Source organism: Eleutherodactylus coqui, chromosome 2 (assembly GCF_035609145.1).
Source record: "Eleutherodactylus coqui strain aEleCoq1 chromosome 2, aEleCoq1.hap1, whole genome shotgun sequence".
NCBI classification, from domain to species: Eukaryota; Metazoa; Chordata; class Amphibia; order Anura; family Eleutherodactylidae; genus Eleutherodactylus; species Eleutherodactylus coqui.
Window position 1 is genome coordinate 116,434,550 of NC_089838.1, and position 144,179 is coordinate 116,578,728.

The 144,179-nt window shown below is 42.2% G+C and overlaps 1 protein-coding gene across 1 annotated transcript; it reads right to left on the reverse strand.

Annotated features, from left to right (window-relative positions):
- Positions 1-1,691: 1,691 nt before the first annotated feature.
- Positions 1,692-87,744, reverse strand: IGF1 (insulin like growth factor 1). The gene is made up of 4 exons (XM_066591422.1): positions 87,494-87,744; positions 83,080-83,236; positions 7,493-7,674; positions 1,692-3,717 (listed from the first exon to the last, which is right to left on the reverse strand). Exons 1-4 carry the CDS (start codon positions 87,554-87,556, stop codon positions 3,658-3,660), a joined length of 462 nt encoding a protein of 153 aa, XP_066447519.1. The 5' UTR covers positions 87,557-87,744; the 3' UTR covers positions 1,692-3,657.
- Positions 87,745-144,179: the final 56,435 nt, after the last annotated feature.

Sequence of the window (144,179 nt, forward strand, 5' to 3'; positions counted from 1 at the left end):
ATTTAGCTCTTTTGTGATAATCGTGAATATGAAGATGCTTTGAAAATAGATTATTGTTACATACAACATAGCTGTAGGGGATGTAGCAGTCTTTTCCAAGCACTGGTGCTTGAGGGAAGCCCTATGTCCCCTCTGCGGTATCAGACATCAGTATTAGAAATGGCTCATAGTAGGTGGGTGGCCCTTTTATAGATTTGTACACATTCTGTCTCTGACTACTGGGGAAGGTTATAAAAGGAAAATGTTGCAATTGCTGATTCATACAGTAGTATACATGATTTTCATGTTGATTGGAAAGTATTGGAAAGCATTCAACATGTAGAGTAATAGAAAGATCATATTATATTCTACTCAACTATGTAAAGTATGGGCATATGTTGTTGTTAGCCATTTAGTCGTTCATGACCCTCGGCGACCTTAAAGGCTCCCTCCATGTTTTTCGGTTTTGCACTGCTTCTTTCAGTTGTGTGATATCCATACCAGTATCAGCTTTGACAGTATCAGCCATCGTTTTCATTGGCGGCCGGGTTTTCTTTTACCGCTGATCTGTGCAAGTATTATAGATATCCATATATATGCACTGTGGTCCAAATAGGATAAATAAATGGGCATGTAAAATCTTAGATTTTGTTAGGTTCCATCTTGTAATTTTCATTATTAGGTCAACGGTAACTAGTGTGAGAGAAAAATGTCTTTGTTTTATTACTTTCGAGAATCTGTTTAACGGATATGCTTTTCATTTATGGTAGAATTATTAACCTTTACAAATACATGTAAGGAAAAACTGGTTTTTCCTTTCCCATAAATTGAATGAACCTCTTCCTCAAGTCACATATGGAATGAGGGTCATGATTCAATGAATTGACGTAAATTGACTCGAGGGATCGGTCCTTTTTGACATCTGCTGTACAAATTAACACAACAAAACTGTGAAATGGTATACAGATTCTTTACTAGGAGATGACTGAAGCAATCATTTAAATGCTCTGACAGGACCCTCTTGGAGAAGAACTCTTTCCATTTGGTTTGAATTAGTGACTATTCACACTTTTTTCATTTTGGATATTGAAAAATTGCCTTTCAGTCTGTACAAGGAAAGGGGTAAAGAGAGAAGTTCTAGGAAAATGTTCCTATACATTGTGTGGTTTTGGAAGTAGCACAAACCTATAATTAAGCCGTACACATGGCAAATTCCTTGCCTTTGAGGGCGAAATATATAAAAGGCTTTTCAATATATTAGAACAAAGGATCATTGTTTGCTGCATTAATCTTTATGAACTGTGAAACTGACAATTTATGTTCTACTCTCTCAAAGTGTGGCAGTTGCCTGTAGCAGACATTTATGACCTTATCAATCTTGTTACTTGATGGAATGTAAAGCATTGTACAATGTACTTCATGCATTAGTGATGCTAACTAGAGATGAGCGAGCATCCTCGCTAAGGACAATTGCTCGATCGAGCATTGTCCTTAGCGAGTACCTGCCCGCTCGGAAGAAAAGGTTCGGCTGCCGGCGCGGGTGAAAGGTGAGTTGCGGCAGTGAGAAGGGGGGAGCGAGAGATCTCCCCTCCGTTCCTCCCCGCTCTCCCCCGCCACTCCCCGCCCGCCACCGAACCTTTTCTTCCGAGCGGGCAGGTAGTCGCTAAGGACAATGCTCGATCGAGTAATTGCCCATAGCGAGTATGCTCGCTCATCTCTAATGCTAACACTTTAAGGCTATGTTGATGTGGGCAAGTATGATGTAGATCAGTGCGAATCTCACCTACATCGCACTTATTTACCAACAATTTTTCAGCGACTTTCAGGCATCTGCAATGTGTTTTGGTGTTAAAAACATATAATTCACCCCAATGTACATGCGTTTTTCATGCTCTTGAAAAGAAATCACATGATTCCAAAAGCTAGGGCTTCTTCAGACAACAGTATTTGTGCACATAAAATATAAACACAATGCGCAGAGAATAGAACCCATTGACATCAATGGGTTCGTTCTCATTAACGTGTTTTGCACATGTGCGCAAAAATAGAACCTACTCTGTATTTCTGCATATTGCGTAGCAAAGGCCCCAGAAGAAGTCAATAGAAGGTGTGGAAATTAGCATGTAAATGCCTATACATTGCGCAATTCAGTGAAAAACAGAACACACCTCAATAGTCTTTGAAATCAGGTGTTTTTGTGTACATGTGAGCAGGCCCTGTGTGCACAAACAGTACAGTACTATGCGCCAATTCACGTGAAAATCAAACTCTCCCTACATACAGTTGTCTGAATAAGTCCTTTAAACCATAAAAAATGCATTGCACTCACAAGCAAATTGCACAGCATGTGAATGCAATGCAGTTTTTTTTTTTGCCATAGCAAACAATGGTCGATTTTTGCTCACAACCTCCTAGGGCAGATTTTCATTGGCTTGTCCAACATGTAATACTGCGTTTCTCTGCATGGGAAATGTACCGATGGCCACAGCCTCCCTTATTGGTAACAGCTGATCCCTCAGGTTTTCTGAAGCCAGAACCCAATCAAGTGATCATCTGGACGACTTCCAATTGAAATGGGTCGTCTTATTTTTATAACCCCTTTAAGCAGGTAAGGATGTTACTGAAGGTGGGCAGTGTGTAGAAAATGATTGAAGAAATTGTATATTCAGTAATGTGAGATAAAAGGACCCTGACATCTACTAACTCTCCTCACAATGATAAATAACTAGTATATTTGTTCACATTTCTTTCTTTCAAGTTCAGTACAAGTAGAAGGTAAAACTCAATAGAACAGTATTAACACTTATGTTAAGGCCCCAGTTGTCCTCAAGAGATGTATTTGCTTTCACCAGTTAACATTTGTGGCCAGATCGTTACACAACACTCACTACAACATACGGTAGCACCATTGTACTATTTTACAGCTCTACATACCAAATGATATATGTGCATTAGTGATATACAGATATTGTATGGATTGAGCACAAATGTATATTGTTGGACAATCAACTAGCTTGTTACCTAGAGAGATCTGTGATGTTTATGAGCCTAGACATGTGTTTAACTGTTGCATCGTACAATATTCAGCAAGAGGTGAATGAATCAAGCCATTGTGAAATGTCAAATCTTGACCCACAATCAACATAATTGTTGGGATGATGGGATTCATGAACAAACATAAGGATAGGAATCAAAACATTTTCTGCTACTGAGAAGCTAAACTGTGCAAATACAGAAGGGCAGGCAAACAATGTTATTGGACGCTGGATAATAAACAGCCCATGAAGAGAAGTGCAAATAGAAGAAAGAACTCTCTTAGACATGTCTGGGTCATTCTTCCAGCACCCATGGAACATTGGATAAGTATAGTGCAATTGGAGCCATCAAGAAGGCCATTTATTTTTGGACCTCTAGGAAACACAGGCTATTAAAAGAAATGTTTATGCAGGACATGTAAAACAGGTGAAAGATTACACAGTATTAGATCAACTAAGTGAGTTGTCATCATTCTGTTTGGAATACATAATATTGGAATGTGTATTTGCATTGTATAAAGGAAGAATGCCCATTGATTGAGAGAAGTGAAGTCTTTCCCTGTTTTATCTGATTTTGTTCCATTTCAGTGATGTATCCTGCGGATGGCACATTCATTCTTCAAGACTTCGAGTGGCAATAGCATTATATCCTGAAGCTTCGGCTCCCTGTGTTCCCTCTACTTGCATTCTTCAGATGTACTTCCTGTTAGCATATACAGACACCATATTACTCAACTGCATCACCAACGAACTACAAAAGCCATGATAACATTTCAATTCTAAGGGCTCGCTCACACAAGCATGGGTTTTGCATGTAATACACAGTACCAATCTTTACATTGACTTTCAATTGTGTCTCATGCACTATCTTGTCGCTTGAAGACACACCAAGATAATGTATAGGGATTGTCCGGACGCAGCAAGTACGCAATACATTACGTACTTTCAGCATGCTTCCGCGTGGGAGATACACTGCAAAAAAACACTCATGTGAGAGGGCCCTAATTCAACTTAAATGGTAAATCCAGTCCACATGATCCTCTGATATGTATTCAATACGTATGAGAAGGTCACATTCATGGAATCTGTCATCTTGGAGTCATCCTTCATTCTTAGAATGAAGGAGTCCTATAAAACCAACAAACCCACCAGACGCGCAAGTTGGACATGGACCAAGATTTCTATGCATTCAGATTAATGGCAGTTTGGGTTAGACTTTCTCTAACAGAAATATTCAAGCAGTGTCAAAGGAATTTGAGCAATGTACAGCATGGAGACCTTTTTAGGAAATTAATAGTGCTCTTAATTCATAGCCTTCAACAATGTGGCCTGTTCACAGGCACATCTTGTATGTTTAGCACTGCTAAAAGTGGCAGACCTAAAGCCTGCAGCATTTCCACTCCTATGTACTCATGGCACATTTTGCTACAGGTGCTTTGCAAAATAACAAGGATCAGCGCCTACTCACATAGAACGATTTAAAACAAGTGAGATACTTTTAGGTACTCACCTGGTGCACGGTCAAAAACTCCTGTCCAGGAGATTGACCGGCACCTTGTATCCGAGCTAGCTCGTAACGTCCCTGGAGTCCCGAATCCAGATTACCGGAGAGCGTCTCTGGGGTTAGCAGCCGTAACGGGCTGTTTGTACAAAGCTCGTATCAGATAAGAAAAAAGGGATCTAATCTTATGAGAGGAAATGTGGGATATAAAAAGTTATTTAAAAAGGGTTAATATTAGGATAAATTATAACTTGATATAACATAATATAAATGGTTGTTTTTTAAAATGGATATAATTTTTTTTTTTTTTTTTTTTTTTTTTTTTTTTTTTTTTTTTTCATATATTTATGGATTGTTTGGGTATTTTTTATATATATATATGTAATAGTGTCTTTTAGAATAGAGGAGATTCATCTAGAGAAAAATGATAGGTATACAGATTATTTATAGTTGATAAATTGGGTGGATGTAATATATTGCTAATTTGTTTATAGTAATACTTCTATTTTTTAAATTATAATTGTAACTTTAACAGTTATTTATGGATAATTTATGTTTTTAAACAACATTGTGACATATAGTAAATTATGATAAGTTTAAGTAAGTCTAATTGACTTTTAAATAGCATATTTTGCTGCTTTTTATGAATGAAAAATATAGTAGTATAGAAAGGGTTACTGATTAATGATGTGAGGTGTCATTCCACATGGAGCAGAGGGCGGTTCCGAGTGTCGGCGTCTGAATGCTCATGTGAGTCTTAGAAATGTATAAATTGTGCATGGTGCTGCTTAAATGTATGCCTGATGAGAGCGGGTAAGCCCGCAGAAACGCGTAGCAAAAAAGCAAAAAATCAATAAAATAGCTAAAAGTTACTTACGGACAGTGTGTCCTTTATCTTCACTGGAACCCACGAGCGCGGGGGAATTTTTTCTTATCTGATACGAGCTTTACAGGTGCTTTGGCCGTGCCATACAAGCATTATATGGAATCAAATCATCATATACATCTACAGTATTTTTCAAAAATCTATGGCCTTGATGCCAGTTCAACATGAGTATTGATGTGCATGGACAAAAGGACTGCTGAGCAGTGCTAACCACACTGGGCCCATTAGTCCCCCCAACTGCAACCATGTTCTGAGAAGTTTGATTAGATTGAGTATTTTACTATGCAGGATCCAGGGCTGCAGAAACAAATTAGTGTTGCATTATGAAAAGTTAAAAGAAATATTAACAAGGGCAATGATAACTAATGCATTTAGACGTAACGATTTATCTTTCAAATGAGCAAGAGTAAAAGGTAATCATTCGATTTGAATGCCAACGACTCTTTGTTCTTTGCTTAGTTTCAGCTGGCATAAAAATAATCATTGGCTCGTCCACTTATCATTGTGTTTAACCCCTTAGTGACAGCCCTATCGTAAAACTACGTCCTGCTGTTGCAGGACGTGTATGGAGGGAGGTAGCGGCGCTATCTCCCTCTATACAGCGCGGCCGATCGCGGCTATTAACCCTTTAAATGCCGCTGTCAATTCTGACAGCGGCATTTAAATCCCCCGAACGCTGTTCGGGGGTCCCGCACGGCCCCCCCGCGGTGGGATCGGGGGATCCGTGCAGGTGTCATGGCAGCCGGGGGCCTAATGAATGGCCCCAGAGCTGCCTTAGCAGACTGCCTATCAAGCCATCCTCACAGGGTGGCTTGAAAGACTGCCTGTAAAAAAGCAGTATGACGTAATGCTATAGCATTACGTCATACTGCAGGAGCGATCAAAGCATCGCATGTTAAAGTCCCCCAGGGGGACTTCAAAGTAATGTAAAAAAAATAATGAATAACGTTTTTTTAATTGTTAAAAAAAAAAAAAAAAAAAAAAGGGAAAAAAGTTTACATCACCCCCCTTTTGCCATATCCATTATTAAAAAATTAAAATAATAAAATAAAAATATGTATTTGATATCACCGCGTCCGTAAAAGTCCGATCTATCAAAGTAGTGCATTATTTTTCCCACACGGTGAACGTTGTCTGAAAAAAAAAAAAGAACGCCAGAAATGCACTTTTTTAGTTACCCTGTCTCCCAGAAAAAACGCAATAAAAAGCGATCAAAAAGTCGTATGTATTCCAAATTGATACTACCGGAAACTTCAGGACATCCCGCAAAAAAGGAGCCCTTGCTCAACTACGTCGATGAAAAAATAAAAAAGGTATTGCGCGCACAAAATGACCGCAGAAAATAATTGAAAAAAATTAAATATCTTAAAAAAAAAATTAAAGTACTACAGCAAAAAAAATCCTATACAAGTTTGGTATCGTAGCAATCGTACTGACCCATAGAATAAAAATATCAGGTCGTTTTTGTTGCATTTCGTGTGCTGTAGAAACAGGACGCACCGAAAGATGGTGGAATGTCGTTTTGTTTTCCATTTCTTTCCGCTAAGAATTTTTAAAAAGTTTTTCAGTAAATTATATGGTACAATAAATAGTGCCATTGAAAAATACAACTCATCCCGCAAAAAACAAGCCCTCATACAGCGACGTTGATGGATAAATAAAGGAGTTACGATTTTTTAAAAGGGAGTAGGAAAAAACAAAAATGGAATAAAGCAAAAAAAGCTCCGTCACTAAGGGGTTAAACATTTCCCAGTCAGTGTTTCACATAGGAATGTGGGTTGGGAGAGGTAATATCTCTTCTTAGGGAGAGCACCAAGAAGGTGAGTGAGGAGACTTATAAGGCGATCAATGCTCCTCCGGGTAATAATGTAAAACAATGAATGATTCTCAATGATGATCTGCCTGTCTAAACAGGCTGCACGAGCGCGAATGACTTAGTGGTGACGTCACCAGCCCATTCAAATGAGAATCAGCTCGTCTAAAAGGGGCATTAAGCATGATACATAACAGATCGTTTGAAAGCATTGATACATTTCTTCTACTACTGCCTACAGTACAATATCAAACAAGCTTCTTATAACAGTGGATTACCTTCTGGGCTTTTGGCATATCAGTGTGACGCTGGGCACGCACAGACCGTGCTGATTTCACTGGCTTGGCAGGTGCACAGTACATTTCTAACCTCCTTAGATCACAGCTTTGGAAGCAGCACTCATCAACTATCCCTCTGTGATGTGTTCGTCGACTACTGTATCCATACCCTACTGGTTTACCTGATGAAGAAATGAATATAAAATTATAGAAGGAGTGACAATAATAGTTAAATTGTAGCAATATTGTAGAGCGTTAGGCATTAAACAGTTACCACTGAAATCAACAGGCCGTCCATGGAGATGTACTGGGCCAACAGAGTAAGTGCCGTTCTTTGTAGCCAGTTTCTGCTTTGGCTTCAGATATGACCCCCTCCTTCATTACCTTTATTATATTTAAAACAGTTGTCCAGTAAAAAAACTGTCAATTTCTTCCAAAGATTCCACCATGCCTGTTCACAGGTTTTGTCTGGTATTGAAGCTGACATTCACCTCAATGGAACTAAACTTTAATACTAGGTAAAACCAATGGACAGGTGCTTTTTATAAGAAAGCAGCCATGTTTTTGAAATTCCATAAAGCATCTTTAATACTCTTGCCAATAATAGAATTGAACAAGTAGGGAGAACGCAATCACCAACTTTGACTGCTTTTCCGTCTGCATCTGAGGCTCTGTTTGAGCCTTCGGAACAGATCCCACACAAAATCTCAGATGAAATAGTGCAGCATGCTATGCTACTTCATCTTGGAAAATTTTGGATGCCAGAAGCCGAACGGACCCAATTCTAGTCAATGGGCTCTGCTTGGCATTTCTCAGATCCAATATGTGCCGGATCTGTTGATTCTGGTGTTTTTATTGTCCGTCTCTAAGGGAGGAACCGGACAATAGACTACAGGCCCTGGCTGGAAGGGTGAATGTACCCTCATCTCCAGTAGACATGGGACGTACATGAAAGGAAAAATACTAAAGTGTCCCCTTTGTTTCTGTTCTGTTTCAAGCTCTGGCAACAATGTATGGACTGTATACTGTCTACCCTAGAGCAAGGATAGAATTTGGACCTTATTATAAACTCATTCTAGAAGTTTAGACTATGGACACAGACTGCCCTGAAAACAATTCCATAGTATGTTATAATTGGAATCCCTACTTTCAGCTGAAGGGGTGACCTACGGGTACTTTTACATGAGTTGAGCTGCTTGAGTGATCTCTCAAAAGAGCGATTATGGATAACTTTCATTTCACGTAAACACGGAACCCAACAGAGTAAGTGAGCATCTTACTAAAAAACAAGTGACTGTTGAACTGTGTAAACAGGCAGTCATTCAACCAAGAACAATAAACTCTGAATGGAAGCCTGTGTGTTTAAATATGGATACCGCGCTCCTTAGGACATACATAGATGTACTTGAGGAAGTCTGGTAAAGACGAAATGCGTTGTACAATAAATGGAGTGGAAGAAAATAATCACTGACCGGGTTGTGTATGGCCTAAGGAGCGCGGTATCCATATTTAAACACAAAGACTTTTCTTCAGCGGCTCTCTGGCCAGAGAGACGGAGGATTCGCACAGCTCTCCCACTGTCTAGCCCAGAGAGATTCCAAGGGACTCACCGGCAGGATATTGTTTACAGGTTTATCTGGAATTGGGGTGTAGGTAGGGATCTTAGCCAAGGTCTCTACCATACACCGGGTAAGTGTGTATTTCTTTTATAGAACACACTTGTATATCACTATATTAAGCCGTTTATTCAGGAGCGCTATCCTAATTTTCTTATTGTGCTCTGAATGGAATCGGGAGGTTGAAAGAGATCTCCTGCTTGCTCCACCTCCAGTCCATGAGCGATTATTGCTCCTGTACGAAAGCACAAGAGCCATCATTGTTGGGATGTCTGACTGTCGGGAACTTTAGCGCTCAACAGTCATCCTGTAGTAATGTACCCTACTAATAAATTGTCCTTCACATCTTGTTGAAATAAGAGATGTTTAACTATACTAGAGGAGTATTCGTAATTAGAGATGAGCGAGTATACTCGCTAAAGGCAATTGCTCGAGCGAGCATTGCCTTTAGCGAGTACCTGCTCGCTCGAGACTGAAGGTTCGGGTGCCGGCGGCAGGCAGGGAGCTGCGGGGGAGAGCGGGGAGGAACGGAGGGGAGATCTCTCTCTCCCTCTCCCCCCCCCCACTCCCTCCTGCTGACTGCCACTACTCACCGCTCCCCCGCGCCGGCACCCAAACCTTCAGTCTCGAGCGGGCAGGTACTCACTATAGGCAATGCTTGCTCGAGCTATTGGTTTTAGCGAGTATACTCGCTCATCTCTATTCGTAATGCATTTGCTTAGAAGTAGATACAAGTGTGGACCTTCAGCTGGAAATAATAATGTACAGTATGTAAACCTTAGATAATGAACATTTGAATTTCGTCTTTTTATTGCCCATTTTATCCTTATTACTCAGAATTTTATATCAGCTGTAGATTGCTCATGATAAATAATAAAACAAAACCTTTATGCTCCAGTTACTACAGCATGAAGTGACATAGCTATCAGCACGTCCAAGAACTTAAGTGACAAGACTAAATGAATATTTAATGTTTTTGCTGCCTTGTTAACTTTACAGTACCATTTATTATTGGCTATAGGTCATAAATCATACATGTGCAGCATTTGATTATTTAGCACTGTCTTATTAAAGTTTCACTAAGACACACTGACAGAGAAGTCATAGAGCGAGTGGACAACATGCATGACCATTTATGCCAAATTCACCACTCGAATGCAGAATAGATGCAGAAAGGTCTTGGATCTTGTATAAGTGATGTGGAAAGTAAATGTATTACATTTGGAGTACTGTTCACTATTTATAACAAGGGCTGTGTCTGCAAAAGGGTCTGCTTTTTCCAGAAACAGCAGCTAGACCCTTTGCCATAGATACAAGATATTTAAATATGAGTAAGGCCGAATTCACATCTGTGCTAGTACGTCCGTTCTGAGGAAAAAATAGCATTGCATACATTGCTTTTTCTTCCGGTAAAATGCTGGGCAGCTGGGTGGAAACTGAATGGACCCCATTATAGTCAATGGGTACAGAAGCGTAACGTGAAGCTCCCAAGCCCCGATACAAAACTTTTAACAGGCCCCCAACTTTAATGCTTTACTCATAGTACTGGGTTACCTATATGGAGAATAGAGGCCTTATGGGCCCCCTAAGGCTCCTGGGCCCGGGTGCAACAGCATCCCCTGCATCCTCTATAGTTACGCCCCTGAATGGGTATATTCTGCACTGTTCTGTCCCGTCATAAGACCGATCATTTCGGACAGAGGGTTCTCCTTTCCTGCTCCCCGAATAGAGTAGGAAAATGGAACTTCCGCCTCAGATGTAAAAACAGCCTAATACAGCTTACTGTACAAAATCTAGGGTGCTATTAAGTGGTTTATTTCAGAAAAGATTACAAATATGCTTGCAACCAAACTCCTCAGGATGCACATTTGGAAATTCCTGAAGAAACTAGGTTTTGACTATCTGACGTCAACTGCCTCCTGCAATGATAGCTCACTGTATAATGTATAGGAACTTCTGTTCCTGTGTTCAATACTGCCTTCATCTGATCTGATTGTGCCAACTCCAGCTTGTTACTCATCACTCCTGTGCATGTGATGCCAACATTGGCCTGTAATCTAACAGTTGACCCCAAGCATATCTTGATACATGACTTAGTTCCCCTTTCTTGATGATGACTCCTAAAGAAGTATTTGCCTCTTTTCTGTCTCCATCTCTTAGTTAGAAAAGTAGGTGGTATTGGAAGAATTGCATACAGTTATTCACCCTTGCCGGCATTCCTGGTGAAACCAGTTACTTGCTGTCAAAGCAGCTAGCTGGAGTGGTGAGTATAATCCCATGTGTTAATGTGATCACTATAATGGCTCATTACTTCTTACCCACCTTGTAGTAGAGTATGGTGTTAAGAGGCACTCTACTGTTGAAATTCTTCCATCGTGCCTGTACAATTGTTCATGTAAGTTGCAATGTTGACATTCTAATGTTCAATGTTGACATGACTTTATGGAGAAAAATTGGTACGGTATGTGTCACCGTGGTGTGTGTTCTCCAAGACCTGTCAGCAACTGTTAGCAATCCTCTGGAGGTTGTAAACCAGGCTGGCTCTCCAACATGATAAGTGTCTCAAAAATGTATACAATCCGCATCAAGGAACAAAATTCTTCCAGTAGATGAATATAGTCCAGGCACATTCACAATCAACATCTCATAGAAATCCCAGACAAAACAGTAAGTTTATTACATCAGGTCAGTAACAGGTCACGTTTAAAGGACATCCAAGCTAAAGACTACATGACTCACTAATTGGCCCAGGGAATTTTATTCAATGAACAGATGTTTGGTTAAGAGACAACTTTTTAACTTAAAAGCCATCTTCCTAAGGCCTCTCTCATATGGGTGTAATGAGCTGTGCGCGTAAATACGCAGCAAGTATGCAATGGCATGCGTACTTGCTGCGTGCCGACAATTTTCATATACCAGCTACGTAATACGCGCCAATATGGTACATGCTGCAGTTGTTTTTGCATGTGCATTTCTCGCACTGTGTGTAGAGGTACAGTTAAAGTATATGGGAGGTAGGTACTGCGAATTACATGCACAAAAACTGCGTGCTTAATACCCTGCGACCATATGCTCATTTAAGAGAGGCGTTAATCGGAATATGGTCTATGAATAGCGTACTTTCTGATCAGTCCCTATTTTACTTTTCTCAGTTTTTTCAAAGGTGGACTTATTCATTCTAGCCTATAGAGTAAAGTTATTTCTATACTTAAAGGGATTCTGCACCTCTGATGTATAACGTCTGAGATTTTATGACTGTAAAACCTCACTTTTATACTTTGGCACCATGTATGCAAATCAAATTGCCTGTGCTTCGAGTTAAGGCCCATTTAGACATAATGATAAATCGCTCAAAAATCGCTCAAACGACAGTTTGAGTGTCATGCTTTGAGTGATTATTTTGCATAAGCTTCTAAGTAGCTACTCAGCGTGCAAATAAAGCCTTTAGCTGAATGCAGATAACAGCTGGAGGTCTGTTATCTGCATTCAGCTCCATTGTTCTCCAGTGGGTCTGCAGCTGAAAGAATGCTATCAGCACTAACCACAGAGAACTCAGCGTGCGGTCCTGATAAGCAGGAACGGTTTTCAAGATAGCTTGAAGTCAGCGATGAATGAATAGTGCACAAAAAGTGCACGATGGCTGCGCGTTCAGACGCAGCAATTATCGCTCAAAAGAGCAAATTTTGAGTGATAATCATGTGTCTAAATGGGCCTTTACAGCGTCCTAGTTTTCTTCACGCCCCCCGTCTTTGCTCATCCACCTGCCCTTGCTATGACATCAGTACACTTGCGCTGTGCGGCTTTCTGCCTGCGTACATGCAGAATGAAGTTGAGGTGTCTAGCTCAACCTTAGTGCACAAACCTGCTGATGACTGGGGCAAGGAACCGCACAGCGTAAGCGCAAGACTCCACTGCTGCTTGCGCTAACGTCAGTAGCAGAATCCCTTTATGTATAAAAGTAACTTTGCTCTCTAGGCTAGAAGTGATATGTGAAGAAAGTCAGTGTGCAGTGACTTGGGGCTGAGTCAATGCCTCTGTGATCTGAGTCAGGTCACTTTGCATAACTGGCAGCAAAATATAAAAGTGAGTTTTGACAGTTATGAAAACTCCTTTTTTTATATAAATATGTTTCTGTTGTGTGCCATGGGGCACTGAGTTCTATGATGCCTGCTTATAATTGATGATCTGATGCCAGAATCCCTTTAACTGAATTTCACTGGGGTACAGCCCAGACAGCTGACATCAGGGGTGTAGATGTTGAATGTGTAACAGAGCACGTAACTACCATACAAATTTTTAATACTTGTGTCCTCTTATGTGGCATAGTAGCTTTTGAACCCCTCATGATGACACCTCTGGTCAGTGAGTTTTTCTTCCAGAACTACAGTAGTGCTCCCCTACTTCCAGAGTACATGTCAAGTATGACTTTAAGCTATATTCACATAGATGAGTGCGATTTTGAAAAGTGAAAAACGGACCAGTTTCCATGCGATTTTCATGCAATTTTTATGTGTTCACCATGCTCTTTTGTGATTTCACAAATGATTGGCATCTGTTTTACATCCATTTTAATGCACATTTTTCATTGCTCTGCACTTCCTGTTTTTTTCATGTTGCCCCCTTAGTAACATGCGTTAAAAATGCATGGCATACCATTGTAATCCATGGAAAATAATGTGCGATTCCTGAACAAGAATTGCACACAATATAGGACATACAGCGATTTTTCAAACTTGAATTAGGTCCATCACTTGTGTGAATTAACTCAATCAATTGAATGGATTATTTTCCTGTGTGAGTTCTATCCATCTCAGAATCAGACAGAACTCGCACGAGAAAATTGCCTGTGTAAATACTGGCTTAGGGGAATGGTAGATTGGGTTTATGGGCCAAAATAGATGGCTACATGTACTACATACGGAGCATAGCTGCGCATAAATGTTGTTTTTTTTCCTTCTTGGACTTCTCAAACTTCGTTCTAGTGCGCGCAAATTTGAAAAAAACTGAGGGGAGATAGGTCCTGTCCTATCGTTCTCGCATGAAGTTAATACTACGTGTGGGAAAGATAGGGCAAGACCTATCTTTTCTCGTCCGTACTATTAACAGGTGAGAATACCATTTATGAAAACCAATCCATTGAAATCACTGGTTTTCTTTCATCCCGTTACTGCCATGATTACCACAGTCGCATAATAGGACAAATACATGCCTGTGTGTTTAATCCCTAACTCCAGTAAAAATTTTTGTTTAATCGATCTAGTAGATCTAGTCGAGATTCACTGTACATATCCAGGAGCAACAAGGTTGTGTTTTCCTTAATTTGCTTTTTGATACATAATTAAAATGTAGACTTAATAACATAATGGATCATAGGTAAAAGTATTAAAAGAGAAAGACAATTCCAGTACATGACCAAAAACTGGCAAAAGCATAATATTATTTATTACAGGCGCCTAAAAGCATTTGAATGGTCATCAAGCAACTGAATGAAAAAGGTTATCTACAGCAGAGGTCCCCAACTCCAGTCCTCAGGGACCACCAACAGGTCATGTTTTCAGGATCTCCTATAGTAAGAACACCTGTGGCAATGTCTGAGGACTGACAATAATTACATCACCTGTGCAACACTGAGGAAATCCTGAAAACATGACCTGTTGGCGGTCCCTGAGGACTGGAGTTGGGGAACATTGATCTACAGTACCAGCTAAACATTTGGACACTCCTTTTCACTTGTTTTTTTCTTCTACATTTAGACTTATATTGAAGACATGGAAACTATGAAGGAACACATATGTAAATAAGTAGTAACCAAAAAGTGTTAAACAAACCAGAACATGTCTTATATTTTAGATTCTTCAAAGTAACCTCCATTTGCTTTGGTGGCAGCTTCTCAATGTCCTTGAGATCATGAATTGTGTTGTGCAGAGGTAGGGTTGGTACACAGAACTATTCAGTGTTTAGCCCTATTCAACTACTATTTTCACCCACATTATGGCAAGAACCACTCAACTATGTAATGAGAAATGACAGTCCACCATTATTTTAAGACATGAAGGTTAGAGATGAGCGAACCTACTCGGCCACGCCCCTTTTTCGCCCGAGCGCCGCGATTTTCGAGTACTTCTGTACTTGGGCGAAAAGATTCAGGGGGCGCCGTGGGTGAGTGGGGGGTTGCAGCGGGGAGAGGGAGAGAGAGAGGGCTCCCCCATGTTCCCCGCTGCTACCCCCCGCTACGCCATGCCTCCTCCCGCCCCCCGAATCTTTTCACCCGAGTACGGAAGTACTTGAAACTCGCGGTGCTCGATCGAGTAATTACTCGAAACAAGTATATTCGCTCATCTCTAATGAAGGTCAATCAATCTGTAAAAGTTTAAGAACATTGAAGGTATCCTCAAGTGCAGTCATGATAACCATCAAAAACTATAAAGAAACTGGCTCTCATGAGGACCACCCCAGGAAAAGAAGACCAAGAGTTACCTCTGCTGCAGACTATAAGTGCATTAGAATTAACAGCCTCCTAAATCACAAATTAATAGCAACTCAGATTAAAGCCCACATAAATGTTTCACAGAAATCATGTACCACACACATCTCAACATCAACTGTTCCGAGGAGGCTGTGGAATTCAGGCCCTTACGGTCAAGTTGCTGAAAATAAGCCACTACTGAGGAATATCAAGAAAAATAAGAGCATTGCTTGGGCCAAAAACACAAGAAATGAACATTACATTAGTAGAAATCTGTACTTTGGCCTTATGAGTCAAAATCTGACGTTTTTGGTTCCAATCGTCATGTCTTTTAGAGAAACAGAAAAGGTGAGCAGATGCTTTCTACATCTGTGGATTCCACTGTAAAGTATGGCGGAGGAGGCGTTATGGTGTGGGGGTGCATTTCTGGTGATACGGTTGGTGATTTATTAAAAATTCAAGGCACACTTAACCAGCATGGCTAACACGCTTGTGCAAAGACATGTCATCCCATCTGGTCTGCACTTTGTGGGACTATCATTTTGTTTTTCAACCGGACAACGACCCCAAATATACCTCCAGGTTATATAAGGGCTATTTGACCAAGAAGGAGATTGAGGAGTGCTACAGCAAATGACATGGATCCCACAATTACACAACCTAAACTAAATTAGGATAGTTTGGGATGAGATGGACTGCGAATTGAAGGAAACGCAGCCAACAAGTACTCAGCACCTTTGGGAACTCATTCAAGACTGTTAAAAAACCATTCCAGGTGACGAGCTTATGAAGCTGATTGAGAGAATGCCAAAAGTGAGCAAAGTTGTTAGCAGAGCGAAAGGGGGGCTACCTTGAAGAATCTAAAATCTAAAACATATACTGGTTTAACACTTTCTTGTTTACTCTTTAATTCCATATGTGTTCCTTCATATTGAATCTAATAAAGAAAATCAACAAATGTATCTACCCCGTTTCCCTGAAAATAAGATATACCCTGAAAATAAGACATAGCATGATTTTCCAGAATTTCTGAGGATGCAAAATAATTTTTCAGGCTTTTTGAGGATGCTTGAAATATAAGCCCTACTCCAAAATTAAGCCCTGCTAACAGTTAATTTAAAAAGTCAATTTAAATAGTGTCCAGGCAGCTATACATGTAAAAAAGTTAAACCTTTTTGAACAAAAATTAATATAAGACACTGTCTTATTTTCGGGGAAACACGATACATCTGTGTTTTAACTATACATTCTGTAGGTTTTACTTTATAATTGCTCTTCTAATTAGGGATTTCCTCTTGCTGCCCTATAGTTGACGGCCGAGTCACAAGTTTGTCTTTAGATACACTACTGTAACATCACTTAGAGGTATAGGCATTAAAGGGGTTGTCCCGCGCCGAAACGGGTTTTTTTTTTTTCAACCCCCCCCCCGTTCGGCGCGAGACAACCCCGATGCAGGGACTGAAAAAAAGAACAGCACAGCGCTTACCTGAATCCCCGCGCTCCGGTGACTTCTATACTTACCGGTGAAGATGGCCGCCGGGATCCTCTACCTCCGTGGACCGCAGCTCTTCTGTGCGGTCCATTGCCGATTCCAGCCTCCTGATTGGCTGGAATCGGCATGTGACAGGGCGGAGCTACACGGAGCTACACGGAGCCCCATAGAGAACAGGAGAAGACCTGGACTGCGCAAGCGCGTCTAATTTGGCCATTAGGCCATTTTAGACGGCGAAAATTAGACGGCAACCATGGAGACGAGGACGCCAGCAGCGGAGCAGGTAAGTGAAAAACTTTTTATAACTTCTGTATGGCTCATAATTAATGCACAATGTACATTACAAAGTGCATTATTATGGCCATACAGAAGTGTATAGACCCACTTGCTGCCGCGGGACAACCCCTTTAATTAGAAACTGGCATGAACTTTTCTGGCATCTTTAGATAATCACTGGAGCAAAGTAAGCATGACACAAAAGAGGTGTATTAGGGAGTCTGCTTATGACGGTGTATAACTGGAGAAAAGTGTGCTCTAGAGGGCGAGAGCCTCGCAAGCACAGCATTATTTTCTAGACCAGGTCAGATTCCAGGGTAGAATGTGAGATCAACAGCCAAGAAATTTTCACTGGCAACAAAAATGCTTTGCATGACAAAATCACTTTTCTAGGAAACAGACTCAATTTTTCAAGGTCTGAGATAAGATAATTAGATAGCATTTTTCTGCTTAGTTTACATTTTATTTCTAAACTGTGAATGGGCTGTAGGGTCACTGTATTTACTTAGCTCATGTAACTACCCATTTATTACTAATGCTGAAGATATTATATTACCAGAATTATATTAGCATACTTGTACATACACATAACCACCTCTTGTTGCGTATGCACAGTAACAACATAACCACATATTCCAGTTTAAAACTAGGGACTGATACTCTTGCATTAATATAATACAGAATGCAAACATGTAGAAACTCATTTCAATGTTCACAGTCATTCAGGCCACCTGCAAATGGCAGGTCGGACCTCGCATGCGGGATCTCACAGCAGGATCTGATCCGCTACCCTGTAGGCGACCCCAGCATACCTCTCTGCACAGTAGAGATGACGATGGCAGAATGGCCATGATATGGGCAGCTTCCATTGACTTCAATGGAAGCTGGCCGCACATACAGCCCACATCGCAATCGATTTCCACTCGTAGTCAGGAAATCGCATATTGTCATAGCATGCAATGGCTGGATTTGCTGCAGAATCCAGAGGCGGACGCCCGCTCCAGACTCTGCCATGCAAATCTGCCCGTGCGCATGCTGCTTTACTATATAAATGAAAACCTGCACCTGAAGTACTGTAGATGGAATCTTTAAATGCTTTAAAGGGGTTGTCCAGTTGTAAACTACTGATAGTTTATCAGCAGGATAGGCCATCAATAATACATCAGCAGTGGTCTGCCACTCAGAAACCCGCTGACCAGTTGTTTGCTAAGTCGGTGTGTTCATACAAAGAGCTAATTTCTGCAGGAAGCAGACAGCTCTCTTCTGACTGCAGTTGCCAGACTTAGTATTGCAGGCCAAGTTCCCATTTACTTCAATGCGAGATGGGCCAGCAATACCAAGCCTGGCCACTGCATTGAGTATGGAGTTGTCTGCTTCCTGCAGAAATCTGTTCAGTGAGCAGGCCCAGTAAATAGCTGATTGGCAGGGGCCCTTGGCAATGGACCCCTGTTAGTCTACTTTTGATGACCTATCCTGCTGATAGTCCACAACTGGACAACTTCTTTAATGTAGAGATGGCCCAGCTGTCTGATACTATTAAAATTCATGCTTACTTTAAGATTACTGTAATACTATAACTTGAAGGCTAGTGTTATGGACTCCCAAATGTGACACTCCAAAATTTACATTTCGGACATCTCCTCCTGCATATGCCTTGTGCTGTAACTGCCATTGCAGCATTGGAAATTCCATAGAATGTCTGTAACGTGTGAAAGCGGCCCTATGCTTATTTTTCTGACTTTTAGCAACATTTTAATTTTAGCTGATACCCTCCCCCCAAAATTCTTGGAAAGATGTTTGCTGTAAGTCTATAGAGACATGAATTTCTCTGCACATAAAGCATTTTAGTTTGTAGCGTTTTGGGGCATTTTTGTCGTCCATAGCATGCTCCTGGTATGGTGAAAAACCTAAAGTACTCTATGCACAAAAAGGCATGAGAATAATTAACTTATAAGGGTGCTTACACCACTTTTCTGGTGTAAAAAGTAACAAATTTAGGTGCAGACGTTTTTGCACAAAATTTGTGACTTGTTAATTTTCTTTACAATGCACTCAGCACTTTTCAAAAAGTGACTAGGGCATAGCAGAAGGGAGTGTTATGGTTTTACAATAATTTGTGCCAGAAACGGGTGTACATTATGGTTCACAACTACACCAACTTGGAGCTGTCATAGATTTGATCTTCTGGCACATGGAAAGTCAAAACATGTGCCAAATTTAATCTTAATAAATTTGGCGTATGTTACTTAAGTGCTCTCCAAGATGAAAGGCATGTCTTAATAGATTTTGACCATCAAAGTATTAACGATGACCTGCCTGTCCATGAGTGAGTGAGTGGGGTTGTGAGTGGCTTACATGCTCCACCCTTGATTAGATGACGGTGATGTTATAAAAGGTGCTTCATCCCCAGTGAGGGAGTTACATCCTCCTCCCCTGATCACATGACAGTGACATGATCACACGTCCTGTAAGCACATGGCTGCTGTCCGGCTAGGTGCATGTTAGTATTCCATAGCAACTGAGGCTGCAGGGGGTTTGTAGTCCACCCAAAATCTGCACAAGGATGCAGACTCGAGCGAGTAGTGCCTTAGCCGAGTATGTCTCCGCTCGCCTCTAAAGATTCTGGGGCCGGCGGGGGGCGGGGAGTGGCAGAGGGGAGAGCAGGGAGGAACGGAGGAGAGATCTCTCTCCCCCCCGCTTCCCCCTGCTCCCCGCCGCAACTCACCTGTCACCCGCGGCGGCCCCCGAATCTTTAGAGACGAGCGGGCAGATATTCGACTAAGGCACTACTCGCTCGAGTAAAGTGCCTTAGCGAGTATACGCACTCATCTCTAATGCAGACATCACCATCATGTGATGAAGGAACTTTGATGACATCACCGTCATGTGATCATGGGCGGAGCATGCAGGTCATTCACTCGGGATGAGCGTCACCGTCATGTGATCATGGCCGGTGACGTCATCAAAGGTTTTTCATCTCCATTGCTGTGCTGCTTCTGATCCCTCTTGTATGGGATGAACAATGTATGTAGCAATGCTGTGTGTATAACGTGCATGTAGCAGAGCTGTGTGGCGCCACCAGAAACACTGCTACTATAATTTCCTAATAATTACTAGTTATTTTAAATAAGCCTTTAAGAAGACTTTATAGCTATAGAAAACTATTGGTTTTTGAGATTTTAAAAGCAAAAACAGCCCTAGCCAGGTGTTAACCATAAGTCAATAGGGAATTATGAAACGCAGTACAGTGTACTTTTGTAGCTTTTCGCTGTGTTTGTGGGTTTTCACCATCCTTTTAAATGTAACATGCTACAGGTATGGGTTTTTCCAGGTGATTCCGCATAGATTATTTAAAAAACTTTTTGAAAATAAACTATTTCAAAAGTCTGAACAGAAAGAATGATGCACGAAAAAAGCTTGTAAAAAATCTGTGAAAATCATGGAGTTTTTCAGTGATAAAAGGGATAACGTTATATACTTTTAAGTTTAGGGCAGTAACATGTTTTCTGTGTTGTATTAATATATGAAATGCACAAGTATCTTTGCTTGGCTTTAGGAGTTCACATGAGTGCCAATAATCTTGTTAGCTCAGCCCCTTTGTTCTTGCCATCCTTATGGGAGCCTAATGACACAACAGTGACTTAGGAATATTAGTTATTCAGAAGGTTAAAGATGATCTAGCCTTGTATTGTGCTATGTTATATATCTGAGCAGGCATTACGATTTGGTCTTGGCTTTTTATTGTTTCCTGTATACTGTGTTAACAAGTTCTGTTCTAGTGATTCCCAGCAACTTCCTTACATAAATGAAGCTGCTTATACTTGCAGTTTCCATTGAATTGGGAGCGGCACCTGAATTACCAACCAGGGTCAATGCATTGTGCAGATGTCCGCTTCTTCCTCCATCCACACTAACAGTGGGCTGGATAACAGATGATCGCCGGGGCTCCCAAGTGGTGGAGCCATGCTGACCAATTATTGATGACCTATCCTGAATAAAGGTCAGTCTCAGACAACCTCATTAAGTCCTTTTTACAGCTGTGTTCTGTCTCTTTAAAGGGCTTTTCCCACTACATAAAATTGCTTTACACCACTCTGTTCTTCCTGATTGCTGCTGACCAGGACTTGTGACTGCTGCAGCCAATCACTGGCAACAGCAGTGACTTTCTGTAGCTATTGATTTTGACCATCAAGTACTAACGATGACCTGCTTGTCCTTGAGTGAGTGAGTGGGTTTGTGATTGGCTTACATGCTCCGCCCTTGATTACATGCTCTGCCCTTGACGGCTTACATGCTCCGCCCTTGACGGCTGCAGCAGTCACATGTCCTGGTCAGCAGCAACCAAGAAGAATACTGTGGTTGTATAGCAATTTTAAGTTGTGGGAAAACCCCTTTAAGTGTATCTCAATTAGAGACTATACAACAATGCAGGTCGTCAGCAACTGTGGGAAATAATAAGCTTGACTTTGGTTACTTCTAGCAATGTAGATTACAACTCAGTCAATAGTCACCTTGTTTCCAGAATTCTCAATGCACAGGTAGGAGAGTGTCAGTGACAAACCATTTTATGTAGCTGCCAGTTGCCAACCACAATACTCCATACGTGCTGCTACATTTCACATAGTTCCAGGGCAAGCACAGACACCAACTAGCAAGCTCAGACTGGCCCACAAGTGAAGAGGTGAACCCACTGGTAGGCCTGAGCTAGGAATGGCCCCCAACCCCTGACCCTCTTACAAGCGGTAACACACCACAATATACCCTCAGTACATAGAGATAGACAATGTATTAGCCAGCCAATACACCAGTATAATAACGTGGTTAGCTTATCTATTATATATAAACACATAGGTTGTCTTAGATGATATCTAGGAGGCCATCCACTGTAATACTTAACTGAAGCCAACCTTTTTTTGCCTTAGCTGTACAGTGGTCCCCCAAAATGTATTTTTACTGGTGGGCCCTAAGCATCTCAGTCTAATACTGCCAACCAGCCCTCCCTAGAATTCTACTTTTCTGGGGATTTTTCCCCCACATCTAGAACTTTCCTTGTGGAGTTGCTTCATTCATCATGTTTAGGTCTTATTAAAGCCTCACAGTGGCTCCTATGGTACCTCACATGGTGCATGCTGCTCACACCTCCACTTCTCCCCCTTCCACAGCTTTTTATCTCCTGCCCAATGTCTCACTTCTCTCTTCCCCTCTTGCAACACTATTAAAGGGGTTTTCCAACAACTTAAAATTGCTTCACAACTGCTGTACTTCCTGGTTGTTGTTGACAGTACATGTGATTGTTCTCAGTTAGAGAAACCAAGTAATCTTGTACATATGATACCTTTTAGGCCTCCCTTACACAGACCTTTTTGTACAGCGTGTAGAGCTGCCTTTTCAGCGCTGCGCTAAACGCTGTACAATGCTCCCATTCATTTCAATGGGGCTGTTTACACAAGGGTCTAAATTCAGCGTCTTCAACGCTGCGCTGTGACAGCAATGCATGTTCTATCTTTCACCGTTTTCAGCCCTGCGTCGCACATTGAAATGAATGGACAGCGGTTTCAGCGCTGCTAAAAACGTTACACAACTTGGTACGAAGTTTTTGGCAGCACTAAACGCAAGCGCTAGCTGCACTACCTAAAGAAAAAAAGAATACTTACCTAGCTGCCACCGTCGGGATCCCCACTGCTGTTCTCTGGAGCTCTAGGCAGGCTGCCAGGCACTTGTCAAGCCAACAAAGCATCTATTGCTAGTGACAGGGATTGAAATCCCCGTCTCCCAGCGAGAGATTTCTCTGATTGGTTCAGGAGCGCCGACTCTGCCAATCAAAGCCAGGGATCGATGCACCAATCAATCACAGCCATTCAATGAATGGCTGTGATTAGGGCATCCAGCGCAGGCTGTGATTGGCTGAGTCTGCGCACACTCAGCAAACTCAGCCAATCAGAGCAATCTCTTGCTGGAGGCAGGGTCTTCAAACCCCGTCACTAGCAAAAGATCCTCTGTCGGCGATGACAAGTGCAGGGAAGCCTGCCCGGAGCTCCAGAGAACAGCGGCATGACCCGGGCGGCGCCAGCTAGGTGAGTATTGATTTTTCAGCTGTGCTGAAAACGCAGCCAAAATGTTGTCAAAAGTGCATGACAACGCAGCTGAAACCATTGTAAGCGCAGCATTGAAAAACGCTGCGTTTCTACAAACGCCTGTGAGAGGGAGTCCTTAATGGTGGGTGCAAAAGTGTCTAAAACACATAATAAACATGCCACACTCCATGTTTTACATCTTTGTTAATATCAAGATAGTACAATCTGTTTAGTTAATCTTTCCCACTGTTTATGCTATTAACAGGAATATATTTTACTCACATTAAAGTATTCTTTGCTCTATGACTTATGTAGTCTGTATGGACTGTTGGCTTTATAGATGCTAGTTATGTCTCCTTTTATGATTATGACAACAGTCATGTGAATCTGCAATCTCATTTCTATCGTTATGTGCTCTGGGATAACAGTCTCTACTTAATGAGAATACAGTGCATTATGGCTTTATGATGGATAAAAAAAACAGATTTCCTTTTGAAAACAAAGTTCAGTCAAACTGAACAGTCACTGGCATTATTATAGATTGTAATTGTTAAATGCATTAAGTAAACCTGAAGGCAATCTAATGGAGAATGCAGAAGACTGTCTATTTCCACAACGGATTTTTGACAGCTCCTTCATTCTAATATAGTTATAATAACAAGATATTAACCACATGAGCATGTTGCTTAGCTGATCCTACTGTTAAACAGGATTTGTGATGGGTATTATAAAGAGCATTACTCCTCATGGGCATAGAGAATAATGAAATTTCATTTACGCTGGACATAGTCATTCGTGATATTTACTGCCAAAGGAGCCACAATGTAATTTCCGTTAACAAAGTTTGACTCCGACTATGAAAAGTAATACATACCTCATCTAGAAATTCGACAATCTTTGGCTCTATGTCTCATTTTTACCAAAACTGTCCATGTCAAAAATATTTATGAATATGTCAGAATAATAATGCTAATAGAAAATGGCCAAATATGAAGATTTGAAGGCGAAATATAGTATCTCTGGTACAATCTGTGGTGGCATGTTTAAAGACCTTGACTGACACTAGAAAAAGCTCATTATTGACAAAATTAATATCTGTCTGTTACAAAAGGCCACACTACTGGGCTCTGTATGCATTTTCAGCCAATACATAATGTCATCTAAGGTTCTTGGGTGGATCTCGATGCACTATGAAGTCCAAACTATGAAAACATTCACCTTTAGTTACATGATACTGTTAAACATGCACACACATGCAAATTTTAGCAAGCTGTTTGTGAATCAATCGCTAAGAACTATCTATAGCACCAAGTGATCTACTTTGAATCCACTTTGAATGGGGTTGTCTTCTGTTGGACCACTAGAGCTCACTAATGTGTCAGAGCCTGGACTCTCCAGGGGCTTCTGCCCCATAACGGCAGCTGGTGTTCCTTGAAGTAGGAAGTTACTATTGGTTTGAGGCACATTTTACCATTGGTTTATTTCTTGTATGCTTTTCCATTGACCCGTAGTCCCTTAGTGCTCGCCAATCCCTTTCTCACTGTCTTTCCTTTGCTTTTTCTTCATACTTAGTATAGTAGTTTTCCCATTTTCCAACATTTTTTTCATCTACTCATTGGAATTCAATTAACAGAAGAGGATTCCTTAGCAACTGGCAACTGGGCCCTACATGTAATTGACTAATTAACTTTTCAAAGACAAGCAGGGTACTGCCAGCAGGTAGAGCTAAAGTTTCTTTCAGGTACTACATTGCTTCAGTGAGTCCTTTAGAACTAACAAAAATATTAATAGCTAGGTTTTCCTTCACTGCTCTACAATTGGAATTATATTCACTGAGCAAATCAGAGAGGCTTTGTGGTGACCCATTGGCACCCAGGGCAAATGCCTACCCAATTTCTCTAACTATGTCTCTGAATAAACTGTATGGTCTTATTTAGATATATTCTATGCAGGTGTGTATTTGTGTAGATGTACATCACTGCTCCTCTTACTGTAATGGCTCACAGACCCTCTGACAAGCGTCTGCTTTGGCTTGCTAATCTTCACCCCTGTTAAATGGGACATGGGGAAGTGGGGAGGAAGAAAAAACCTTGCGCTAGATTCTAGCACACTGTAGTGGGGTCTGGCACACAGAAGCAACAGAAAGTGCCAGCAGTGAGTAGATATTTAAGTTCTGCCCCTGGCCCTGAATATAAGGGAATATTCTCAGCATGAAAGGTGTCTAATAAAAGAGGGGAGAGCAAAGCAACAACAGAGAGCAGCATTTGAGAGGGAGAGACTAAAGACAGAAGTGCAAAGACTGTAAGTGAAGGAGCTGCTTGAGATGACAGTGGGCACTGTACAGAGGAACCAAAGACTGCCTGCTGCAAGAGAAAACGGCAAAAGAGTTAAGCTGAGCCAAGGAAAAAAGATCATATGGCTCTGACTCAGAAATGGATGACCAACACTGACGAGGAGACTGAGCAAGGAGTAGAGAGTAGTGCTCTTGACTCTATGCAATGCTGCTGGATCACCTAGGTTCAGTTACATTGGATTGTAAGTGAGGCTGGCCTCATTGAAACTGGAGGTGTGCACAGCTATTAGACTAATGTCCCTTTTACATGGGACAACAGTCAGGCAAACGATTGCATGAACGCTGTGATCACTGCTAAGGTTGTTAGCATTCGTGCAGAGTGTTTACACTGACAGAATTCACCACTAGATCGCAGGCTTCTCGCTCAGCACTTCACCTTCTATGTGAAGTGCTGAGTGGGAAGCGTTTACACTGGACAACAAGCCCACGATCCTGAAATGGGTTTTATGCTGATTGAAAGTCAGCAATAAAAACCTGTGAACGAATAGTGAGTTTTTTTTGTTTTTTTTTGCATTTACACTGCAGGATTGTAGCTCAAATGTGTCAGTTTGAACAAATTTTGAGCGATAATCATCCATGTAAAGGACCCATAAGATTGGATAGTCAGGAGGCCTGCTGTGGGCAATAGAGGGTACCCTAAGGCCATTGACTTTTTTACAAACTGAGGCACATGTCACCTGAAATATTAGGTGAGCCTTAAAGGGGTTGTCCCGCGCCGAAATGTTTTTTTTTTTTTTCAATAGCCCCCCCGTTCGGCGCGAGACAAACCTGATGCATGTGTTGAAAAAAAAAACCGGATAGTACTTACCCGAATCCCCGCGCTCCGGTGACTTCTTACTTACCTTGCGAAGATGGCCGCCGGGATCTTCACCCTCGGTGGACCGCAGGTCTTCTGTGCGGTCCATTGCCGATTCCAGCCTCCTGATTGGCTGGAATCGGCACACGTGACGGGGCGGAGCTACGAGGAGCAGCTCTCCAGCACGAGCAGCCCCATTCAACACGGAGAAGACCGGACTGCGCAAGCGCATCTAATCGGGCGATTAGACGCTGAAAATTAGACGGCACCATGGAGACGGGGACGCTAGCAACGGAACAGGTAAGTGAATAACTTCTGTATGGCTCATAATTAATGCACAATGTACATTACAAAGTGCATTAATATGGCCATACAGAAGTGCATAACCCCACTTGCTTTCGCGAGACAACCCCTTTAAGGAAACAGAAGGGTATACAGTAATCAACCTTTCTGATAAGCTGTATTGGACTGTTGCTGATACATAGTGCCCAGGTCTTTGAAGGCGAACGTTCAAGTGCATTCTCATTATTGTTGCATTATTGTTCATTACTAATTTTGTGTTTTAAATAAATATTGCCAATTCTGGTTACTCCACCTGCTGCCATTGTATTCTGAATCTTGCATCACTATACCTCTAGTCACAACATTTGCGTAGGCAAGAGTGTGCTAACTTGGAGTGACCACTTGAATGCCGCATTCTGTTCAGTGATCCATATCTCTCATTGTAGCAGCTCTGCTCTTTTTTAGATATTGGCTAATATGTCATATTCTGAGCAGAAGGAGAAAACTCATTCATGTAAAGCTCTATTTACAGCACAATGCCATCATGACTTCTCTCCTTAACGGAGTCATGAGTGGTATGATGGAATTGTTTTCAAACAATCCCATAGAATTACAATAGAGGTCCAGTTAGCGCTGTAGACTATGCTAAAACACTGCCATGGAACACCCCAGCAGTGTGAACAGAACCAATAGTTCGATTTCAAAAAATCCATAAATTCTTGGTGATCCCAGATTTTTCTAGAAAAATTTCCTTTGGACAATAGGTATCAGGTGGGAGACAGGAATGAATTCCCATTTAATAACATTGTCATACACATTCACTTACTTTTCTATTAAGCTGAGCAAAAAAAAAAAAGCCTTTTTGTCTATCACAGCAGAAAAAAAGATGAGTCACTATTGCCAGGAATCTGAGCCTCGACCCTTAGATTTTCTGCAGATGTTATGGACTGATGCCAATGAACTATCTGTTGTGGAGAAGCTATACAATTTAATCATCGAGGATTATCTTAACAATTTATATTTCATTTTCAATATAAACTAAAAGCTTTAGGAGGAATTGCCCTTTTGCATCTCTGGCAGCCGCATACCTTTAACTATAAACACAAGGTCATTTCTTCAATCCTTAAATTAGCTATCCTCCCATTTCGTGCTGTTGTCTGATATTCAAGTCCGTATTGGGCAGAGTCCAAAGAATGCACACTTGTAGATGTAAGCCCAGGCCCACAAAGCATGTGTGTTCTGTGAAGCCCTTTTAAAGTGTGTTTCCCTGCAATTAAATATTAAAGAACTTATCCCTGACTAAGACTGATCTGATTTTTTCCTTGTGTGGTTAAACTTTATTACTGGGATACGTCAAATGCTTGGCTCCTTACACGTCTCTCAAATCCCTTCGCTTTCTTATTATCTTTTGTTAGTTTAAAAAAGCCCAAGTCTAAGCAGCCCCTCCTAGGACCACTAGTACAAGGGGGATACATGTTGGGGCTTCAGATCACCGTCATACGATACACCAAATCTGGTTTCCTCCTTACAAGATGCCAGTGCCCAACACCACTTGTTTATGTAGACATGAAGAGCTCATTATCAAATGTATGCTGACAGCATACAAATGTATTTGTTTTGTTATCAATCTCCATGACAAACATATTGGTAGATTTTCCCTCTTGGCTGTGGAAGTCCTATATTAAACTGTAATTTACACAGATTTACTGTTAGAAAGTAAGCTTCATATTTGACAGCTATATCAAAATGTGCATTGCTCAGCTATTGCTAAGCACAGCTGGGAGCTGTGTTGGATCTCTAAGAAGGGTCAACCCTGTACATGTGGAGACAGGAAATGTGTAGCATTCTAGTAGTAAAGGGGTCACTCCGCCATTAGTAACTTAAAGAAATGTTGGAAAAACACCCACTGGAACTATTTCTTTATTGAAACTTTTCTAACTTCTAGGATTTCAGCAAACTTTTCTAATCATTAGCTCCTTTGATTGGAAGAGCTATTTTCAATCCTTGATTACGCTGCAGAAGCACTGCCGCATCTACTACTGGCTATTACGCTCCAAGAGTAGGACGGCATTTTAATCAAAGGCGTACATACCATAGCGGCTTATCATGCAGCAGCTATGGGACCCAGTAATGTTTGGTTTTTGATTCCCCCTCCTTTTCTACTGGGTGGCTGGAACCAGTGCAGGACTCGCCTCTCCAGAGGAACTGAATTGCTCAAAAATAAGTGGGTTGGCAAATGACTTAAAGGGAGTGGAGGGGAAAACAAACACCAGATCTTTTTGTCCTCGGTAACAAAATCCAGACCTTAATTAAGAGCCCATTTTTTTATTTTCTATGGACCCCCTCTTCTATGTATGCCATTAAATTTGATTTTAATATTCAATTTAATGGATAGCAGAATGATAAAGATAGTCTGTAGAATGTACTGGCAAGCAATCATAAACTACTGTACACTCTACTGGAGAATTTATCTTACAAAAGGACCTTTAATAGCTCTAGAGTATATTAAGTTTTAGGGGCAAATATTCTCTTTTATGATGAAAAAAAGACAACTTTACTTCACATAAATAGTCTCCCAAGGGTGTGCAAAAGACTCTCATTATCCAGCCTGTAAGGGATTTCTAATACAAATACACATCTTGAGTATACAGTTGACAATCTTTCATATGATAAGTCTGATAGGATGACTGCCAAGTTTAGAACAGATTTTTACAGTATGAAAAATACAGTACATACAGTTACAAGAAGTAAGTGAACCCTTTGAAATTACCTGTATTTCTGCATTAATTGTTAGTTAAATGCAGTCAGATTGTTATCTAAGTCGTAATTATATACAAACAGAAAAAAGTCAGCCCAGATCCGCAATGTTGAATTCCAGTACTTTAATAAAGCATGCAACGCGTTTCGGTGCCCAATAGTGGCGCCTTTTGGCTTGAGAAAGGTGCCACTATTGGGAACCGAAACACGTTGCCTGCTTTATTAAAGTACTGGAATTCAACATTGCGGATCTGGGTGGACTTTATTCATATACATCTGGAGTCATCACTTCAAGGAGGGGGATTCTGGACACCATACCCCCTCCTACTAAGTAAGTGTTCATGTAACTAGTGATCTTGTATCTACTGGATTGACTGCATCTGCATTCTTTAGATCACTGAATCGGGTAGCGCAGGACGTATTTTCTTCCAACAGTATCTTGTTCTTTGTTGGGGGGGCTCTCTTTCAAAGAGAAGCCCTCTGTGTATCCTGCAGCTCTCCCTAATCTGAAGGGATTGAATATTGGTGACTATAGACTATAGAAAAAGACCTTGTGGCGCATCTCCTACATCCAAGAATAGAACTTGGCCATTTAAAAACAAAAATCTTCTTGTTTATTAACTTTTCTTTAGCTGATTTACTTGTGCGCTTTGAATTCTTGTTTTGTTGCATCACCCATCTCTTCAGCTTGAGGTCATGGAGTGCAAACATAAATTCCCCCTGTAAAATGTTTTAATACACCGTAGAATTAACTGTTTCACAATGCATCCAGGCCGAGGCAGCAAAGCAGTTCCCAACCACAATGCTCCCTCCACTATACTTCACAGTTGGGATGAGGTTTTGGTGTTGGTGTGCATAGCATTGTGCATTTGTGCTAAAACAAAATTCCACTTTTGTTTAATCTGTCCATTCAACAGTTTCTCAAAAGCATTGTGCAACATCCAGGTGGTCTTGGGCAAACTTGAGATGGGCCACAGCGGCTTCCTTTATTGTGTCCTTCCATGAATGCTATTGTTGTTCAAAGTTTTTCTGATAGTGGACATATAAACACAGGTTTTGGCAGTTTGTAAAGTCTTCTGTAGATCTTTTGCGGTTACCCCGGCGTTCTTTCTCACCTCTTTCAGAATTGCATGTTGTGCTTTAAAAGTGATCTTAAGACTTAGGGAGAGTAGCCAAAGCCTTGAATTTTCTCCATATATAGGTACGGTAATTTGTCTAACAGTATATTGAAGTACATCCAGGTCTTCAGCAGTGCTTTTGTAGCTTGTAGATTTGGGGGCAACCAGGCTTTGTGTCCCTTTATTTAATGGGCAAAGCACTTGTCCATTGAAGTTCACAAAGCACTTCCATTGAAGCTCTCCTTCAATGGAAGTGTTCAAACAAAGGCTGGACAAATATCTGTCTGGGATGATTTAGTAAATCCTGCACTGAGAAGGGAGTTGGACCAGATGACCCTGGAGGTCCCTTCCAACTCTACCATTCTATGATTGCCAATCCTATACATCAGATTTTATCTCCTTAATTGAAAAACCTTCTGCTAATTAGCTCTTGGAGAATCCATTAACACAGAGTTTCTGCTCTTCCCTGCACTGCGGATGCTTACTCTGTGTATCAAAAGAAGAGATGAACTACAACTGTTTGCGTGTCACTACATATTATTATTGATCAGTAGAGAAATTCAGGTTATTCCAATGGGTTCACATACTTTTTCTTGCAATTATAGCATCACCTCCTATAAACAACCTACTTAAGCTTACTATTTTGTTTTCCCAAACTACTATATAGTAATACACACACCATAAATACATATTAAATATAATCTAACTATTATAGAAACCAATTTGAGATAATGGAAACAATTTCTGCTTGCATCTACTGACCACTTTGCTCCATGGCAAGCTTCTGAGTTTATACATAATGCCTTATGTAATGAATAGAGCAGTGCCGATGATCAGTTATATTTATGTAATTCAAGTCAGCAATGGTTTAAATAAACTTGTCAATGTCTACAGCACGGTCTAATTGGATTTCAGTGAATTATAAATTTAGTAAATCTGATACTGGGCTCAAACTTCAGACTTAAATACATTTCTTGCCAGAGGCCCCGTTAACCATTCCAGTTAAAAATTCCTTAATTTCAACATATCGTGCACTGTACGATTTTCAAGGAATTCAACATGTTAGTGACATCAGCAAAACTAACTGCTTTTAATTTATAGGTAGGTTAGTATTAGACATATTCCACTTGGCTGGAACAGTCGCTTTGTTTGAAAGATCTGACTAATATCATGATGACAACAATTTGCTGTCACCTTAACAACATGAGATTGCTCTTCCAAACTTGGACAAAGACTCCATCAATCACCCCTCATTAGTTTTCGGCAGAGAAAAGAACCAAGACACAAAGACTTTGCAGTTACTATCACTCTATTTGATCTAAAGGTATAAATCGAATATGTTTCAGTGTCACGGGACATGGTCTATGCTCGAAAAGTTGTCTATTAGAGATGAGCGAACGTACTCGTCCGAGCTTGATACTCGTTCGAGTATTAGCGTGTTCGAGATGCTCGTTACTCAAAACGAGTACCACGCGATGTTCGAGTTACTTTCACTTTCATCTCTGAGACGTTAGCGCGCTTTTCTGGCCAATAGAAAGACAGGGAAGGCATTACAACTTCCCCCTGCGACGTTCAAGCCCTATACCACCCCCCTGCAGTGAGTGGCTGGCGAGATCAGGTGTCACCCGAGTATATAAATCGGCCCCTCCCGCGGCTCGCCACAGATGCATTCTGACAGAGATCAGGGACAGTGCTGCTGGTGCCGGAGCTGCTATATGGAGAGCGTTAGGAGTTATTTTAGGCTTCAAGAACCCCAACGGTCCTTCTTAGGGCCACATCTAACCGTGTGCAGTAGTGTGGAGGCTGCTTTTTGCAGTGTTGCACATATTTTTTTTTTGTATATCGGCCGTGCAGAGCATTGCGTCCTGCAGTAATTTTACATTGTCCAGGGCCAGTAGTGGTGAGGCAGGGACAGAAGACATATTTAGTGTATATGGGCAGTGGGCCTTTCCAAAAACATTTGGGAAAAAAAATCTATTTGGGCTGCCTGTGACCGTCCTCAGTGTACTGGGTCTCTGCTGGGGGTAGTTGTCCTAATTCATACGCAGCCAGCTAAGTGTTACAGCAGGCTTGCGCAAAATTCTTTCCTGCCTCTGTGTTGCCTCTTACATCACCGCTGTATTCCTGTCCACAAGTGTACTGGGTCTCTGCTGAGGGTAGTTGTCCTAATTCATACGCAGCCAGCTAAGTGTTACAGCAGGCTTGCGCAAAATTCTTTCCTGCCTCTGTGTTGCCTCTTACATCACCGCTGTATTCCTGTCCACAAGTGTACTGGGTCTCTACTGGGGGTAGTTGTCCTAATTCATACGCAGCCAGCTAAGTGTTACAGCAGGCTTGCGCAAAATTCTTTCCTGCCTCTGCTGTGCGTTCCGTAAGCGAAGTCAGCCTCCAACCACAGGCCAATAAGTGGCACATTTAATTACAGCGTTCTGTTTCTGCACTACTGGTAATACAGCATGCTGAGGGGTAGGGGTAGGCCTAGAGGACGTGGACGCGGGCGAGGACGCGGAGGCCCAAGTCGGGGTGTGGGCACAGGCCGAGCCAGTGCGGTGGCCAGGGGTAGAGGCAGGGCCAGACCGAATAATCCACCAACTCGCGCCATGCCACCCTGCAGAGGCCAAGGTGCTCTAAGGTGTGGCAGTTTTTCACAGAGACGCCTGACGACCGACGAACAGTGGTGTGCAACCTTTGTCGCGCCAAGATCAGCTGGGGAGCCACCACCACCACCATGCGCAGGCGTATGATGGCCAAGCACCCCACAAGGTGGGACGAAGGCCGTTCACCGCCTCCGGTTTGCACCACTGCCTCTCCCCCTGTGCCCCAACCTGCCACTGAGATCCAACCCCCCTCTGAGGACACAGGCACGAGTGCCTACCGGCCTGCACCCACACCCTCACCTCCGCTGTCCTCGGCCCCATCCAGCAATGTCTCTCAGCACAGCGTCCAGACGTCGCTAGCGCAACTGTTTGAGCGCAAGCGCAAGTACGCCGCCACGCACCCGCACGCTCAAGTGTTAAACGTGCACATAGCCAAATTGATCAGCCTGGAGATGCTGCCGTATAGGCTTGTGGAAACGGAGACTTTCAAAAGCATGATGGCGGCGGCGGCCCCACGCTACTCGGTTCCCAGGAGCCACTACTTTTCCCGATGTGCCATCCCAGCCCTGCACGACCACGTCTGCCGCAACATTGTACGTGCCCTCACCAACGCGGTTACTGCCAAGGTCCACTTAACAACGGACACGTGGACAAGCACAGGCGGGCAGGGCCACTATATCTCCCTGACGGCACATTGGGTGAATTTAGTGGAGGCTGGGACAGAGTCAGAGCCTGGGACTGCTCACGTCCTACCCACCCCCAGAATTGCGGGCCCCAGCTCGGTGGTGGTATCTGCGGCGGTGTATGCTTCCTCCACTAAACCACCCTCCTCCTCCTCCTCCAACACAAACTCTTTCTCACAATCAAGATGTGTCAGCAGCAGCAGCACGTCGCCAGCAGTCGGTGTCGCGCGGCGTGGCAGCACAGCGGTGGGCAAGCGTCAGCAGGCCGTGCTGAAACTACTCAGCTTAGGAGAGAAGAGGCACACGGCCCACGAACTGCTGCAGGGTCTGACAGAGCAGACCGACCGCTGGCTTTCGCCGCTGAGCCTCCAACCGGGCATGGTCGTGTGTGACAACGGCCGTAACTTGGTGGCGGCTCTGCAGCTCGGCAGCCTCACGCACGTGCCATGCCTGGCCCATGTCTTTAATTTGGTGTTTCAGTGCTTTCTGAAAAGCTACCCACACTTGTCATCCCTGCTCGGAAAGGTGCGCCGGGTCAGCGCACATTTCCGCAAGTCCAAGACGGACGCTGCCACCCTGCGGACCCTGCAACATTGGTTTAATCTGCCAGTGCACCGACTGCTGTGCGACGTGCCCACACGGTGGAACTCTACGCTCCACATGTTGGCCAGGCTCTATGAGCAGCGTAGAGCTATAGTGGAATACCAACTCCAACATGGGCGGCGTAGTGGGAGTCAGCCTCCTCAATTCTTTACAGAAGAGTGGGCCTGGTTGGCAGCCATCTGCCAGGTCCTTGGAAACTTTGAGGAGTCTACCCAGATGGTGAGCGGGGATGCTGCAATCATTAGCGTCACCATTCTTCTGCTATGCCTCTTGAGAAGTTCCCTGCAAAGCATAAAGGCAGACACTTTGCGCTTGGAAACGGAGGCGGGGGAAGACAGTATGTCGCTGGATAGTCAGAGCACCCTCATGTCTATATCTCAGAGCGTTGAGCAGGAGGGGGAGGAGACAGCTTGGCCCACTGCTGAGGGTACCCATGCTGCTTGCCTGTCATCCTTTCAGCATGTATGGCCGGAGGAGGAGGAGGAGGAGGATCCTGAAAGTGATCTTCCTAGTGAGGACAGCCATGTGTTGCGTACAGGTACCCTGGCACACATGGCTGACTTCATGTTAGGATGCCTTTCTCAAGACCCTCGCGTTACATGCATTCTGGCCACTACGGATTACTGGGTGTACACACTGCTCGACCCACGGTATAAGGAGAACCTTTCCACTCTCATACCCGAAGAGGAAAGGGGTTCGAGAGTGATGCTATACCACAGGACCCTGGCGGACAAACTGATGGTAACATTCCCATCCGACAGCGCTAGTGGCAGAAGGTGCAGTTCTGAGGGCCAGGTAGCAGGGGAGGCGCAGAGATCAGGCAGCATGTACAGCGCAGGCAGGGGAACATTCTCCAAGGCCTTTGCCAGCTTTATGGCTCCCCAGCAAGACTGTGTCACCGCTCCCCAGTCAAGGCTGAGTCGGCGGGAGCACTGTAAAAGGATGGTGAGGGAGTACGTAGCCGATCGTACGACCGTCCTTGGTGACGCCTCTGCCCCCTACAACTACTGGCTGTCGAAGCTGGACACGTGACCTGAACTCGCGCTGTATGCCCTGGAGGTGCTTGCTTGTCCTGCGGCTAGCGTCTTGTCAGAGAGGGTGTTTAGTGCGGCTGGGGGAATCATCACGGATAAGCGTACCCGCCTGTCAACCGACAGTGCCGACAGGCTTACACTCATCAAGATGAACAAAGCCTGGATTTCCCCAGACTTCTCTTCTCCACCAGCGGACAGCAGCGATACCTAAGCAATACGTAGGCTGCACCCGCGAATGGAAGCATTGTTCTCTATCACTATCAAAAACGGGGACATTTTTGCTTCATCAATCTGTGTATTCTATTCATCCTCCTCCTCCTGCTCCTCCTCCTGAAACCTGACGTAATCACGCCGAACGGGCAATTTTTCTTAGGCCCACAAGGCTCAGTCATATAATTTTTGTAAACAATTTTTATACGTTTCAATGCTCATTAAAGCGTTGAAACTTTCACCTGAACCAATTTTTATTTTAACTGGGCTGCCTCCAGGCCTAGTTACCAATTAAGCCACATTAACCAAAGCGATTAATGGGTTTCACCTGCCCTCTTGGTTGGGTACATTAGTACTGTTGGTACACCAATTTTTTGGGGCCCTCGCCTACAGTGTAATCCAATTAATTTTTTGCCCACCTGCATTAAAGCTGACGTTACATCAGCTGTGATGGGCAATGCAATGGGATATATTTAAGTACCGCCGGTGGCTTCCTGGCACCCACCCATGCTGTGGGTCCACAGGGAGTTGTAACTGCATGTGTCTACTTCTAAAGAACCCCAGTCTGACTGGGGCATGCAGTGTGGGCCGAAGCCCACCTGCATTAAACATGACATTACCTCAGCTGTGATGGGCAATGCAATGGGATATATTTATGTACCGCCGGTGGGTTCCTGGCACCCACCCATGCTGTCGGTCCACACAGAGTTGTAACTCCATGTGTACACTTCTAAAGAACCCCAGTCTGACTGGGGCATGCAGTGTGGGCCGAAGACCACCTGCATTTAATCGGACGTTACCTCAGCTGTGATGGGCACTGCAATGGGATACATTTATGTACAGCCGGTGGGTTCCAGGGAGCCACCCATGCTGTGGGTGCACACGGAATTCCCATTGCGGAGTTGTACCTGCCTGTGACTATTTATAAAAAAACGCGGTCTGACTGGGGCATGCAGACACCTTGACAGAATGAATAGTGTGTGGCACATAGGTTCCCCACTGCTATGCCCACGTGTGCAGCTCCTGCTGGCGGTGGCACAGGATTATATTTCTCATTGCCTCTGTACAGCATTGTGGGCTATCGCCCCGCCCCTTTGAAAGAGGGTCGCTGCCTAGCCGTGCCAACCCTCTGCAGTGTGTGCCTGCGGTTCCTCCTCATGGCAGACGCACTTATAAATAGACATGAGGGTGGTGTGGCATGAGTGCAGCTGAAGGCTGCGCAGGGACACTTTGGTGTGCGCTGTGGACACTGGGTCGTGCGGGGGGGGGGGGGGTTGGGCAGCATGTAACCCAGGAGGAGTGGCAGCGGAGTGTCATGCAGGCAGTGATTGTGCTTTGTTGGAGGTAGTGTGGTGCTTAGCTAAGGTATGCATTGCTAATGAGGGCTTTTCAGAAGTAAAAGTTGTTGGGAGGGGGGGGCCCACTCTTGCCGCTATTGTGGCTTAATAGTGGGACCTGGGAACTTGAGATGCAGCCCAACATGTAGCCCCTCGCCTGCCCTATCCGTTGCTATGTCGTTCCCATCACTTTCTTGAATTGCCCAGACTTTCACAGATGAAAACCTTAGCGAGCATCGGCGATATACAAAAATGCTCGGGTCGCCCATTGACTTCAATGGGGTTCGTTACTCGAAACGAACCCTCGAGCATCGCGATAATTTCGTCCCGAGTAACGAGCACCCGAAAATTTTGGTGCTCGCTCATCTCTATTGCCTATCCAAATTCTATATCCTTAAGATCAAAGTGAGGAATCCTTTAATTGCAATGCTTTGATGGCTTAGCTCTTCTGTATCACCGAAATCCCAATAGAGGTGATTGGAGGACCCTTTTAAGTTTAACGGAACCAAACCTCTGGAACCCACATTTGGGTTGAAGATTGCCTATAATTCAGATCGGAGAGAACCGAAACCTCAGGCAGTTCATTTCTGCTAAACTGGAAGTTCATTTAGAAACACTGGTGGTGGCTCCTCTTCAGTGGTTAGCACTGTTGCTTTGCAATGCTGCAGTTCTATGTTCACATATCATAAGAGTTTGCATGTTCTCTTTATGTTCCATCTTCTTTTCCTTCTACTCTGGAAGAAGAAAGAAGGAGCGTGGTCGTTTAGTGTTTAGCACTGTTGCCTTGCAGTGCTAGAGTCTAGGTTCAAATCTGCATGAAGTTTGTATGTTCTTCTTATGTTTTATGTTCTTCTGTTACAGCCAGAAGAAGAAGGTAGAGGAAGAAAGAAGATGCAGAATATATGTTGGCAGTGTTGTTTTGCAGCATTGGATTCCTAGGTTCAAATCTGACCAAAGACAGAATGCATGGAGTTTATGTGTTCTCTTTATGTTTTCTTCTCTTCCTTCAGAGAAGGAAGATACAGGGTGGCTCAGTGGTTAGCACTGTTGCCTTGCATTGATGTAGGTTCAAATTTGCCCAAAGATAACAGCTGCATGGAGTTTTTCAATTCCATGTAGATGTTGCCCTTGGTGAAATTTGAACTTAGGACCCCACCACTGCAAGGTAACAGTGCTAACCACTGCGCTATATCCATTGACGAGGAACCATCACAGCCCAAACTGAACTTTTGAAAAGTTTGCTCATCTCTAATTTCAGATTATAATTATAAAGTAAAAGACTTAAGCTGTAAATCTTTTCACTCTGGTTCTCTAACTACAAGTATCCAAGGTCCTCTGTATACTAAAAGTCCTTAATATAACCTTAGTAGATAAAAAAGTGGCCGTATGTTACTGGAATGTACCAGAGAAGTCCGCCAAATGATGCCCCCTTTCTCTGAAATCACTTCCTGCTCTTCAACTATTGGCCGAAGTTGCATAACACAGGCTTCCTGCTGTTTGCACACCCAGAATTCACTCTGCACATAGCACTGAGAGTTTATGCTTGATTATAGACTAGATGCAGGGGACAGGTAAAGTCTATGCCACTAGAGCCAATAGCTGTAGTGCACAGTAAAGTAAATAAAGGGGTCTCTAATATGTGCCAGTACATCCATTTTCAAATGTACAAAAGTTGCATTAGTGCTAACCATTTAGAATCATTGTAATTTAAAGGGGTTGTCCCGCGGCAGCAAGTGGGTCTATACACTTCTGTATGGCCATATTAATGCACTTTGTAATATACATTGTGCATTAATTATGAGCCATACAGAAGTTATAAAAAGTTTTTTACTTACCTGCTCCGTTGCTGGCGTCCTCGTCTCCATGGTGCCGACTAATTTTCGCCCTCCGATGGCCAAATTAGCCGCGCTTGCGCAGTCTGGGTCTTCTGCTTTCTTCTATGGAGCCTTTCGTGCAGGATGCCGGCTCCGTGTAGCTCCGCCCCGTCACGTGCCGATTCCAGCCAATCAGGAGGCTGGAATCGGCAATGGACCGCACAGAAGAGCTGCGGTCCACGGAGGAAGAGGATTCCGGCGGCCATCTTCACAGGTAAGTATAGAAGTCACCGGAGCGCGGGGATTAAGGTAAGCGCTCCGGTAAGCTTTCTGTACGTCCCTGCATCGGGGTTGTCTCGCGCCGAACGGGGGGGGGGGGGGGTTGAAAAAAAAAAAACCCGTTTCGGCGCGGGACAACCCCTTTAAGTTTGTTCCTTTTATCCAATATAGTATCTTACTCATTTATAGTGCATACGTATTCTGCAGCACTATACATCATAGGGTTTTGTCCCCATTGGGCCTTGATGATTATCTGTTCAGTCGCATCCAACCTACAGTCACTCTATGGATCAATGTTCTCCGCGCATTCCTCTCTTTTACCGCTTGTTTCAGTTCCGCGATTGACATGTTCATGGTGGCCTTGATTGTATCTAGCCATCTTGTTCTTTGTCATCCTGATATTCCCCTTTCACTGACTTTGCCAAGCATCAGTACTGTTTCCAGTAAGTTAGTGCACATCACAAGCCCAAAAAAAGAGAGACACTGTTTGATGATTTTGCCCTCTAGTAATATATATTTACGGTTCAACACGATCTAACACTACCTTGTTCATTGTCATGGTAGTCCAAGGTATCCGTAGCATTCTCCTCCAGGACCAGAGTGCAAACGTATCGATTTGCCTTCTGTCTGTTTTCCTGAGCATCCAACTTTTGCAACCATACGTCGTTATGGGAAAGACGATTGCATTGACCAGTCTGGTTTTTGTTGTAATCCTAATATACTTGCTTTTTTTAGAACTTTTCCATTCCTTGCATTGCATTCCTACCAAGTGTAATCCGTCTCTTGATCTGAGGTCCAGATTGCCCGTTGCAGTCGATTTTGGATCCAAGGAAGATGAAATCTTGGACCGACTCGACTTCTTTGTTGTTAATTTTTATGCTCACTGTACCTACTGTGGTCATGACTTTCGTTTTCTTGCTGTTGAGATACAGTCCCATGTGTTCGCATTTCCTTTACACTCATTGGATAAGGTATTCCAGGTCCCTTTTACTTTCCGCAATCAGGGTGGTGTCATCTTCATATGTTGACATTTCTGCGTCCGATTTTTGACTCTGATTTCTAATTTGTCCAAATTGCATCACCTCATGATCATTACTGCGTACAGATTGAAAAGGACTGGTAATGGAATGCAGCCTTGCCATATGCCTTTCTCGACTCCAAACCAATCCATGTTTCCATAAGCTGTCCTGACTGTTGCTTTTTGGTTGTTGTAACGCGACCTTATAAGCTGTTCAATATGTTCTGGGATGCCCATTTGCTTTAGACACTTCCAATGCTTGTCATTTTCGACACAATCAAATGCCTTGCTGTAGTCGATGAAACACATGTACACATCCTTTTGATACATTGGGCCTTAAAATCTAAATTAAACTATTAGTATGTTTTTAGAGTATGGGAGGAAGCTCATGCAAACACCAAGAGAACATACAGACTTCATGCAGAAGTTGTCTTTGGTCAGACTTGAACTCAGGACCCCAGCACAACAAGGCAACAGTTCTAAACACCAAGTCACCATGCTCAGAAAACTAGACATACAGAATTTTTTTTTGGAAGCTTGATATGAAACTACAAAATTGGCTGATAAGTAAGTATACAGCGTTAATTGCAAAGCCATTCCTAGAAAGACGTTGATTGTTGCTTTTCCCTATGGAAGTCATTACATTATGGAAGATGCCTACAGTCACTACTACTGTATCACTTCATAGCGACACAAATTTGCCCTTTAGGAATCTAATAGAGATCAGTGAAAAGCCCCGTGGGAGATACATGGAAATGGCTCATAATACTCTTCTCAAGGTATTTTTAATCCATCAAAAGCAGTTCACTAAAAGAAAAAAATATATATATGTAATCATATCTGTTAATAGATGATTTATGGATGGTTTAATGGAACTTTTGCTTGACAGTTGGAAACCTATAAGCCATGAAATATATAATCAGAATGCCCCAGATTACATTTTATGGGCAATGAAATATTAAAGTTACGCAATTCTCGGAAGAAATAAACAGTAACTGTAGCTTATTTGACCTCTGTAGTTCTGTAGCAAAAATGCACGTTCATCAGAGTCCATGCTTGGCTTGCTTTATGATTTGTTTTCCAACCATGAAAATGTTTTATAATGAAATATGAATTTATAGTCATAAAGCTGACAAGACTAATAATATTTGTAATACTTAAAGGCTGTAGCAAGGATAAAGATGTGTGAGGAAACCTTTATGCCAAACGCTCAACCGCTACAAAATTAAAGCAACAGTTGAAAAACGACAACCAGTGCAATGACGCCAACTACCGGAGAGATACAAGATGACCAGTAAATCCACTGCACAAAGTCAAACTTTCTAGAAAGCTCCCCGTCTCAGATTCCATATCATATTCACCCACCCCAGTTTGAAACTGTCCTCTTTTCTAAAATTTCATGGAGATGTAAGCGATAACCAAAAAAGTGCAATTCTGGTATTGCGTATTTTTTTCTTGATGGCGTTTAATGTTTTTGGAAAAATAATGTTATATTTTTATAAACTTTACATTTTTATGGATGCTGCGATACCAATTTTTATTTTCTTTCTAGTTTTTGATGTCATGACCTTGCAAAGGCTTTTTTTTTAGCATTTAATATTTTTTTTAACTTACTAATAGTTAAATAAACTTCATTTTACTTATTTTCACTTTATTTTAGTCTCCATAGGTGATCATTGATTCTCCTATACAATATACTGCAATAGTTCATAATTCTAGAGGCGTTCTATTAAGCCCTGCAGGGCTTGTAAGGCAGATATAAATTGTAGCCTTGGGACCTGCACAAAGCCCCAGGTTGTCCTATGAATGAACATCTGCCAGCAATCTCATTGCGGACATGTTGTTCATATGACAGAAGGCACTCTCCTCCCCTCTGTTGGGCCTTTTAAATGGCATTGCCAAAATTGACAGAGTTAACTATCATGATCGGAGTGATCTTTGATCTTGGCGGTTGTGACCAGGTGTGAGCTATCGAAGATAACCGAAACCCACTGGGTATAGAGCGGGCTCAGCTCCCAAGCCCATTCTATACATATCACCCGAGAAGCACCATACATGTATGTGCTCATCAAGGAAGGATGAATATTTCTTTTAGCATTAATGATCCATATTGGGCCTAATGTATCAATATCTATCATTCAATATTACCCATATCTACCAAACAGTGCAGATGTCATTTCTTATACTGTTCTGAAGTAATGAAAGCTGCATTGTGATTGGTTGGGACAGTTTGAAAACTGTTTGTAGATTATCATTGACTTTGTTAAACTACATAGCTTTGGCTACTTAGACATGGATGTGGAATACATTAATTTGTGTGACTAAATGACTCTTTAATTTCTCCAGTGATTTTGTCGTGGAAGTTGATATGAAAATTTTTTTTTCCTGTAAAATGAAATTTTAAATGAAGTACCTGTCATTTAACCCTTTCCAATCCACTGTCTGACGTCTGAAGACATTCTGATTGAAGGCTGTGCAGCTCCAATGTCGGAAGACGTCCGGCAGGGTATTCTTACTGTATATTACTGGCCGCTCTGTTGCCGGGGGCCTCTCCAGCATGTCCCATACCGCAGTACTGGCTCTAGCCAGCAGATGGCCCCATTGTATAATGGGGGAAAGAGAAAAACCCCTAGGAACCCCTGAATCCAAAATTGGATTGCAAAGGGTTAAATAGCATAGAAATGGAAACAAAAGAATACCAGGGGACAATATAACAAGTATACAACAGCAATATCAAGACACAGACACTTTTTTGCTAAATAATTGACTAATTGCTGTGTTTTGCCTAATTGAACCAAGAAATATGCAATCATGGGAAAACCCCTTTAAGCAACGCTTTGAAGATCCACATTTGTAATTCTATTAATGTACCTTTCCTTTAAGTTAAACATCCATTTTTCAGTCAGTCAGTTCTAGGAGACATGCAAAGCCAGATGGAAAAACACCAGTATTGCTGCTCGAAAGTGTTAATGTTACGACACTCTGCCCCCCGAGCGCCTGGTGGGGTGCCCTGATCTTCCCGCACCCCACTGTCCCTGCCTAATTGCCTCGGCCCTGGCTAACCCCAGGCAGACAACTGGGCGGCGGTCCCTGCGCTGGCTAGGGACCTGGCGACTACCTAGATGGAACTACTAACAGGGGACAGAGTGCCGACAGAAAAGGCAGGTGGAACAGACCAACAAAACTTACAAAGCAGAGTAAGGCTGGAGATGGAGCTCACAGGCAAACTGACAGGATACTGACGAGCAACTAGAGCAGACTGAGACAGACCTGATTAGAGGCTAGCAGAACCAATAACTGGCAGTGAGCTCAGGTCACTGCCAGCCTTTTAACTTAAAGCCTCCGCCCGGGGGCGGAGAGTGGGAGGAGCCGACTCTCCCCCTGTTGCATATGGAAGGTGGAGGAGAGCGGGCGGCACCCTACGGGCGGACACGCCCACGCCGCTGCACGCTGGCTACTCCACGCCGCCAGGAGAGCCCCGACAGCAGAGTTCCGGGACGCCGGAGCCGACATCGGAGCGTCGCGCGCCGGCCGCGGGACCCAGCGCCGCCCTGCATGGTAACAGTTAATGTCGCATTCCATCTACAGAGATACTGATGGAAAGTATGGCACATGACACAATGGAGATTTCCTGTCTCCCTGTGAGGATACAGCAATTATAATAAAAATGGTATTGGATTTTAAACACCTAGGAAAAATGACAGTACCCAGAGTAGTCACCTGTAGAGCACATGGTAGCATTTGTACAAGTGGGGAATGCTATCATATGTGAGCACCAGCTGATAGCACTCAACATTTCATAAGGGAGAAGGAGTTTAATGTCAATATCATGTTTCACTGTATACTCTCAGGGGAATAAAGTCCATTTTCAGTAGCTTTCCGCTGAATCTCTTCATGCTGTGAGTCATGAATTCCCTTATGCCAAGCAAAACATATCTCTTGGAAAAAAAGAATGGATATAAAAATAAGCAGCAAATATATACAGACCAAAATAACTTGCTCATAAAATAGCTGCTGATTAAGGATTCAACAGATAGAATTAAATTGTTCTAGAATCCATCTCAAAATCATGGCCCACCAATTGTATGTGCTGTGGAGACGTCGTATATCTGCTAAAGCTTATATTAAATACATTATTGACATGATATCAAGTTTGAAGCCCCTGATTCCAATACATGCTGGGACTCAATAGCTCACCAGCTATGAAGACAGCCTGTGGAATGACTCAAGCACAGGGACCCAGAAGGGACTACAAGCAAATAATAACTACCGGTAGGTTTTAGAAACCACGTATGGTATTTAGTTAAATGAGGTATATTGTAGGCCATCCTATATAATGATGAATTAGATGCTTGGCCAAGATAAAAAAAATACTTCAAAAAATTCTAAGACTAGTATATTGAAACGTAACACTCAGGGAATGGAGACCGCTTACACTATACCATACAATATGATAGTATACTTAAATCCGTCATTAAAGGGGTTGTACCATTTCAAAACCCCATTTTGAAATGAGGACAACTCTGCATGATCAGCTTCTAAAATCTTCAGCCATTAGTTATTAATGTCGCAGGGGAAGGTTATGGTCAACTATGAATTTCTATATTTTTAGTATTACATAGTAATAAAGAAATTAAATAAATCTATGTATTTGTATAGCGCCAACTTATTCCACAGCGCTTTCAGGTAATTATTACTTATTACCCCCCACCAAGCTGGGTTCTCATTTTACCGACCTCGGAAGGATGGAAGGCTGAGTCAACCTTGAGCCGGCTACCTGACTCACACGGGGATCGAACTTGCAACCTTCAGGTTGTAGGTGAGAGCTTACACTCTGCACCACACGAGGCTCTGTAGACAATCAACTGAATGGCCATTTGTGTAATACATGCTCAGCAACTATCCATTCTGACTCAAAAAGTGGGTGGGGAACCCCACTCTATGACATTGTCCAAATGGAAAAGAGTTGTCTAAGATAAGTACAAATGAGGCTAAATATATATGTGTAGATAGCAGCACAACCAATATATGCAAATATAATAGCATATGGAGCAGGTGCACAATCCCAAGCTGATCCTGGACTCAAGGATCCATAAACAAGACTGTATAAGTTACCAATGGATAGATCAGCACAAGGAGGATTCTTCATGAAATATTCATCTTTATTCCTCAACACGACACAGAGCTGCAACGCTTAGACCCTTTCTGGGTCTTTTTGAAGCAGGGACAAATGAGGCTGACTGTCAATAGGCTTAACATAATACTAAAGAAATTATGCAAGCCTATGCTTACTACCAAAGCTGCCTCAACTAAATGCTAATAATGAATATAATACTTTCTACAAAAACTGCATTAAAGGGGTTGTCCAGTTACCAGACAACATCCCTCCAATAGGGCTGACTGTACTATAGTCAGTCCCTATTAAAAGGATGTTGTCCTGTAGACACCCCCATTAACTAAATGCTGATAATAAATACTCTTGATTTAATTTTCTTTATAATGGTTGAAAATGTGTCAAAAAAGCATTACTGTGTTTTATCTACCATGATTCAATAGGGTAGATTTATTATTAAAAATCCAACAGTTTTCTGGCATGAATTGTCTTACATGGTGTGTGCCACATTGATCTTGTGTTTTGAGATACTTTCGAAAACTTGTTATAACACATCCAACAAAGGGTGTGTGGCTTCACTACAAGGGGGTGGGCCAATTTATAAAATCTTAAGACTGTGTAGTCTAATTTTATAACTTTATACCACCTACCAGTTGACACAAGTTTAAGCTATGCCTCTTCTTCATGAAGCTACACCCCAATGGTGGATGAGCTGCAAAAAGCATCTGAATGTGGGTTTTGAAAAACACATGATAAATCTGGTGCCAACCACGTAGGACAGTTTTCTGATATATTTCTAATAGTGTATCTGCTTCACTGTGATAAATCTGGCGCACTTAAAAACTGTCTAGTCTAAGTTTGCACTAACTATTAGACAGTATTAGTAAATCTTCCCAATTTTGTTGCCCCGTGGGAGTGGGTTTAATACTAGAGATGAGCGAGCACCAAAATGCTCGGGTGCTCGTTACTCGGGACAAAATTATCGCGATGCTCGAGGGTTCGTTTCGAGTAACGAACCCCATTGAAGTCAATGGGCGACCCGAGTATTTTTGTATATCGCCGATGCTCGCTAAGGTTTTCATTTGTGAAAATCGGGGCAATTCAAGAAAGTGATGGGAACGACACAGCAACGGATAGGGCAGGCGAGGGGCTACATGTTGGGCTGCATCTCAAGTTCCCAGGTCCCACTATTAAGCCACAATAGCGGCAAGAGTGCCCCCCCCCCCCCACTGTCAGCATAAAGATCGTTCTCCTCTGCCACAGCTGTGGCAGAGAAGAACGATGTTAGCCCATTGAATTCAATGGAGCCGGCAATACAGCAGGTTCCACTGAAAGCAATGGGCTGCCGGCGTGCACGGGATGAATTGTCGGGAAGGGCTTAAATATATAAGCCCTTCCCTGCAATTCATCCAGAAATGTGTAAAAATAAAAAAAATATACCGTATATACCGGCGTATAAGGCGACGGGGCGTATAAGACGACCCCCCAACTGTCACCTTATACGCCGGGAATACAGCGGAGCAAAAAATAAAAATCATTACTCACTTCCCCCGGCGTTCTGCGGCGTTGCTGCAGGATGGCGCTCCCTCCTGGTCCCCGGCAGAGCATTGCTTTCTGGACACAGGGCTTGAAATCCCCGCCTCCAAAAAACACACGTGCCTTCAGCCAATCACAGCCAATGACAATGATGTCATTGAATGGCTGTGATTGGCTGACGGCGTGTGTTAGCTAATCACAGTAGCTTTCTGGAGGCGGGGATTTCAAGCCCTGCGTCCAGAAAGCAATGCTCTGCCAGGGACCAGGAGGGAGCGACAGCCTGCAGCAGCGCCGCAGAACGCCGGGGGAAGTGAGTAATGATTTTTATTTTTTGCTCCGCTGTATTCCCAGCGTATAAGGTGACAGTTGGGGGGTCGTCTTATACGCCCCGTCGCCTTATACGCCGGTATATACTTACCTTGTCCCGGCAGACGGAGTTCAGCGCGGCCGGCCTACAGTGGGTGTGAAGGGGGTGTGAGTCAGACCTGCCCCCTGATTGGCTCAGCGCTGAGTCTGACTCACACCCCCTTCACACCCACTGCCGGCCGCCGCGGCTGAACTCCGTCTGCCGGGACAAGGTAAGTATATATATATATTTTTTTTTATTTTAACACATTTCTGGATGAATTGCAGGGAAGGGCTTATATATTTAAGCCCTTCCCGACAATTCATCCCGCGCACGCCGGCAGCCCATTGCTTTCAGTGGAACCTGCTGTATTGCCGGCTCCATTGAATTCAATGGGCAAACATCGTTCTTCTCTGCCACAGCTGTTACAGCTGTGGCAGAGAAGAATGATTTGTCTTCTATATGTTCTTAATGGGGTCGGCACTGCTGCCGCCGGCCCCATTGAGCGCATATAGAGAAGAGAACAGGAATCGCAGATCGCAGATAGGTGCGATCTGCGATTTCTATGGCCTAAGAAGGACCGTTGGGGTTCTTGAAGCCTAAAATCACTCCTAACGCTCTCCCTATAGCAGCTCCGGCATCAACAGCACTTTCCCTGAACTATGTCAGAATGCATCTGTGGCGAGCCGCGGGCGGGCAGATTTTAATACTCGGGTGACACCTGATCTCGCCAGCCACTCACTGCAGGGGGGTGGTATAGGGCTTGAACGTCGCAGGGGAAAGTTGTAATGCCTTCCCTGTCTTTTTATTGGCCAGAAAAGTGCGCTAATGTCTCAGAGATGAAAGTGAAAGTAACTCGAACATCGCGTGGTACTCGTCTCGAGTAACGAGCATCTCGAACACCCTAATACTCGAACGAGTATCAAGCTCGGACGAGTACGCTCGCTCATCTCTATTTAATACCTTTTATTGGCACTGTCCAATCTAAGCATTGAATTACTGTATTAACACATGAAATCAATTGAACTTGCACTTACATCTGGATTTGCATTACAACCATTAAAGAGAAGTTATGGTAAAGAAAGAATAAGTTGCTTGCAAATAACAAATCTGGATTCAGTTATATAAATAGACACATAAATTAATACAGCTAATCTGACCTGCAAGGAAACAAAAGTTAACTACATTATGGCCACAGTTATAGCATGAAGTAAACTTATAAAGTCTGGGCATAAATTCAACGCTCAAGATGGTTCCTGGATGCACTTTCCCACTTCCCTTTGACTTTCTTGTTTGAGTCTGTTTTTATTAAAGTTTAAAGGGCCACTTCAGTAATTTTTTTTATTCATTCATTATGTAGCTATTCCCACAGTATATATAAGTGGGCTAGTGTTACCTTGGCTAGTTATTTATTTCTGTCTGAAACTCCTGGCTTCTTTTCCTCAGATGGTCATGTGATCTTAGTTCTAACTAGCGCAGATCTCTTTGGGATTATAATTTCTGAAACTATTCAAATTCTCAGTTTGTGTGATGCTTTTACATAAATCTTACCACTGAAACTGCCTACGGAGGAATACGGGTACTCCTGTCCCATTTACTGATGATGGTTATGAAGTTCCTGTAAGACAGTTATAGTAGAGGAGATCACAGCTCATCCGCCTGAATATATGAAAGGTCTGTAGTCTATGTAGGTGAATATAGAAGGTAGTGATAAGTAAAATGCCCACCTTTCCCTTGCAGGCAATAATGGTATTACTTCAGCTAATATTGTGCTGATGCATCATGGGATAGATGTGAAACTGACAGTAAAAAAAACTCAGTGTCTAGATGGTGCCTCATAATGGGGCACACTGCAGGGATTGCTTGGAATACACAGAAGAGACCTCCGGAGTGTGATATTCAATCAGGTGAGAGGAACAGGTATGGAAAAATGTGTTTTGGCCAGAGTGGCCCTTTGACTTTCACTGTAGCCTTCCAATTCGATAGAACAGACTAAGCATATAGTGTCTTTTACTATACGAATTTACCTTAAGCGATCTTGTGTTAGATTTATAAAAGTATATTGGTCATAATACACGTAATAACTAAAACAATTTATAAGGTACACAATGCTGACTATGTATATTGTGCTTTTGTCTGTTTCCACTAAGTTGTGCAGTATTTTTTCCTACACTTGTGTAGATGATGAGCACAGGAGACAGGAAGTTGAACTATCAATGTTCAGCTTCCTGCAATGGTTGGGCCATAGGGAACAATCTGTTTAGAGGGGGAGCATGTGGAGAGGGCATAAGCTACAATCTGTGTGAGAGAGTGGGACCACAGAGAGCAGTCTGTGTGACACAGACATGGGGAACAATTCTGTGAGATAAAAGAAACCATGGAAGCAGTTTATAGGGAGCAGCATGTGTAACAGAGCGGGTCATGGGGAGCAGTCTGTGAGAAAGATAAGGGCATGACAACAGTCTGTGTGTAATAGAGGTAGAGGACCATAAGGGGAAGCCTGTTTAAGAAGCTGTATGTCTGTTGATTCTAGTCTCACCCTTCCAGCTACAGGGACAATGTTGGCGCCTTCAGGGGGAGTAATTCACTGAACACAGTATGAAACATTAATGATTTCTCTATTATAGGCCACTAGCAATACTGACATTAACCCCTTTACTGCTCTAGAACACCAAAGGAGCAGACATTAACCCCCTTCACTGCCCTAGACCACCAACATTTTAGATCCATCCCATATAGATTTAGCAGAGCTGTGGATTTTGGTGCGGAATTTACCGTGGCTTGTGGTGCATTGTGTGCCCTATTCTGTGCCATCTGAAATGTCCCTTAAGTAGAGATGAGCGAGCGTACTCGGAAAAGCACTACTCGCTCGAGTAATTTGCTTTATCCGAGTATCGCTGTGCTCGTCCCTGAAGATTCGGGTGCCGGCACGGAGCGGGGAGCTGCAGGGGAGAGCAGGGAGGAACGGAGGTAAGATCTTTCTCTCCCTCTCTCCCGCCCGCTCTCCCCTGCTCCCCGCTGTGACTCACCTGTCAGCCGCAGCGGCACCCGAATCTTCAGGGACGAGCACAGCGATACTCGGATAAAGCAAATTACTCGAGCGAGTAGTGCTTTTCCGAGTACGCTCGCTCATCTCTACCCTTAAGCAATATTTTTTGGTCTTTTTTTCAAGGCCCAAATTTATAAGAAAAAGTGCCAATTTCCTTAACTTTATGCTCACTAGCTACAAAGGCTTAAAGGGAACATTGCTCTGGTCTTAAAGGAGCAGAAAACATTTACACTTTAACATTGAGTTACATGTTCAACAAGAGACTGGCTGCATCAATGTAACTATAATATATTAATGTAACTGTGACTGTGAAAAAGTCAGAGGGGAAGCAAGGAACAGAGATGGTTTTCCACTTGGAAAATTACTACTTGTTAGAAGAGTCCCTTGACAATAGGTTGATCATACAGTGTTCGTTAGCTGAGCCTCCTGCAATCAGCTGTTATCTGTTGGGAAACATCACAGTAAGGGTGTACTCACATTGGCGAGTGCTATATTGGTCCGAGAAATCCACTCTGGCCAAGAAATGAGAATTCTAAACCCAGGACCCCCTTTTATTACCTCTATGATTCATTTCCTATAATAGGGTATATGAAAATGGATTTCCTAAAATGGTCAACCCCTTTAAAACCTGACATCTAGTGAATTGTTTGTACCCTGTATATAGTATTTAGAGGCAAATGGCCGTGACTTACATGAAGTCATCTTTGTCTAGTGTCCTAAAGTGAAACTAGTTTTCTTTGTAGTCTGTGGTATTAGCTTTCATTAATGTTGCCTTTCTTTGGAGCGCATGGACTGCTATGGATTAAATTGGTTGGACACTTAGTAGATTCCATATCTATGTTCTGTAATATTTAATCTGAGTCCAGATAGGCAAGCCTCAGCCCGTCTAATACCTTAGAAAGTCAATAGTTTCTCCTAATTAACAATGACTGTTTCTGGTCACTCAGGTCTAGGTACCTTTTGACCGAGTTAATGAATCATTTAAACTTTTTTTTTAAGTCAGCAAATTAACTCAGATCAAGAAAAACACATTAACCTGTTCTGACTTCAAAAATAGACTTCTTGGCTTTTGGTCTTCCAAAATGACTCACTTAGTACTGCCATAAAAGTCTAATTGGTGTGATCTGTCTTATGTAACCCACATTGGTTTTAAGAAAAGCCAAGTTCAGTCTAGGCTATGAAAAGAGAAATGGGTGTTATGGAAATCTCAAAACTGTCTCACTTAGAGATTTCCTACACGTATATGTATTTCAATAAAGAGTGACTGTAAATACATAACAAATATCAATACAGTAAGGGCCAATGTCCACGGGCAGATTTGATTTGCGGAATCCACACGAGTCACCCGCGCAGAAAATCTGCAATTTAAAGTGCCCACAGGGAAGCATGCAGATTTGATTCGCAGACCGCTTGGTTTAAAAAAAAAAAATCGCACCATGCTCCATTTCAGTGCGGATTACATGCGGAAGGGCTCATTAGAAGTCAATGAGTGCAGACGATCTGCAGTGCATCCGCAAATACAATTGTGGATGAAAGGCGGATTTAAAGCTTAAAATCAATTAGGGAGGTGAGGAAAAGGCTAGGAGGTGGGATTGCAGATTTTTTCTACACGGATGATCTGCAGAGCATCTGCGTACATCTGCGTGGAAAATCTATTATATCCATGATCTCCCGCAAATGGTTTCCGCAGGTCTCCCGCTGTGAAAACCGTATGCAGAATCTGATCCGCCCGTGGACATGAGGCTTAAGTGGCAGTGGCTTGTTCTCAGAATTAGTGGGAGAAGGCCAACTGATTAACCCTTTCCAATCCATTGTCTGACGTTTAACCCCTTAATGACATGGCCTATTTTGGCGTTGAGGACCAAGCGATTTTTTGGTATTTTTCCATCTCCATTTTTCAAAAGCCATAACTTTTTTATTTTTCCGTGGACGCGGCCGTATAAGGGCTTGTTTTTTGCGTGGCAAGCTGTAGTTTTTTATTGGTGCCACTTTTGGGTACATAGACAATATCGTAAAATTCTGCCATAGATTTCTTTTCTTTTTTTTACAGCGTTAATCATGCAGCATAAATGACACACTAAATTTTTTCTGCAGGTCGGTACGGTAACAACGATACCAAAATTGTTATATTTTTTTTAGGTTTTTACACTTTTTTGCAATAAAACCCCCTTTTTTTTGGAAATCTTTTTTTTCCTCTATAGCTGCATTCAAAGTCCTGTAACTTTTTAATTTTTCTATGTACAGAGCTCTATGAGGGCTTATTTTTTGCTAGACGAGCTGTAGTTTTTATTGGTACCATTTTGGGGAATGTACGGCTTTTTTGATCACTTTTATTGCATTTTTTGCGAGGCAAAATGCTAAAAATTAGCATTTTGCCTCTGTTTTTTAGCGTTGTTTTTTACGCTTTTTATCGTACAAAATAAAAAGTGTGTTTAACTTTTTGTACGCGTCGTTACGGACGCGTCAATACCAAATATGTGGGGTTTTAATTTTTTTTCCCTTTTTTTATGCTAATATTAGAAAAAGCTTATACAGCGATTATAGGCACAGGCAATACAGGACGCCAGTGTCTGGCATCCTGTTGCCATGGCGACAGGCTGGGCTCTCGCGATGACATCGCGAGTTCCGGCCGGAGACACAGAGGGAGCGCGATCCCTCTGTGAACTCTTTCCCTGCCGCGATCTAAGTAGATCGCGGCAGGGAAGGGGTTAACAGCGGGGGGCGCATCTCCGATGCCCCCCGCTGTTGCAGCGGGACGCCGGCTGTGACTGACAGCCGGCTCCCGCTGCGGGATAGCGCTGGATCTTATGTGATCCCGCGCTATCCCCAGGACGTACCGGTACATCCTGTTGCGGGAAGTACCAGGCTGCCAGGACGTACCGGTACGTCCTGGAGCGGGAAGGGGTTAAAGACATTCCGATTGAAGTCTGTACGGCTCCAATGTTGGAGGACGTCCGGCAGGGTATTCTTACTGTATATTACTGGCTGCTCTGTTGTCGGGGGGGGGGGGGCTCTCCAGCATGTCCCATACTGCAGTACTGGCTCTAGCCAGCAGATGGTGTCATTGTATAATGACAGAAAGAGAAAAACCCCTAGGAACCCCCGAATCCAAAATTGGATTGCAAAGGGTTAATCTTCTATGACTACATAATTGAAATGTCATAAAAGTCATTTTTAGGATAACCGGTAAACAAATAAGTAACATATTCATCATATAACTAAATATTAAACAGTACTTTTTGACTGCAATACTACTTACTAAAGAGCAACTGATTTTGAGTCCCTGTTCCTATTGCTCAACATCATTTTTCTATTATAACATCACTGCCCAAATGTGTTATAGTCCCAAATGTTGATTTTAAATGGTCCTGCATGTTTAAATCATGTCTGTGAAACTTGCTCAGCAGGATTAAGAAACTCAGTCATGAATTGCTAAGTAAATATCTATTCCCCTGGTGTTCCAAAAACACAGGTCCTGATGTTTTATCAGTTCCAGATTAAATAGATCTATAAAACTCTCACTTTCCCTGCCAAACAAATTAGAACAGGTTTGCAATGTACTTTTTGACACAGCTGAGAATTCTGCTCATAAATTTGGAGAGTGATTTGTATCAGTTGAGTCTTCAGACCTGATCCGAGCTGTGACTCCACATTGAATAGATAAATATTGCCTTTGTCAGGATTATGAACTCTTTATTCTCTAGAGCTGTAGACTTCTCCCTCGAGCGTGCAGATTGACGTAGTAGATGTTATGTCTATAACTCTTCAAAGATGTTCAAATTCCAATGCATGTTATTACTCTCTATGGATTACTTTATGGAAGTACCTTTGGAAAGGTACCTCGTACAAAGTCAAGTAGGAACCTTTATCAATGACAGGCAGGGGCGTAACTATAGAGGATGCAGGGGATGCGGTTGCACCCGGGCCCAGTAGCCTTAGGGGGCCCATAAGGCCTCTCTTCTCTATATAGGGAACCCAGTACGATGAGTAAGGCATTATAGTTGGGGGCCCTGTTACAGGTTTTGCATTGGGGCCCAGGAGCTTCAAGTTACGCCTCTGATGACAGGTGCTTCACTGGTGGTCCACCTTTGTACGATTTATACATGATCTGACAAAACAAAAACTCTCCGTGTCAGCAAGGGCCAATAGACTTGCTTGGTTGCTCTGCTACAGCTCTGTACTATTTGGTGGTTGTACGGAACTGTATTACAACCCTGTGCACCAGACCTAGGTGTGAGATGATCTGTCTCTAAATGTGGTTCCAATACATATGATCATTTTTGGACAATAAGTGCCCCTTTAAAGAGAAAGCACATATCCTGACACCTCTTCTGCTCCAATCACTACGCACCTCTGCCTATATGAGGCACCTTTTCCCTAGGGGCTTACTCATATGAGCATATGGGCCTTGTGTATTACTTGCATATTTTTCATGTGCGTAAAATATGCACTACACAGCAAATGCGCATGTACATGCCTATTTGTTGTGTATGTTAAATCCTCATATAACCCATTATATTGGTGCATATTATGCATGTAATACACACCAAAATAGGACTTGATGCATAATACTTGTGAAAAAAAAACACAGGTAGGAGTAGCCCAATAGAAATCAATGGACTTTTAGGACCTTGTATTACGCTTGTGAAAAATATGTGGGTGACATATGCCCATGTGAGTGAGCCCTAAGGAAGGTGCTTGAGCTTTTGGTCTCAGTGCCAAGCTGAAGATGTTTCCCCTTTGTCCTGATTCCTGGTTACAAATTCTGCCTACTCTATATTCTCCACTCCTGACCTTGACTTGCCGTATTGACCAGTCTCCTGTTTGCTTCCTGAACCGACTCCTGGTCTGTTTGTATCATGTTGAACCTGCTCTGCATGCCCTCTGAGCTATCTCAAGTGCTGGAGTATATGCTGCTTGCCTTGATTCCAGACTCCTCTGGCTATGACTACTTTCACATTCAGGTATCGCACCTTTTGAATGGATAGCCACATAACTGGGACCACTTCTAGCATAACGATCTCAAGACCCCAAGGCAAAACCCAGATCCTGACTGGTGGGGTGAAAGGGTGAAGACTGGGGTTCCTCAGGTGTCACCTCTTGATTTGGCTTAAAGAGAATCTGTCAGGTCCCCACATCACTATAAACTAAGTAATGGTGCTATAAGGGGACGTGACAATGAACCAGTTGAGGTATGTTTTATATTCACCAACTCCCGTGATCCAGCACTGTCCCCTTATTGAGTCTCTGATTGAACATGCACACAGGACTCTGGAAAGAGTCAAATTTCTAGCCGTGCACCAAATTCAGAAAGGGACACCACTGGATCGTGCTGTGGGGACTTGACAAGTTCTCTTTAAAGCCAAACAGTGTGTGGCACAAGGGATCCACATGTTGGGTTCTGACAATAGACAATGTGTGCTTTCTCAGTTGTTGCAGTCTACAAGCTGCTTCATCCATGGTAACCTCAAGACTGAGGAAGTTCATAGTCTGATGCTAAGCAGCATGTTCATGCAAGAAAACTATGTGGAAGTGATACAATGGTATATCTTCAGAGCCATGTAGTATACTAAATCACTTACTTCTTCGTCTATGGATTGCATGTGCCTAATAATCAAAAAGCTTACATTATTAATTACAACACATTCATTCATCAATCAATCAGGGTTTATTAGAAAAACAAAAGCCCTAAACCACTTGGTAAAAGCTGAAATCCACATAGTTAGTAAGAATTGTCATGCACATACACTAAAAATAAGACTTTCCAGCCATGGATCAGTGCCTGTCTATAAATACATTCGAATCTGAATTTTCAATCAGCAGCTTGACGTTAGGGAGTTCTGGACTGTAAATGTCTGCACCAAGCTTGTTAAATCATTTGCTAAGGATAGACTGATTCGTTTTCAGCCCTTTGCTAAATTTTCCCACAATATAATCCCCTAACAGAGATTCTCAGCTAGTGCATCCGTCCACATGTATCAAGGTACCAGACTGGGCGTGTCATAATGAGTTAGTAATTAATGCCACATTTCAAGTCAAAGTTTCTTCTAGTAATGTATTTTACGTTTTTTTCATGAAAAAGTGTCACAAAAGGTAATTGAGATTTCAAGTATTTCTTTTTGCCAACATTCATCAATACAGTATTCATAAGTAAATGTTCAGCATATCCGGCCAGACATTTCCCCTGTAGTGTCCACTGAAGAGGAAATGTACAATCACAAGAAAAACTGAATGAGCCCTTTAGAATTACCAGAATTTCTACATTGATCACCAATCTGGTGTGATTATTATCTAAGTCACAATTATAGACAAACACCATCTCATTAAACTAGTAACACACATAGAGTTGTGCCGTTTGTGTCTTCTATTGACTACATTGAGTAAACATCCACAGACCGGGAAGAGTAAAGTTAGTGAACCTCTGTTAATGACTAATGATGAGTGAATATAATGGAGATATCAGGCCAATTTCATGAAAATCATCATTAATCGGGATGGCTAATTCCAACTCCCATTAGGGACAACAGGAGTAAAAATTGGTTTCTCCATTTTGCCCTCCAGAAGTTTACCAATGCAGCCAAAGCCCCAAATTGCATGGGAATACAGCCACATATCTGGGGAACACTGCTGCTCACAAAAATTTGTAAAAATAGTGTATAGTGATGTGGGGATCACTCGCAGCAGAGGGGTGTAACTGAAAACTAAAGAAGACCCACATAAGGCCTCCTAGATCAAACATTGTGCCAAGTAAGACAGCAGTTGTGCTGATTGTTTTAAAAAGCAATTCATACATTTTACAACGAAAAATTTTGAAACGTGATCACAACACTCAAGCACGGGCCTACTCCAAGGAACAGCTGTAGAGCTGCCAAAAAGTGTGCTATGCAAGACGATAGGTGTGCTTCTTATGTTAAAACTAATGTCATAAATTTTACAAGGACAAATTCTGCCAGGTGAACACAACGCTAAAGCAGGGGCCTCCTAGTCTTCCTTCACCTCCAAGGAAAAGCAGTAGAGTAGCTGACTATGGTATTTATTCAGATTTTCCAGTTTTCAGCATCTAGTTCTGAGTCTGGTATTGTCTATGCTGTCAGTGTAATACAGATGTAGCCAAATTTAACATCACTGTGATAATTTTTTCAACAAGTTGTCTTAAAATAATAATAATCTTTATTTATATAGCGCCAACATATTCCGCAGTGCTTACAAGACAAGGGGAATAGAAACGAAACAACGGTTACATGAAGTAATCAATTGATGGAAACAGTGGGGGTGAGGGTCTTGCTCCAATGAGCTTACATACTACAGATAATGGGGTGATACAGAAGGTAAAGGGTCTGGAGATGTGCACGGTATGGCGAGGTGGAGAGTGTCATATGCTATACACACAGACAATGGTCAAATTGAGCCATATAGGGGCCGAATCGCTATGACTGCAGGGGCTGTTGATGGCAGCTAGCAGGGATTGCAATCAGTAGGACAGGGAGCATGTTGTCAGGTGGACTAAAGAGGGGTTTGATTAGGTTGAATTGATTGAATGTGGTATGCCTCCCTGAAGAGGTGCGTTTTTAGAGCACGCCTGAAGTTGTGTGAGTCAGAGATTGCCCGGATAGTTTTGAGTAGCGAGTTCCAGAGGACTGGTGCTAATCTGGAGAAGTCTTAGAGGCGGGAATAAGAGGTTCAAGTTAAAGGGGTGCTTAATCTGACTTTGTTAGCGGAGCGCAGAGCGCAAGCTGGGTGGTTGATTAAGATGAGTGAAGCAATGTACGGCGGGGTGCTGCTGTGAAGAGCTTTGTGGATGAAGGTAATAAGTTTAAATGGAATTCTGTATTTAATGGGCAGCCAGTGCAGTGACCGGCACAGGGCAGAGGCGTCCGAGTAGTGGCTGGACAGGAAGATGAGCCTGGCTGCAGCATTCAGGATGGATTGGAGAGGGGAGAGTCTGGCATGAGGGAGGCTGATCTTATCTTAAAGGGGTTGTACCAAGATTGACTTTTATCACCTATCTATGTTATAGGTAATAAAAGTCTGATTGATCAGTGTCTCACCACTGAAACCCCCACTGATTCTAAAAATGGGGGTCTCATGTTCCCTCTCCTCCCCACTACAGGGGGATGTGGGGTGAACTTGCAGTGAGGAGTAGACTGAATGGAGCTGTGATTGAGCATGCATTAATTTCAGTGGGACTGACGGAGATAGCCAAGTGCTTGTACTCAACTATTTCCATCAGCCACATTGAGATGAATGCAGCAGTGTCAAGCATGTGTGACTGCCACACAATCAATATCCATGTCACTGTGTGGGTGCAAAGGACCCCCATTCTCATGATTAGTGGAGATCTCAGACATTTGGATAGGTGATAAAACTCAATCTTGGTATAACCCCTTAATGCCATTATAAAGCTGATCTTAACACAACAAACCCAAACTCTAAGTGTTATACAGAGCTTTTATGGCTCTCAGAAAGTGTTGTACACCAGTGTTCCGAACTAGTGTTGAGTGAACTAAACTAGTAGAACCCTATTTTGAGTAGAACTTTGCAAAAAGTGTGTTTGGGTTTATGCCGAACCAAACTTTTACCAAAGTTCAACCCAACACAGGGTTCTACTGGTTCGGTTCGCTCAACACTATTCATGAGCATGTTAACTTAATCAACATTGAAAAAGTAGGGGAGGGGGTAGGTGCATAAAAACAACACTAATACAAAACATGATATATACAGTATTTAATAGAAATACAAGTCCTAAAATGCATACCATTTAGTGACCAAGTGTCCAAGTTCAATATCTATTATGCCTCATGGGTAAGTAAAATCCTACACAAGCACCACTTCTTAGAGGTTTGTTAATTTTTTCTATATACAATTTTCTTAGCTCCTGGTATCATCTTGTATGATGAGAAATTAAATCCTTTGATGCACTGAGCATATATCTCTTTTGCGTACTGCTTGCATATGGTGTTATACTTGTTTATGGTGTTTTGACTGAATACAATGTAACCATATGCAAATATCTGAACTGTAACCATATGCTGGCACAACTTGCTGGTTCTTAAGCCATACTTATAATATCCTTTGTGTAACCACGTGGTATCTGTTTTACTGTCTTTAAAAAGGCTAGCGGAGATTATATTACCAAACTTCTGCTTTTTAGCTATAAAACAGCACTCCTAGTGCAGTAAAATCCCTGTAAAAAGTGTCCTGGCACGGAAGAGGTACATAGTATCTGTTCACAATGTTTTTCATCTGAATGAAATTATTACTGTAGCATGTAGAAAAAGTGTTAATCTCATAATTGCTTTTTTATGTTCTCCTACAGGGAGATTATTAATCACATGGTGAGAATGACAGGTTGAGGCACATAGCAAGATACTACCCACTGCGAGATAAACAGGCCTCATCCCTTCCTGTGGGTGCATCAACAGTAAAGGTTAAATCTGGGAGCACAGTAGAATCCAAATCTATACTGAGAGTGAAGAATGTGAGAACTATGGTTGATATATTTGACAAATACTGGTATAAGAGAAACACTACCCTCTCCAAATACGTAGGGTGTCATATACATAATTCCCATATCCTTTAAAGCTACCATAGGGAGAATTGCCTATATTGAATATATCATTTTCTTCCAACCAGGACGCATAGAGGTTGGTCAAAGAGGGTGAAAACTTTGCTCCAATTTAGGAACTTTGTGTCTTTAAAAAGAAGTCCTTGTAAAACACAAAATAATTAAGGGTAAGTAAAAAATCTGTAACTCTGACAATGTATACTTTAAAAATGCTCATATAACGACTACATCTGGTACCACAATGGGTGAGAGCTATGAGAGCTTTGTCGTGATGAATTGATGTGCATTAGGAAGTGATCGACTTCACCTTGCTTATCTCCTCATTATCCAATAACCAATATCCAAGAAGACTCTTTGACACTTTTCAGTCCCTGCTCAGCCCTAAAATACTACCCCCTATGAGGGATCTCAGTGGTGAAGTCTGGTGGCTTATTTCAAAGACAAAATTAACAACATCAGGTGGGAAATAACTTCCAAGTCCCCAACTAGCTTTGATCTCCTTCTCTCCTGTACCTCCTCTTGTCCATTCTCAGTATTTGACCCAACAACAGAAGGCTCCTCTCTTCTTCTTGCCCTACTACTTGCATTAATTACCCTATTCCCTTTTAGGCCCATTTACACACAAAGACAATCATTCAAACGATTGAAAAATTGACAGTTTTAGCGATCGTTTTGCATAAAGTGTTAATTGACACTAATGTCCATTAGTACATCATCAGCTTCATTAGGAGGTAAAAGGGCTTCAGGGGGCTGTTTGCAGATCACAGCATGTGGTTTGAGCTCTGCACACAGCTCCATTGTTCTTGCAAGGGCTGTTGACTGAATACAATGTAATCTCCGACTCCCGTGCAGAACACAGCATGTGATCCTTAAAATTGTCGTTCAGCCCAAGAGTGAATGATGGTAGCATTTACATGCAATGATCATCACTCATATGCCATCATTTGTATGAATTTTGAGCGATAATTGTTGCGTGTAAATGGGCCTTTAGTCCCTCTCCCCAGCTGTCATTAATCACCTCACAACAATATTCAATCTGTCTTTTCTGGTTCCTTTCCCTCCTCCTTGAAGCATGCTGTCATATCCCCATTGCTAAAAAAAATCAATCTTCTGACTTGTCCTATGCTGACAACTACCGACCTGCCTGTAATTTCCACTTTATCTACAAAGTCCTGGAATGTCTGGTCTACGCTCACCTAATAAGATATCTCTCAGATAACTCTCTTCTTGATCCCTTACAGTCTAATTTTCACTCTATACATTCTACAGAAACCACTCTCACCAAAGTGTCAAACAATGTCCTGACAGCTAAATTGAATGGCAAACACTGTCTACCTATTCTTCTGGATCTCTCTGCTGCATTTGACACTAGTAGATCACCAACTCCTCAGCATCCTCTGCACTATTGACCTAAAGGATACTGCACACTCCTAGTTTTCCTTCCATGTCTAACCACCCGTTCAGTGTCTTATTTGATGGCTGTACTTCTTCTACTCTTCCTCTTGCTGTTGGAGTTCCTTATGGTTCATTTCTTGCCTTCTTTTCTACATGGCCCCATTGGACAAACTATCAGTACATTTTGGTTTTGATATTAACTCTATGCTGATGATAACTAATTATATACTTCTTCCCATGACATCAAACCCTGCTACTACAAAACACCAGTGATTGTCTATCACCTGTCTCTAACATTATGTCGTCTCACTAGCTAAAACTTAACCTCTTATCAACTGAACTTCTTGTGTTTCCGCCATCTACTAACCAATCTAAACACAATATCTCCATCTCAGTTCGTGGTACCACCACAACTCCTTGGCAGCAAGCCCGCTGTCTCAGAGTCATATTTGATTCTGACCTTTCCTTCACTTCCCATATTCAGTCACTTGCTCGCTCATGTCAACTGCACCTCAAAAACAACTCACAAATCCACCCTTTCCTGCAAACCGCTGCTGATGAGGCTTCCCCTTCCTAAACTCACCCCTCTCCAATCCATTCCAAATGCATCAGCAAGACTCTTTATTTTTTTCAAGATGCTACACTGATGGCTCCACAATTTGCCAGTCACTGCACAGGTTGTCCGTCAAATACAGAATACAATTTCAACTCATCACTCTCATCCACAAAGTTTTCTACAGTACTGCACCACCCTATATCTCCTCCATCATCTCTATCTACCACCTTAACCGTGCTCTTTGCACTGCTAATGACCTTAGACTAAATTCCTCTCTAATCCTACTCCCACATCCAAGATGTTTCTCGAGTTGCACCTTTTCTCTGGAATGTGCTACCCCAGTGTTAGGTTGTGCTCATGGGACGCGTAGTTCTATGTTTTTCCAGGAGCACACCTTCACAGGTGTGGGATCTTTTGACCTGGCTGGGTGTGGAGTTCAACAGCCAGCCAATCCCCACTGGTCTGCTGCACATATATACCAGCCTCTCTGGCTAGAGGATGCTTGTTTCCTCATTTCTCTTGTGTTTGTATCCATGCATGTTTCTAGGTATGGTGTGAACAGCGACATGTTCTGTGGGTCTATGCAGATGTCCAGACATGGTGTATAAATTCCCTGGAGTATGGTGTGAATTGTGTCCTGTGTGCTTGGATCGTTTACCATCTAGGACGAGTTAGGTCCTTAGGTTCCAAATTATGGAACCAGCGCGTTCCAGTTTGGACACAACACCCAGACAATCAGTATAATTCCAAATACCCACAACTTTAAGTATTTCATAAAAACACATGTTTTTAGTTATGCCTATCAGATTCCCTTATCTAAACTCTTCTCCATCTACCCTGCCCCTACACTCTCTCTGGGAAACCTGACCCCCTTCTTCTCACTGCGCCCCCCCCCCACATCCCACTACACCTCTTATCTGCTAATTCACAAACCCAATTGGTGATCCACTCACACAGCTTTATAGTACCCTATGTGCATATTTCCTTATAGTCTGTAATTTCTTGTGAGCAGGACCCTCACCATTGTTGTTCAAGCTTTGCATCAGTTTAATACTGTATGTCATGACCCATTTTGTGTATGTCTCCACAATATATTGGCACTATACAATTAGGCATCGATTCCAACGTGCCAATGGCCTTAAGGACCTTTATAGTATTGTCAATAAAACTAGGGATTGCGAATGATCATTCACCAAGGTACAGTTCAAAAGAGAGCCAATGCCACCTATAATTGTTCTTAATGGTGGACGAAACATATCCTATGTAATGCTATTACCGTAGGTCAGCATGCACCAGAATTTTGAAAGTTTTTAGAATCTTGTTTAATCGATAGCACTAAACTCTAGTTGATCTCTGGATGTGGATATGGATTTTATTCAGTACTACCAATGTATGGCTATGGTTTAGCTATAGTTTGCCGTTTACAGCTTTGTGGACAATGACCAGTAAGCTAAAAAAGATGGCAGCACATAATTTTTTTCCGACATTGTAACAACTCCATGTTAACATAAAACTATACAACCTTTAAAGCCTAAGAGCCCATTCACTATAAATCTAGCAATGAGCAGCATCATTTTAATATTCTATTGTTGGCAAACTATATATTATGTGTACAAACTACTGTGCAAAAAAATTATGAGTAAATGCATTTTAATTTAAAAATAATGAAGTGCAATTGTTGGGTAAAAATAAACGTTTTCTTGTGCATGTAGGGAATCATAAAATGCAATCTTTTCCTTTATCTTGGCTCCAGTGTAAAGTACAATTTTATAGGGAATGGGACCAAAACGTTAGGCCAAGAAAAATTAATTTATATCAAAACTACGTCAATTTTTTAAAATAAAGAAATTGGATATAAGAAGTATTTCTTCACTGCCAACTAGTTTTCCAACCTTATTGCAAGTAGTTTTATAATTACTATATTGGGTTTCCGAGCAATTCCTAAAAACCTTTTTGGAACTTAAAAAAGATATAAAAATAACTCATTCAGTATGTGTCAAGGAACATACATATGGCCTTCACTACTAATTCACATTTATCTTATTCACTCATGTGGTATGCTTGAATAACATGGAACCCAAAAAAGCTTAGTGATTTTTGATAGTAGTGCTAAACCATTTTGGTTTTAACTGAAGTCTCCAAAATGTCATAGTTTTGGTACCCTACAATGTACAGTCATACATGATCTTTAATCATTTAGGGACTGTGAAAAGTGAATTGTAGCCAAAGAAGATAAAAATAGATAATTCTGACTACAGATTAGCGAGCATACTCAGTAAGGACAGATACTCGAGCGAGTATCGTACTTACCGAGTACCTGCCTGCTCGCCCGCAAAGGTTCGGGTGCCGGCGGGGGGCGGGGAGCAGCAGGGGAGAGCAGGGGGGAACGGGAGGGAGATCTCTTTCCCTCTCTCTCCCCCCACTGTCTCCTGCTCACTCCCGCAACACAGCGCTCACCCCCACCGCCACCCGGATCTTTGCAGGCGAGCAGGCAGGTACTCGGTAAGGACGATACTCGCTCGAGTATCTGTCCTTACCGAGTATGCTCGCTCATCTCTAATTCTGACTAATATATGATTGTGTGCTGTTTACAGATTAATGTCTGTCAATGGCTTGTCATAGAACATTTCTGTGGGAATAATATGATAAACTGCAGAGATTCACCCCACTTCTCAGTTTTACCAGATTCCTATAATCATGACTAAAACAAATACTTTTCTGAATTGATAGGTAGTTTGGACAGCACCTCTGTAGATGGAGACAAATTGATTGTAGCCATTTTCTCGTGTATCATGAGGTTTGTGGTGGCTATCTAAGAAGGTGCAAACAAAGGTGCTCATAGCAGGTGTTACCCTGTCCCAAAGGGCATTCAAGGAGAGCTAGAGCCAGGAGAGATTCTGGAAGAACTAAGAGTAACCTAGTTTCAAATAGAGAGAAATTAAAGTGAAAAAAGGACTCTTAAGCTCAGGTATCCCAGAAAAGAACACCAAATAGACACCATGAATGAGATGAATGTCTCAGGAAAAGAGGGTGACCTCCATTTGTGATAAATGGGAATTAAAAGTTGTAAATCCTCAGTACTGAAGTAAGTGGGTATTTTATTAATTGTACTGTCTGCAGCATATGCAGCATAATGATGGACGATGAGCTGATCACTGATCGTTCAGTGTAAATAGCAACTGTTCAGTTTCGAATGGCCACTATGTTAAATCAATGGAGAGGGGCGGGGGAGAGCAAGGAGAGAAATATCCTGCAGCCTCCCTGCTGGCCGCTCTGTGAGCGAGCCAGCAATACTAGCTCCGGTGCAACAGCATGGGAGCGAATGTATGAGGGGACGACTGTCGGGCATCGTTTGCCAGACATTCGTCCAGTCTAAATGGACCCTAAGAGTGAATATGCACATGTTCTATATAAATGGAGAGTGAACACTCAGAATCATTTGCTCTGGTGAGCCAAGGAACTTTATTTTGATATTGAGGAGTAGCTCCTAAACACTTTTAAAGGTAATATCATCCTTGAACTCCATTTTGCAGATTATATTTATAATGATTCTAGATAAAACTACGTGAATAACTGTGTAAATATAGGATATTAATTATATTCTTCGTTACTGCATTAAGGCTTATGTTGGTTGTTACTAGAAACAGTGAGTTACATAGACGAAAATTATGGGCTCATAGGAACTGGGGAGTTGAGTCTGGGGATATCATTCTCTTACTCCTCTCCAATTCTATTCCCCCACTGTCCTCCTGCAAATGTACTAATTCTTGTATACAGCAGACTATCCTAGTGTGTGCTCACAGTTATAAGACTTTTCCTCTTCAGTATGAGCTTGCATAAGAAGAAGATGTGGCTTTGCAGGTAGACAATGGGGAAATGGGGAAGAGAGTGAGTGTAAGAGCCTCGTGTGGTGCAGAGTGTTAAGGCAGCAGAAATGCAGTCCTAAGCTCTCACTCACGATCTGAAGGTTGCAAGTTCAATCACCGTGTGGTTTAAATAGCTGGCTCAAGGTTGGCTCAGCCTTCCACCCTTCTGAAGTTAGTGCAATGAGTACTCAGCCTGGTGGGGGGGTAATAAATAAAAAACTACCTGAAAGCGCTGCATAATAAGTTGGCGCTATACAAATAACAAGATTTATTTGCTTATTATTTATTCCCAAACTTAGCACTCCAACTCCTCTAAGCTCATAACATTAGTCTATGTGGTTCGTAAAAGCTGACAGAGTCCCTTTAAATCTACAGCTCATTTATGCAACTATAATTCAGAGGGATAGTTAGTTATTCATCATCACATTGCTGTACAATGTCTGGTATAAAGATGACACTTGTTAGAGTTCTGTGCTAACACTGAGTCAGCAAGGAATCTCGGGCTTTCATGTCTGGAGCCTAAAGAATTTGTCTGCAGCTTTAGACTAAAACGGCTGTAACTCAGTATTCATACAAAATAAGTAATACCATGCACTGTATTTACAAAGTTATCTAACTTGAAGATAGACATGTGCTTAAAACTGTCACAGTGGTTGTATAAGGTGTGGCCAGGGCCCACTGCAACAAAATGTGATATATGCTATAGGATGTTTACAGGATGAAAATGGTGAATTGGTTAAAAATGATGTTAAGAAGGCCAAAATTTCAGTTTTGTATCTGTTTTCTCACAGAAAGTAAATATAACATCAGCTGATCTGTGCTATTGAAGAAATAAAAGAATGCAGGCTATCTATAAGCAGAGATATGGTCATGGAACATTTAGCTAACTTACATGGATTCAAGTTTCCAGCTCCAGATGATGGGTTAATGAGGGAAATATTGTAAATATAGTATATCTTGATTTTAGTAAAGCATTTGACAAAGTATCTCATACCATCCTTATTTTAAAAAAATAACCAAACATGGGATTGACAAGGCAACTGTTGCGTGGATTCATAACTCACTGAGTGATTGACTTAAGTAGTGGTCATAAATGGCTGCAAATCCAATTGGAAGAATGTGTCAAGTGGGGTACCACAAGGCTCTATCCTGGGCCCAGTGTTGTTCAACATTTTTATAAATGATTTAGATGAGAGAATTAAGGGGAAACTGATCAAACTGAACGATGACACAAAGCTAGGAGGGATAGCTTACACTAGAGAAGAGAGAGGATTAAAAAAGAACTAGACAAGTTTGAACAATGGGCAGCAGAATCATATTTAACAAGGAGAAATGCAAAGTCCTGCAAGAAAAATGAAACCTATGCATACAGAATGGGAGGATTGGAGATAAGCAGAAGCACATGTGAAAGACTTGGGTATAGTAATAGACCACAGACTGAACATGAGTCACCATTGTGATGCAGCAGCAAAAAAGGCAAACACAATTCTGGGATGTATTATGTGAAGCCAGGAGCATAGCTGAAGGCTCAGGGGCCCGGGTTAAAGAGTTCAGCAAAACAAATTTACATACATGATCTAGCCCCTTGGCATAAGCTTTCCAAACATGACTCATTTCCTGGACTACGTGAAAATATGTTTGTAGCCCCTTAAACTATGTGCATGTTTTTTGTTGTATTTTTGAACCACAATTAAAAATCACAATGGAAGTCTTCAAGCAGAGGGTTCTTACTCCTACTTTGCATTGCTACTCCATCTACATTTACAGTTTTAGTAAATACTCCCATTCCTCATATAATAATGATTTGGCATTGTGCCATCCCTCTTTTTTTTGTTTCTTCTAGAAATGCATGAATAAATTGACAACTGTGAGTTACTATAACCTTATTAAAGGGATGTCTACACAGTCTGGCACTGGCAGCATTGATATGACAGAGTCATCCCCAACTGGTAACACCTGGTTGTCAATATATTCATAACTTTCTAGTAGGAATAAGAGAGGCATCCCTTGCAATGTCTAATTGTATGGCTGCAGTGACTGATTTTAGAGGGCTGTTAGGGCTAAATACAGCAACTTCATGCAAACTAACAACACACAGTTGCCTTAATATAGAGATACAATCAAATGTCTGTCTAGTATCACTTTAATTAAAAACTGAAGCCTTAACAATTTATGAGCAATTCTGCAAGACTCCTTACTCCATACCAGTCCTCACAAAAGTTCTCACATTCCAGGAAAGAATGACAACATGAAAAATTATTTGAAATGTTCCCTGGAAAGTACTTAAGAGGAACTTAATTCTTGTTGCCTCAATGTTTTTGATATATGGTCATGAATTACAGCAGAATTACAACATGTACAAAGAGAATTGTAACACTGGGTTCACTTTATTCGTGTTTCCTTCCAACATGTGGAATATTGAGCCCCTTCCACCAGAACACTCACTATGCAAGTCACTTGCTGATACATACAGTAATATTATAACAGCAAATGATTTTAATTAAAACACTGTGTGGTCTCTGTCAACTGTATGATTTGGCTCAGTGATTAAAATGGCTAATCAAAAATTGCAAAGCAATTAATTATGTCAGACCAGGGTAAAAGACCAGATGCAAAATTTTCTGTCCAATAGCTCATCATTATTTGCCAGAAGTCAAGTAATTCTAGGGTTTTTATTGGTATTTTAGGTCTAGGGAAAAGTAAAAGTACTCCATGTGCCAAGAATCATTTTCAAACTTGCCAAGTGCTTCTTTAGATGAATTTTGCCAATGAGAGACTAAACAATGCGTTAAATCTGAATAAAACTGACAGTAGTTTAAATAACCATGTCAAGTAATCATTCTGTGCAGTATTTTCCACTCAATTTACCATCTCATTGGAAGAGATTTCATCTGGTATACCAGCCCAATTTTTGATAGAAAAAGTACCCAAAGCATACCCTTTGTGAACAGATACATTTATATCCCCAACACCAGAACTACGTATTATATATATATATATATATATATATATATATATATATATATATATATATATATATGTAGGTAGTTGAAGCTTACTGAACACAGTAGAAGATTTATGTGGATTCTAGTTTTGCAGTTTTACTGCTATCAAAAGTCTAACACTATTCTGTCTTGTTAAATAGCAGAATCCTGCTAAATTTGTTTTTATCATGGCAATCAATGTATAGCAACATTTTTGCTTACATACACTACCGTTCAAAAGTTTGGGGTCACATTGAAATATCCTTATTTTTGAAGGAAAAGCACTGTACTTTTCAATGAAGATAACTTTAAACTAGTCCTAACTTTAAACAAATGCACTCTATACATTGCTAATGTGGTAAATGACTATTCTAGCTGCAAATGCCTGTTTTTTTGTGCAAAATCTACAAAGGTGAATAGAGGCCCATTTCCAGCAACTATCACTCCAGTGTTCTAATGGTACAATGTGTTTGCTCATTGGCTCAGAAGGCTAATTGATGATTAGAAAACCCTTGTGCAATCATGTTCACACATCTGAAAACAGTCTAGCTCGTTACAGAAGCTACAAAACTGACCTTCCTGTGAGCAGATTGAGTTTCTGGAGCATCACATTTGTGGGGTCAATTAAACGCTCAAAATGGCCAGAAAAAGAGAACTTTCATCTGAAACTCGACAGTCTATTCTTGTTCTTAGAAATGAAGGCCATTCCATGCGAGAAATTGCTAAGAAATTGAAGATTTCCTACAACGGTGTGTACTACTCCCTTCAGAGGACAGCACAAACAGGCTCTAACCAGAGTAGAAAAAGAAGTGGGAGGCCGCGTTGCACAACTAAGCAAGAAGATAAGCACATTAGAGTCTCTAGTTTGAGAAACAGATGCCTCACAGGTACCCAACTGGCATCTTCATTAAATAGTACCCGCAAAACACCAGTGTCAACATCTACAGTGAAGAGACGGCTGCGGGATTTTGGGCTTCAGGGCAGAGTGGCAAAGAAAAAGCCATATCTGAGACTGGCCAATAAAAGAAAAAGATTAAGATGGGCAAAAGAACACAGACATTGGACAGAGGAAGACTGGAAAAAAGTGTTGTGGACGGATGAATCCAAGTTTGAGGTGTTTGGATCACAAAGAAGAACGTTTGTGAGACGCAGAACAAATGAAAAGATGCTGGAAGAATGCCTGACGCCATCTGTTAAGCATGGTGGAGGTAATGTGATGGTCTGGGGTTGCTTTGGTGCTGGTAAGGTGGGAGATTTGTACAGGGTAAAAGGGATTCTGAATAAGGAAGGCTATCACTCCATTTTGCATCGCCATGCCATACCCAGTGGACAGCGCTTGATTGGAACCAATTTCATCCTACAACAGGACAATGACCCTAAACACACCTCCAAATTGTGCAAGAACTATTTACAGCAGAAGCAGGCAGCTGGTATTCTATCGGTAATGGAGTGGCCAGCGCAGTCACCAGATCTGAACCCCATTGAGCTGTTGTGGGAGCAGCTTGACCGTATGGTACGCCAGAAGTGCCCATCCAACCAATCCAACTTGTGGGAGATGCTTCTAGAAGCGTGGGGTGCAATTTCTCAAGCTTACCTCAACAAATTAACAGCTAGAATGTCAAAGGTGTGCAATGCTGTAATTGCTGCAAAAGGAGGATTCTTTGAAGAAAGCAAAGTTTGATGTAAAAACAATGTTATTTCAAATACAAATCATTATTTCTAACCTTGTCAATGTCTTGGCTCTATTTTCTATTCATTTCACAACGCATGGTGGTGAATAAGTGTGACTTTTCATGGAAAACACAAAATTGTTTGGGTGACCCCAAACTTTTGAACGGTAGTGTATGTACTTGTGTTTGAGTTCATTAAAGAAAAAAGGCAATAAAGAACTTCCCGCTGCAAACGAATGGATCGTTCAAATAAGTGGGAAATATTTGTAACTACCTTCCACTCTACATTTTTACAAATATAAAGGATGTAGTCATCAATACTGATCCATCACTTTATCTCATTACTGATGTCCTATATTTCAGTTTCAATCAATCCCATGATGAATCATCCCAACCTTAGTTAATATTTTGTCTACAGGGGGAACAATTGAATTAGCATTACCTTCTACATTCACTTAAATAAGATACAGACCATAAGTATACAACCAGGAGGATGAGCTGTAATCTCCTCTATTATAACTGTGTGACCATCATCAGTAACTGTGACAGTAGTGCCTTTTTTACCTTCAACACAGTTTCAATAGTTGATCTATGTAACAGTATCACACAAACTCAGAAAGTGACTATAAAATGAATCCATAACCCCAAGAAGATCTGGTCAGAATTGAGACCATGACCATCTAAGTAAAAAGAGGCCAGAAGATTTAGACAGAAAGAAACAACTAACCATAGTAACACTAGCTCACTTGTATATACTAGGGGGTAGCTACATCATGAATGAATTAAAAAAATGGAGTGGCCCTTTAATTGCATAAGCTGTAAGTGGGATGTTTACCCCAAGTAGATTCCATAGTTAAATGTTATTGTAGATAGAGTGTATTTGTAGAGATGATGTAACATGCGCCTTATCTTGTAAATGCACCTTTAAAAAAGATATTTATCTGTCTCCCCTCAGGAAGGAGGGGAGTATAGGAGAGGTTTTGTGGCTGAATTATCTTTTTTTATTCATTCAAGAAGTCACTATAAATAAGATAGTTCTTATCTCTTTTACTGTATGTGTCCTGTCAGCTCAGCAATGTGGAGGCTGGAGGGAAAGATGGTGGATGAGTGTCAAAACGAATCACTCTGTGCTCTGATTTTTAGAGGAGTATGATGACGAATGATGATTGCTGTGAAGACTGCTGATAGTTTGTAACTGGGCAGTTGGGAAGTTGTGATAGTCTTTGCTGTGGCCTGTATGGACCTTTTGTGATTTGTTCCTGAATCCGGACACAGTAACCATGATTTTGGTGTGTAGCACCAGCTACCATGCTGGCTTGGGGAGAGTGTATCTGATGGACTAATCTAAGAGCATGTTTGGTCCCCTAGGGTGGTCCCTGTGAAGATATAAATGATGAAGAGTGCAAGAGATTGAACAAAATCTCAGCAGAGGTTGGCCTGCAGTCATAAGATACAATTAAAGCCCTTGATGCTGTAGGGGGTTAATTTAGTTGCTAGGCTATCAAAATACGAATAAATAGTTTAAATACAAAATGTGTTCTGGTTAGGGAAACAGGTGGTTGAGAATAGACTTCTCTGAAGCTTCAAGGTCTCTCTTATCTAGTGAACAAGAACATCCTGTGTCCTAAACTAACAAGATGTACTGTCTCCTTTTTCTTTACAATAGCTCATTAAGAAGGAATGTATCCTTGCCATTATTTGCTGACCACAAGACAAGTCCTTCCTGCCTGGGCGGTGGTCTATGGTCTTTATAATCCAGTGTATTTCCTTCAATAAACTAGAAGCCATTTTGATCACACTGTCTGGTCAGCGTGTCTTCTCCGAGCGCTCATTGATTGCTTATACCAATTTGGACCTAGGCAACATTAGCATCTGGTCCCCCTTGGAAGGACCCCCGACAGTTACTTGGCGCCAGAACGTGGGGCGGAGTTTATTCTTTACCTGCAGCCGATATCTGACGATGCCAACTGCCAACACCACGGGACCAGGATCACGGGACCCCAGACTCCAAAAATCACCGGTGAAAGGTAGGCCCTTGTCTTGCCACTTCGATTCTGGGCTTGCCTGATTTTTGGGCTCATCGTTGACAGAAGGTTAGTCGCTGCATGTATTTATAAGAATACTCCTCCATATTTTAACGTATGTGTTCATAAAACTGTAATAGACGGAAGAACTCATACCCTGTTGTTTTATGCCATGTTGCCTGAGGAAATTCTTGAAGTTTCTGTACTGATTGTTTGTATCACGTTGGCAATTATCTGTTTTTGTTGGCTTTGTTATAATATCACCAAAAGTTCCCTGAGAGGCAAGTGGGGGCTCCCCTTACCCTTCGAAGTAATCTGTGGGATTACTGGAAGTCGCTGTAAAACTATTCCGGGACAAGGACGACTGTGTGTCCTCCTATAACGTACTGTGTGAAAATAGTGTCCTGTTTACTTCGTGAAGAATAGTGGGCATATTCAGATGGGGGCAGGAATAAGAGAGAGGGAAGGGGAAGATATCAGTAAATGTGGTCTCCCCTCAACCCTCCGAAGTAATCTGTGTGATTGCTGGAAGATTTTACCCCCATTGAGATAATAGGAGTGAGGGAAGGGGAGGATATCGGTAGGTAAGCCTATACGATATCAGAGACGCCGGTTACAGACAATATGAGAAACGTCCAAGGCAAGGAGTAGGCCTATATGGGAACAGCTAGAGAAATAGCAAAGGTCAGACAAAGCAATTTAGCCGTGGGGAAAGAATGTAGCGAATTGTTGAGAAAAGCAGGTGTTTTAAAATTCTGGGAATCTTCAACTAGCAAGTTTGGGAAAGATTCAGAGATAGTAAAGGTTAAAAGTATGTTAGATAGATAGATTGAGGCAAGTGTAGATACGGCAGTTATCAGAGAAAGGGAATTCTTTTATAGTTTGTGTTCCTTTGGGACATAAAGCAAGTTCATGCAGAATCTGTGGATAATTATGTGACAAATAACCATTATAGTTTGTCTTGTATGTTATGTACTCTAATCTTTGTTGTACGTCTTAGTCTTCTTTGTCCTTTTTTTTATGTGTTTAACTATTCCCCTGCCGTCTGTTTGATAGTCTGTGCAGAGAAATATACCTCTTATAATTACTAGGGGTTAATGTTGTTAGAGTCTGAATGTTCTGGCTGCTTTCCAAAAATCTGTTTCATAAGAGAGGTAAAATTCAAAGTCGTAGAAGAAAGACAGACGTTGAATATATTATGTGAATTATATGGTTTTAAAAATAAAATATATATATATATATATAGGAATAAATAGAGGGTTAATGCTTGATTTGTGAAAAGCCGCAGCTGCAAGTCGCCCCCCCCCCTTGTCTCTGAAGGGAGGGGGGGGGGGGGGGTACAGTGAGGAGGAATAGAGTTTAGTGAGATTTGCAGAGAAGGAATGTGTGCTTCTCAAGGCCAAAGATTAGAGCGGAGAACCCTAGAGGAGACAGTAGCCTTGTTTGCTTGAACAGAATTGGATGCATTTGTTTGCAAGATGAGGACAGTTGCACCATACGCGTTACGTCCTGTGTGAACTCTTACTAACATTTGAATGAGACTTGACCGCATGAACGGATGAGAGTTAATGACCCGTGCTCAGACTGTAATGAATGTAAAATGTGTGATGTAGGTGTTGTGTGCTGATGAGGTGTTAGTCAGCCACTCACCGCATGTAGGCGCTGTGTGCTGATAATTTGGAAGCCTGCCAACAAGCCACAATTATACTGTCTATGAGAGAATGTTCTGTAGAAGAAACGCGCAAACGGCCATACCTGTACTTATACCTGCTGCCAGACTCTGCACCTTTCTGGGCCTTGTTTCATACTGCCGCCCATGGGTCCACTCTGTTTCCTCTCTTATGCAACTACTCATTTCTCACCCTTTTACACTTTATCCTTTATTCTTTTCTGTACTGAATTCTCTGGCCATATGACAACAGTCTTGACACAAAAGCGCAGGGGACAACCACGGCCACTTGGATACTACTCCATGAGGCTGTATCCAGTGGCTTGAGGAGCTCCCTCATGTGTTTGTGCGGTGGCAGCAGTACAGGCAATGGTTGACAAATCTTCGGAGTTGGTATTGAACTACCCCCTAGTGGTCCTCACCCCCCTATGACACCCGGAGCATACAAGTGCAACCCAAGCACTTATTTCTGGCCCGTCAAATCCAGCTACAATGTGCTCTTGTCATTCTTTTCACTGTTGCTACTACCTTGAACTCGGTTACTCTTCCAATTAAGTACCCTAGTTCAAAGGGGGGAGGGGGGGAGGGAAGACATAGGTGATCTAGGTATTGCAGGTCAGCTATTTTTTTAATTTAAAAAAAAATAAAAATTTTTTTTCTTTTCCTTCTCGCAACAAGGTTATGATCTATTTGAAATAGAATACCAGCCTGATTGTCTAGCAGTAATCGGTGCAAGGGGTTTCAGAAGTGCCAATTCAGCTGGCAGAAACTGAACCGCTTGAGGTAATGTTTAAAGGGCCAGCCAGACTGTCAGTAATTGTTTGCATTTATTTTCAGAGCAAAGCAGTACTGTTGGACAGTGCTGCCATAAGGGGCACAGAATAGCCCAAAACCAGTTCACCAGATTCATGAAGCTGGTATTAGACGCCTGGCCAATTCCCGAGGGCACCGCCCTCTTGTAATATGTTGATGACTTACTTTTTGTGTGTTTCTGACCCAAATAGTTGCCTCAATGCATCACTAAGCCTTTTGTGTTTCCTCCATCAGAGTAGAATGGCTGCAAAGCTAGCAAGGCAAATTTCAGTTCTGCAAATCTCACGTAGTGTTCCTGGGCCACTGCCTAGGTCCAGGTACTAAACACCTGACGCCGGAGCGCACGAAGGTGGTAAGTGACATGCAACTTCCCACCTCCCATGCTCAGTTGCGTATCTTTTTGGGACTGGACTCATACTGGCGGTCGTGGACACGCTCTGCCTCCATGACCATGCAGCCTCTGTACGACTGTTTGGGTTCACGGCCATTTGCCCTGACCCCGCAGGGAAAGTACAGATAACCAGTGCACCCGCACTGGAGCTGCCAGACTATGACAAACCTTTCCAGATGTACGTCACTGAGATGGCGGGACACGCCACCACTGTACTGACACAAATGCATGGTGACAAAAAACCGACCTGTAGCATACTACAGTGCCCATCTTGACGCGGTGGCTAGAGGGTCTCTATCATGCGTCCGAGCAGTTCTAGCAGTCCAGGCACTACTGGACAAAAGTTCTGACGTTGTCCTAGATCACACCATGGTGATCTACACCCCACATGATATACATGGTATCCTGACTCAGGTAAGCCGTAGACATCCCTCTCTTGCCAGACAGATACAATGAAACTCGCAGTGCATTCCTCCTCGAACATCTCAAGCCAAAGGTGCACCACCTTGAATCTAGCCACCTTACTTCCATTAGGTGACGTAGATTCAAAATGGGGGAGTAAGTACAGGGGATCAGTTATTTTACAACTCCCTGACTGACAAACAGCAGGCATTTGACATCGGAAACCAGCATGACTGTGTGGCCCTCATGGCCCAGGAAACGGCTGGGTTTGCGCATGTCACAGACAAGCCCCTGCAGAACCCCAGTTTGAGCTGTTTGTGGATGGATCTAGATACCTAAATGACGAGGGAAGGTTTGTAACACGTTTTGCAGTGGTCACACAACAAGATGTCCTAAAAGCAGAATGCCTCCGCATGTCTCAGGACAAGAAGCGTAATTGCAGGCCCTCACTGAAGCGTGTAGAGTGGTAGAAGGTAAGACGGCAAACATTTACACTGACTCCCGGTATGCATTTGGCATAGCTCATGATTACGGCCCAACATGGAAGGCCAGACAGTTTTCTTTTACCTCAGTAGGACAGCCAATTAAGAATGGTGCAGCGGTGCAGAGTCTCACGGAGGCCCTACTCACTTCTACCTGACAAAGTGGAAAGCTCACACCAATTCCTACACCAGAGAGACAAGAGGCAACACCATCACAGACCACACAGCAAAGGCAGTGGCCCTCAAGCCATGGAACAAAAGAAGAAAAGAAGAATTTAACAATAACTTTGGACTTTGACTAAACTTTGTACTTTGATAAAAACTTTGGACTTTGATAAAAACTTTGACTCTGATATGCTAAAGACTTTACAGTTACAAGCCAGCAAGGAAGAAAAAGACAAATGGACTAAATATGGGAGCAGCAGAAATGGGACGGCGTATGGTGAACAGTCAGCAGAACTGCCTACAGAGGTCCCTGTCCCCCATGATGGCCCAGCTGATGCACGGAAAGACACACCTATCAAAAACAGCAATGACGTCGACACTGAACAAGAATGGGTGACACCTGGGTTCTCTGTAGCTGCTGCATCATCATCTGTCCAATTTTGCATGATCTTTGCCGTAAGCAACAGGGCAGAAGTAAATTTGCCACATAACACTTGCCTAGACCACTCTACCCATTTCAGGGATTGCAAATTGACTACACTCAGCTCCCACTTGTTGGGAAGTATGAATATGTGCTTGTTGTTGTTGATTTCTTTTCAGGTTGGAGACCTACCCTGTTACCAAAGTAAATAAGCAGGTAACTGCACAGAAGCTCATGAATGAGGTAATCCGCAGATACGGGGTACTAGAGACAATTGAGAGTGACAGAGGTACACATTTTACAGGTAAAGTGATGCGAGAGGTGATGTCAGCCCTTGGAGTGGAACAAGCGTTTCACACCCCATACCACCCGCAGAGTTTAGACAAAGTTAAAAGATTAAATGGTACGCTTAAGTTAAAAGAAGTGTTGTTTGGCTCTATGCCAAGATTGGAGCTGTATCATCCACAGGCCCTACAGCAGGGCTATGACATAGTAGCCGGATATGTAAAGCACCTGTGTGACCAACTAACAGTAACCCAGAATCTAGTCTTTTTCTCCCATTCCAGACCCAGACAACCTAGGGGGATCTCACTCCCTACAACCTGGAGATTGGGTGGTCGTAAAGAGGCGTGTCCGGAAATCCCTAGGGCCCAGACTCAAGGGGCCCTATCAAGTCCTGCTGACCACACCTACTTCAGTAAAGTTGAAGGAACTGTTGCTTGTCTTGAGACTAATGGGGCTTTTCACGCCCTACTTTGCCCCCCCCCCCCCCATGAGAAGGAAAAATGAAGGACATTTTGTTTATTGATGGACTTTTGGACTCCTCACTCCATGCTTCACCCTTATTAGAGGGTGCAAAAAGACAATGCCCAGAACCACTTTGTTAGACACCACCAAATACTGGTAGATGGACTGAACACCTCACAGGTGTAAGACTTTTGGACTTGTACACACACCTGGTGCCACTAGTTTTCCTAGTTTTCCTTTCTTGGCTGTTCCTGTTCCGTCAAAAGAACTGTTTGCATGGACAAATAAAAACTCAGAAACCAGAGATAGCTGGTGGGGTAACACATTTAGTCTTTGACCCCTGCCAATTGGTTTTCTGGTCTAGGAGGTTGGTTCATGGGGATTCTACAGAGTATATTACAAATTGTGATGATTCTATTATCCATATATATAGCTGTAAAAATAGTAATCTCATGTGTTAACAAATGTAGTGAGAAGGCTTTTGCTAAACTCTAACCTAGATGGACTTTGGGACCACCACATGACTTTAGGGAATCAGGCAGGAACCGGCACCACTCGGGTGGAGTGCCTCGCATGATGGTGGACCCTATGTCCAGAATGGGGAATATGTAGGGGGTTAATTTAGTTGCTAGGCTATCAAAATACGAATAAATAGTTTAAATACAAAATGTGTTCTGGTTTGGGAAACAGGTGGTTGAGAATGGACTTCTCTGAAGCTTCAAGGTCTCTCTTATCTAGTGAACAAGAACATCCTGTGTCCTAAACTAACAAGATGTACTGTCTCCTTTTTTATTTACAATAGCTCATTAAGAAGGAATGTATCCTTGCCATTATTTGCTGACCACAAGACAAGTCCTTCCTGCCTGGGCGGTGGTCTATAGTCTTCATAATCCAGTGTATTTCCTTCAATAAACTAGAAGCCATTTTGATCACACTGTCTGGTCAGCGTGTCTTCTCCGAGCGCTCGTTGATTGCTTATACCAATTTGGACCTAGGCAACATTAGCATCTGGTCCCCCTTGGAAGGACCCCCGACAATGCCTACTGAGATTTATGAGGCCTGGCAAAGTTTGAGAGTGTGAGCTGAAGAAATATCTAGAGTTTTCTGTCCAAAGGAGATACTGCCAGGGTAAGTGGCGTACACTAGTGGCGTACTGTATTTCCTGTACGTACCTCAAAATAATGCCATATAGCAAACTAAGCAAAAACAGAATTATATATAGTCTATATAAAATCCGCAATGCACTGAAGCCGCAATCATTGAACCACGATAGAGCAAGGGATCACTGTACTGTTATTTGCTATAGCATAAGACTGCGTTAGTAAGAAGAGTTTATTACATAATTGAGAGACAACTTGATTGTGCAAAGTCTGGCAAGCAGATACAGTGTTACCAAAGATTACCAAAATCCATGATAGCAGAACATTCGAAACTATGTTGCAATGTTCTGCATGTTTTGTTAGCTGCTCTGACTGCAAAAAGTACAGTATAATGCAGACATGACCGTAAATCAATCTCGTTCACGGAGCACATGTATTGCACTGAAGCACGTGGAATTGCGCATACAGGCATGCAGTCGTCTGAATAAGCCCTAAATAAACTTGCGCTGAAGATTTTAAATCCGCAGCATGTTAATTTATGCTGTAGATTTTCACAGAGGATCTCACTCCTTCAAATAATGGGGTGAAAACTATGTTAAATCTGTACCTACGTCTGCATCATTTCATACAGATTTGGTGCAGATTTTCAGCTGCGAATTTGCCGCAGATTATTTTATCCTAAATTTGCAATATGTGAACATACTCATAAGGGAAACTTAAAAAGCACGAGTTGCATGTGACTTTTGGAGTTATGTTTGCATATATCTGATTATACACAACTGTTGCATATAAATGATTGGTGGCGACTAACCTAACGTGAAATGATTATATTTTCTCTAGTGAATATTTACATGTTTTTTTTAGCTTGTAGATAGGCATTTTATTTCTTGCATTATTGCCGTCAGTGCTGATTTACAGGTTTAGAGCACAAGGTAAAGCTGAATGCAGTATATAAAGGGTGTCATGTTTTTGTATACAGAAATCAGAGGCACACATAGAAAGCATGTTTCAGTGCAGTCAGGGGCGTAACTATAGAGGGTGCAGGGGATGCGGTTACACCCAGGCCCAGGAATCTTAGGGGGCTCATAAGGTCTCTCTTCTCCATATAGGGAGCCCAGTACTATGAATAAAACATAAAACATTATAGTTGGGGGCCCTGTTACAGGTCTTGCATTGGGGCCCAGAAGCTTCAAGTTATGTCTCTGTGCAGCATGGTTTAGGTATGGGTACGGGTACAGATACAGATAGGGGGGGGGGGGCAGCTACCTTTTTGCATCAGGGCTCCTAAACCTTTAGTTACGCCCCTGAGTGCAGTATTATATGATCTAGAGCTGACAATATCATGTGAGGCTACTTCTTATAATACAGGTAAGTTACTGACTGATCTGAAAGACTTGACTATAATGTGTTTCATCATTTTAATATATCTGTTCCTGGAGTCACAGCTTTGGCAGGCCCAGCTTAATATATCCCATTAAATGACATCATTCTCCAAAATGAATTTGGTTATTAAGAAATATTATTTGGCACATGAATATTTTTTTCTTCTAAATTACCCTAGTTGGCAGACATGTTCTTGTTCAGCAATGGAAATGTCATTGATGCGACCTACAGTATTATATGTATAAACGTTTTTGCCCTGGCACTCACACCAATACACTTTTTCTTATCTCGAATTAAACTTTTCACATATCTCTGTGAGTTCTATATCTCGATTTATGACTTGTGATGTGTATGCCATGTTGACCTCTTTACTAATTGAAGCATAGATGTAGACTTCATGCATGATAACGTAACAATGACCTCTGCAGTCCATTTTTCTGGGCAGACATATTCAAGAAGTTTAAAAAAGACAAATGGAATACACTCAGTCCATTAATGTGGACTCATATTGGGGCTTAGACCAATTCCCTACCCCTTTGTATGCTAACAATGCACTTCTTTTGAAGAGGGGAATCCTTCACAGGCTGTCATAACCCATTAGCAGTGCTGGGTCCCCAGTCTCTAAGTGCCACATAACAGCTGCCTTCAAATTCTTTGTAGGTCCACTCCAGTCAAATTGAATATAAGGCCAAACTTATATATTGTCACATAGTTAGCAATTCAAATTTAGCAGAAATGATTTTTCATATACTGCCAGTGACAATTCACTTATAGGCGCAATAGGCAGGGAGGGGCTACGAATAAATATACATATAAACAGACTGAACTTCTATATAAACTCTGGGTATTCATATATGCATTCGATACTAGCTGTAAAGAGGGACATCCAGGGAGGGACACGGATAAGAATACAAAGTTTAGTACTTGCTGCATCCTTCAGTTCTCTGATTACTAACAAGTAGTAATTAAGTGCCAACATTTATTGAACTAGTCTAGATGAAAAAGAAACATGGTTCACTTCAAAGTACTGACCGATCGATGAATATGCTAAGCAACCAATTATTAAAACAGTTCTATCATCTGAGTCTGTGTTGACACATATTCTAAGATCAAGAACCGTCATGGCTTGAAACACATGAAGTTTTCTGCTTGACCATTTGGACTTTATGTGAACATTGAATAGCTGCCATATTTTTAATTACATGAAAGCACAGTAATGATGGAATCTTCTTGTAAGAACGATTAACCTACTCAACAATGAATAACAGTAATAGCCCTCTCCTCCAAAGAAAACCAAGGCACGAATCCCCCTAAATCTCATACACCTCAACTGTCTTCCTCCTCCTGATAACAGACATTATAGGAATGTCTTCCACATGACCTCTTTCTGTATAATTCAAAATCAGACTTGTCATCTGAGCTGTCAGATTTTTGAAGTGCTAATGCAGAAAAAATAAATCCATAATCCACTGTTGCAAAAAAAATTCAATGCGATGAAAACATTTTCCATAAACAGATGTGTAACTAAAATTCCCAGAAACCACAAAAATTGCTCAGAACAAGCTGCACTGATACATTTGTTCTGTATGTATATTTTCTCAAAGAGCCTCTCTGTGAGTATATATGTATACAACATTCTGTTTACCAGTATATACAATATACGCAAGACACATTTCCATTTTAAAGAATTCATGATTTCCTGTTGTGTTGGCTATATTATAACTTACTTCACCTGAAAGAATAGTTCCTCTATTAAGACTGTCATCATTTGTACTAAACTATTACAAAATTGGGGAATAACAGTCTTGTTACATATTAACAATACGCTTTGCTAAAACATGGAAACAAATGGAATAGTTTAGCATCATTTTTCATTTAGCTGATTTCTGCTAGGAAGCTGACATTGAAGTTAGTCTTGTGGAAGCAAAAAGGTTGTATAGTATATGAAACTTTTCAAACTTGGAACGGTTTCTTATTAAAAAAAGGTTTCATGATTCAACATGTTATAAAAATAAAGCCAGAAATACAGAAACAGGTAGCCAATGGCCTCAATATCGTAGAGGAAGCAAATACTTTGCAGCCCATTAAAAATTGAGGCCCAACTCAAGTTGAACCTAAACCCAAGCAGTTGACGTGAACCTTTTTGGATCTTTCTTTTTTCTCAACAACCACCGCAAATATAAAAAAAGGGAAAAACCCTTCCCTGATAAACCCTATTCTCTTCTACAAAGGATAGGAAGGAAGTCGTGCTGAGTAAACTTTTGAAAAGTTGACAGTTTGACCGATTCATTGAATTCTTATAAAAAGTTTGTTTTGGTGTGAATTAGTTTGAACTGAAGCAGAAGTTCACGAAAATTCTAAAACCAAACCAGTAGAACCCTGATTTGCGTGTAAGTTAGCTAAAAGTTCATTTCGGCACAAACCTGAACTGAGCTTTTAGCAAAGATCTTCCTGAAACAGGGTTCTACTGGTTCAGTTTGCTCAACTCTGATGTATAACACTGTCTATGAACCATAAAAGCCCTGTATAATGCTCTGAGAGTTTTTTCTGCAAGGCTTTTATGGCTATCAGACAATGTTATACATCAGTGTTGAGCAAACGGAACCAGTTTCAGGTAGAGCTTTGATGAAAGCTCAGTTCAGATTTGTGACGAAAATAATGTTTAGCTAAGTTACACGCAAATCAGGGTTCTATTGGTTTGGTTCGCTTAACACTAGAAGGGAGGAAGGGAATTTCTTTTGACCTAGTCATAGTGAGCATGGAGAGTTATGGTGGAATGAACAGCACTAAAAGGGAGATCCATTGTTGTTTTTATTCTAGCACTGACAAGTTTCTAATGTAGCTACTGTATAGTCTGTGGTAGGAAAAGGCCCTAACTCTGGTACAGTTCATTGTTCCCATTTGTAGTCTATCAATAACTTGCTCTCCAAACTACCCTTATTCTTAACATACAGTGGCGTTTGCGGCCAAGGTTCTTCTACAGCATCTAGCAGTAGGACATTTCTTGGAAACAGAGCTTGACATCAAGTTAAATATATATATAATCAACTTAGTTATACTGTAGATATACTGTGATATACTGTAGATATCAATGGAAATACTTACTAAAAAAGAAGCCCCTATCTCCACACACAAACTGAAGAGCATCCACTAACTCGGCACCACAGAGTGTCTCTTGGCCAGCAGCAGCAGAGTGGGTTAAAGTGAGTAGACATATACCCAGGTAAAAGAGATGAAGATAGGACATTGTGTGTATCTTGACCTGTGAAATAGAATAGACATAACATTATTTAGTAAAATGCACTAAAGTCTGGATAGTAACATAGTATGTAAGGCTGAAAAAAGAAATGTCCATCCAGTTCAGCGTATTATCCTGCAATGTTGATCCAGAGAAAGGCAAAAAACCGCATTAGGTAGAAGCCAACGGTCCTTATTTTAGGAGAAAAATTCCTTCCCAACTCCAAATCTGACAATCAAAATAAATCCCTGGATCAACGACCCTACTGAAGTAATCTAGTGTCTATGACATGTAATATTATACTCAATAAAGATATCCAGGCCCCTCTTGAACTCTTTTAGCAAGTTCGCCCACACCACGTCCTCGGGCAGAGAGTTCCGTAGTCACACTGCTCTTACATTAAAGGACTAAGTTGGTGTAGAAATCTTCTCTCTTCAAGAAGTAGAGGATGCCGCCTAGTTACAATCACAGTCTTTGGTATAAATAGACCGTTGGAGAGATGTCTATATGGTCTCCTGATATATTTATACAGAGTTATTAGGTCGCCCCCAGCCATCTATTTTCTAAACTAAATAACCCCAATTTTAATCATCTCTCTGGGCATTGTAGTCTAAGTCTACCCATTCCATCTATTACTTTAGATGCCCACCTTTGAACTTGCTCAAATTCTGATAGGGTTGGTCTTGAGTATCGGTGCCCAAAACTACACAATATTCTATGTGTGGACTGACCAGTGATTTGTAAAGAGAAAGAACAAGGTTCTCGTGTACACCTATTCCTTTTTTGATGCACCCCATGATCTTGTTTGTCTTGGCAGCAGCTGCCTGACACTGGTTTCTCCAGTTACGTTTACAGCTAAGTAAAATCCCAAAGCCCTTTTCCATGTCAGTTTTGTGAAGTGGTTTCCCATTTAGTGTGTAATGATGACATCTATTTCCTCTGCCCATGTGCATAACTTTACATTTTTATGTGTTAAACCTCATTTGCCACTTTTTGCCCAAGTCTTCAACTTATCCAGATCCAGTGTGGTTATTAGATGTTTGTACAATATTACTGTGTAGAATATAGAATATAACCTGGCCCTGTACATTTTCCAACAATATACTACACAGAATAAGACTAGCATTGTCTGCCTATAGTTGTTTCAACACTGCCATATATGTAGGGCCTTATTGTTTTCTAAATGAGATTCTGTTACAATCTTTCCTAAGAGTATTGTGTATCATTCAAGACCTCCAATAGCCACTTGACACGTAGTACTCTAAGACCTCTTTTATGTATTTAACAATATACTTAAATGGGTAACAGTAACAGCAAAGCCAACGAAACCTGGCTAAGTAACACAGCCAATAAGGTTTCAATTTTTATTCTTAAAATCTCACTGTATGTTATAATACAAGAGCTATTAGTATAACTATCACACAATTATAGTAGCATCAAACTACTGTAGAAAGTGTTGGATCTACTAGCCAATATTATAGGCATATCCGTGGGTGATACTAAAAGATTTAAAGGGCCTGGCAAACTGGAGCCATTAGAATATACAATACAAGTCTTTAAACTCTTAAAGTTGACTTAATAAAGAATGTTGCGGCCAATAAGCTGACTAAACAGCCCTGCCAACAAGTCATTCCATTTATTGTACTACTTTGGCTCCATTGTTGCCAGACCACAGGCTACCTGCGTGTAATTATAACTTTCCCCTATAATTGCACTTGTTGAGTATTGCAGTAATTTTTGAAGTCAACTTCAAAAGGGTAAAAGGGTTTGATTAAAAGCTGAATATTAAAAAAGTAGAAGAGAAAAATATCAAAATAAATTCAATGGCTGAATCGTAATAATTGAATTGAATTCCTTCAGTGCCTTTCCATATGACCATGGTATGTTGTTATTATGGATTGGTCTTGTCCACTCTTAGTCTAAGACCATATATGCCAAATCAATCACTTAGGATATAACACAATGCTTTGATTCTATTTACAAATTAATTGCCCAACTGACTCAACTTTATGAATGATCTTCGAGACTTTTTTGAACATGGTAACACATTATGTCCTTACCTTTTTATTCCTAGGCCTGTAACATAATGATTTTAAGACATTCCAGTATCACTGTCAAGTCATCTCCTTAACTTGCAACTCTGAGCTTGTGGTATAAAAGGACAAGGGGCGTGACCCAATGATCAACTAAATATGTGAGGGTAGAATATTACATTTCAAGAAAATTCGTTGAGTGAGAAGTTATTTCAACCAGGTTTCGTTTGACAAAGAAATGTCTTTTTTCATAAACTTAATGTACAGGTTGGCCTTCACAGATTAACTAATTAATTACTATTTAGACTTTCTGCACTCTTTTTCTAATGAACAGGTTGAAATTAGCCGTGTTGGAGTACTGGTAATGTCTCCCTACTAACCATACCAGTGGTGGAGCTGATTTTGGAGACATGTTTCTTTAGCTGCAGTCAAGGATAATGGTGTTTTTCCAAGCTGTGTCTTAATTTCTCTAAAGCCAAATGTAAAATAATATGGTTGTCAGATATGTTGGCTTTAATGTATGACAGATGATGACTACATAATAATTTGCACCTCGGCCTGCTAAATGTGTTTGCCAAAGGAAAGAGAATGCCTCAGTGTAACATTATATGTCTACATTCTAGACTCACATTACCTGGCCCATCCTACAGTAGTGAAACTCAATACCCAATGCACCAGAACTTTGCAGAATCTGAAACATTTGTTAAGTATCTTCACTCTTAATCTAATGTATGAAAAAGACAGTTATCAATAGAAGGTATCAAAGATCTGACAACTAAAAGACCACTTGAAACACTTGTTGAATGTTGAAACCACAATCTATGATGCACATTAGGCGATGACCCAACAGGTTTCTCTACATTATATATTTCCCTTTTTATAGTGTACATAGTTTTTACTCCATACAATAAGCAATAAGTTCATTTACAATTCAGAATTTCACATTTTTAAAGCCCCTATTCTGCAGCTAAGCCATACATTGACATTTCTGCATATGTTAAGCCAGCAAAATGGACACATTTACTAAACCAACCATTAAGCATAGAGGATTTTTTCAGAGACTATCACATTAACATTTTGAACTCACATTCCGGCCAAGATCATTTCAAACCCAATTCCCATGAATAAACTGAAGAATACAGAAATCTAGAAGCCAACAAAGAGATTATCATTATGATTGTTACAATGTGTTTGTCACTTTTTTCTGCCTAAAACAAATAAATTCCAAATGGGCAGCAATCGCATGTTTTATGGATTGGGCCTAAAATGAACGCATGCAGTGGTTGATCCAATGCCATGAGGTCATTCTAAGCAATATAAAAAAAACACTCCTAAGAAACTTTTTATGCTGAGAAAGGAAACTTGAAGACTGGCCAGTAACTGCAAGAAAGGTCAGTAAAACCACCCTGACCAAATAAGCCTGAATGCTTAAACACAAACAATGTCAATGGTGTGGAAATAAATCCTGTGAGCATTATAATATGGCACACTAATCAAGCACATAATATAACACATCCCTTGTCAGCAATCAGTAGAATAGAAGTGAAATAGAAGTGGAATATCTATTGAAGCAAATTCTTCTAAAACTGTAAATGACTGATCTGAAAGTAGGAAATAGCTCAAATAAAGTCACTGTATGCTTACTATCTGAATATCCTCTACACACAGTTAAAGCAGGTGCAGAAATATGTTCTTTAACTATGACATTATCTAGTATGACAAAAGCAAAAAACCACTAAAAGTATCACATAACCAGCACAAACTCATAAAAAAGCAAATCTAAAGAGTTTTTACAAAAACTTGAGTCTCACTTTCTTAATCAATTGACATAAACCCCATTGCTTGCCTGACAGTAATCTGCATGCATGAATAGCAATTGCAGAGCTCTGTGACATTCCACCATGCAGCAGTGGTAAAAGTAATAGAAAAATGCATTGCAGTTCTTTCAATTTCCAGATAATCACAAACTACACCTACCAGGATGAACATACCACAAAGTACATACAGCACATTACAGCAGATTCAATTCATTAGCAGCTATGCATTATATATAACCACTGATGTACAGTTACGTTAGCAGATAAAAGAATAGTCACATACACAAAAAATGCACATTCAGCATTTTGAGAATTGCAGATTCACTGCTCCATGACAGCTGGGGAAAATAGTTGAAATATTCTAAGAAATAAAAGAGACACAGCAAAAATCATTAGAAATATAAAAGGAAATGAAATAAGAAATGAGTTACCTTTAAGATATCACAAAAGTAGCACTTTAATAATTGTGATGAGGGAGAGTTGTTTTTTTCCATAGCTTCTTTAAGTACAGGGTCTGCAAATGAGATTGCTAGCTGATAACAAGAAAAGAAAAAAAAAGAAATCCAGAGAGATATTCAAAGCTATGTCACATTTGAATATTAGGACTTTACTCCATTGCGTAGGATCTGCTCTGATTTTAGCAGTGACAGTCAGATTTAGCAAACAGAAGAAGGATTTACAGAAAATCCTCACATTTATCTACATTTACACACTGTAGACAGGAAACAGCTGGGAGAACAGTTGTGTTTTCTCTCTCTCTCTCCCTCTTCTGGCAAGTTTTTTGAGCAAGGACTTTTTTTGGGCTGCTTGACAAATAACATCATCATACCTTAGCATTGCAAGACTGGATCACAAAGCATATTTATTTTTACTTAAAGGAATTTACTTTGGTGACATAGTGCAAAAAAAAAAAAAATTTCACAGGACGGAGTCTGCTGCTGTGCATGTCTCACAGCTTTTTCCTATGAAGCCTGCATGATGTAGGTAGAATTCTGCAAGCAATCAGTGCAGGCTGTTTGACGTACTCAGTGATAAAAGTTCAGCAGGAAAATATGATGACTTCTTTTTATTACAATATGCAATATGATACAGTAGGCCTTTTATAGAAATGACAGATGTTATTTTTTCTCTATTTTTATAAACAGCCCTAATAGGTTACCATATGAAATCACAGAACTTGCCATGGGAAATGTATAAAGTACTCCAAGAAATAGTAAATGTTTGACAAACATTGAACCTGAGTTGTATATAAAACAACAACGGCATCATTTAAATAATCGCAGCTGGTCGTCGGTATATGATCACAGGCTATGATGTCATTCGAATCCTCCGAGATACTCCTAGAAAAGCTCAAGTCAGCTGACTTTTTTCTTGCTACAGCACTTGGATGCATTCAATGTTTAACCTTTACGTTATATAATTTTAGAGCTGTATGGTATGACTTTTTACCTTTGTCATAATGTTAAGGTCTTGCATAACCTTTAGTTACGGAGCAGAAAATTAACACTAGGTACATAGAAAGCTCAACTAAAGAGCACAAGGAGCATCAAAGTTATTTTCTCATCAGTAGTGATATTATGCGGGCTCTATTTATAGGAGTAGTACCGCCGATGGAGCTGCATGGGTGGAATATCAAAAAGAATGGAGTCTTAGTAACAATAAAGACAATGCCCTTTGTGAAAAAGTTTGACATAAAATAAATCAAGATAATGGGTATATTACTAGTAGCCATATCCAGTTATAGACTTTAAAAGTGGCGGAAACGTGAAGAAAAAATGTTAGGGTAGGACATTTTCTTACAGCCGTTATCAAAGGGTTCTGCTATTTAATTTTATTGCTGCCTTCTTTGATATGGTTTGGATAATATTGCAGTCTTAACCATGACTATGTTTCTTTTTAATGAGAGTAAAGGCGGCCAAACACATAACATAATAGTCAACCGCCAAAGTCAGTCTTTTGTGTGATTGTTAGGAAAAACAACCCAATCAGCAACAGGGGAGAATAAATTGGCCAATCAGGAAGTCAGTTTACAAAAAAAAAAAAACATGCAGAAAGTGACAGATGATCAATCATATATATGTAGTTTCTAACAACCATGGTCAAAGTTTTCCAACATGGCCAATCATATAGCGCCATATGGGGTTAGCATGGATACACAATGTATGACTCTGTTGTGTGCATAGGCACTAATAATTTTCAATCTCCCATTAATGCCTCTTAAGTAGAGATGAGCGAGTATACTCGCTAAGGCTAACTACTCGAGCGAGTAGTGCCTTAGCCGAGTATCCTCGGGCTCGTCTGTAAAGATTTGGCTGCCGGCGCGGGTGAGCGGTGAGAGAGGGAGAGAGAGATCTCCCCTCCGTTCCTCCCCGCTCTCCCCCGCTGGCCCCCGAATCTTTAGAGAAGATCGGGAGGATACTTGGCTAAGGCACTACTCGCTCGAGTAGCTAGCCTTAGCGAGTATACTCGCTCATCTCTACTCTTAAGTCGTGCTACTTTTCTTGAGTCACACTCCAATAAAAGTGAATGGCAAAAACTGCACAAAAATTGTGACTGTCTTGGTCTCTATGTTTGGATGTGGCTACTAGTAATTAGAGATGAGCGAGCACCAAAATGCTCGGGTGCTCGTTACTCGGGACGAAATTTTTGCGTTGCTCGAGGGTTCGTTTCGAGTAACGAACCCCATTGAAGTCAATCTGGGCAATTCAAGAAAGTGATGGGAACGACACAGCAACGGATAGGGCAGGCGAGGGGCTACATGTTGGGCTGCATCTCAAGTTCCCAGGTCCCACTATTAAGCCACAATAGCGACAAGAGTGGCCCGCCCCTCCCAACAACTTTTACTTCTGAAAAGCCCTCATTAGCAATGCATACCTTAGCTAAGCACCACACTACCTCCAACAAAGCACAATCACTGCCTGCATGGCACTCCGCTGCTACTTCTCCTGGGTTACATGCTGCCCAACCCCCCCCCCCCCGGCACGACGCAGTGTCCACAGCGCACACCAAAGTGTCCCTGCGCAGCCTTCAGCTGCACTCATGCCACACCACCCTCATGTCTATTTATAAGTGCGTCTGCCAGAGGAACCGCAGGCACACACTGCAGAGGGTTGGCACGGCTAGGCAGCGTCCCTCTTTAAAAGGGGCGTGGCGATAGCCCACAATGCTGTACAAAAGCAATGAGAAATATAATCCTGTGCCACCGCCATCAGGAGCTGCACACGTGGGCATAGCAATGGGGAACCTATGTATCACACACTATTCATTCTGTCAAGGCATCTGCATGCCCCAGTCAGACCGCGGTTTTTTATAAATAGACACAGGCAGGTACAACTCCGCAATGGGAATTCCGTGTGCACCCACAGCATGGGTGGCTCCCTGGAACCCACCGGCTGTACATACATGTATCCCATTGCAGTGCCCATCACAGCTGAGGTAACGTCCGATTTAATGCCGGTGGGCTTCGGCCCACACTGCATGCCCCAGTCAGACTGGGGTTCTTTAGAAGTGGACACATGGAGTTACAACTCCGTGTGGACCGACAGCATGGGTGGGTGCCAGGAAGCCACCGGCGGTACATAAATATATCCCATTGCATTGCCCATCACAGCTGAGGCAATGTCATGTTTAATGCAGGTGGGCTTCGGCCCACACTGCATGCCCCAGTCAGACTGGGGTTCTTTAGAAGTGTACACATGGAGTTACAACTCCGTGTGGACCAACAGCATGGGTGGGTGCCAGGAAGCCACCGGCGGTACATAAATATATCCCATTGCAGTGCCCAGCACAGCTGATGTAATGTCAGCTTTAATGCAGGTGGGCAAAAAATTAATTGGATTACACTGTAGGCGAGGGCCCCAAAAAATTGGTGTACCAACAGTACTAATGTACCTCAGAAAAATTGCCCAACCAAGAGGGCAGGTGAAACCCATTAATCGCTTTGGTTAATGTGGCTTAATTGGTAACTAGGCCTGGAGGCAGCCCAGTTAAAATAAAAATTGGTTCAGGTGAAAGTTTCAACACTTTAATGAGCATTGAAACGTATAAAAATTGTTTACAAAAATTATATGACTGAGCCTTGTGGGCCTAAGAAAAATTGCCCGTTCGGCGTGATTACGTGAGGTTTCAGGAGGAGGAGCAGGAGGAGGAGGATGAATAGAATACACAGATTGATGAAGCTAAAAGGTCCCCGTTTTTGATGATGGTGATAGAGAACGATGCTTCCATCCGCGGGTGCAGCCTACGTATTGCTTAGGTATCGCTGCTGTCCGCTGGTGGAGAAGAGAAGTCTGGTGAAATCCAGGCTTTGTTCATCTTGATGAGTGTAAGCCTGTTGGCACTGTCGGTTGACAGGCGGGTACGCTTATCCGTGATGATTCCCCCAGCCGCACTAAACACCCTCTCTGACAAGACGCTAGCCGCAGGACAAGCAAGCACCTCCAGGGCATACAGCGCGAGTTCAGGCAACGTGTCCAGCTTCGACACCCAGTAGTTGTAGGGGGCAGAGACGTCACCGAGGACGGTCGTGCGATCGGCTACGTACTCCCTCACCATCCTGTTACAGTGCTCCCGTCAACTCAGCCTTGACTGGGGAGCGGTGACACAGTCTTGCTGGGGAGCCATAAAGCTGGCAAAAGCCTTGGAGAATGTTCCCCTGCCTGCGCTGTACATGCTGCCTGATCTCTGCGCCTCCCCTGCTACCTGGCCCTCGGAACTGCACCTTCTGCCACTAGCGCTGTCGGATGGGAATGTTACCATCAGTTTGTCTGCCAGGGTCCTGTGGTATAGCATCACTCTGGAACCCCTTTCCTCTTCGGGTATGAGAGTGGAAAGGTTCTCCTTGTACCGTGGGTTGAGCAGTGTGTACACCCAGTAATCCGTAGTGGCCAGAATGCGTGTAACGCGAGGGTCTCGAGAAAGGCATCCTAACATGAAGTCAGCCATGTGTGCCAGGGTACCTGTACGCAACACATGGCTGTCCTCACTCGGAAGATCACTTTCAGGATCCTCCTCCTCCTCCTCCTCCTCCAGCCATACACGCTGAAAGGATGACAGGCAAGCAGCATGTGTACCCTCAGCAGTGGGCCAAGCTGTCTCTTCCCCCTCCTCCTCATGCTCCTCCCCCTCCTCCTCAACGCGCTGAGATATAGACATGAGGGTGCTCTGACTATCCAGCGACATACTGTCTTCCCCCGCTCCGTTTCCAAGCGCAAAGCGTCTGCCTTAATGCTTTGCAGGGAACTTCTCAAGAGGCATAGCAGAGGAATGGTGACGCTAATGATTGCAGCATCCCCGCTCACCATCTGGGTAGACTCCTCAAAGTTTCCAAGGACCTGGCAGATGGCTGCCAACCAGGCCCACTCTTCTGTAAAGAATTGAGGAGGCTGACTCCCACTACGGCGCCTATGTTGGAGTTGGTATTCCACTATAGCTCTACGCTGCTCATAGAGTCTGGCCAACATGTGGAGCGTAGAGTTCCACCGTGTGGGCACGTCGCACAGCAGTCGGTGCACTGGCAGATTAAACCGATGTTGCAGGGTCCGCAGGGTGGCAGCGTCCGTCTTGGACTTGCGGAAATGTGCGCTGACCCGGCGCACCTTTCCGAGCAGGTATGACAAGTGTGGGTAGCTTTTCAGAAAGCGCTGAACCACCAAATTAAAGACATGGGCCAGGCATGGCACGTGCGTGAGGCTGCCGAGCTGCAGAGCCGCCACCAGGTTACGGCCGTTGTCACACACGACCATGCCCGGTTGGAGGCTCAGCGGCGAAAGCCAGCGATCGGTCTGCTCTGTCAGACCCTGCAGCAGTTCGTGGGCCATGTGCCTCTTCTCTCCTAAGCTGAGTAGTTTCAGCACGGCCTGCTGACGCTTGCCCACCGCTGTGCTGCCACACCGCGCGACACCGACTGCTGGCGACGTGCTGCTGCTGCTGACACATCTTGATTGCGAGACAGAGGTTGCGTTGGAGGAGGAGGAGGAGGGTGGTTTAGTGGAGGAAGCATACACTGCCGCAGATACCAGCACTGAGCTGGGGCCCGCAATTCGGGGGGTGGGTAGGATGTGAGCGGTCCCAGGCTCTGACTCTGTCCCAGCCTCCACTAAATTCACCCAATGTGCCGTCAGGGAGATATAGTGGCCCTGCCCGCCTGTGCTTGTCCACGTGTCCGTTGTTAAGTGGACCTTGGCAGTAACCGCGTTGGTGAGGGCGCGTACAATGTTGCGGGAGACGTGGTTGTGCAGGGCTGGGACGGCACATCGGGAAAAGTAGTGGCGACTGGGAACCGAGTAACGCGGGGCCGCCACCGCCATCATGCTTTTGAAAGCCTCCGTTTCCACAAGCCTATACGGCAGCATCTCCAGGCTGATCAATTTGGCTATGTGCACGTTTAACGCTTGAGCGTGCGGGTGCGTGGCGGCGTACTTGCGCTTGCGCTCAAACAGTTGCGCTAGCGACGTCTGGACGTTGCGCTGAGAGACATTGCTGGATGGGGCCGAGGACAGTGGAGGTGAGGGTGTGGGTGCACTTAGCTGGCTGCGTATGAATTAGGACAACTACCCCCAGCAGAGACCCAGTACACTTGTGGACAGGAATACAGCGGTGATGTAAGAGGCAACACAGAGGCAGAAAAGAATTTTGCGCAAGCCTGCTGTAACACTTAGCTGGCTGCGAATGAATTAGGACAACTACCCGCAGCAGAGACCCAGTACACTTGTGGACAGGAATACAGCGGTGATGTAAGAGGCAACACAGAGTCAGAAAAGAATTTTGCGCAAGCCTGCTGTAACACTTAGCTAGCTGCGTTTGAATTAGGACAACTACCCCCAGCAGAGACCCAGTACACTGAGGACGGTCACAGGCAGCCCAAAAAGATTTTTTTTCCCAAATGTTTTTGGAAAGGCCCACTGCCCATATACACTAAATATGTCTTCTGTCCCTGCCTCACCACTACTGGCCCTGGACAATGTAAAATTACTGCAGAACGCAATGCTCTGCACGGCCGATATACAAAAAAAAAAAAATGTGCAACACTGCAAAAAGCAGCCTCCACACTACTGCACACGGTTAGATGTGGCCCTAAGAAGGACCGTTGGGGTTCTTGAAGCCTAAAATCACTCCTAACACTCTCCCTATAGTAGCTCCGGCACCAGCAGCACTTTCCCTGAACTATGTCAGAATGCATCTGTGGCGAGCCGCGGGAGGGGCCGATTTATATACTTGGGTGACACCTGATCTCGCCAGCCACTCACTGCAGGGGGGTGGTATAGGGCTTGAACGTCGCAGGGGGAAGTTGTAATGCCTTCCCTGTCTTTCTATTGGCCAGAAAAGCGCGCTAACGTCTCAGAGATGAAAGTGAAAGTAACTCGAACATCGCGTGGTACTCGTCTCGAGTAATGAGCATCTCGAACACGCTAATACTCGAACGAGTATCAAACTCGGACGAGTACGTTCGCTCATCTCTACTAGTAATATAATCGTTGTCGTGATTAATGATATGTTAAACTTTTTCACAAAGGGAATTGTCTTTATTGTTGCTCCTGGAAATGTAATCTGTGCACTTTCCGATGTTACAGACACATTGGGGGAGATTATATTTAGCTAAACTAGCCAAAATTCTATCTCAATTTGTATAAAGCACTGGTGTACATGCCTCACAGCACTGCTTTAGACTCTATTGCTTTGCTCCATGAGTTGGAATGGCTTAGTGGGAAAAGCGTCATGATGGAAAACAATAATATTGTGCAGAACAAATTCAACAATTTGAGTCTGACTACAGATTGCTAGCTTCTTTCTCTGTGTATGCCGCTGCTTGTAAAAATTCTGACAAAGGTCTAACAAATTTATCACAAAAATATGCCCCATAGTAGGAATTAGAGATGAGCGAACGTGTTCTTAACGAACACTTACGTACCCGGACACTGGCTTTACCGAGGACTTCAGTGTCCGCGCGTAAAGATTCGGGGGGCGCCGGGGGGCGGGGAGAGGCGCGGCGGCGCGGGCAGCAGCAGCGGAACAGGGGGGAGCCCTCTCTCTCTCCCTCTCCCCCCCACTCCCCGCCGCACCCCCCCGCGCTGCCACGGCGACCCCCGAACTTTTTTCGCCCGAGCACGGAATTGCTCGCAAAGTTCGGTGTTCGGGCGAAAAGGGGCGGAGCCGAACACGTTTGCTCATCTCTAGTAGGAATCCTTTTATTAAAAAAAAAGCATGCCTTCAGATCGTAAAAGAGAGTCAAAGTGTTTGTTCTTTTTTAAATGTTCTAGTTATTTATTTTTTATTTTCAAAAACTTCACTGGGGTCAGCCAAATTGGAAACACACACTTCTGTTCTGTATAGTCTGTGTAGACAGTGCAGCAGGGTGTGGGTGTTTTATGGTGGCTGGAATGAGTAGGAGTAGAATGACAGAAAAATGTCATAGATTATTACAGTCTCAAGGAAGTAATGAAGTACAGCCCCTTCCACTAGAGACCGCTGAGTCACATGGGAGATGAGTAGAGAATCTTATCTATGGGTGTATAGTATTACTATGCTCCTTAGCTATTGCTCCAGCAGTACAATAGAGTTATCATTAACAGGGGCATAGCTAAAGGCTCATGGGCCTGGGTGTGAAAGTTCAACTTGGGTCTCCCCTTCCCCTCACAATTTCCCTTTATGGATGCTGAAAAAAACTCTGCAAAGAACTGTACACTGCGTCATTGAGTCTTTTGAGTGACCCATTGATGCAGCACTAGCAGCCAGGCATTATGCTAGTAGTCTGCCTTGACCCCCTTTCCCTCCGAAAAAATACATAAATACACACACATTTTTAGATAGATAAGGTGGCTTTTATAACACTGTGAGTTCAGATACAGTAGCTCTGCCCTATTGAAGCTCTAAACAATGCAGTTACCATATAACAGTCAGATGCAAGTTCTACACAGTGATAATGATTACAGTGCAGTTGCATCCAGGGATCAGAGGTGACATCTCCTCTGATTGGTGGTGTTAACTTTCCCTTTACTTCTCTATCCGGGTCCAGACCACCATGAAGACTTCTTGTGAAAATTAGTCATCTCTGCATACTCTCCCCATCCTGATGCTTTTCCCAGTGCCCTCCCATAGTACTGTAGTAGTGCTTGCTTTTGTATCACAAACTGTACAAGTGTCCCCTGTTGTGCTCTACAAAATAATAATGTCTCAATACAGTAAGGGTATGATCACATGTAGCGGAATTGGTGCAGATTTTCAGCAGCAGAAAATCCTCACCAAAATCTGCATCAGTTTCTGTGCTGGTGTGGATTTTGATGCAGATTGTGGTGTAGATCTGCAGCAGAATTCACTTATTCAATTGAAAGGGTGAAATCCATTGTTGATCCTCATCAAAAACTGCACTAAATGTTGTGGATTTTGACACGATTTTTGGTGCGAATCCGCACAGAAATCCATGGCATACAATATATGGCTGATTCTGATGTAAATCCACATATCCCACAGTATCCACCACATAAACTAATTCCCCCTCATGGTCAGGGTGCCCTTTTCTGTGTCCCCTTAATTTTTAGGGTGTCCCCCTCTGTGTGCCCCTTTCATGTTAAGTGTAAACCCCCTTTTGCACCCCTACCATACTCAGTGTGGCCTCTCTTCTGTGTCTCCTCCGTGCTCATTATAGTCTCCCTTCTGTGTTCCCTTATGCTCTGCGTGGCTTCCTGTAGTCACATAACCCCCTAAAGCTTAGGTCAGGAATATGACAGGTTGCTGCATTACTCCCACTGCCATGTCACAGCCTGTCACTGCGTCTGTAGGAGCATAGCACTGATCAGCCCCCTCTCTGGGATGGTAAGCTGGTCTGTGCTATGCTCTGAAACACTGTGACAAGCTGCGTTGCAACAGCATCAGTAATGTAGCAACCTGTAATCTTCCTGATCAGAGGTTTGTAGGGACTTGCAACTGTGTGATTCCTATAGCTATGCCATGGATCATTAACTTGCCAACCCTCTGACAATAATAATATGGCTCTGCTCTTCTTGTCCCAGTCTATACAGCAAATCTGTATAGTAAAACATGCTTTAAATATGTAATTTTCTAATAATATATTGCCTTTAAGATACTGTTCCATACTGCTAGTCATCTCTTCTATATGCAATATCAAGCTGTTTGATATGAAGGCTGCATAGTCTTTGTTCCCTAAAAACTATTTCTACATTGCTTGGAACGCATTTTTCTGCCCGGTGGACCTAGGCTGATATTTTTTGACTATGTAAAACAACCTAGTAAACATAATACATAACATAATCAGATAAAAGTACACATATATTAAATATGTGCAATAACTACATTATAGATTCTGTTCAAATCCATTTAGTCAAAAATAATATACATTTTTTGTCAATCAGTACTATACATTATATTACAATACATTCTTGCAATATAAGAAATATCTAAAGTGGGTTAGGAAAAGTAGCCCACTTTCAACAATACTAAAACAAGCTTTATTGCTTTATCCACATGTTACAACAGATGCTGTAAGTAGTCCATGTTCACTTGTATGCATCTGTGGGACATGTTGGCTGATACTGCCTGCAGCTCTTCAACAGTGTTGCTGCAGATAGTGTTTGTGACGTTTTCCTTGAGTTCATCCAGGGTATGTGGATTATTGGCGTACACTTTCTGCTTTAAATTTCCTTACAGAAATCTCATGTAGACAAGTCCAGCGAATGCGGTGGCCATAACCCCTTGCTCACAGTTCTCTCTTCCATAAACAGTTCATGAACTCATGCCAGTGAGATACAGGAGGTGTGGCATTTTGCCCCATTGTGTTGGAAAAAGCAGGACATTCTTTCTTCTAGTGTTAGTTGGTCATAAAACTGTTTAAACATTTCCAGATAAACTGCTTTATTCACAGATGATTTAAAGAAAATTTGGCCCATTATTCGTGTTCCTGACACTGCGCACAAAACACAAATTTTCTGGCCATGCAGTGGTTTTTCATGAGTCAGGCGGATATTTTTAGTAGACCAGTACCTCGTATTCTGTGAATTCACAAGGCTCTGAACACAAAGTTTAGCAGGTGGTTTAGACTTTTCCCTAATTGATCTGCTTTGCACATAGCTTTCCATAATAAATATTCACTGTTACAGGAAGAACACCATGGGGCAGATTTATGAAACTTGTCTAAAAGGAAATCTTTGTTTTTCATAGCAACCAATCACAGCACAGCTTTCATTTCTTATACTGCTGGGGTAAAATGAAAGGACTACAGCTTCCTCCAAAGGGGCGGATTGGAGGTGGGCCACTCTATAGATACCTCCAAAAACCATAAGAGCTATAACAGCTCAAGTTTTTGGGACTGAAGGTCTTCAGTAATTAGTTGGCCTGATGTAAGTGCCTGACTGTTCTTACCCCTTAGCTGATACTTTAGGTTATTATGCTTTTCTCTGAGTCAGGTAAAATATCCAGATTATACGCAACCTGCTTTATAAAATTTATAATTGTTATTTATTTCTATTATAATTACCATTACCTTCAAGATGATTGTAATTTTGCTATATTTTGTTCCTTATATGAAAATGTAGCACAAGGAAGAATCTAAGAGAACAGAATTCTTTGACAAAGCAAAAGTCCTGTGCAGACTGGACATATGTCTACTGGAAGAATGTTGGACTGAATCCATAGTCTGGCGCCCCTGCTGACTATTGACTCATTACACACTTTAGACAGATTTAAAACATGCTGGTTTTTAGACTAACTGTAAAGATTTCTCACATCTCAATCTTTAGGGATCTAGTCAGTGAATTCTTAATCAACACATACTGGCATGTTCAACTTTAGCATTGCCACTGGCAAACCACTTATGTTTTTTGCCTCCCAGAGGAGTTGAAATGCATCATTCTACTTGAATCACTTATTTAAAATTCACTTCCAAATGGCTAAAACATAACTTTGAACTCTGGAAATGTAATATATAATAGCATGAGTAGAGCTCAAGCAAAGCTAATTGCAAATCTGAGCAGCAAATGGGATAAATTTGATTAATCATAGCTTGCTTTTCGTGCCTGTTTCCTGCTGATGTAATGCAAAACTTCAGCAAATAAAAGTCAGGGCTGAAACTAGAGCTTCCCATTTAATCGTATGGAGATAGTAACATAGTTTGCTAATAAAACACAGCAACAGAGACTTAATACAAGGGACCAACTGAGAAATACTGTTTTAGATCTCTTGTAGTTTTCTTACCATGTTCAGAAGAGACGAATGTGTTGTTTTTGGTGCATATTATATACATTATGTAGTGAAATGGATCTGTGAAAATGTCTTACCAAACTACAGATTTTCAATTAAATCTGAAAAATACATTATACATTATAAGTAAATAGTCATTGGGTTCACCCACTAGGCGGGATGGATATTTTCAAGAAGAGGCCAATTTATATATGTTGGTTCAAAGTGTTATATTAAGTTATGGCTTTTATTATACATGTTTTATAGGTCCTGCGAGACCCTTCTGAGATTTGATTGTTTTGTAACCTACCCTATTGAAAATTTCAATAAAAACGGATTGAACAATAATTGAATAGTCAGCCTGGATTTGTAGGTATTGGTTTGAAAAAAGAATTGTCATAGCTGTCATGACTCTATTCTTAACTTTTTTGAATGCTCCATCCTCACGGGTATGAACTTTGTTAATGGTGCTTCCAGGATGCATTCCATGGAGTAGTCTCTAACAGCAACAGATAATGGCTTGATGAGGGTATTTTTAAACCATATCGTATCAAGTATGGCTGCACAAAACAGAGGTCATGGCTGGCAGATTCCAAGCAGTAAGAAAAAACTGATACAGGTCTGGGCAGACAAAAATCAATAACTAAAGTTAATAAACTGTGTGAAGGCTGTATAACAAACTTACAACCTTCATAAAACTTTACAAACTAAGAGGAACCAGGGAACCTCGTTGCTGAGACAACAGATAGGACTGCTGAGGAAGTTCTGATGAATTCAAATGTTGCATAATATGTAGAGATGAGCGAACGTACTTGTCCGAGCTTGATACTCGTTCGAGTATTAGCGTGTTCGAGATGCTTGTTACTCGTGACGAGTACCACGCGATGTTCGGGTTACTTTCACTTTCATCTCTGAGACTTTAGCGCGCTTTTCTGGCCAATAGAAAGACAGGGAAGGCATTACAACTTCCCCCTGCGACGTTCAAGCCCTATACCACCCCCCTGCAGTGAGTGGCTGGCGAGATCAGGTGTCACCCGAGTATAAAAATCGGCCCCTCCCGCGGCTCGCCACAGATGCGTTCTGACATACTTTAGGGAAAGTGCTGTCTTGGTGGAGTTGCTATAGGGAGAGCGTTAGGAGTATTTTAGGCTTCAAGAACCCCAATGGTCCTTCTTAGGGCCACATCTAACCGTGTGCAGTAGTGTGGAGGCTGCTTTTTGCAGTGTTGCACATTTTTTTTTTTTTGTATATCGGCCGTGCAGAGCATTGCGCCCTGCAGTAATACTCCAGGGCCAGAAGTGGTGGTTAGGCAGGGACAGAAGACATATATTGTAAGGCAGGGACAGAAGACATATTTATTGAATATAGGCAGTGGGCCTTTGCAAAAACATTTGGGGAAAAAAATCTATTTGGGCTGCCTGTGACTGTCCTCAGTGTTCTGGGTCTGTGCTGGGTGTAGTAGTCCTCCTAATTCATACGCAGCCAGCTAAGTGTTACAGCAGGCTTGCGCAAAATTATTTCCTGGCTCTGTGTTGGCTGTTAAATCACCGCTGTATTCCAGTCCACAGTGCAACACTCTGCAGTTATTTGACATACTCCAGGGCCAGTAGCGGTGACGCAGAGAGAGAAGAGATATATTTATTGAATATAGGCAGTGGGCCTTTGCAAAAACATTTGGGGAAAAAAATCTATTTGGGCTGACTGTGACTGTCCTCAGTGTTCTGGGTCCGTGCTGGGTGTAGTAGTCCTCCTAATTCATACGCAGGCAGCTAAGTGTTACAGCAGGCTTGCGCAAAATTTTTTCCTGGCGTTCCGTAAGTGAAGTCAGCCTCCAACCAATAAGGCCAATAAGCGGCACATTTAATTACAGTGTTCTGTTTCTGCACTACTGGTAATACACCATGCTGAGGGGTAGGGGTAGGCCTATAGGACGTGGACGCGGGCGAGGACGCGGAGGCCCAAGTCAGGGTGTGGGCACAGGCCGAGCCAGTGCGGTGGCCAGGGGTAGAGGCAGGGCCAGACCGAATAATCCACCAACTGTTTCCCAAAGCGCCCCCTCGCGCCATGCCACCCTGCAGAGGTCAAGGTGCTCTACGGTGTGGCAGTTTTTCACAGAGACGCCTGATGACCGACGAACAGTGGTGTGCAACCTTTGTCGCACCAAGATCAGCTGGGGAGCCACCACCACCAGCATGCGCAGGCATATGATGGCCAAGCACCCCACAAGGTGGGACGAAGGCCGTTCACCGCCTCCGGTTTGCACCACTGCCTCTCCCCCTGTGCCCCAACCTGCCACTGAGATCCAACCCCCCTCTGAGGACACAGGCACTACCGTCTCCTGGCCTGCACCCACACCCTCACCTCCGCTGTCCTCGGCCCCCACCAGCAATGTCTAATAGCGCAGCGTCCAGACGTCGCTAGCGCCACTGTTTGAGCGCGAGCGCAAGTATGCCGCTACGCACGCTCAAGCGTTAAACGTGCACATAGCCAAATTGATCAGCCTGGAGATGCTGCCGTATAGGTAGTGGAAACGGAGGCTTTCAAAAGCATGATGGCGGCAGCGGCCCCGCGCTACTCGGTTCCCAGTTGCCACTACTTTTCCCGATGTGCCGTCCCAGCCCTGCATGACCACGTCTCCCGCAACATTGTACGCGCCCTCACCAACGCGGTTACTGCCAAGGTCCACTTAACAACAGACACGTGGAAAAGCACAGGCGGGCAGGGCCACTATATCTCCCTGACGGCACATTGGGTGAATTTAGTGGAGGCTGGGACAGAGTCAGAGCCTGGGACCGCTCACGTCCTACCCACCCCCCGAATTGCGTGCCCCAGCTCGGTGGTGGTATCTGCGGCGGTGTATGCTTCCTCCACTAAACCACCCTCCTCCTGCTCCTCTTCCTCCAACGCAACCTCTGTCTCGCAATCAAGATGTGTCAGCAGCAGCATGTCGCCAGCAGTCGGTGTCGCGCGGCACGGCAGCACAGCGGTGGGCAAGCGTCAGCAGGCCGTGCTGAAACTACTCAGCTTAGGAGAGAAGAGGCACACGGCCCACGAACTGCTGCAGGGTCTGACAGAGCAGACCGACCGCTGGCTTGCGGCGCTGAGCCTCCAACCGGGCATGGTCGTGTGTGACAACGGCCGTAATCTGGTGGAGACTCTGCAGCTCGGCAGCCTCACGCATGTGCCATGCCTGGCCCATGTCTTTAATTTCGTGATTCTGCGCTTTCTGAAAAGCTACCCACACTTGTCATACCTGCTCGGAAAGGTGCGCCGGGTCAGCGCACATTTCCGCAACTCCAAGACGGACGCTGCCACCCTGCGGACCCTGCAACATCGGTTTCATCTGCCAGTGCACCGATTGCTGTGCGACGTGCCCACATAGTGGAACTCTACGCTCCACATGTTGGCCAGGCTCTATGAGCAGCGTAGAGCTATTGCGGAATACCAACTCCAACATGGGCGGCGTAGTGGGAGTCAGCCTCCTCAATTATTTACAGAAGAGTGGGCCTGGTTGGCAGACATCTGCCAGGTCCTTGAAAACTTTGAGGAGTCTACCCAGATGCTGAGCGGGGATGCTGCAATCATTAGTGTCACCATTCCTCTGCTATGCCTCTTGAGAAGTTCCCTGCAAAGCATAAAGGCAGACGCTTTGCACTCGGAAACGGAGGCGGGGGAAGACAGTATGTCGCTGGATAGTCAGAGCACCCTCATGTCTATATCTCAGCGCGTTGAGGAGGAGGAGGAGGGGGAGGAGCATGAGGAGGAGGGGGAAGAGACAGCTTGGCCCACTGCTGAGGGTACCCATGCTGCTTGCCTGTCATCCTTTCAGCGTGTATGGCCAGAGGAGGAGGAGGAGGAGGAGGAGGAGGAGGAGGAGGAGAAGGAGGATCCTGAAAGTGATCTTTCTAGTGAGGACAGCCATGTGTTGCGTACAGGTACCCTGGCACACATGGCTGACTTCATGTTAGGATGCCCTTCTCGTGACCCTCGCGTTACACGCATTCTGGCCACTACGGATTACTGGGTGTACACACTGCTCGACCCACGGTATAAGGAGAACCTTTCCACTCTAATTCCCGAAGAGGAAAGGGGTTCGAGAATGATGCTATACCACAAGGTGCTGGTGGACAAACTGATGGTAAACTTCCCATCCGACAGCGCTAGTGGCCGAAGGCGCAGTTCCGAGGGCCAGGTAGCAGGGGAGGCGCAGAGATCAGGCAGCATGTACAGCGCAGGCAGGGGACCATTATCCAAGGCCTTTGCCAGCTTTCTGGCTCCCCAGCAAGACTGTGTCACCGGTCCCCAGTCAAGGCTGAGTTGGCGGGAGCACTGTAAAAGGATGGTGAGGGAATACGTAGCCGATCGCACGACCGTCCTCGGTGACGCCTCTGCCCCCTACAACTACTGGGTGTCGAAGCTGGACACGTGGCCTGAACTCGCGTTGTATGCCCTGGAGGTGCTTGCTTGTCCTGCAGCTAGCGTCTTGTCAGAGAGTGTGTTTAGTGTGGCTGGGGAAATCATCACGGATAAGCGTACCCGCCTGTCAACCGACAGTGCCGACAGGCTTACACTCATCAAGATGAACAAAGCCTGGATTTCCCCAGACTTCTCTTCTTCACCAGCGGACAGCAGCGATACCTAAGCAATACGTAGGCTGCACCCGCGGATGGAAGCATCGTTCTCTATCACCATCAAAAACGGGGACCTTTTTGCTTCATCAATCTGTGTATAATATTCCTCCTCCTCCTCCTGCTCCTCCTCCTGAAACCTCACATAATCACGCCGAACGGGCAATTTTTCTTAGGCCCACAAGGCTCAGTCATATAATTTTTGTAAACAATTTTTATACATTTCAATGCTCATTAAAGCGTTGAAACTTTCACCTCAACCAATTTTTATTTTAACTGGGCTGCCTCCAGGCCTAGTTACCAATTAAGCCACATTAACCAAAGCGATTAATGGGTTTCACCTGCCCTCTTGGTTGGGCATGGGCAATTTTTCTGACGTACATTAGTACTGTTGGTACACCAATTTTTGGGGGCTCTCGCCTACAGTGTAATCAAATTAATTTTTAGCCCACCTGCATTAAAGCTGACGTTACATCAGCTGTGCTGGGCACTGCAATGGGATATATTTATGTACCGCCAGTGGGTTCCAGGGAGCCACCCATGCTGTGGGTCCACAGGGAGTTGTAACTGCATGTGTCCACTTCTAAAGAACCCCAGTCTGACTGGGGCATGCAGTGTGGGCCGAAGCCCACCTGCATTAAAGGGGTTGTCTCGCGAAAGCAAGTGGGGTTAAGCACTTCTGTATGGCCATATTAATGCACTTTGTAATATACATCGTGCATTAAATATGAGCCATACAGAAGTTATTCACTTACCTTTCCTGCGCTGGCGTCCCCGTCTCCATGGCTCCGTCTAACTTCAGCGTCTAATCGCCCGATTAGACGCGCTTGCGCAGAAGGGTCTTCTGCCTTCGGGTCTGCCCGGCAGCAGCGGCGGTCTGGCTCCGCCCCCTTCTACGCATCATCGCGTAGCTCTGCCCCGTCATGTGTGCCGATTCCAGCCAATCAGGAGGCTGGAATCGGCACACAAGATGGGGCGGAGCTACGCGATGACGCGTACAAGGGGGCGGAGCCAGAACACCGCTGCTGCCGGGCAGACCCGAAGGCAGAAGACCCTTCTGCGCAAGCGCGTCTAATCGGGCGATTAGACACTGAAGTTAGACGGAGCCATGGAGACGGGGACGCCAGCGCAGGGAAGGTAAGTGAATAACTTCTGTATGGCTCATATTTAATGCACGATGTATATTACAAAGTGCATTAATATGGCCATACAGAAGTGCTGAACCCCACTTGCTTTCGCGAGAGAACCCCTTTAAGCACGACATTACCTCAGCTGTGTTGGGCACTGCAATGGGATATATTTATGTACCGCCGGTGGCTTCCTGGCACCCACCCATGCTGTCGGTCCACACGGAGTTGTAACTGCATGTGTCCACTTCTAAAGAACCCCAGTCTGACTGGGGCATGCAGTGTGGGCCGAAGTCCACCTGCATTAAGCACGACATTACCTCAGCTGTGATGGGCAATGCAATGGGATACATTTATGTACAGCCGGTGGGTTCCAGGGAGCCACCCATGCTGTGGGTGCACACGGAATTCCCATTGCGGAGTTGTACCTGCCTGTGACTATTTATAAAAAACCGCGGTCTGACTGGGGCATGCAGACACCTTGACAGAATGAATAGTGTGTGGCACATAGGTTCCTCATTGCTATGCCCACGTGTGCAGCTCCTGATGGCGGTGGCACAGGATTATATTTCTCATTGCTTCTGTACAGCATTGTGGGCTATCGCCCGGCCCCTTTTAAAGAGGGTCGCTGCCTAGCCGTGCCAACCCTCTGCAGTGTGTGCCTGCGATTTCTCCTCATGGCAGATGCACTTATAAATAGACATGAGTGTGGCGTGGCATGAGGGCAGCTGAAGGCTGCGCAGGGACAATTTGGTGTGCGCTGTGGACACTGGGTCGTGCAGGGGAGGGGGGTGTTGGGCAGCATGTAACCCAGGAGAAGTGGCAGCGGAGTGTCATGCAGGCAGTGATTGTGCTTTGTTGGAGGTAGTGTGGTGCTTAGCTAAGGTATGCATTGCTAATGAGGGCTTTTCAGAAGTAAAAATTGTTGGGAGGGGGGGGCCCACTCTTGCCGGCCCCCACTCTTGCCGCTATTGTGGCTTAATAGTGGGACCTGGGAACTTGAGATGCAGCCCAACATGTAGCCCCTCGCCTGCCCTATCCTTTGCTGTGTCGTTCCCATCACTTTCTTGAATTGCCCAGATTTTCACAAATGAAAACCTTAGCGAGCATCGGCGATATACAAAAATGCTCGGGTTGCCCATTGACTTCAATGGGGTTCGTTACTCGAAACGAACCCTTGAGCATTGCGATAATTTCGTCCCGAGTAACGAGCACCCGAGCATTTTGGTGCTCGCTCATCTCTAATAATATGCTGTCATGTAGTAGGACTGTGGTTGCCAACTTCCCTCACCTCCATTCAGTCGCAATCTTCTGCTTTTGTCACTGTTGCAGATGCTGTATCCTCCTCTGTCACAGCCTGTCACCCACTGCCACCTAGAGTATTGTCTCATGCATTTAGCCTTCCTTTTAAAGGCCAGTATGTGCACCCAAATTTCCTGTCCCCAGCCAACCCTGATAGGTCCTGCCCTATTTAAGGCTCCGTCTACCATTACAGGGTGCCTGAACAATCAGTCTCTGTAGTGTGCAAAGCTGTTAACTGTTCTGATACTTTTCCTGGTTCTGATTTATGCCTTTTCCACTCAGCTTTCCCTTTTTCCTCCCTTCCTGACCTCAGTTTGTTTATTGACCAACTTAATTCTCTGCTCCCTGCTCTGAGCCTCAACCTGTTAAACCATTAAGCCAGAATCGGGCCTTTCCTGGCATAATCTGTGTTTCACGAGCATGTCTCTGTCTAAACCCTCCAGTATGCGTTATGGAAAACCTGGCTATTTTGCATGAGCTGCCTCTTAACTGAGACTTTTTCTGGGTTAATGGTCTGGCGCTACCTGCAGCAAAGACTTGACCCCAATTTTTGAGGTTAAATATGAATACCTCATTTATAGGCCCCAGATCTAGCGCTAAGCCAAATCAGTTTTGTGACACAGCAGATTCACATTTGCTGCCTTGATATGTCCATACATCATTATCTAGAATACCTTGGTGGGACACAGTAAGAAGTGTCAGTTGTACAGATAGGAACAACTTGTGAAGGCACTCCACTGCTGCCCACCCTGCTCACCTGCTGCTGGAACTGTGGTTGGTGCCACTATCATCTTTTTTCTGCATGCCCACTCCCAAGTTTTTGCACATGGGACTTGTACGTTCCCGCCCCGTTTTTCAGCACATGAACCCTAATTCTGTCCTCTTCCAATCCTATTTCTCTTCTGGCTATATTAGGCATCTTCGCCCATTGAGGATGCCCAAGCAATTTGTCTCATTCATTGTAACAAAGTCCCAGTAAGTGTTTTTCCAGTTTTGTCTCTGCCTACATATCATTATTGAAGTTGTACTGCCAACCTTGACCACTGCTAGCATTAAGGACAAGTCCCTATTCACACTACCAGGTTCCATATAGAGATGAGCGAACGTACTCGTCCGAGCTTGATATTCGTGCGAATATTAGGGTGTTCGGGATGCTCGTTACTCTTAACGAGCACCACGCAGTGTTCGGGTTACTTTCACTTTCCTCTGTGAGACGTTAGCGTGCTTTTCTGGCCAATTGAAAGACAGGGAAGGCATTACAACTTCCCCCTGCAACGTTTAAGCCCTATACCACCCCCCTGCTGTGAGTGGCTGGGGAGATAAGGTGTCACCCGAGTATTGAAATCTGCCCTTCCCGCGGCTCGCTACGGATGTATTCTGACATTAGTTCAGGGAAAGTGGTATCGTGTTGGAGCTGCTATAGGGAGAGTGTTAGGTGTATTGTAGGCTTCAAGAACCCCAACGGTCCTTCTAAAGGCCATAAATCGTCTCTATATGCGCTCAGTGGGGCCGGCGGCAGCAGCGCCGACCCCATTGAGAACATATAGAAGACAAATCCTTCTTTTCTGCCACAGCTGTAACAGCTGTAGCAGAGAAGAACGATGTTTGCCCATTGAATTCAATGGAACCAGCAATACAGCAGGTTCCACTGAATGCAATGGGCTGCCGGCGATCGCAGGATGAATGGTCGGGAAGGGGTTAAATATATAACCCCTTCCCTGCAATTCATCCAGAAATGTGATACACTAAAAATATATACCGGCGTATAAGGCGACGGGGTGTATAAGACGACCCCCCAACTGTCACCTTATACGCCGGCAATACAGTGGAGCAAAGAATAAAAAGCATTACTCACTTCTTCAGACGATCTGCGCCGCTCCTGTAGACTGTCACTCCTTCCTGGTGTTCTGCGGTGCTCCTGCAGGCTCTTGCTCCCTCCTGGTTCCCGGCAGAGCATTGCTTTCTCTACGAAAGGCTTTAAATCCACGCCTCCAGAAACACACGTGCCTTCAGCCAATCACAGCCAATGACAGTGATGTCATTGAATTGCTGTGATTGGCTGTGTTTCTGGAGGCGGGGATTTCAAGCCTTTCATAGAGAAAGCTTTAGTCCGTGGACCAGGAAGGAGTGACAGTCTGCAGGAGCGGCGCAGATCGTCTGAAGAAGTAAGTAATGCTTTTTATTCTTTGCTCCGCTGTATTCCCGGCGTATAAGGTGACAGTTGGGGGGTCGTCTTATACGCCCCGTCGCCTTATACGCCGGTATATATTTTTAGTGTATCACATTTCTGGATGAATTGCAGGGAAGGGGTTATATATTTAACCCCTTCCCGACCATTCATCCTGCGATCGCCGGCAGCCCATTGCATTCAGTGGAACCTGCTGTATTGCTGGTTCCATTGAATTCAATGGGCTAACATCGTTCTTCTCTGCTACAGCTGTTACAGCTGTGCCAGAGGAGAACGATCTTTACGCTGACAGTGCGGGGGAGGGGGGGGGGCACTCTTGCCGCTATTGTGGCTTAGTAGTGGGACCTGTGAACTTGAGATGCAGCCCAACATGTAGCCCCTCGCCTGCCCTATCCGCTTCTGTGTCGTTCCCATCACTTTCTTGAATTGCCCAGATTTTCACACATGAAAACCTTAGCGAGCATCGGCGAAATACAAAAATGCTCCGGTCGCCCATTGACTTCAATGGGGTTCGTTACTCGAAACGAACCCTCGAGCATTGCGAAAATTTCGTGCCGAGTAACGAGCACCCGAGCATTTTGGTGTTCGCTCATCTCTAGTGCCATACCTTGGCCCTGTGCAGTGTAAGCAACCACACAACCGAGACAGAGTGCCAGCTTGGGGACCCTGCAGCAAAGACCAAATCCCACTTGGAGAAGGTCAATGGTAAAAACTCCCTAAGGGGTACCTCCTTGGATAGAGCAAAATCTAATCATTGTGTACTGTTATATGACAAAGTTTTTACACTAAAACAAACTATTTCCCAATATGTGCTCTTCTTCTATTGTTAAAGGATCTTATGCTTTTTAAGTTTTTTATGATTGCTTATCATTGTATTACAAGCCTAAAAACAGGTGATCATTAATAGATGTCAGATGATAAATTGTTTTATACTCTGTGATTAGTATAAGAGAAGGGGGCATGCAATAAATTTGCCGTAGGCCCTTGTGTTGAAGCTTTTGGTCATTTAGTTTGTGAAAATAATCATGGATGCCTAATGGGGATTGGAAAGTTTTTGGACTGACCGCTGAATATTTCTATTGCCCTTTCAGCTTTCTCCTGAGTGCTTGTACTGAACAGAACCCACCCAGAGGAGACACCAATACTGATACTACTCTATGGGTTGGGTTTGCGTTGGTTTCACATGAATGTATTATGACCTTATTTATGCGTCTTAATACCAATGAGTATCCCGGCCTGACTGTAGGTATCCTGACACAAACTCCAAGAGAGTAGGAATCTATGATGCTCAGAATTTGGGTGAAGATGACCATAGCCAAGAGGGACATTCGTAATATACTTGTGTGAAATCGGCCTTAGAGGTTGGAGTTAAATCTGTAGGGCAGACTAGGTATTTGTCTGGTCAGCTTACAGTACATGAATATTCTAGATAATATTTGTAATGATATTTTGGCAGTGGGCATGGATAATACATGTTTATGCAGACTGGATATTTCATAGTGGGGCTGTGCAAGACTGTGGACAAACAGAGAAATCAGACATACTTACTCACTGCTGCTTCTTTATAAACACAGTCTACATTAACAAAAGGCCAAATACTGCAAACCTTTGCAAATTTTCTTTATTTTCTTTTTCATCTGGTTTGCTTCCCTCTCCTTAGAAAAACATGTCCTGGGGACTTTTTTATTGAATGATGCAACATCCATTCTGACACATTTCGGTAGGAAAAGAATTATGTTTAGTAAAATGCAACTGAATTATTGCCCGCTGTTTGCTTCAGTGACACGAAAAATTTGTTTATATGGAATGTGAACATTTTGTGAAATAGGTTAAACGTTTACTTAATGCAATACTGGGCAGAAGTACAGTCTTTATGTTGATTCAGTTGGGACACAGTTAAAATCTTTCTCAAGTTCAGGACAAAGACCGGTTTTATATAAGTTATATAAACACCATTACAACCCGATCATTTCTTTTAGGTAAATATTATTAAAGTTACATTCGACTACCCTTTTTTCAGAATAGTCCAGATATCATTTGTTTTGAAGTCATGCTTTTTTGTAAAATTGTCATAAATCTTGTGTTGTGTTCATCAGTTATCCAAACTTTAGATATTCTTAAACTACAGTATAATTATTCCTCTATAGTATGCAAGTTTTAAAATTCAAATAATGTGATTTATGGAAAAGTTACACAAGTTCTTCAACATCAATCTATTTGCATAACAGTCTATCTACCCCCCTGGGAACAATAGTTCAATTATTGATTGCATATTGGTTGAAAAAGGGTTGTCCCATCACTTAAACTTGCTTTTCAACCACTTTGTTCTTCCTGGTTGCTGCTGACCAGGATCTCTGACTGCTGCAGCCAATCACTGGCCACATCGGTGATCTTCTATAGCCAGTGATTGGCTGAAGCAGTCACATGTCCTGGTCAGCAGCAACCAGGAAGAACAAAGTGGTTGTAAAGCAATTTTAAGTGGGGGGACAAAATGTTTCTAATTTCCACAAAATGTTTCGTATTTATAAAAATGCCATTTGGCAAACAAGTATACAACCAGCTGAGGGAAGTAATTATGAAATTGCACAAAAAAGGAAAACCTCAATTTGCAGTTTCCAATACATTGGATACCTCACTCAACAATTCAGGGTATTATCTCTAAATATACCTGCAAGACTTTAAGTAACATAACATGCAACAGAGCCATATGCAGACTAGGTTTTGATTTCTTCAATGCAAATAAAAAAACATTTGTTATGAACCTGCAAAAAAAATAAATGTTTGGTATGGGCTACAAAGCGTCAAAACCTGACACCTTGTCAATGGAATTCGATAATATGGAGTGATGAGTCGAGGTTCGATTCCTGTGTTGGCAATGAGTGCAAAGGAGTGATCTGAATTTCTGAAAAAGCGTTTCACCAAGAATATTCAACTCGGACAGTAAAGTTTCAAGCTTCTGTAATGGCGTCGGAATGCATGTCAGCTAAAGGCATTGACAGTCTTCACTTCATAATAAATGCTATCAATGTTCCTATATATGAAAAAAAAAACTTTGGCTCTATTTCGAAGCTTCAAACGAATGATAGAGAATTCATTTTCTAACAAGATGGAGTATCTATATCTAAGGCTAAGTCAACTAAATCATGGTTGGTTTAAAATAGGATCCCTGATTTGTCTGTGTTTGAGTCCTAATGGAGAAAGATTAAGCAGGAGCTGCAGAAAAAGCAATGTTGCACCAAGAATGGGTTAAAAGCGAAGATTCAACAAATTTGGAATTCAACCACCCAGGAGGAGTGTCAAGCACTAGTAAACTCAATGCCCTCTCAACTAGAAGGTGTCATTCTATGTACATAAAAAATCTCTTTGTTACCCGTAGCTGGATATTTTTTTAAATATTTTCTTATACATAGATTAGGCCTAATGCCCACGCCCGGTTTTCCAGAAATCCATGGCGTTTTACTGCAGCTATTAGGTTCTCTTGAACCTAATAGCTCAATGTACATGCTGCAGAATTCCACTGCGGAATTCCGCAGCATGAAATTTCCCACAGCATGTCATATTTGCCGCTGGTATACGCACGGACGGCTTCCATTGTAGTCAATGGAAGCCACCTGTCACACTATACTTCCGCTGTATCACAGCAGAAGTATAGTGTGAATACGCTCCCCGCTCACCGCCGAGCGCGTCATATGATGCTGCCGGCGTGTCATGTGACACCGCTGGCGTTTCATATGACACTGCTGGCCCGTCATGTGCTGTACTGCTCATGCGCGCCGGAGCGTCGTGCGGGACTTCGCTAAGTGGATCTGAAGGTAAGTATGGGGTCTTTGGGGGGGCGCTTTCGGAGCTCGTCACGGCCGTGTGCATAAGGCCTAAATGTTTCTTTATTTGATTTTAATTACATTATTTTTCAAATCAGGTAGAATACATAATATCTATAGTAAACACTTAAGTAGAAATTTTGCATGGACATGTTTCTAAATAATGTTTGTATGAACTTCACATTCTGATGCACATTTTTTAATGACAGTTAGTTATGCAGAGATGAGTGGCATAAAAGAGACACCGCTCATCTCCTCCTGCAGCAGAAACCACAGATCAGGAACCAGTTCCTGATTCTGTGCTATCCACTGTATGTAGTTCTCCTTCTCTCTCTCTTTTTAAGAGGTTTATCATCAGCTGTAGTATGTATTATAAATTACAGTACTTTCCTTGCATTTAACATGTTTTGCTTCAAATTTGGGTTAGCAAAATCAGTTCATATTTTTAAATTCAGTTATTGGGTTAAATACAAATATCATAAGTCTCTTCTTGTAAAATAAACTTTTTAGTTCAGTCTTTGTGAGCTATTGTAAGAGGCCCCTGAGAGCATTTAGTAGGTGGAGAACAGATGTTGGACTAAAATACATACAAGATTTTTACAAAGATTAGATGCAGCATTTCAGAAATCAATACGGTCATTTCTAAAGGGTAACGACATCTATTTATTTATATAGAGGACGAACATCTGAAATCAAGTTACATTTTCAGAAATGTAGCTGCTGTTGTAACTCCTATTCTATTTGTAATGCTATGTAGCCATTCAGAAAGCTTTAACTCCCATAGCCAACAACTAAAAGTTCTGTATTACCATATGTAATATATTCATTATACTTTGCTTACGGCATCATATTAGGGGAAATGTTCATTTCAGACTCCAACTATGGCAATCGGAATAAGTCCTTGGATTAAAGTCCCATCCCCAACAACCAGTGCCCATTACCTTAGATGTTTTATCTTTAAAGGAAGCTAGCCAGGCCCTCTTGAACTTTTTCTGCATTAACCATGGGGATATTTTAACCCCTTAGTGACCAAGCCTGTTTGCGCCTTAATGACCAGGCCAAATTTTGCAAATCTGACATGTGTCACTTTAACATGGAAAAACACCAGAAAGGTTTTGCATATCCAAGCGATTCTGACATTGTTTTTTCGCCACATGTTGTTCTTCATTTAGGCGGAAAAAATAGACCGATAGAAATTGTGTTTATTTATTAAAAGCGCCAAAATTGGGAAAATTTTGAAAAAATCGTCATTTTTTCACATTTCCAACTGCAATATCTTAAATATGTGCAAACATAATATAGAAATTTTTGCTAAGATTTATATTTCCACCCGTTTACTTTATTTTGGGCGCACATTGGAAAAACTTTCGTTTTTTTTAACTATTTAGGAGACGTACAAATTTAACATTACTTTTTAGCATTTTGAGGAACACTTTGTTTTCCTATACCAAGCCGAGATTGGAAAGGCTCATGAGTGTCAGAATAATAGATACCCCCCCAAATGACCTCATTTTAAAAACTACACCCCTTAATGTATTCACTGAGGGGTGTCATGAGTATTTTGACCCCACAGTTTTTTTTCAGGAATTAATTCAATTTAGAGGAGAAAAAATAAAATTTCATATTTTTGCAAATCTGTCATTTTAAAGACATATTTTTTTCCTATAGTTTACATGAAAATCAGGATTTACACTCCAAAATGGATACCCCTATTTCTCCCGTGTTCAGAAATATACCCATTGTGGCCCTATTGTTATATCTGAGTCCACAACGGGGCCCAAAATGAAAGGAGTAGTCAGTGTCTTTCAAAACAGAAATTTTGCTTGAAGTCCTTTTAGGCCCCATAGCACACATGTAGAGTTCTTGAGCGCCCAAAACCATAGAAAACCCCCACAAATGACCCCATTTTGAAAACTAGACCCCTTAAGGAATTTATCTAGGGGTGTACTGCATATTTTGACCCCACAGTTTTTGAATGAATTCAAACCAAGCAAAAGGAAAAAATTGTGATTTTCATTTTTTCGGCAATTCTGTCATTTTAAAAACAGCTTTTTTTGTACAGCACACATATGAAGGAAGACTTGCACCCAAAAATGGATACCCCTGTTTGTCCCGTGTTCAGAGACATACCCATTGTGGCCCTAATCTTATGTCTGGATACACAACGGAGCCCAAAATGAAAGGAGCGACCGGTGGCTTTCGGAACACAAATTTTGCTTGAAGTCCTTTTAGGCCCCATTGCCCACTTGTAGAGTTCTTGAGCGCCCAAAACCATAGAGAACCCCCACAAATGACCCCATTTTGAAAACTAGACTCCTTAACGAATTTATCTAGGGGTGTACTGCACATTTTGACCCCACAGTTTTTGAATAAATTCAAGCAAAGCAAAAGGAAAAAAATAGGATTTTTGTTTTTTTGGCAATTCTGTCATTTTAAAAACAGCTTTTTTTGTACAGCACACATATGAAGGAAGACTTACACCCCAAAATGGATACCCCTGTTTGTGCTGTTTTCAGAAATATACCCATTGTGGCCCTAATCTTATGTCCGCATGCACAACGGGGCCCAAAATAAAAGGAGTAATCGGTGGCTTTCAGAACATAGATTTTGCTTGAAGTCCTTTTAGGCCCCATTGCCCACTTGTAGAGTTCTTGAGCGCCCAAAACCATATAGAACCCCCACAAATGACCCCATTTTGAAAACTAGACCCCTTAGCGAATTTATCTAGGGATGTACTGCATATTTTGACCCCACAGTTTTTGAATAAATTCAAGCAAAGCAAAAGGAAAAAAATAGGATTTTCATTTTTTGGGCTATTGTGTCAATTTAAAAACAGGTTTTTTTGTACAGCACACATATAAATGAAGGCTTTCACCCCAAAATGGATACCCCTGTTTGTCCCGTGTTCAGAAACATACCCATTGTGGCCCTAATAGACTTACAGGACCCATGGCTAGGCCTACAATGAAAGGAATACCCGTTGGATTTCAGGGTACCACTGAATAAATTTCAGGCCCCATTGCCCACTTATAGAGCCATTGAGCGGCCAAAACTATAAAGAACCCCCTCAAATGACCCCATTTTGAAAACTAGACCCCTTAACGAATTCATCTAGGGGTGTACTGCATATTTTGACCCCACAGTATTTGAATGAATCTAAGCAAAGCAGAAGGAAAAAGTTACGATTTTCAATTTTTTTGGCAATTTTTTCAATTTAAAAACAGTTTTTTTGTACAGTGCACATAGGAATGAAGACGTTCACCCCAAAATGGATACCCCCGTTTGTCCCGAGTTCAGAAACATACCCATTGTGGCCCTAATCTACTTACAGGACGCATGGCAAGGCCTATAAAGGACGGAACACCTGTTGGATTTTAGGGCACAACTGAATAAATTCCAGGCCCCATTGCTTATTTGTACAGAATAAAAATTGACTCCCTAAAAATCCCCCCACACACACACATACTCTGCACCCTTTTTGGCGTTCGCAAATCTTAGATAAAAGTAAAAATGTGAACTGTGTAGTATTTCCGAAGACAGGGGTAATTACGGAGGCTGGTTGGAATGGGCCCATGGGGCAATAAAACCGGGTATCCCCCCCCCTCTCATGCTTTTTGGGGGTATTTCATGACCTCAGTGGCGGGTATGGGGTGTAAAAAGTGGCGTTCCGTGAGTCTCCGTAAGCTTGATGAGGTGCGGCGGTCTCACACAGAAGGCGCTCAACAAGGTGCTCCTGGAACTGCAGGAAAGCGAGCGTTCCCGGGGCTTCTTGTAAAATACGTATCACAGGTAGCGGTCTGAATAACGCCGGGCTCACGCGGGTGCAGGCGGAATCCGCTTGCGGAGGCCCACAGCGGATCCCATCTGTGAGCCCGGCTGTGACCCTGCGTACGGCTGCGTAATGTACTGCGCATAACTGCCTACTCACACAGGCGGTCATGCACAGTACACCTTTGTTTGTATTTCCCGCACCATCGCTTAGCGATGACACGGGTACCCGCAGCCCGTATACAATGTAGTTGCGTATGGACTGCGGGTATATCCGCGACCATGGAGCACAATGGGCTCTATGTTGCCGATATCCGCAGTAAAATAGAACCTGCTGCGTTCTCTTTTCTGCGAGTGGATTACGCAATTCTGACCCGCTAATGTGAGCGGAATTGTGTAATCCAATGCGATTGATCTGCGTATTACCGCTAATCAAACGCATGCGGAATCCGTCATTCCTATCCGGTCATGTGAGACCGGCCTAAGGTAGATCGCTACCTTTTTATCACGTGACCGGGGACCGCTCAACGAGGCCACCTGTCACTGCTCCAGGCTCTCTGTGACCGTTGGTCGCTGGGAGCAAGGAGATTTTAAGTTTCCTGGGCTCCCTGACTCCTGCGCATGTGTCCGGCTTTTTGCCGGCAATCGCATGTGCAGAATCCTGGAAGGTCCACGGAGTAAGATCGCGTCGGGATTCAAATACGCAGGCCTCCGGTAAAAAGATTCATCTCCTCTCACCGATCGCATCAGTGAGGGGAGATGAAACTTTAAATTTTTTTTTTAACTTTTACGTGATCGCCATTATTGGATAATGGCGAACACGTGACCAGGAACCGCTCACCGCGGACCCCCATTAAATCTCCATGCTCTTGGCTACGTTTTGTAGCCAGGAGCAGGGAGAATTTAAATTATCCTGGCAATCCACAGCTTTTGCGCATGCGCCCGCCATTTTGGCGACGGGCGCGTGTGCAGAAGCTGTGGTAAGGTCCGCGGATAAATCTGGGGGCCTTAGGTACGTACTTTCATCCTCCCTCACGGATATGATCCATGAGGGGAGATGAAACGTACGCTTTTTAAACTTTTAAAAACTTTTTTTTACTTTTTTTTTTTTAACTTTTTTACACTTTTTTTTCACTTTACATGATCACTGTCATCCATTGGATGACAGTGATCATGTCCCCGGTATAATCTCTCTGTTCCTAGCTACACATGGCAGCCAGAAGCAGAGGGATTTTAAATTCCCCGGGGCTCGAGCCCGTCTGTGCACGCGCCCGATGTCAATCATCGGGCGCGCATGCGCAGACGGGGATTCGGGTCCCGGGACATCGGGACACCGCTGAGGACTGGGGGTGAGTATTTTCACCTCCCCTCATGGATCCGATCCATGAGGGGAGGTGAAACTGACTTTTTTAAAACTTTTTTTTTACTTTTTCGCGATCGCCGCTAACCATTGGATAACGGCGATCGCGGTACCGGGGACCGCTCACCGCAGTCCCCGCTGACATCTCCTGCCTCCCGGCTACCTACAGGAGCCGGGAGCCAGGAGATTTTAAATCTCCCGCGCCGCCGGGCCTTCTGCGCATGTGGCTGACGTAATGCCGCCTGGCGCGCATGCGCAGAAGACCGGCTTCGGGCCCCGGAGCGGCAGGAGAGCGGGGAGCAGCGTGCCAGACCTCGGTGAGTAATTTCAGCTGCTCCGATGGATCCGATCCATCAGAGCAGCTGAATCTTTAACTTTTATGTACTTTTATTTACTTTTTTTGCGATCGGTGCTATCCATTGCATAGCGCCGATCGCAATGCCGGGGGGGGGCTCCGAACAGCCCGGGATGACAGCTCCATGCTGTCAGCTACCTGCGGACACCGACAGCATGGAGCTGTCACGTCCACAGCCCGAGGGGCACTATTCTCTGCAGGAAGCATGTTTTTACGTCCTCAGAGAATAGAGCCCACTTCGGGAGGACGTAAAAACACTATGGCCCGGTCGTTAAGGGGTTAATTATCCAGACATTTGTGGGGAATCTCTCACAGGTAAAAGTAATGGGTCCAAAAAAATTCTTATCCGCTCTTGTTGACATCTTAATCTTCCACAAGGCAGAAGAGAAAAAAGAATATCTGCTATCTTGGACCTAATTCTTACCAACAGGAAGGAAATGGTTGAGAAAGTATGGGTGGCTGGGACCTTAGGAGGCAGTGATCATGTTATCATTGAATTTTGGATAAAAAGGAGAGGAAGACCTGAACAGACTCAGGCCTATAAGGTTGGGTTTCAGAAAGGCAGATTTTAATGACCTCAGAAAAAAGGGTAGGAAGAATCCAATGGCTGGATGTTCTTAAAAACAGAAATGTTCAAGAAGGTTGGTAAATTTTGTGAAATGAGATTCTCAAAGCACAATTGTTAACAATCGCTAAAAGAAGGAAGAATGGGAAGCATTTAAAGAGACCAGGATGGATGAACACAGAACTTAAACACATGCTTAAAAGAAATAAATAAATGTTTATTAAATGGAAAGAGGGGGCATATCTGAAGAAGAATATAATGCAGTCTGCAGAAACTGCTGGGCAAATGTCAAAATATCTAAAGATAATAATAAATTGAGGCTTGCAAAAGAGGTCATAAGCAATAAAAAGGGATTGGGGGCAGGGGGCGGATGTCAAAAGCAAAAGAAAAGTCAAAGATGCTATGTGATGTTTACAGGATGTAAATGGTGAATTGGTTAAAAATTATGTTGAGAGGGCCAAATTTTGAAATCTCTATTTTGTATCTGTTTTCTCTCAGAAAGTAAATGTAACATCAACTGTTTTTTTTTCAGGCTATCTATAAACAGAGAGACCGTGAGGAAACTAACTTAAATGAATTTAAGTCTCCAGGTCCAGATGAATTACATCCTAGGGTATTGAAGGACACCGCATCGGTAATTGCTGAACCACTTCCTGTAATGATTGAAAATTCCTGGAGAAAATGAGTCACAGAGAATTGGAAAAGGGCAAGAAGATGGATGCAGGAAACTACAGGCCTGTGAGCCTGACTTCTATACCGGGAAAGATCTTTGAACAGATTATTAAACAGTGTGTATGCAAGAACGTGTGTGGGAATGGGGTAATTAACCAGAGCCAGCATGACTTGTTTGTAACAAACAAGTCATGCCAGACGAATCTAATTTATCTCTATGACAGAATCACAGACTGGGTTGATCAGTGAAATGCAGTATATATAGAATGTCTTGACTTTAGTAAAGCATTTGGCAAAGTATTTCATACCATTCTTATTGAAAAAATGACCAAATATGGTTTTGACAAGGCAATTGTTAGGTGTATTAGTAACTGGCTGAGTGATCATAGTGAAAGAGTGGTCATAAATGGCTGCACATCCATGTGAAAGATTGTTTCAAGTAGGGTACCACAAGGCTCTGTCCTGGGCCCAGTGTTGGTCAACATTTCTATAAATGATCTGGAGGAGGAAATTGAGGGGAAACTGATAAAAGTTTGCTGAGGACACAAAGCTAGGAGGGATGCCTAGCTCTGGACAAGAGAGAGAAAGAGGGGATTCAAAAAGATCTGGACAAGCTTGAACAATGGGCAGCAGCTAACAGAATGGTATTTACCAAGGAGAAATTAAAAGTCTTACATCTGGGCAAGAAAAATATAAAAGCACCTACAGAATGGGAGAAATTGAACTAAGCAGCAGCACATGTGAAAAAGGCTTAAGTATAGCAATAGATCACAGACCGAATATCAGTTAACAGTGTTAGGCAAATACAATTCTGGGATGTATTAAGAGAAGCATAGAGTCTAGATCACGAGATAATTATCCCCCTCTACCCTTCCTTGGTCAGACCTCATCTGGAACACTATGTCCAGTTCTGGGCACCTGAATTTAAAAATTGCATTGGCCATCTTGAATAGCCAAAAACAGGCACAGGACCAGGATCTGAACTTGTGGATCAGAGATGGCTGGCAGTAGAACAAGTGCAGGTAAACAAAAAAGGTGTACTACGCACGACTGCCTGCATGAGTATGCAGTTATGCACTGTACAATATCATGGTCGTACGTATGGTCCCAGACGACTCACAGCTGTAATCCGCTGCAGGCCTCCGTAGCAGATTCTGCTTATGACTGTATGAGCCCGGCCTTAGTTAAAGAAGACCGATCAGTAGTAAGTTGCAGTAGTGAAGATAATTTGACATGTTGATAAGGGAGGTTTTGAATGTAGAGTACAAAAAACAGATTGCAATGGGTCAAGAAAAGTATTCATAGAGTGATAAGCATATTAGATGAGATTTGACCAAGGATTCCTTGAGTTTGTAGATGAAGGAGAGCTTAGAGATGGGTTGGTAGTTCGCAGAAGAGAGGAGGTCAAGAGAGTTTTTTGAGGATTTCATTATGTTTGGCAATCAGGACAGAAGAGGGAAGATTTTGGGAACAATGATGGCTGTGTGGAGTCTATAAATTGCTGAGTGCTAACAGCCTGTAGATTTCTGTGTGTGTGATATGTACGAGTGTCCTGAGAGAGACAAGAATATCTGATAGTAAAGAAGAGAAAGTTGTGGTTAGAGAATGAGAGAGGTGAGTTTTAAAAGTCAGGGATGGAACAGACAAAGAATAAGACCATATATTGCCATGTTTGTTGCAAGAAAAAGTAAGTGAACCCAGTAGAACTGGCTGGATTTCCGCATTGATTACTGGTTACTAATTACATCAGGTTTCATTGTTATCTAATTCACAATTATAGCCAAATGTAGTCTAAAAGTGATGATCGCTCACAATTCTTCAGAAACTGACAGTTTTAAGCGATCATTTTGCATTAGTTACTAATGGGTTAACTCAGCCCTTTAGTACTTCATTGCATGTACTTAGAGAACAGTGGATGTTCTGTTCTCTAAATACATCGCTATTGTTCTCCAGTGGGACAGCGGCTGTTAACAGCCGTTAAAGAATGTTATGAGCTGTTATCAGCGCTGCCCGTGGAGAACACAGCATGTGGTCCCTCTTATTGTCCTGAGGGACAAGGATTTCATGTGGACCTGAAGTTAGCAATGGATAAAAAGCATCAATACACAAGATACTCAAGACATATGTGAACCATTGAGACTTGTCTAAAGTGACAAAGTAATAGTGCACCCAGTAGTGACCCCAATAGAAAGTTTCCCCCTTAGCGGCCCCAGTAGTAATAGTGACCCCTTAATGGCCCCAGTAGTAATTGTGACCTTCTTAGTGATCCCAGTAGTAATAGTGACCTCATTAGTACCCAGAGTAGTAATAGTAACCCTGTTAGAGGCCTCAGTAGTTATAGTGGCCCATTAGTAATAGTAACCCTGTTAGTGGCCCCAGTATTAATACTGTCCCCTTTACTGGACCTTCAGCTAGGTAGCAACCCAACACCATCAAGCATTTAACTCACTTGATAGATCCTGTCTGGTGTTTGCTTCTGTTGTAATCAGACTAACCTCTGACCTCTCCAACCTAGCATCTAAACTGAGTACAGAATAATGCCTGCATGCAAGAATGCAGGTGCCTGTGGGAGAGGTCAGGGGTTACAATCTGATTACAGAGGCAATGGCTGCCCGACAGGAACAATAGAGGGAGTGAGTTAAATACTTGATAGTGTCGCGTTGCTGCCGGGCTACTGGTAGCTGTCAGCTGACAGTTATTTGTTAACTCACCAGTAAAAAAAATGGCAGCCCTAATTACTCTCTGGGTCGGTAACTTACCGGCCAGGTGGAAACCCTAGTGCTGCTGCTCTGAAGTGCTGTAGATTGCCACCTGAGGCCATAGGCTCAGGTTGCCTCATGGTAGTGGCATCTGTGGGAATAAAGTAAGGTGGAATGTTTGGGGGCAGAAGTGAAAAAGATACATAGATGAATGTTATAGTTCAGTTTGAAAATTTTGTGGATAACCTTGAATTATTTGATCCTACATGCTACAAAAATAGTCTACTTATTCCTTGATCAAGCCCTTCTAGGTTTACTCAGGTTGAGGGTTGATGAATATAATTGTATTTTTGAAATGGTCTGATTTAATACAAAAAGCCCATTGACTTGTAACACACCCTAAATCTGAATGGTTCAGTAGGCTATACCTCATGGGCAAAAAGAGCTTTATTTAAAGAAATATAAATGTGAACCAAATAGTTAAAAATTTATGAGGAAATTAGTAATCTACATCAAGGTGAGGACTTGTACGATGTGAGACTAAAATTTAAAATTCAAATATTTTTTTGTTTAATAATTTTATCAACTTTTGGTCTTCTATCTGTATGCGAATCATTGCATGGTGGAAGATATTCTTTACCGCACTGTCGAAACTAATTAAATATTTAAAAAAGAAAGAAAGAACAGATTAAAAGGATAGATTATATATAAAAAATAACTGTGTACATGCTTTTGATAAAAAACTATATCAAGCCTTTGATAACTGTAGTACAAGAACATAGTCTGAAATATTGCAAACATTTTACAGCTGGTGCTTTCAAATGCAGATTTCCCGTCTGTTTTACTACCCTGATGTAAAATTCATTGAAAGTTAATATCTGAACACATAATCTGCGTGCCATCAAACAGCCAGGAAATCAAACATTTGGAAATTTTAAGCATGCAAAACCATTGTTGTACTCACTCGATATGAATGATATATCCTTTGTATGAACACATACTGCATCCCTTCCTCATTGATACAGCAATTCATTATTAATTTCTATGCTCATAGAGCCCAGTCTCTGTACTTTTATTTGTGGAACAAACATAGTCATTTTAAAAGTGGTTCTAAAAGTATCTCTTAAATAGAGCTAAAATAAGTTATTGGAGCTGCTTTAGACAACTCCTTTTTCTAAGAATGGTCTTTTTTCTTAGAGAAAAACCAAACAATCAGCTTTAGGGCTTATTCTGACGTGCCTATATCGGCCGGGTTTTCACGCTCGGCCGATATACACTGTCTCTCTCTGTAAGGGGAGGAGGCAGACCGGGCCGGGAGGAGTGCACTGAGCTCCCGCCCCCTTTCCGCCCCTCACTACTGTTAGCACGTCGGACTAAGTCCTTAATTGTTAGGGGAAATGTTCAACTCCACCATAATTTTTCCCTATTAAGGTGAAGCCCATGAAAAAGAGCAGTACATTTTTCTAACTTCTTTAATTAACTACAGTTTCAGGCTACAGGAGGTATTTTTATCCTGTTTGCATAATTTACTAAGAATTTTAATATTGTTGATTTACAAACTTACAAATAGATTTCTCCACTGCACCTGAAAGCACCTTTAGATATATGGTCTTTAAATGAACAAAGTCACTCAGCCATGAAATAGAAAAAGCTGGGATTTTGTTGAATAAACCATACAGTATTTTCATACTTTGACCTGCTTTTAAGTATTAATTTTCTACACAGTCAACCTTTTAATCTAAAGTGAAACTATCAACAGCCAGGTTAAATTTGAACTGTGGAAATATTTTAGATGCTATAGAAAATATATATTTTTGGCAGCAAGCCTCATAAATGACAGACTTTGGTCCCAGAGAGCTGGGACAAAGCAACTGAGGGTTTAACATTATTCAAATACATAACATGAGCGAACCATAAAAGCAAGTACAACAGACATGATGACCGTAGGCTGCTTTCCAACCTGCGGTAGGGCTCAGTTCAGAGTTCCCATCTCTTTGCTCCATTGGAGGAGAGAAACAGAAATAAAATGGAAAAAGGGGATCCATTTTTTTCCCATTGATTTCAATGGGGTTTAAAAAAACAAAAAGCAAGCAGAAGGCTTCCATTTGCTTTCACTCCATCAGTTTTCTTGTTGTAATGGAAAAATAACGCTGCAGACAGTTTTTCCATGCAATAAAATCCATATCTAATGGAACAGAAGGAAACAGAAGCCTTTCTGTTTGCTTTCCATTTTTTTGAAACCCCTATGAAATCAATGGAGAAAAAATGGATCTGCTTTTTTCCATTTTACTTCAGTTTTACATCCTCCAAAACAGAGCAGAGAGATGGAAACCCTGAACTGACCCTAACGCAGGCGTGACAGCAGCCTTACTAAGTGACAGACTGGTACAGAAGGAGAAACAGCCCTGTTTGCAAGATCTGCCTTATTATCTGTACACATAGAAGGAGGAAAGAAGAAGAAGATAATGACACAAATGATCTAGGATATTATGCAGGGCCATAATCGTAATCTCTTTATTGTGTTAGATCTTACTTTATTTCCTCTGCTAATTAGATATAATGAAATGAAGTCGAAACTAAAAGGTCACTGTATTTTGGATTCATTTAAACCCACATTAACAATCTGAAACCCTCATTATTCATTGGGTTATGAAGCTTATATGATTGCCCTATGCCAGTTGTCACTAACCTGTGCCTTTGCAGCTGTGAAACTACAACTCTCAGCATGTCCTGCCAGTAATATAGTTTCACAACAGCTCAAGAGCAAGAAGCTGAAGATCAAAATCCTAATGAAGACTGTGAAGAGAAAATCATTTGGAGATTTAGAATTTTCCTTTCTTTCCTTGAAATATTAACAAAACTCAGAATTTGAAGAGCCTTGAAGTAAAATGTGGCAATTTGTTAAGAGGTGCATACCTCGAATAGAGTTTGGCACATCTTGGGCTATCCTAAAGACAGGAAATTCTACTTGTGAAATTTATCAACTGATTTTGGGTCACGATTGCCATAGAAAACTTGCAAATTATAATGTGTGACTTTTTTCTCCTCTCGCCACTTTTGAGAAGTGGCATGAAAAGTACGATGGGCATGACTAACAGCCAGAGGCGTAACTTGAAGCTCCTGGGCCCCAATGCAAAACCTGGAACGGGGCCCCCAACTATAATGCTTTATTCATAGTACTGGGCTCCCTATATGGAGAAGAGAGGCCTTATGGGCCCCCTAGGGCTCCTGGGCCCGGGTGCAACCGCATCCCCTGCATCCTCTATAGTTACGCCCCTGCTAACAGCAATCCTATGTTTTAAGCCAAAAAGCAGTGCAAAAAGTGACAGAAACCTACATCTCATAGCAAGCGCAGATTTAATTTTCTGGCTTTAGGAGAGCCCAAGATGTGCCACATTTATTAAAGCGTGCGCACCTCTTAATACATTTGGTGCATTTTATGCCAATGCAATTAAGCTTAAGACGCCAATCTTAATATTTCTATCCCTACTGCTACTATAAGCAAACTTAGAGTTTCACTAAAATTTCCGTCAGTACTAATTAGGTAGAAAAGTTGCTGGCCACACCCCCTTTAGCTAAACATGCACTATTTTCTTGCTACTTTTGAGCTGTGGTCAGAAAAGTAGCAACTTATAACTAGGAGCTGCGCCATGATTTGTGACTTTTGTACTCCATAAAAGCGGTGCAGTGCCCCTATGTACCGTGTTTCCCCAAAAATAAGGCACCCCCTAAAAATAAGACACCCCCTGAAATTTGCAGAAGTCCCAAATATAAGGCAACCCCCGATAGTAAGGCATAGTAAAGTGTGCAGACAAGTCAAGAGGCCTGTCCCTTGCTGCCATCCCCATTGTCTCCTACCTCCAGATGTACAGTCTGCTGTTATCCTGTCCCTGCTGTGTTGTACGAGTGTGCTGTTGTGAGCTTCCCTTGCTGGCTGGAAAAGTCCATACTGTACGTTCTGTTCCTGCTGTACATGTCTGCTGTGATGAGCTCCCCCTGGTGGCAGGAAGCTGCAATGCCATCCCTGCTTACAAGTGGTACAGGAACTTCTGTCTGCAGACAGGTACGTTACTTTACAGCCCTTATTTTTTTATGGCTCTGTGTGTGAGTCAGGCAACCTGTGTGTGATTCTTAAGGCTGGGTTCTCACAGAGCGTATTTCGAGCGGAAATCTCGCAGTTTGGCCACAGCGATAAACAGCGAGATTTCCGCCGGGAAAGCACTGCTTCAAAACCCACGGCACTCAGCCGCTTGTTTTGAAGTGACCTGGCTGCATGCTTTTCCGTTTCTGTGGCCAGTGAATCCGCACCACAACGCCGGCTTCTCCCAGCTTTGCCGTGACAGATTTGCTGTCCCATGTGGACGAGATTTCTGAGAAATTTCGTCCACAAAGCTGGCCAATTGAGGGATTAGCGGCCACAGACGGATTTGCTGCGGTGAAATAAGACACCCCCTGAAAATAAGACGTAGCGCATATTTGGGAGCAAAAATTAATATAAGACGCGTCTTATTTTCGGGGAAACAGGGTATGTGCAGTATTTTATTAGTATATTCGGCGATATTTGGAGAACTTTAATGTCAGCCTTTTACATGAGTTTTATATTACTTTTGTATCTTACTTATGATGACAAATTTCTTCTTAGCATAATTATTCAATCCTGAATTTAGGCACTTAGGAGCCAAGCAGATCTGAAACATATGTGCACCTTTGTTGCCAAGGAGATGTTTCCAATATTTTTGTGAGACTTAATTTTAGTCTAAGTGGGCATCTTTTTCACATATTTCAGTGTCAGCAGGGTTTTCTTTGGACCACTATCTGTAGAGCATAGTGAGAAGGAATATGGTGACCCAGGTTTTGAAAAGCACTTGAATGTGTGGAATTAGTTTTCATGACGTAAAGCTTTTCCTTAGACTACTTAAGTCATATTACTAATGACTGTAAAGAAATCTTGTACTGGGAATCAATATATTAGGCTAACTAACCACTTATTATATATACCGGTACCATATAAAAGGACGTTGCAGTCTGAATGTATAGTTAGAAACCTTTTTTTTTTTTTTAATTCTATGTTTATTGAAGTTTAATGAACAAGCAAGTAAAGCAGCTTACAACATATCAATATTTTGTTACTAAACATTACATTATCTACAAAATAAGTGTATGTAAGGTCTTGTTCACATAAGCATTAGGGAGTTCCATTTTCTTTTTTGGGAGTTCCATTTTGGGGAGCAGGAAAATGGGACACACTGGCTGAATGGTTCTATCTTATAACAGAACTGAATGAATTCCCATTGACTATAATGGGTTCCCCTCGATTTCTGGCATTCTAGTGGAAATAAGCTCCGATGCTAATGTGAATGAACCCTACATTCTATACTGTATATGAACAGAGATATTATAGAATATTATCTAAACTCAATTTAAAGAAACAAAAAGCAGAAGGTGAAAATAGATTGAGAACAAAAGAATAAATTATTTGACAGCCTAAGCCATTGTTGAACCCTTCACAGAGATTATTATAGCAAAAGAGATTTAAATTCAGACTCATGGAAACATATCCAATGATGACATGTCTTCAGAAATTTATCGTTTATTTGCAAAGAAATGGTATACAAGCCCTTGCACCATTAACTAGATGACAAATCACAGAGCATTTGTATGTAGATAGGGGTATATCATAGACGTGGAAAAGGAACAAGGCAGGAGACTTCAGTAAGGAAAAATCTGTAAATTTAAAAGATATACGTCGTATATGACCAAAGGTTTGCCAACAAAGAACAGTCCCAGAATATGTGTAGTAGCGTACCCTCCTCTCACCCACATCTTCTACATGTGGATGGGATAGAAGGAAACAAAGTATGTATTCTGGAAGGTACTCTAGACCAGCAAGATAAAACCTTACCACCTGCCCCCTGTATATTACCAGTAGCAGATGATTTATGAGTCACTGTCTATAACCTAACCTTCTTATCTTCAGAAAATACCAGTCCTAAATCGCCTCCCATTAAGAAAGAAAAGCTGCGTCTACCAGAATTATATGTGTGTATGCGTGAATTTCTCAGCTGGAGATAATGAACATTTAAAAAATGATGACCTTGATAATTTGCCAGTTTGTGAGGGTGCATGGTTCAGAAATATGTGACAGAATTAACTCAGATGCCCATCTCCTATCTTGAATAAAATAATAAAATTGTCTAAGATCCAAGAATGGAATGGGCCAACTTCCAACTTCAGGTGAAAAACTGAGATATCTAATATAAGATATAATGGTTATGTTGAAATATCTGCCCTGGGCAATACTCGAGATACTACTTCCAGATGTAGTTTTTCCTCTGAGGCTGTATAGTCCATAACTCATGTAGTAGTGTTTTTAAAGGAATGGAAAAAAATGACTTTTTAAGCATTATCCATTTTTATTCCCAGCATATCTGCACCAATCTGCAACGTTTCTTGATAATAAGAGGTTCTCTTTGGTAAGCCTATTCGTCCTATTTTTTGGGTGGGATAGTATGGCACCAACAATATGTTTATCCATCCAGACAAACTTATTTATCATAGAACGAATAGAACTGAAAAATGAGTTTGCAATGTTGATTGGTAGTGCTTGAAAAATGTATAAGATGTGGGGAAGTATATTCCTTTTAACTATGGTACATTTATCGAATCGAGAAAACAAGCCCTGAGTCCAGGAATCTAAATGCTTTTTGCGAAGTTGTAATAAAGGAAGAAAGTTTACTGCACAAAGTCCCGACTTTGCTGGTCCAAAATTTTCCTAAATACTTCATGGTTTTTTGAGACCAACGAAATGGAGAAGCACTGTTCAATTCAGATACTAAAGACGCTGGTAATGTGATATTTAGTGTCTCAGATATTTGATACTTAGTTTAACATTGTAAAGCGCAGTATAATGACATAACTCCTAGATAAGGTTAGGGAAGGAGATCCATGGGGATGTAGAAAAAAGAGAAGCTCATTTGCATAAGCTGCCACTTTATGCATAACCCCCACCAATTGATATGTCCCCAATGGCTCTAGGCATAAAATAAAAATAAAGAGGCAATAAAAGACATCTCTGATGTGTTCCATTAGAAATTGAAATAAAAGAAAAATGATCATTTACTTTTACCAAAGTTGACAGATTTGAATAGAGACTAGATATCCAGCTTAGCATAGTATTATCTAGACCCATATGTTAAAGGTTTTCAAATATAAAGTCCCAGTTAACTGAATTAAACACTTTATTAGCATCAGTAAATACCAAAAGCATAGGGACTTTGGTTTTGGCCACCTGGTAAATTAAGTTGATAGCTCTGGTAGTATTATCACACACTTCCTTTAGAGGCACAAATCCTACCTTATCTCCATTAATTTATAATAGTCTCCAAATGCTTCTGCAATCTGTTTTGGGAGATAAGGTTGAGTATAACATAGAGAGGATATGGGTAACAAATGTACATGCCTATTACCTCCAGATAATATGAGCCAGAAGCTTGCTAGGTTTGTTACCAAATTCAAAAAAGATGACTTATATTCTTGCTCTAGAGTATGAATACAAGACAACAACAAGATAAACCATTCTATTCATAATTCGTTGGTTTTTGATTTTTTGGGCGGTATGACTACTCAGGCAAAACAAAGTATCCATCCCTGTAATACACGAGTACATTCTCTGGTATTAGTAAAGATATTGTTGAGTCTCATGCATCTTCAAGTTATACTAAATGTAATAAGAAATTACATGGGTTTATTGATGAGCGAACTTTTGAAAAGTGTGGTTTGGCCAGATCACCAAAGTCTTGAAACAAGTTTGCTTTGGCCTGAATTAGTTCGAACTGAAATGAAAGTTCACCCAAACCCCTAAAACTGGTATATAACAATGTCTTAGAGTCATAAAAGCCGTTTATAACACACTCAGTTTTAGGGCTTAGTCACACGGGAGCATTGGCACCCGTGCTACTGCAGGAAGAAGACGGCCGCACTTCAGGGCGGACATCTCTCTGCAGGGCCGGAAGAAAGAACATGTGACCGGCTTCATTGCCGGTCATGTGTTCTTTCTTCGGCGCTGCGAGGAGTCATCAGTCATGAAGTGCAGCCATCTTCTTCCTGCAGTAAGGGCTCAGTCACACGGGCGCATCGGAGCCCGTGTATGAGCGGCGACGCGGCCGAGTGACTAAGCCCTTATACAGGGATTTTAAGGATCTTAGACATTGTGTTATACAGGGCTTTTATGACTCTTAGACTGTGTTATATACCCATGTTTAGGACTAGTGATTAGCAATTTGTGTAATTATCAGTTCATGTTGGCATTGGCCAATTCCATGAAAATCATCGTGAATCAGTACAGTCAATTCTGATTTTCATTAGTCAAAGGAAGTAAGAATCAGGTTCACTAATTTGCCCTCCAAAATGTCCCCAAGTGCAGCCAAACCCCCAAAATTGCATGAGATCACAGTCACAGATCTGGGGAACCCTATGCCCCTCCCTAAAATTGGTCAAAATAGTGTACAGTGGTATAGGGGGTCAATCGTAAAAAAAGAAGGCCCACACAGGATCTTCCACATCAAAAATTGCGCCAAGGAATGTAACAGTTGTGCTGCTTGTTTTAAAAGGAGTTTCATACATTTTTCAAGGAGAAATTTTGCCAAGTGAAAGCACTCAAGCATGGGCTAGCTCCAAGGAACAGATGCAGAGCTAATAACATATTTTTTTAAAATAATACAGCAGGTGCTCTGCTTGTTTTAAAAGCAATGTCATACATTTTGCAAGGAGGAATTCTTCCAGGTGAAGACAACACTCAAGCACAGGCCTGCTCCAAGGAACAGCTATAGAGCTATCAAAAATTTCACTATGCAAGACAGCAGGTGGGCTGCTTGTTTTGAATGCAATGTCATAAAGTTTGCAAAGGACAAATTCTACCAGGTGAACAGAACAGCTAAGCATGGTCCTTCTCCAAGGAAAAGGAGGAGGAGGAAACATGGAAGAAGCAGGAGAAGGAGAGCAGCAGCAGTTCCACCACCACTAGCAATAGCACCTTGAGGACATAGTATACATCTTGTGGAAACACGAGAGCTGTAGCTTCATATTTCCATATTGAGGAGGAAACATAGTGAAAGCAGGAGGAGAGCAGCACCACCAACACCACATGCAGCAGCACCATGAAGGCAGAGTTTGCTCCTCAGGGAAACATGAGAACTGTAGCTCCATATTTTCATATTTTTCATTTGGTAGGAAGTAGGAGGAAACACGTTGAAAGCAGGAGAAGGAGAGCACCACTACCACAACCACTAGCAGTACCTTGAGGGCATAGAGTTGTTTTTTATATAAATCAGTGCTCAGTCATATGCAAGTAAAAAATGCAAGCGTGCAAACTAATACATGTAATCTGCCATGGGGGTGCGGAAGTCAGGTGAAGTCCATGGCTACTTCATTTTTATAACTGTCACGTGGTCCTCATTGTCTGTGGATATGTCTGTCAGTTATCACACCCCCAGCTGTGCTGAAAACCCTTTCTGATAGCACACTGACAGTGAGGCAGGCAAGCACCTCTAAAGCATGTTGTGCAAGCTGTGGCTGCTCGTGCAGCTTAGACACCCGGAAGTCAAAGTGGCCAACTCCATATCTGAGTACATCTAAGCGGGAGCTGACATACTCTTGGACCATCATGCATATCTGCTGCTTGTGACTGTCAGTCCTACCCTGTGCCTTTGCTGCAGGCTGTGAAAGGTGAAAAAACTATGCCACACCTCTGTTAGTCTTCCTCTGTCACTAATGGTGGTGTTGCTGCAGCAGCTTACTGCCCATTCGCCATGAGCTGCAGAGCTGTGATCCATTCCGCATGCATACACGCGGTTTTGGGGAAATGCTGTGCTCAAGTTGCTTAACAGTCTGTCCTGATAGTGTCCCATTTTTCAGTTCCCTCTCCACTGCCAGAATGAGATTTGTCATTTTGGCCTTGTGGTGGGGATTAAGGAGGTTTACCACCCAGTAATGATCTGATGATCTGATGTGGGCTATGTAACAGTTCTTCTGCTAGTACTGCAGCATAAAAGCACTCATAATGTCTCAAAGTCCCTAAGGATGATGGCCCACATTCCTCAGAGTCAGGCCTGAGAGTCTTCACCGGCTGGTCCCACAATCCATGTAAAAATGGTTGGGCATCAGTGCATGTCTTGGTCTTCTCCCTCTGCTTGTTTGGACTGCCTGTTGACATCTATGACACTGAATGATCAAGCAGCTCCTCAGATTCATCCTTGTGCACTGCTTTGGAGGGTGCGGGGGATTTGGCACAGGGTGAAGTAGAGGGAGGATGCTCATGGCCTACTGATTGTTGTATGCCTGCGACTGGCAGGAAGAAGAGGTGGTGGCTCTTGAGGCATACTGTGTCCTCCACTCTATGACCTTTTCTGCATTCTACAAATGTAACACACAGGCAAAACTACTTCTAAGGAATGGTGCAGCATCCGAGGAGCAGGCCCATAGCCAAGAAGACAGCGGGGTAAATAAGACCTTGTCACTGGGCTTTACCATCTCCTCCCCTGGTGGTAGCACGGGACCCAACCAAGTTACTGCTGGGGAAGGGGGGGGGGGGGGTTCACATGGGAAAAACCTAGTTCCCGGTTTACCTTAAGTCCTTGTCACTTGTGACGCCACCGTACCATCCTCTGAGGTGAATCCAGAAGTTTGAAAATAAAAAGTTCACACACAGGGATAACTTTCTGAGCAAAACTGGGAAGGGTTGGTAGAGCTCATTTACCTCAATAAACTGTTACAGTCTAAAACTTTACATGAGCCAGCATGACACCAGTGCAGACACAATAGTGGAGTGTCAGGGAAGATTCACAGGATGGCAGACAAGTCCACAGCCCCAGTTATCTGTGGGGTTCTGCTCCCGGCCACTCTCTTTCTCCAGATTTCTACAGGTCAACACTCACTTTTGGAATTAGCATTCAGCGCTGCCTGGCGATTCCCCTCACTCTCTCAGTCCTCCATATTAACAGCAAGGAAGCCTGGGTGAATTGGGCCAGGGCACACATCAAGCCATCGCTCAGCCTCTTCCATCCTGGGGCTCCTCACAAGATGAGGCACAGTTTTTCCTGCTCTGCAGAAGTTCTCTCCGCAACTCCCTTGCATAGACTGACTCACAGATTGACTTTTGCAAAAAGACCCTTGCACTACACCTTGCATACACATATATAAAACATGACCACTTGACACACAACAAGATACATTTCTCAGACATTCAGTGCTGGAGAGGTGCAATACACATCAAATTCACACACATAGAAGACATACTGACAGTACAAATGCACAAGACAAAACACATTCATACTTATGGAAGGGCCCCGTTAACTCTGGGCCACTACAATGGCATTCAGCTTGCCTTGCCTCCTGCTGAATATGGAGCTGTTGCTTTAGTAGGAGCCACTTGAAGTGCCAACTTGGCCTGTCCTGTAGTTGATTTAGTGTTGTTAACAATTATTATTCTTTTAAAGGGCTATTAAATCTAGGTCGCTGTACAAATAAGAACATACTTCCATTTATGCTCTTAAGTAAGCCATGCACTATAAAAGGAGGGAAATAAGGGAATTCAGCATATGTACATTATTAAATTCAAATATTATATTACTTTACATTAATTATTACTACAAAATTATGTCCAAGTTTTATCATAATGGCAAACATCTGCACTTTATCCATTTTAAAATAAATTTATGTTGGTATAATACCCAAAAACATTGATTCCCATTTTGGTTTCAACAGTGTTTCCCATTCCTAATTCTATGATGTACAGAGGTGCCAACTTGTGTTGTGCTTTTTATTTTATGTGCATGTTAATTAAAAATCACAGCTCGATTATACTATTATGGAAAAATTGCAGCAGTGAAATAAGTAAAATGTTTCTATAGCTAGTTATGTGTGTTTTTATTTTAGTCAGCATTTGTAAGCCAAAAACAGAAGTCTAACATAAAAAGATAAAATAAAAAAAGAAAAAATGTATATGTTTTCCATTTTATATTCCACTCCTGGTATTGGTTTAAAGTTACTGATGTAAAATACTGACCGAAATGCAGAGGCTGAATACACATATCAGTTCATATCAGTGCAGAATACTGATATCACTACATTAGCAGCGTTTACTGTACACTGTAAATAATTACAATCACGATAACTTCACAAGCTCCTCCAGCTTTAAAACATATGAGCTAAAGTCCCCTATTGTTATGAGCTGTATGTGAATTTAAGAATGGTTGGCAACCCTCTTAACGATCTGCATAAGGAACAAAGCATATATGTGCAAGAATTTTTAAGACATAAGTGAGTAAAGCAGGCAAAAATAAGACAGATAGGGCCTTGAGTAAAATACGGTATTCTGCTGGATCCTGATTCAACATAACATGAGCATAGGACAACTATTTATCATTTATCTGTATGTAATAGGGAAATAATGTGGCATAGAGGACGATTCATAGAAGCATAGAATGGTAGAGTTTGAAGGGACCTCCAGGGTCATCGGATCCAACCCCCTGCTAAAAACAGGATTCACTAAATAATCCCAGACAAATATTTGTCCAGCCTTTGTTTCAACACTTCCATTGAAGGAGAACTCACCACCTCCCGTGATGACCTGTTCCACTCATCGATCACCTTCACATGGCATCATGAGGCACAGGTTTTATTGTAGAAGGTATTTCTGGATACAGAATTGTATCTTTCTGTTTACTGGAGAAACCTTTGGTATTTGTCATGCAGAAATAACAGTCAGTATGGCAGTCTCTTTGTTCTCACCATCCCATCGGAACAGAGAATGGCATCTACTCTTGCCTTCCAGCCACTTTGAGATGAGTGTTAAATGACACACAGATGATGTGCGGTGCCACTTCTTATCTTGGTCACCAAGCTTTATTCCCAAGTACTTGTGATAGGCCCACTCTACCAAGGATGTTATTTTCCTCTGCTGTGCCTTTGTTGTGAACTATCTGCAGACATAGCAGAAGTTGTCTGGGTTGTTCAGACATCCGCGCCACTCAGCCATATTGTTATTACATTTTGAAAAATAGTCCCAGTCTAACCAATGACCTGTAAAACCGCAGTTCATTAATTACAACTTACTGGTGGATGATACCCTATATGTTACATAAACATACCCTTAGTGTTCATTCAGCATGCGGTGTGTAACAGCAACTGTGAAATAGTTGTGCAATCACTTTTGTTCTTTTTATTAAGCAAGGTTAATGGCGAGCCGACTGGATTAATTGTATAGGCAGATTTCCGAAAAATAAAGTACGACAATTGGATTACATTATTCCCCATAACTGGAAAACCTTACATGGCAGAAAAAAATAGACATCATATTTGAATTCAGCAGATTAAAGTTACTATAAGCCGCCTATCTGCTTATCTGTTACAAAAAACATACCGTGAGCTGGAAGTGTAATAAGTGGCTTCACTCCCATTGATTTCAATGGAAGCAAAACCACCTATTAGTCTTCCTGCTCTGACCCTGATGATAATGTCTGGCCCTGTTGTATTGACAGCAGGCCAGGTGATCAGCTGATCACCAGGGATCCTCACCAATCAACTACTGAAGCCATTCTAAAGGATAGGTCATCAATAGTAAAAGCCCTGAAAAACTCTTTAATGACAACATGAGGAGGGTGGGAATTGTAAGGGGCTTATTTTTTGCAATCTGCTTGTGTTTTTAGGTACATTGGAGTGTTTTTTTAATACTTCTTCTTTACATGTTTATTACTTCTTTGTTTTACCCTCTTAGGTTCATTGGAGTAGGGATAACACTAATTGTGTTTTTTTTCTACTTGCTCTGTATATGGATCGCTGGTGATAAAACAACTACTACTATCACAAATTTCTATCTACTGTCAAATTCCTGACATCCAATAATCCAGAAGGTATGATAATTCAGTAATATAATGTGAAATCTATCTCTAATTCAATGGGACATTGGAAATTGAAGTGGATAGATACCGTACCTACTCTTATACACATCTAATTGTTTTCTACTCTAATACTGTTTTACTTTAATGGTATTTTATTACCTACACTTAGGATATATTTTCATATTTTAATATGTTCACTTTCACTAAATCAGCGATCACACTATTATATATAACAGTTGTATTGTTGCTGTGGTCTGTTTGATTTTTTTTTCGTTTCCAGGAACTTCCTAGAATTATGGGCTGATTTCTGGAATATTCAGTTCGCCTTCATTATAGGGATATTACATCAATATTTGTCATGGCAAACTGTGATATTTGGAGAAAGAGAATGGAGAAGAGGGTTAAAAAAGCTAACAGGAGCAAAAGCAATACACAGAACAGAGCTAAAAGTTAGAAATGCAATTTGTTCATGGAAACCACCTTGCAGAAGCTTAGAAAAGGGATCTCTGGCCATTCTGTTTCACTGATGAAGACTTATAAGACATTTGTTTTGAGCATAGTTGATGTATTCTTAGCAGAATATTCAAACTTCCACCATAGCACGCGAGTTCAAAAAAAAAGCATGAAGATACGTCCTGTCCTATCTTTCTCACACGTAGTAATAACGTGCAAGAATCCCAAAAGTAAAAACGAAACCAATGGTTTAATTTCGATCCATTATGCAGCCATGATTTTCACAGCCGCATAACGGGGCAAAATCACGTTGATCTGTTTAAGTCCTAACATTGATATTACAGCTGCCAAACCTGACCTGTCACAGTTCTACTACACCGATGTTAGGCTTTCATTTACCTCGGTGGTAAGATTTCTGTTGTATAATAGAAGTGCTGGATCCGGCACAAGACTTACATGAATGGTGCCCAATGGTCCCCACTAACGAGTCTACTGGACAAAATAGTCTACTATTTTACATAATTTTCTGACACATCTGCACCACAGGTCACTATGGAACCTAAAGGTCAGTCTGAAATTGTCTTTATCCAGAAAAGACAAATAGAATATTCAATTAGTTTAATACATTTCCATTGTTTGCTTTTTATCTACAATGCTGAAAATATATTAAGACCTGTGTTTCAAACGCCATATGATCCACGAGACATCTAATGTGCATGCCTCTGCATACATTACATGCATCTAGGGCTATCTATACACCTACACAAAAATCTATGCCAGTTATAAGCTGGAATAGATTTCTTGTATAATCTACACCAATTTCTGGTGTTTATTATGCATAAATGTGACAAACCACACCCCTTCAGAAAAAGCTGCCATACACTGGTGGAAAAGTAAAACGTTTCCTAATTTTTGCACCAGAGTTTGCAACATTTTTGGCTTTATAGATTACTCCTAATGCATTTTCTTATGAAATATATGTTTGCATTTTTAGCAAACATTTGTATTACGAATACAAATCCCACTGATCACTTTTATGTGATCAAAAGGTGGCTATGCTCCATAGATAACTACTGGCTGTACAAGCTATTCTCCCCACCCTTGAGCCAAGGGTACATGTGTTCTCAATGGGGAGAAGGAAATAAGTCATTGCCAGATACCTCTGACGATGGTTGAAAATCCAACATGTTCGACCTTTCTTTCCCCTGACATCTGCCATTGTGGCAGAATCAAGACACCCCCATATTTATTACATGGTCAACTGGACCCAAGAAAACCATTATTACATTATTTATCTAGTGTGTATGAGCAACTTTAGAGTTTAGCAAGCTTTTTTATCACTGTAGTTTAAAAGAAGCCACATTGATTTCAACAAACAACCAAATCACAGAGGTACAGCAAAATACTGTGATTCCATGCCTAGATCAACAGTTAGAATAGTATATTACTCATCCTAGTTGTTACTAATATTTCAAACATTCATCCAATGCAAACACTGCATACTAATTTATCTGGCTTGCTGTCAGAAGCTTTAGAAGATGTCAGAATTGTTTTTTTCATGCAAAAGAAACATGCACTTTAACAAGTCCAGGGGAAAAGAAGTACAAATACATTCACTTGTTCCTGTATTGTAATACCTCGTGAACAGGGGACATCAACGAAAAGTCAACTAACATTTAGATTGTGAATCATAACAAGTCTTCTTGATGGAGTAGGTATTAAGAGAAAATATACACTATATGGCTGCTTTTCTAGAGCCACCCATCTAGAAACACATTGGACTTCCTTTGTCTTCTGAGCTGCAGCAATGCATCATGGATTAGATATCACTGTGTGTTGACATTTTTCTGCAAGACTATTCACTCATGTGGACAGGATAGCTTCTTGCAGTTGCTACAAATTAGATGGAAATACTGAAAACCTTTGCGAGGAAAGAGTTCAATTCAAGCTTCTTGCATCAATTTGTGACCACCTCATCAGCATGGTCCAAGACAAATATGAATTCGGCTGACCAGGTGGTGTGTTCCCACTGTTTAGTAATACAATTTTTGAGCTTTTTTTTCAACTGGAGTCTTCCCTTTCTATTGCTCTTAGACAGCAATGGCACTCAAATTGGTTGTCTGCTGTTATAGCCCATCCATGTTAGGGAATGATGAGTTGTGCATTCAGATATGTTAATTGGAGCATCGGTGTTGCATTCAGCTGAAATTTGCTTGACCGTGCATCACCTGTTCATCAAAATGATTCTTAATATCGTCCTTTGATTCCTTTTGTCAAAAAGATGTTTACGCCCACAGGACTCCTTTAAGCTGAATGTTCCTTGATCCTACCATCCTAGATACACTCTCAACACTGTTTAACAAGATAACCCCACAAGGTTGGCAGTTTTTGAAATCCTGGCCTTGGGTACTCTAGCACTGAGGACCATGGCCTGTTTGAAGTGACTCTGATCACTTTATTTTCCGATTCTATAGTGGATTCACACTGAAACGAATCCATGGAAACATTGCTCATTTGATTTTATGTTGCACTCTAGGGTCACATAAAAAAAAATCTGTATAGTGCCAACTTATTCCGCAGCGCTTTCAGGTAATTTTTTAAATTTATTTATTACCCCCCACCAAGTTGAGTACTCATTTTACCAAGCTCGGAACGATGAGTCGAACTTGAGCCAGCTACCTGAACCACATGGGGATTGAACTTGCAACCTTCAGGTCGTGAGCAAGAGCTTGCACTCTGCACTATACAAGGCTCAGTTTAACATGTCTAATTTCCATACAAAGTGTCTCTCATAAAGTAGCCATTCAGTGTAGGATGTGCAGTTAGCTTTTCGATTACATTTCACAACCTGTTCTAAAATCCAAGTGTATTTTTGTTCTGTCACATAGAAATTTTAGTAGACTACATTCCCTAGCTTTATACTTTGTTGCAGATTCTACGCTGAAAATTTGCAAAACATTTTCCATGTCTGAATGCGGTCTTTTAAATTTTTTAAATGGCTTCTTTATTGCAGAGATAGAGAGAGATGCAATAAAAAGTCACAGTTAATAGAAAAAAATTAGACTAAGGCCGTAATTAAACTGCCAAGAAAATTGAGCAAAACACAAAACTCATGTGACATATTAACCCATTTTTTCCAATGGGTTCATTTACACTGGCATTTTTGCTAATACTCATAATAGTGTGTGATGGAAAAACTGAAGCAGCTCTTATTTTTTTTGTGATTCATGTGTGAGAATCGGACTTGCAATGTGCAGTGTCTCACACACAGCACAGCACATGGACATGGTTTCTGTGTGATGTGAGTGGCGCCAAATGACATCTGTAAATACAGCCTCAATCTAAGTAAACTAATAACACTTAAACAATTGTGCCGTTCATGTATTCTATTGAGCACAATGATTAAGCATCCATGGTGCAGGGAGAAAAAGTAAATAAAGCCCTGTGCTAGTGACACCTCTAAGAGCTGATTGGCAAAAGTTTTTTAAATTAAAGACATAAGATTGGAAATGTGGGTTTCACAGGTGCTTTGCCTATTAAATTAAACAACACAAAGCCTGGTTACTGACAGATCTATTCTCAAAACAGATTGCTTAGTGTGAACCATGCCCCAATACAAACATCTTTCCTAAGGCATGCTGAACCCTTGCTAAAACTTTTCTCCCTATGCTGTGAATAATTACTCAATATTCTCAATAATAGACATGAATGATGCAACTGTATTTGAGTTATTAGTTTAGCTTAGATAACTAGATATTATGCAAATATTCCAAGTGTCTGATATCAAAGGGGTTAAATATCTTTGCAGTAGATATGCTGTTAATGCCATACTGGAACCTGCCTTGCAGTAAGAGACTCCAGAGGAACAGGTGTCTGTACTCAGATGGTGGTCCTGCAGCTGGGTTGGCAGACACATGCAAAGATCTGTCTCTCTGCTATTCATGGGAAACATATGCAGAACACATGTACCAAACAAATTAGCATAGCCAAATTAGTCCTTAGTCACACACAATGCTTTAAATCCTTTACATTTCTGGAAGGTTATCAACAATATATTTGATCCTTTTAGTATTCAGAGATTTCTATATCCCAAAAGGGAAGGTTACTTTTACTAAGATCCCTTCTGAGGTTATGTGTTTTATTGGCAAGATTGTGTGAATGTCTTTTAAACTAAATGAAACATCTTGGCAGATAATGTAATATTTGTTCTTTTAAAGGCCCACAGCACATTACAATGATTTGTGTTTCTCTTGATGCAAATTAAAGGGGTTGTTCAATTTTTTTTTACAAATTAATCCAAGGCTGATGCTCTGGTGGTCTCCAAAGATGTATGTTTCCTTTTCCTGCAGGTATGACATTACATACATCCACGTGACAATTGCAACTAAGCACCGGCTTCAGCAGTCACATGCCAGAATCACCACTGAGGCTAGTGATTAGTTGCAGCAGTTACATTGGTGCACATCATTGCTGTAGGAAAAGTGAAATAAAGGGGACCATCAGGGAATCAGTGCTGGAGTGGTAGGATATGTTACAGGTGAGTAACCTTTTTTTAGTTTATAACATCTGCTGTAGTTAGTTTAATTTTCAAAGAGCCTCTGTGGCAAAAACACTTTTTTTTCTATCCCTGCCTTCCTCACCTGATTGTCTGTCACACTCTGGATGTCTCCTATGTATATTGCAGTCACTTCCATGCAGTGCAGCCTCCTGTCTGATACTTATCAGACTGCACCTTGATGCTGAGATTTCTGCTTTCACTTTCACTATTCTGTGCTAACACTCCCATGATTCATCAGCACAGCATTACATGAGCAGCAAGAGACTGTACCTTACTTGCCTCCTGTGGGGACACTGCCATTGCATTCTGTATTGAGCTAAACAAGCTATGAAATCATAAGTATACAGTCAGGAGGATGTGCTGTGATCTCCTCTATTAGAACTGTGTGACAGGAGCTGTGTAATCATCATCAGTAACTGATAGGGGTGTCTGTGCCTCTCTCTATAGAGGATGGGAAGGTATGCATGTAATATCATCATATAGGAATTATGCTAAGAAAAGAAAACAGCTAGGCAGCTTAAGTCCTGTTCTGGGATGACTCACAATCATGTACTGGTCAGCTGTTACAGACAATCTACGTTAGCGTCATTGCATTAAAGGTCCAGTATTCGTAAATTGGGTTTCGCAAAATCCTTACCCGGTAACTGGGGGTTTCAATTTAAGACTCTTTTTTCCATGTAAGTGTTTTCTCAAAAGTTGCTACTTGGTCACTAATAATGTAATCTCTGGCAGCTTTGTATCCCATCAACATTGTCGGGCAGACGGGAGGAGGGGGACAAGGAGGCAGACGTCTCTCCAATGCTTGTATTCAGCTCAATCTTTATCAAAAAGAAGCATCTGTTCCATTGAGGAGCTCAATTCCATGGAGCTAACCTTGAACACCACAGTCTCTCTTCACTCCACAGTATGGCTGCACAGGCTCAAAGGAGTATCCGCAGCTTCCTACACTCCAGCATAGCTGCACAGACTTAGAGGAGTATCCCCAGCCTCCTACACTCCAGCATAGCTGCACAGACCTAGATAAATATCCCCAGCTTTCTACACAGCTGTGTTCCCAACCCCTCTTAAAAAAACTGTTCTATTATGCAGTAAAAAAAATCATATAACAACTAACATGTACAGTCAAAATAACAGTATCATGTCCCCCTTACACACTCAATGATGATGTCATCAGCTCAAGAATTTAAGTAGCCAATTCTTTCTTCCTATCCTGAGTATCATGTTTCATTGGTCTTTATGTCTAGTGTTCCTGATGCCAATCTTTTGGTTTCTATTGGATCATGTCTGTTTCATGTTCCCGACTTCAGCTCCTGGCTTGTTTGACTATATCAGCTCTATATAACTGGCTGTGACTCCAGAATTGCCCTGGCTGCCACTGGTCTGCTGCTGTGGTTCGACTCTTTGCTAATTTCAATATGCCTTCTTTATGTTTCCAAGACTTGCTTAGGTTCATTAATAGCTGTTAACCAATTAAATACAACTGAACTATGGCATGCAAAAGGTCATATTCTTGTAATGGGTTTAAGGGTAGAGAACAAGGATAATTAGGCTTTGGTTTAGCCAGTGGCAAAATTTGTGGTCAGGAGGGTCCGTATCTTCTGTTTGTACAACAGTGACCTCCCAAAATGCAAGATGTCACAACAGAACTGTGCAAGCCAGCTGCTGAAATAAGACAGTGTCTATGTCATGGCAGCTGCAACTGAAGCAAGACTGACAGAAAAATTGGTTAGAAGAAAACAGCAAAGAGAGAATAAGGAATAAAGCAGTGAAACAGAAATGGAAATACCATTTTATTAACCATGTGTAGTAACACTATAAGATCCACTATCTGAGGAGGCACAATGGAGCACATGATGAGGCACCCAGGCATCAAATTTAATATCGGTTCTAACATGCAATCCAGTATACACATAAGAACTTGTTATGGGTGGTAGGAGAGTCCTTATCTTCAATTTTAGAAAACTTAGAGTGTTAAAAAATCTTCTATAGTTCAGAGAAGAATAGAGCCTCATGTGGTGCAGAGTTTTAGGACAGCAGAGTGCAGTCCTAAGCTCTCGCTCACGACCTGAAGGTTGCGAGCTTAGTCCCCTTGTGGTTCAGGTAGCTGGCTCAAGGTTGACTCAGCCTTCCATCCTTCTGAGGTCAGTAAAATGAGTACCCAGCTTGCTGGGGGTAATAACTAAATTACCTGAATAAGTGGCACTATACAAATAACACGTTCCTTTCCCTAATTTGAACTGCCCTCAAGCAAAAATACCTATATTCCACTTTAACCTCTTCACTCCCTATGACGTAAGGGTACGTCATGGGAGCTGGGTACTTCCCGCAAAATGATGTACCCTTACGTCATAGGGATAGCGCGAGATCATGACAGATCACTGTCAGTGATAGTCGGCCTCCCGCTGCAACAGAGAGATGCGCACCCCGTTGTTAATCCCTTCGCTGCCACGATCTATGTAGATCGCGGCATGGGAAGGGTTCACAGAGAGCCCGGCTGGTTGCCATGGCAACAGGTCGTCAGATACTGGCATCCTGTATTGCCAGTGCCTGTGATTGCTGCAAGAGAGAAGTCCTGCAATGCCTTATCACAGCGATCACAGCTATGGTAAAAGTCCACAAATAGGATAATAAAAATGTACAAAAAAAAATGTAAAAAAAACCCCCTTTTTAGGTGCTTATTTTCATATTAGCAAAAAAAAGGTAAAAAAAAAATAAAATCCCACATATTTGGTATCATTGCATCTGTAACGACATGTACAATAAGTTGAACATGCTTTTTATTCTGCACGGCAAAAAGCGTTAAAAAAAACGCTAAAAAACTGAGACAAAATGCTAATTTTTAGCATTTTGCCTCCCAAAAAACGCAATAAAAGTGATCCAAAAAGCTGTATGTACACCAAAAGGGTACCAATAAAAACTACAGCTCATCTCACAAAAAATAAGCCCTCACAGAGCTCTGTACATAGAAAAATAAAAAAGTTACAGGACTTTTAATGCAGCGATATAGAAAAAAAAAAGATTTCCAAAAAAAGGGTTTTTATTGCAGAAAAAATATATAAGAATTTTGGTATCGCTGTAATCGTACTGGCCCGCAGAAAAAATGGATTGTGTAATTTATGCTGCATGATTAACGCTGTAAAAAAAAATCTATGGCAGAATTGATGCGTTTTCTCTCCCTGTTATAATAAAAAAATAATAAAACTTTTACAATATAGTCTTATGTACCCATAAACGGCACCAATAAAAACTACAGTTTGCCACGCAAAAAACAAGCCCTTATACGGCCGCGTCGATGGAAAAATACAAAAACGATGGCTTTTGAAAAATGGAGATGATAATCCGCCAAAAAGCGTTGCGTCCTTAAGCCCAAAATAGGCCATCGGGTTAATAAAACATGACTTTTATTAATCTAGTCATGTGAAGTTGTGACTTAGAACACACATTCCTTGTTGGTAGGGGTCATCTGATTAGTTCTAGGAAATGTTAATAAAAGTTAAGTTTTACTAAATTTTGGGAAATAGATTTTTTTGCCCTTGG

Bases quoted from the DNA above. Each gene is read 5' to 3' on its own strand.
- IGF1 (XM_066591422.1), bottom strand. From the start codon at position 87,556: ATGGAAAAAAACAACTCTCCCTCATCACAATTATTAAAGTGCTACTTT. The intron at 83,237-87,493 runs GTAACTCATTTC...TCTATTTCACAG, and splicing joins ACTTTTGTGATATCTTAAAG to GTCAAGATACACACAATGTC. The intron at 3,718-7,492 runs GTAATCCACTGT...ATATGCTAACAG, and splicing joins ATATGCCAAAAGCCCAGAAG to GAAGTACATCTGAAGAATGC.